Genomic DNA, 143568 nt, shown 5'->3' with positions numbered 1-143568 from the left:
TAAGGCTGCAGCTTGTGTGGAATGTGGTTGAGACCTGGTCTGTGTTTGTACAGGGTAGCATGCCTGGCTCAAACTGGCAAGGTTCTGGAGTCCAAGGCTGGCAGGAAAAATGGGTTAGGAGTCGTCTCAGCACATCAGTTGGCAGTTCCCAAGGGGTTTTCTGTGATCCAACCCATCACAGGGGGAGTTCCAGGGGAACCCTGAAATAGAGCGGATGGCAGAGGAGTCCCCAGGGAGCCTGGCAAGGGGTGGAGGGATGCAAGGTGCACCTGGTACAGGCAATGAGCTTGGCCGACAGATGCAATGAAGTTCATGACCCCCTACTTCAGTGTTTCTCAAGTGCAGGCAGGTGTTTCTTGCAGCCACAGCCTCCTGGGCAGTGATGGGCGGGGTGAGACAAAGCAGCAGCCCCTCCCCCAGGGCTGCTAGCAGGGATTGGACTCTGAGGCCACCAAAAAATTGTTGTGAGAACCCCTGCCCTAGTTTATCTCCACAATGCACAGAACCAGCCCTACCCCTTTTCCTGGGTAGTGCTGGCACTTCTGGCTCCTGCATCATTGCCCAGTGAGTTACCAGGGCCAGGCACTCGGCACTGCCAGAAACACAGCTCCCCCAGCACCATGTTGGCTCCTGGGTAAAGGTAACCCCTGTTGAGTCACCCCATAAAGAGAGAACCACCCCATCCCTGCGTAATGCTGAGACCTCCCTGGGCTCAGCCCCTGCACTGCAATCTGGTAACACCAGTGCTGCCTCCCATGCAGGAGGCCATTGGCCTCCAGCAGCCCCCACTTTCAGTGTGCATTCACCAGCTCCTCTGTGGAGTCCTGGGCTGGGGAAGTTCATCTCCAGGGCACAGTGCCCTCCGTGTTCTGGGCTGTGCTCTCTGTACGTGGAGACACTGTCGAGGGCAGCATGTGTGCCTAGGAATGTTCATGGCACATGATGCAGAATGAGGTGGGGCACACCCAGAATTTTCCTGGGGACAGGGCCCAGGTTACACGCACTATGTTCCCAATCTCCTCCTCAGCGGGCTCCTGCTTTACGCATGCGTTGTGTCATGAGGGGTCCCCCCCTTCCCATTGTCATCTGACACATGTATGTCCTCGCCAAGCCACCACCTCTCCTCCCAGAGTGGGCTGGAGGAGGCAGCGTGAGGAGATGGGGGCCCAGGGTACTGGGCAGTGAGGAGCCGGGTCTGGGGATTCCAAGGGGTCGAAGCCCCAGGAGGAGCTGCTGCTCCCATTTCTGCTGTGCTGGTCTCTGGCGGCTGCAACTGCTGCTTCTTCCTCATCTCCAAGGGCCAGCCCCAGGTGACAGAGACTGGCCAGGACCTCTCCCCCTCCCCTCTGTCACAGTGCACAGGCTCGGTGCTCCAGAACCACTCTGAATGTGGTTCAGACAGCGTGATACCCCTCGGGGCTCAGTCTGCCTAGGGCAGCCTCCTGTGTCTGACCTCAGAGCACTCAGTGCCCTGCTCCATGCCATGAGCTCCCCGCAGGGAGTACCCCTGGATGGGACACATGGGGAAGCTTTACCCCCCAAGGGGCCATGTACCCCACCCCCGGAGTCAGCAGTGACCCCAGCCAGCAGGTAACATAGACAGGTTATTAGTGGTCAGGAACATAGCGTAGAGCAGACTCATCAGCACAGAAAATTGGAACATTCAGCGAAGTCCATCCTGGAGGGAGAGTGGGGATTCCTGAACCCAGAGCTCTCCCCTCTCAAGTTCCCCAACCTCAGATGGACCAGCTTCCAGCAGCCGAGCCTCACTCACGCCCAGCTGCCCTCCTCTGTCTTTTTCCCAGGCAAGCAGGTCCTTTTGCCTCCACCTCTGGCTTTGTTCTCCAACACCTCCAGCTGGCTCTTGCAGTTGCCAGGATACAGAGTGTCAGCCATTGTCTGTGCCCAGGCAGCCAGCTGGCAGTCACATATGCCCGCCAGGGGTCTCTGCAACAATCACACACCCTTGTTCCACCCCCTAGATACTTGAGTAAAATACAGGGGAAACTGAGGGATGCACACTATTCAGACAAAACATTAAGAACTTTCCCACTTTGTCACACCCTCCCACCAGACAGACCAGGCCCAGCTGGGACATCTTGCCCCCTTCCCTCCCACCAGAGAGACAGAGACTGGCCAGGATCTCTCCCCCATCCCTTCTACCAGAGAGACTGGGACCCGCCGGGAAACGTCCCCTTCCCTCCCACCAGAGAGACCAGAAACGTCCAGGATGTCTCCTTCCTCCCCTCCCACCAGACAGGCTGGGCCGGGACATCTCCCCCTTCCCTTCCCTCCCACCAGAGAGACAGGCACTGTGAATGTGTAGTAGGGTCTAGGGCCAAAGATACGGGGGCTGCCCTGCCCCACTTTGTTGTGCCCCTGGCAGGAGCCCCTAACCCCAGGGAGGTGAGGGCCTGGGTGATGGGCTGGTGATGCATCACAGCCCAACACCCTTTTGAAGAAATGGCACCTGACTCCAGGCGCACACCTTTTCAATATAGCCTGAAGGGTGGGAAGTTTAATAGAGCCATGGATAAATGATACAGACATTGCTATGGACAGTACAGGTGAGCCAGTGTCTCCATGGGATTTCATCTCCCCCTGCAGAGCAAGGCTGAGGACACACAGGGCCTCCCTCATGCCCCTTGCTCTCCTAGACCCAGCACCCCCGGGAACAAACGATGCATTTGTAGGCAGCACTCTCTTGCCTTTAGCCTGCCCCAGGCACACTCCCCCACCATCCAGCAACTGCTCTGGGGGTGAGTGGCCTTCTGCTGCCAGGTGCTCTCTCATCAGGGTTCAGCTTCATTAGCCAGGGCAGGGGGTGGGCCTGGCCACCCACAGAATAGTGGGCACAGACACCCCACCGATAGCCATATCATGTGGTGGGGACTAAATCCCCTTCTTGTCCAAACAGGTAAATGCCAGATCTCTGGAATGCTCTGGCACCATGCACCTGGCCAGTGCATCCCATGCTGCGTCCATAAACCTCCCCGCCACGTGGTTGACTAAAGGCTACGTAACAAGGGAGCAGTATGCTTTCCAGCAGCCTTATTCCTGTGCCCCTTGTGCTAGGCAGATCACATGAACAGGAGTGCCAGCAAAGGCCCCTACACCGGGGTAGTCAATAGGCGGACTGCTGGCCAAATCCGGACCGCCAGATGCTTCTGAACGGAACTTGAAATCTTTCTACTTACTTACTTATCATTATTATTGTTATTATTTTTTAAAATTTTCCCTGGAGTGTGGACCTTGATCAAGAAATTTGGAAATATGGGGAATCTGCCACAACTGTTGGCTGTTAAAAATGTGTGCCTTATTTCCAGACTGAATTTGTCTGGCTCCAATTTCCAAAGATTGGATCTTGAAGAGCCCATTATAGAATTTCTGCTTCCAAGTAGGTACTTAGAAACTAGGACCAAGTAATTAAGCTTTACCTTAACCTAACCCTTAACCTTCTCTTTGCTAAGCTAAATAGATAGAGTTCCTTAAGTCTCACTGTAAGGCAGGTTTTCCAATCCTTTCATCATTCTGGCAGCTCTTCTCTGAATCTCTCCAATGTTTCTACATCCTCTTAAATTGTGGGCACCAGAACTGGACACAGGATTCCAGCAGCAATCACACCAGTGCCACACACAGAGGTGAAATAACCTCTTTGCTTCTACTAAAGGTTCCCCTGTTTATACATCCAAAGATCACATTAGCCCTTTTGGCACAGTGTCACATTGGCAGCTCACATTCAGCCGATTGTCCAAGATGATCTCCAAGTCTTTTTCAGAGTCGCTGCTTCCCAGGATAGATTCCCCCCATCCAGTAAGTGTGGCCTGGGTTCTTTGTTCCTCAATGTACATTTACATTTGGCCATATTGAACTGCACATTGTTTCCTTGAACCCTGTTTACCATTTGATCCAGACCGCTCTGTATCAGTGACCTGTCTTCTTCTTTATTTACCATTCCTCCAATGTTTGTATTGTCTGCAAACTTTATCAGTGATGATTTTTTGCCTTCTTCCAAGTCATTGATAAAAATATTAAACAGCGTAGTGCCAAGATCCAATCCCTGTGGGACCCCGCTGGAAACACCCATCAGTGAGGATTCCCTGTTTACAGTTACCTTTTGAGACCTGTCAGCCTGCCAGTTTTTAATCCATTTAACAGGTGTCACCATGTTAATTTCGTACTGTTCTAGTTTCTTCATCAAAATGCTGTATGTTAACAAGTCAAATGCCTCATAAAATTCTAAGTATACTACATCAACGGTATTACCTTTATCAACCAAACTTGTAATCACATCAAAAAAAGATATCAAATTAGTTTGAGCAGATCTATTTTCTATAAACCCTTGCTATTGGCATTAATTATATTGCCCTGCTTTATTTCTTTATTGATTGAGTTGGATGTCTACTATTCCATTATTTTGCCTGGGATCAATGCCAGTCTGACAGGCCTACAATTACCCAGGGTGTCCTATTTACCCTTTTATAATACTGGCATAACATGAGCTTTTTTCCAGTCCTCTGGAACTTCCCCAGTGTACTTATCGAAAATCAGCATTAATGGGTGAGCAAGCTCCTCAGCCAGCTCTTTTAAAACTCCTAGATGCAAGTTATCTGGAACTGCTGCTTTAAAAGTAGCTACTGTTAACATCCTACTTACTTTCTATTCCAACAGTGACTATTGCTCACCATCATATAACACGGATACATTATCTGGCATTTTCCCAAATGGAAAACAGAAATATTTATTGAACACTTTGGCCTCTTCTACACTGTTATTGTCAGCTCTACCATTTCCACCTAGTAATGGACAAATACCATTGTTAGGTTTCCTTTTGTTCTGAATATTCTTAAAATGTGTTTTTATTGTCCTTAACTCAGCTGGCCATAAATAACTCCTTGTGTCCTTTTGCTTCCCTTAGCAATTTTCTACAATTCCTAGCATCTAACTTATATTTCCTGCCCCCCCCCATGTTACAACTTGTATTTTTTTATAGTTGTGTGATAGACCCAGACCAGTTGGGTGCAGGAGTCTGGTAGAAGGTAAATATACTGGCCACTGGATGAATAGTTTTCAGTTCCCTGAGTGAACAGAGCAAGGGCTGTCCTAGAGCACTCAGGAACCTGCTAGAACCAATTAAGACAGGCAAGCTAATTAAGACACCTGGAGCCAATTAAGAACTTACTAGAATCAATTAAGGCAGGCAGGCTAATCAGGACACCTGGTTTAAAAAGGATCTCCCATCAGTTAGTGGGGGGCACGCAAGAAACAGGGAGTGAGAAGATGAGCTACTGAGGAGTACAAGTGTTTTCAGACTTCAGGAGGAAGGTCCTGTGGTGAGGATAAAGAAGGTGCTGGGGGGAGGCCATGGGGAAGTAGCCCAGGGAGTTGTAGCTGTCACACAGCTGATACAGGAGATGTTGTAGACAGCTGCTATCCACAGGGCCCTGGGCTGGAACCTGGTGTAGAGGGTGGGCCTGGTTTCCCCAATTTCCTATCTGACACAGGAGGAGTTGACCTGGTCTGTGAGACACACCAGAGGGGAAGATCTAATTTGGAAAGGGATCTGGCCTGTCCCCGACCCACTAGGTGAGACAACAGAGACTCCATTTTCCCCATGCTGGCCAGTGGTGAGGTTAGCAAGATTCACTGAGTGAACGGCAGGTTTGAGCCTCTAACAAAAGTGGCCAAACTGAGGGCTGCCGTGAACCTCTGAGGCAAGCAAATCCGCCAGAAAGTGCAGGACCCACCAAGGCAGAGGAGGAACTTTGTCACAAGCTGCTTTCACTTCTCCTCTAAGCTAGGTTGTTGGGGTTTTTTTTTCCACCTGTGTATCCTTCTTTCTTGATTGAGGAATTTTGGCTTTTTGGACATCTAATACAATGTTCTTATACAACTCCAAAATACCATTAACAATTTTCTGATTAAATCCTTTCTCCCAGCTCATTTGACTCATCTCTGTTTTCAGCTTTGTGAAACTGACCCTTTTAAGTGCTCCTTAATAACAAAATAGTAAGACCCAGCTCTTTTCTAGTGCTTTTCATCACTAGACCTCAAAGTGTTTTACAAAGGTCAGTAACATTATCCCCATTTTACCCATAGGGAAACTGAGGCAGAGAGCGGGGCAGTGACTTGCCTAAGGAGACTTGTCCAGCAGGCTAAGGTTGCAGCCAGGAATCCTTCTCCTCTGGTTTCCACCCCAATGCCACCCATTACATGATTCCCAAGCAATTAATCACCCCAGGAATGTGCTCCCTTTGCCCAAGCCCACAACTCACAGCTGACCCCACATGCCTTGAATGGCGTGTGATGTAGAAGGTGTCTGGTGGGATGGGGCCCTGTGGGACCAGAGGATGCAGCACTGCTGGTTTCTATTCAGCAGGGTGTCTGATGCAACACCAGCTGTGATGCCCCCCATAGTCAGTGCAAGGAGGGGGTGTTAGAGAGCTTATTCCTTCACTCTCCCACTTCCCTGGTCCTTCTCACATGAACAGAGAGCAACAATACCCGAAGTCCAAAGGTGCAAACAATTCGATGTTTATTGGGGTGAACTTCCAGCAAGCTTAAATACAAGTTCCTTTTCCTTATTTCCGAATCCCAACTTACTTCCTGTTTGCCCCTAATTTATATAGTAATATTCTTAGCTATACCTTAACCAATCATTCTACTAAAATTTAACTAACCAATCCCAACATATTGTAACATGATTATGTAACCAATTATATCCCACCACCTTAATTAGTTTACACCCAGCAAAATTAATTATACAGCAGACAGGAACAATCACAGAACCAGACAGAGATTATACAGACAAACAATAGCAAAGTGGGAACTATAATGGCAAGACAATACAGAAGTGAGGATTTCACATCCCAGTATTGATAAGTGAGTTCTTGCCAGACAGGATGCTATCAAACTAAGTTTTCTTTTACATTTTCTAGGCACTTCCCTTTCTCTGGAGCTGATAGGCACTATCAGGACAGGATTGTATTCCTAACAGCCCAATAGCACCTTCTTTCCATGTGACTAGTTTGGAATGTGAGGATGTGACCGGTCGCTTTCCAGCTTATGGCTGCCTCTGTTGCTTAGCCGAAGGCCTTAGCCTAAGAACAGGGCCCCAGACTGTTACAGTAAGAGAAGGACCTTACATTGGCAGACAGTGATTTTGATTCTTTCTTTTATACCCCTAACTAGCCAAGTGATAAGAATACACCTAAATTCTTAAAGTACAGGCCTTTACAGACAGGCCTGAATATCTATATCCTAACAGGGGGTTTCTCTCTGTGCAGCTCCACAGGGTGCCCACTGTTTCACTCACTCTCCAGCTGGGATTTCCAGGTGAGGACTCTCGAGTTGGAGACAAAATCCCATCATCATCTGGGATAAAGAGGCCGTCTGGGCACGAGCCGTCCCCGGTGGTGGGAGACAGGGAATCTCAGGAATAGGAACCGTACACAGGTGTGTCACCAATAACCACTGTTCCCAGGGCATGAACCCCAGAGCTGAATGCACAGTGTCCATCTGCTGAAGGGAGGAGATGGGAGAGGACAGCTAGGAAATGGAAGGGAAGGCGACAGACTGGAGGGACTGCAAAGGTCTCTCTCTCTCTTTGGATCCCTAAGATCCTTTCTGGCTCCGTCACTAGCCACTGGGCTAGATGCAGGATTCTCCAGAGGAGGTTCTCTGGCCTGGGTGATTGAGGAGGCCAGACTGGATGGGCATAATGGTCCCTTCTGGCCTCAGGACTGTACGTTTATGTTTTGTTTTATGGCTCTAGAACTCTATGGTACTCGGGGGCAAATCCCCCCAGGCAGAAAGGGGATGCTCAGAGCTATGGCAAACACCTCACATCTCCAGCTGACACCTGCCTCTGCAGAGCTCACAAGAGGAAGCAGAGCTGGGGGCGCTCATGCCACTTTCCCAGGGTCCCAGCATTTCATTTCACTCGATCGATGGGTTTGGAGGTGCTTTATCCCATCCCGCATCTGTGTAGATGCCTCTCAGGATCTCTGGTTCCTCAAGGCCCTGGGCAGCTGGGACAAAGGGCTCCTCTCTTTGCTCCAGGCAGGAGTTGATGTCAGGCTTGTGAATGCACATGGGAAAGTCAATAGTTAAGGTCCCAGCCTGCTAAATGTCTCAGTGTTCACTGTTCCATTATTTTAACTCCAGCCACCCTTCCCGTGCTCACAAGAATGTGGGATCTGCACAGCTGGGGAAATACCACAGAAGCCTTCTGTGGAGATGAAGTGTCTGTGAGGGGAGTTGATGTGCCCCTGTTAAGACACCAGCACCTCTGTTAAATGCCAATGGACCAACTCAGAGGTCTAAATCCAATCCCTACACTGTGACTACTGTCTCTCCCCCCCCCGCCCCCGGGGAGGGGGCAAGTTACGACTTGGGGGGGCACAAACTAAAGGGGAGGACATGTGACCACCCCATGTGTCTCCCCTGCTGAGTGACACTTCCCTGCCCAGCCCGGGGCCACCTCGTTGTCCCCGCCCCACATTACCTGCAGCCTCCCACCCAGGCTCTCTCAGGCAGATGAGGCTCTGAAAGGGGGAGACCTGGCAGGCCAGGCTAACGCTGTCTGAGTTGGCTGGACCCATCTGCCCAAGGTCACTGGTGCCATACCAACCTTCACCACGAGGTGTCACCTCCTGGCCAGAGATGCTGGCTGGACTGGGTGGTTTGGGCTGCAAGGGGCTGGGTTGGCCAAAGCTGAGAGTCTCCCACAGCCCTGTTTGGGGGGTGATGTTGTGAGGAGCCCTCGGCCCGGCATAGGGAGAATGAGGCTGCGCGGTTCCTGCAGGCAGATCCCTAAGCATTCAGCTGCTCCCCACCCTGGCTTTTGCAGGTCAGTCCTGGGTTCAGGTGCTGGCCCCGGCCTGGAACTGTGGCCAGGCCTGACTCCCCAGCCCTGGCCAGAGAGACTACCCCTGTCCAGCAGCCTGGGGACAGATGCATGGAGCCAGGGCACTGCACCTTTGAATCTCCTCTCTTCCACCTGCTCCTGCTAGGGGCTCTGTACACTTCTGAATTGTCCTTAGCGAGCAAGCTGCCCCAATGGGATGGCACAGCAGCCTGGGCAGAACCCGGATCCCCAGTACAGCAGCTCCAAGTCTCAGCCATGCTGCCTTCCAGAAAGGGTCTGTTACCTCCATGGGCTTAGCTGACCGGTCTCAAACCACTAGACACACTCCCAGAGCCAGGCAGCCAAGTGTCCTGGTCTCCTGCATTCTAGTTCTGCCTAGCAAGCAGTCATGTAACTCGCTGGCAATGTGCATGCCACATCTCTTGCTAGGGGCTGGGTCACTTGGAGGATAAAAAACGGTTACTCACCTTCTCATCACTGTTGTTCTTTGAGATGTGTTGCTCACATCCATTCCAATTAGGTGTGTGTATGCCCTTGGCAGGGCGTACCTTTGGGTCAGCTCTGGAGCCCCCTGGAGTGGTGCCTTCATAGCGCTCAATATTTGACCCTGCCGACCCAGTGCCTCCTCAGCGCCTTCTTGCCGGCTACTCTGAGAGAGGGGAAGGCGGGTGGATTTGGAATGGACATGAGCAACACGTCTCAGGGAACAACAGTTACGAGAAGGTGAGTAACCATTTTTCTTCTTCGAGCACTTGCACATATCAATTCCAATTAGGGGACTCCCAAGCCCTACCTAGACAGTGGGGTTGGCGTTATGTGGGGGAGAGATAGCTCAGGGGTTTGAGCACTGGCCTGCTAAACCCAGGGTTGTGAGTTGAATCCTTGAGGGGACTATTTAGGGATCTGGGGCAAAAATTGGGGATTGGTCCTGCTTTGAGCAGGGGGTTGGACTAGATGACCTCCTGTGGTCCCTTCCAACCCCGATATTCTATGAATCGCTGATTGGAACACCGCTCTGCTGAAAGCTGCATCATCTCTGGCATGCTGGGTGATGGCGTAATGAGAGGTGAAGGTATGAACCAAGGACCACGTTGCCACCCTGCAGATCTCTTGTATCAGGACCTAGGCCAGAAATGTCACCGATGAGGCCTGCGCCATTAGTGCAGGTGCTGGAACCTTGGCTAACTTGTAGCATGTCTGGATGCAGGACGTGATCCACGATGAGATTCTCTGTGATGAGACCGGGAGTCCTTTCATTTGGTCTGCCACAGCTGGTTCGACTTCCAGAATGGCTTCGTGCGCTCTATGTAAAAGGCCAGCGCTTGCCGAACATCCAGTGAATGGAGCCTCTACTCTCGGCTACTGTTGTGATGCTTAAGGTAGAACATGGGTAGAAAAATGTCCAGTGTGGTGTGGAATTGGGACACCACCTTTGGAAGAAAGACCAGGTGAGATGTGAGTTGCACCTTGTCCTTAAAGACGACCCTGTAGTGGGGGTTGGAGGTGGGGGCCTTTAGCTCTGACACCCTACTTGCTGAGGTAATGGTGACCAGAAAGGCAACTTTCTATGATAGGTAGAGGAGCGAACAAGTCACCAGCGGTTCAAATGGGGGCCCCATTAGTATGGAAAGGACCAGGTTAAGGTCCCACACCGGAACTGGTTGTCTGATCTGTGGGTGCAGACATTCCAGGCCCTTAAGGAAATGGGTGACCATGGGGTTGGCAAAGATGGAACAGCCGGCTAGTCCTGGGTAGAAGGCTGAAATGGCTGCCAGGTGCACCTTGATGGATGACCCTGCTGATGCAAGACCCTCCTGTTTCAGATGCAGTAGGTACTCCAGGATGAGTGGTATGGGCACCTGTAGTGGGGGTGTGCGGCCCTGAGAACACCAGATTGCAAACCTCTTCCACTTTGCCATGTACATAGCCTTAGTGGAGGGTTTTCTGCTACCAAGTAGGACCTTCCTCACTGGCTCTGAGCACATGAGCTCCATGAGGTTTAGCCATGAAGCTTCCAGGCTGTGAGATGGAGAGACTGGAGGTCGTGGTGGTGAAAGTGACCATGGTCTTGGGTGATCAGGTCTGGTAACAGTGGCAATGTAATTGGGGCACCCACCAACAGCTCCAGCAGAGTGGTGTACCAGTGTTGGTGAGGCCACGCTGGTGCCACCAGTATAACCACTACCCTGTCCCTGTGAATCTTGAGTAGAACCTTGTTTACGAATGGGAATGGTGGGAATGCGTAAAGCACGTCTCATCCAGGAGCAAGCAAGCAAGTGAGCCTGGACTGTGCTTCTGGAAGGAACAGAATTGCGGGTACTTTCTGTTGCTTCGTGTGGCAAACAGATTGACTTGGGCAGACCCCCCACCTCTGGAAGATGATGTGTATGACATCCGGGCAGATGGACCACTCGTGGTTGCGGAAGGATCTGCTGTGGTAGTCTGCTAGCTTGTTCTGGGCACTTCGGATGTAGGATGCTTCCAGATGAATGGCATGGGCTATGCAGAACTTCCACAATTGCTGGGCTTCCCGACGTAGGGGAGAGGAACGGGCTCCACCCTGCTTGTTAATGTAAACAATGGCAGTCATGTTGTCTGTCATAACCACCACACACTGCCCTTGCAGACGAACTTGGAAGGTTTGGCACGCTAGTGAGATGCCCTCAACTCCTTGATCTTGATATGAAACAAGAGCTTGTCCTGAGACCAGAAGCCCTGTGTCTGGATGTCTCCCAGGTGCATGCCCCATCCCAGCACTGACGCATCTGTTACCAGGGACAGAAAGGCCTGGGGGCTGTTGAAGAGGACTCCTTCTCACACCATTTGAGGGTTGAGCCACCATTGGAGGGACTCTAACACTTGGGCCAGAATAGTGATCACAGATTCCAGGCCATTGCGACCTGGACGGTAGACCAACGTTAGTCAAGCTTGGAGAGGTCTGAACCTCAGTCTGGCATGCCGTACCATGTACATGCATGCTGACGTGTCTAAGACGACTCAGGCACCCCCTTATTGTAGTAGTAGGATACCGTCTGAGGTCTTGTATGATGTCCGTCAATGCTTGTAAGTGGGCCTCCAGCAGAAATGCCCTCGCATGGACTGAGTCCAACACCTCCCCGATTAACTCTATTCTTTGGGTTGGTAATATGGTTGGTTTGCTCATAGTGAGGAGACCCAACATGTCAAAGATGGACCTGACAAAGTGAACTTGAGTCTCCATCTGTTCCCTGGAACACCCCCTGAGCAGCCAGTTGTCAAGGTACGGGTATACCTACACCCAGGGCCGTGTCTAGTGGGGTGCGGAGCCCGGGACAAATCAGTCCCTGCTGGCTTGGGGGCCTCACTCTGCATTGATGGCTGGGCTCTGGGTGTACGGGGTGGCAGCCGAGACCTCGGGCGTGAAGGGCAGCAGCCAAGACCCCAGTCGCGTGGGGACCTCCAAAGTGCAGGGCCCGGAGTGGTTGCCCCAATTTGCCCTACCCAAGGGACGGCTCTGCCTGCACCTGCTCCGATGGAGGAAGGCTGCTACGACCAACATGCATTTGGTGAACACTCGTGGGGTTGTTGACACGCCAAGGGGAGGACTGTGAACTGATAATGGTTGTGGCTGACCACGAACTGGAGGAATAATCTGTGAGCAGGCCATATGGATATGTGGAAGTACACATCCTTGAGGTCAAGGGCGGTGTACTAGTTTCCCAGATCCAGAGAGGGAATAATTAGGAGTAGAATCCCTTGCCTCTTAGCTCCTGAGGAACCTCCTCCACTGCCCCTGAAGCAAGGAGCATCTGCACCTCCTGTATGAGGAGCTACTTATGAGAAGGGTCCCTGAAGAGGGATGGGGAAGGAGGGTGGGAGGGAGAGAAGGAGCAGAATTGAAGAGAATTCTACCATGCAAAGAACCCAGCGATCCAATGTTATTTGGGACCAATGACAGTAGAAGTGGGACAGACAATTCAGGAAACATAGTTAAGGATGTGGAGTTATGGTTGGTGTGCCCTCCTCAGATGCATCTTCAAAAGGACTGCTTTCAGCCTGACAATGGCTTTCGGGCCCTGGCTTTGTCCAGGCGGAGGATAGTACGGCTTGTGCCTGCCATTCCTGCCCCTCTTTCTATAGAACTGCTGCCTTGGCCGAGGAGGATGGGGTGTTGTTGCGGCTGGGGCTTGAAGCGTTTGCGTTGGATTGCCGGTGCGTGCATGTCCAATAACTTTATAGTAGCCTGGGAGTCTTTAAGGTTATGCAGCCTGGAGTCTATTTGCTCCACAAAAAGGCCTGCACTGTCTAACAGCAGGTCCTGCAGTGTTTGTTTCACTTCCAGGGGAAGCCCAGATGCCTGAAGCCATGAGCTTCTCCTCATGGCAATGCCTGAGGACATGGTTCACGCAGCAGTGTCTGCATCATCCAGTGAGGCCTGTAAAGAGTTCTGTACCATTGCCTTGCCCTCCTCCACTATTGCCATGAACTCTGCTCTTGAGTCTGGCTGCACCAATTCCTTAAACTTGAACATGGAGGTCCATGAATTGAAGTTGTACCTACTGAGGATAGCTTGCTGGTTAGCTATCCTCAGCTGCAGCCTCCCAGTCGAATAGACCTTTCAGCCAAAAAGGTCCATCTTTTTTGACTTCTTGGATTTTGGAGTCGGTCAGTCCCTGCTGCCCCTGCCTGATGGGCCTTGCTATCAATAGGTGGTGGTCCCAAGGCGAAGGCCCCTGCCACTGCTTTGTCCGGCAATGAAGATGATGAAGCCAGAGGTGGTGCTGGGCCCTCCTGTCCTTCCAGCTCTCTGGCATCGTAATGTTTGGCACTGTGGCCCTCGGTGCTGACGCCCATCCCCATGTCGGGGGTGGGTTCAGGCAGTGGTTCAGGCCAGGTGCCATGGGCCGACGATGTCCCGGAACCCCAAGGCGTAGGATGATCCCTGGTCAGCGGGAGTGCATGTCCCTCGGAGACCACCAATTGTGAGCCCGTGGAAAAGGAGCTCTGTACCTGGTGGTAGGCCCAGGGGGTCCAAAAGAGCCATTGTGAGGGCAGTTGCCACTGTGGCTGCCAGGGCACCATGCCCACATCCTGCCTGCGCCGGCACCTGTCAGACTGGTACCGGCTGCTCTGTGAGTAACATGACTTGGTATCAGAGTCCGATCATCTGGACCGGGATCATGAGGACCATGGTGGTGCTGAGTGGTATTGCGCTGAGGAGCAGTGCCGAGTGGCCGGTGCCTTTCAACTGGCGCCAGGGATCAGTGCTGCTCAATCAGTGTTGGGTACCGGTGCCACTCAGCCAGAGACCAGTGCTGCGCCATCCGCACCAGAGATAGTCGTCTTGGTGCCAGAGATGGGGAGCATTGTCTAGATGGTACCGGGGAACCCCATCTGGAGGCCGTTGTTGGCGAATGGTGCCATGAAGGAGGAGTCGTGGAGCGGTGCTATGGGGGGTGGTGCCGTGTTGGCAATAGCTACCACCTAATCATGGCAGGTTTGCCTCTGGACGGTGCCGTGCGGCACTGGAGGTCTGTCTCTGCCAGCCAGGGACTGAGGTGCTGTCATGGCAATCAGATCCCTCGTAGCCTCGAAAGCCTCCAGGGTGGAGGGAAGCTCTCACTCCTCTGCCTAGCAATCTCAGTCAGGAGAGTCTGCAAGCACCAGACTCGACAGCCCCCTTTGAGGGACTGAAGTTGACAGTGCTGTCTCCTATGACTTCTGCACCGGGTATTCCCGCAACGAACACACCCCGGTCATGGCAGCCGACACGGCTGACTTCGGCCCAGGGGAGTAGCCCCTGTCCCATCTTCCTGTGCCGCTTGTGTGGCACTGGGGAATGGGAGCAGTGCTGGGTTGCCTCCACTGTCTGTGGTGCCGGGGAGCACCGGTGCTGAGGGTCTCTTTGGCCAGAGTCCTTCCTCGGCACCGTGTAACGTACAGAGGCTGGGGCACTTTGCACAGATGCACTTGGTGTCAGATCCTGCTGGTCCAGGGCCGGTTGAGGACAAAGAGCTGCCTCCATCAGGAGCTGCTTGAGCCTGAAGTCCCGCTCTTTCTTCGTCCTCGGGCAGAATGCCTTGCAAATCTTGCATCTCTCTGTGTGGTGTCTGGAAAAGACGCACTTAAGGCAAGAGTTGTGGGAGTAGCCCATTGGCATGGGCTAATGGCAGGTTTCGCAGGGTTTAAACCCATGGAACCGAGACATATCCGGCACCCAGGGGAAGGATATGGGGTGGGGGAAAGTATCCCACTCCAATTACTCTTGTCACTAACTAACTTAACTACTTAACACTATAAAACTAAGAACTATTAAACTATAACAGGTAACAAGCAGAATAAGCTAAGGCAAGCACTTGTGAAGCAAGTGACTGCAGTTCCAGTGACCATCACTGGCGGTAAGAAGGAACTGAGGAGGTGCTGGGTCAGCTGGGACCTATATTCACTACTGCAACAAGGGGACTGTGCTATGGGTCTGAAAGTGCTGGGCTCAAACCCTGATCATAACTACTGGGAGAAAAAATACTCTGCGACCCTGTTGTGAAAACCTGTCCCTAAGCACAGATGCCCCAGGGAAAGAGCTAAGGTCACACAGGCATGGCTAACTTTGGAGTGCTTGGCTCTGGGCCCTGCATGGGTGTGAGGTTTCTTTATATTTTGTAAATGTGCATATGTGGCACGACCCTGACCCACCCCGCCCCCGCTGCCTTTTCCCGGGAACTGGCTGCCACAGGAATCTCACAGCATTCACATCAGTCCAGTGGTGCAGTCCACCTACCCAACAGCAGTGCAGGTGTCTTGGGGTTCAGCTCCAGCTCTCCACTCTGCCTGCTTGCCACTAAGGGCAGACTCAGCAGAGAGGCCAAGAACTGTCTGGACTTGAGTTGCCCTGTGGCCCCTGGAGAAGCAGCCCCAAAGCAGGGCTGTGTGGTCCTGGGAGGCAGGGGCAGAGTAGGGAACGCTTCATGTGTTCCCCTACCCACCTCCCCCTGTGATAGACTAAGGGCTCCATTCCCTGGGGCACCTCCCCAGCACTGAGCAGGGTGCCTTTCAGAAACTGCCCTGTGAGATTAAAGGCAGATTCTTTAATTGTCAGTCGGTTCATTACCTGCAGGCCCCAGCCCTGGAAACCTTGACAAGAGTCCACAGGAGTCAGGGGCCAATGCAGGATGCCGGGAGCGGGGGCAGGGCTGGCCTGAGCTGGATGCTCATGATGAGCTCTTTGACCTTTCCATCTAGGGCTCCAGCATTCGCACATTTCACCCTGTCAGCCATGCCTTTTTGTCAGCTGGGCTGGGCTAGCCCTGCTGACTGGGGTATGAGTGTGCTGAGAGTGAGATGGGGGAGGGGGGATGGATGGGGTTAGATACAGAGAGAGCTATGGACTTAAGATAGCTGGTGCCTCTAGAGTGCGATGGATAGATGCTGTGCATGAGGACAGTTATGAAGAGTGCCCCCTCCTGGCAAATAGAACATGTAGCACTGGCCCAGGGCGCTGGCTCAGCCCAGTTGCTGTTCCAAACTGCCCAATAGGGCTGGATTAACCTTTTGTGGGCCCAGTATCATACATATTTGTGGGCCCCATGGAGGCAATGGAGCATGGAGTGAGGAGGTCAGTCCCCGGAGTGAGGGGCCAGCCAGAGGCAATGGGGCATGACAGGAAGGGGTGACCCTGCTCTTCCCAATGCAAGGGCACTATTTACAAATCAGCAGTTGCCAGATGCATAGTGGCCTCCCAGGCCCTGTGCTGCCAGCATGCCCCGTCCCCTCGGGGGTGGGCCTATGCCACATCACACAGCCCCCTTCCGCAAAAAACCCCCAACTCCCTGTGGCTAGAGCCCTCCTGGACCGACTATGCCCAGCGCCCCCCCCACCCCACCCCTGACCCACCCATAAATGCACAGCGCCCTGCACAACACCACCCCTGCCCACAGCCCCACCACAATTACCAAGCACCCCCCCACAGAACCCCCACTCCTTAATGCCCCAACACACACAGATCTTCCCTGCCCCTTCACAGCCCAGTACCTCCACAGACCCTCTTCCCCCAAGCCCTGCCTCCTGGCCGCACTCACCAGCCCTGCTGGGAATTGACTGTGTCTGCTGGGCTGAGCAGCAGTGCAGCCAGGGCTGATCCCAGGGCCAGGAATTGCTCTGGTCCTCCGGGAGTGGCACGATCAGCCAGGCCAGGGCCTGCCCCGGCCAGGCTCCCTCAAGATGCACTTGCCTGGAGGGGCCCAGCCAAGCCCTCTGCACTGTCTCCCCCCACACCTGGCTGATTTCTGCACCAGCCCCAGGCGGCTCAGCTCCGGGGAGACAGGTGGGGCCCCACAGGCGGTGGGAAGCAGAGACTGCCCAGAGCCGGAGGTGCACTGGGGTCCGACCAGGAGGCTGAGAAGAGCAAGGGGTGGAGTCAGGGGGCAGAGAGGAACCCTCAGCCAGCCAGCAAGCAGACCGAGAGGAGCAAGTGATGGGCAGGGGGAACCAGTGGGGTCTCAGGGTGCAGTGCAAGCGGAGCAGTCTGGGGCCCCTTCTGAGCATGCACCTGGCTCCATGGAGCCACTGGAGCCATTGTAAACCTGTCACTGCTAACCAGTGGTTTCTGATTCAGCAGCCCTGAACCCCCCACCACTCCCTCCCCCCCACGAATCCCCATTCTCTCCCTCAAGATCTGCCCTGAGCAATATGCTAACGCTTCTCCATGATCTGGGGAGGAGGCGGGATGGCATTGGACAGATGGCATTGGGGGACGAGGTGCCAGTGTCTGGGGTCTGCACCCTGGGAAGGACAGGCCCCCTGCAAGCTGCACTGGGTTTGAGGAGTGGGGGACTGTCTGGAGGGTGGATCTGGGGCCTCCTGTGGGAACTGATACCTTCATTGGCTGGGTGTTCAAGCTGTGACTCTGAGCCCTGTGGGTCTGTGGGGTGGGAGTGAGGGGCACTGGCAGAGCTAGGGGGAGCCCATGGCTGGGCCAGAAGGGGGCTGCAGGTCGGGCAGAGTCCCCCCTCCAGCGGGTCAGGAGTGAGGGGCACCGGCAGCGATGGGGGGTGCCCAGGGCTGGGCTAGCAGCGGGCTGCGGGTCGGGAATGAGGAACACTGGCAGAGCTGTTGGGTCTGGTCTGAACTGGTACAGCTGGCGTGTGCTCCCCACTGCCGAGTTCTTGCCAAACCCTCCCTGGGAATGCAGGCCACGCTGGTTAAGAAGCATTGGCCTGTTCCCTGGCCCAGAGTGGCTCCCTGCTTCGGCCTGTACAAGCCTCCACCAGCTGTGCTGTTCCCTGGAGCCATGTCAGCACCAGATCCTGGGCAGCTTCACACCTGTCAGGCCCTTGGTGCCAAACCCCACTCCTTTCCCAGGGCCAGGGCAGCTGCTGCCTGTGTCAGCCACTCCCTGCCGGCTGGAGCCTGAACACAGCCTCACTGTGCTGCCCCAGCTGCCCAGAGCGAAGCTGGGAGAATGCCATGGGCCCAGGGACCAAAGGGATGGGCCTGGAGCCCTGATTTCCCTGCAAAGCCCAGAGCCTGCACCTCTCCAGCCCCACCCTCTGCTGGCACCCTGAGCCCCCTCTACACAGCTGGCTGCCTCCCCAGCCCTGGTGGGCCACTCTCCTCCCCCCACACCAGTTTGCCCCACTCCGTGCTGGTGCATGCTGGGCCTCTATGGGAGGCAGAGGCTTGGTGTGTCCCCCAGGTTGTATTACAATCTGTGCAGTGTCTGCCCAGACTTGCCTGCCTAGCATGGCAGGGGTAGGGTCTTAACCCTGCTCCCATCTTTCCCCTTCCCTGTCTGTGTGCAGGCTCCTTAGCACAAGCGTCTCAGCTGCTCCCCTCCTCAGGGCTCCTTGCCAGTTGTGGGGTACAAAAGGCTCCGCCAGGCTGTGCTGGGGGAGGCCATGCCGGCTACTGAATATGCATTGGGGCGCATGTCTCTGTGCCCCCAGCTAGGACAGGCAGCTCCACAGCCCCCCAGGTAGAGGCAGGGAGCGGTGGAGAAGATGGGCAGAGCTGGGCATGCCCATGCTCACCCTTAGCTGGCAGCAGTGAGTAGGGAGTGCAGGGCATGGGCAGCTCTGGCATAATCACCCCTCCCCAGACAGCCCTGCCCCTGCGAGCACAAGGGTGAAATCCAAGAGCAATCCCACTGCCTCCCGGTTGGGAGCCATGGGGTGTCTCTGGTCCTGCTGTGGCGGGACAGGCACGACCTGGGACAGTGCCCAGCTATGCCCTCCAAGGGCCAGGGAGCAATGCTGGACATGCTGCCAGGAGCACAGCGAGGTTTATGGGTGACAGCACCTCCTGAGAGATGCCCAGAGGAAGCAGGTGTTGTGGCACCAGCCAGTCTGGCCAGAGCTCCCAGCATGTGCCCGAGCCCAGCCTGCCCAGCTCACAGCTGCAGTAAACCCCAGTAGGGCCAGGACTTCTGAGGTGTGGGTACACGGACCTGCATCACAGAGGAGCAGAAGGTAAAGTGGCTGGGGCTGGGAGTGTGTGGGGGCGAGGCTGCTCTCAGTACCTGCACCCTTGGCGGGGGCTGGCCCTGTGCCCTGCCAGTGGGACATAGCTGGTCAGGGAGAACTGTCTATGCCAGAGCTGCCGCACTGCCCGCCAACTCCCCTGAGCTTCAGGGGCCTGGGCAGGGCTGAACCGTGGGGCACATGCCATGCCAGCAGTGAAGGGCTCTTTGTGCTCCTTGCCCACGGAACAGAAGCATGCACATGGCCAAAACCAGAGGGCTCCCAGCTGAGAGCCGCCTTCCCCAGCACCTGCGGGCCTGATCCACAGGCCAGAACCGCCCTTAGCCCGGGCTCCACGGGGCCGGGGCCGGGCACAGACGTGATCCTCTGGGAAACAGGATTAAATCCCCCTCCCTGTACAGAGACACCCCCCCGTCCTCCTGCCCATAGACCCTAGGTAACCCGTGCTGTACAGAGACCCCCGATAATGTTCAATATCTTCATTAATTATCTGGAGGATGGCATGGACTGCACCCTCAGCAAGTTTGCAGATGACACTAAAGTGGGAGGAGAGGTAGATACGCTGGAGGGTAGGGATAGGATACAGAGGGACCTAGACAAATTAGAGGATTGGGCCAAAAGAAATCTGATGAGGTTCAACAAGGACAAGGGTAGAGTCTGTGGCCTGTGTTGTGTAGGAGGTCAGACTAGATGATCATAATGGTCCCTTCTGACCTTAATATCTATGAATCTATGACAGAAGAATCCCATGCACTGCTACAGACTAGGGACCGAGTGGCTAGGCAGCAGCTCTGCAGAAAAGGACTAAGGGGTTACAGTGGACAAGAAGCTGGATATGAGTCAACAGCGTGCCCTTGTTGCCAAGAAGGCCAATGGCATTTTGGGATGTACAAGTAGGGGCATTGCCAGCAGATCGAGGGATGTGAGCGTTCCCCTCTATTCGACATTGGTGAGGCCTCATCTGGAGTACTGGGTCCAGTTTTGGGCCCCACACTACAAGGAGGATGTGGAAAAATTGGAAAGAGTCCAGAGGAGGGCAACAAAAATGATTAGGGGACTGGAACCCAGGACTTATGAGGAGAGGCTGAGGGAACTGGGATTGTTTAGTCTGCAGAAGAGAAGAATGAGGGGGGATTTGATAGCTGCTTTCAACTACCTGAAAGGGGGTTCCAAAGAGGATGGATCTAGACTGTTCACAGTGGTACCAGATGACAGAACAAGGAGTAATGGTCTCAAGTTGAAGTGGGGGATGTGTAGGTTGGATATCAGGAAAAACTTTTTCACTTAAGTAGAAGCAGTGGAATGGGTTACCTAGGGAGGTAGTGGAATCTCCTTCCTTAGAGGTTTTTACGGTCAGGCTTGACAAAGTCCTGGCTGGGATGATTTAGTTGGGGATTGGCCCTGCTTTGAGCAGGGGGTTGGACTAAATGACTTCCTGAGGTCCCTTCCAACCCTGATATTTTATGAACCTCTAGACCTAAGGTACCCCCTGCTGTACAGAGACCCTTTGCCCACTTTCCATCTCTAGACCCCAAGTACCCCTGTGAGAAAGTGGGGATTTTCCCTTGTTATGTTGTATGTGAGTCTTAGGGCATGGCTACACTTGCAAATGTAGAGTGCTTTGAGTTAAACCAGCCTTCGTAGAGCGCAGTAGGGAAAGCGCTGCAGTCTGTCCACACTGACGGCTGCAAACGCACTGGCTTGTCCACAGTTGTGGCACTTGCAGCGGCATTGGGAGCAGTGCATTGTGGGCAGCTATCCCACAGAGCACCTCTTCCCATTCTGGCGCTCAGGCTTGTGGGAACAGTGCAGGGGGGTGCGGGACATTCTGGGTCCTGTCCCAACGCCCATGATGCATTGGTTCGCCTCCCAGCAATCCCTCTGCTTCCGTCCACAATTGGCGCCATCTTTCAACATTTTTTGTACTGCGTGCTCTGTCTTCCCTTTTGGTCTCTGGGAATGGAGCCTGAATTGCTGAGGAGTATGCTGATGAGTTTCGCCAGCACATCATGTTTGGCAGTCGAGTTACTCCTTATGATCCAAAGTGACAGTGAGGGCTCCGACAATGATATTGACTTGAGTAATGCATATGACACGAGTTTGTTTGTGGCATTCATTCACGGACATGCTCACCACCGTGGGCTTGGGAAACAAGCACTGAGTGGTGGGACCACATCGTCATGCAAATCTGGGATGACGAACAGTGGCTGCAGAATTTTCGGATGAGAAAAGCCAATTCATGGGACTGTGTGAGGAGCTGGCCCCACACCCTGAGGCGCAAGGACACAAGATTGAGAGCTGCCCTGACGGTGGAGAAGCGGGTGGCTATTGCAATCTGGAAGCTGGCAACTCCTGACAGCTATCGATAGGTCCCTAACCAGTTTGGACTGGGGAAGTCGACCGTTGGAATCATGTTGATGCAAGTTTGCAGGACCATTAATCACTGCTCAAAAGAACCGTGACTCTGGGTAACGTGCATGACATTGTTGCTGGCTTTGCAGAAATGGGTTTCCCTAACTGTGGAGGGATGATAGATGGTATGCATATTCCAAAATGCACCAGCCCACCTAGCCTCCAAGTACGTTAATCGGAAGGGCTATTTCTCTATGGTTCTCCAGGCGCTTCTGGATCACCGTGGGCGTTTCATTGACATTAACACAGACTGGCCCGGAAAGGTGCATAACGCACTCATAGAATCATAGAATATCAGGGTTGGAAGGGACCTCAGGAGGTCATCTAGTCCAACCCCCTGCTCAAAGCAGAACCAATCCCCAACTAAATCATCCTAGCCAGGGCTTTGTCAAGCCTGACCGTAAAAACCTCTAAGGAAGGAGATTCCACCACCTCCCTAGGTAACTCATTCCAGTGTTTCGCCAGCCTCCTAGTCAAAAAGTTTTTCCCAATATTCAACCTAAACCTACCCCACTGCAACTTGAGACCATTACTCCTTGTTCTGTCATCAGCTACCACTGAGAACAGTCTAGATCCATCCTCTTTGGAACCCCCTTTCAGGTAGTTGAAAGCAGCTATCAAATCCCCCCTCATTCTTCTCTTCCGCAGACTAAACACCCCCAGTTCCCTCAGCCTCTCCTCATAAGTCATGTGTTCCAGTCCCCTAATCATTTTTGTTGCCCTCCGCTAGACTCTTTCCAATTTTTCCACATCCTTCTTGTAGTGTGGGGCCCAAAACTGAACACAATACTCCAGATGAGGCCTCGCCAATGTCGAATAGAGGGGAACGCTCACGTCCCTTGATCTGCTGGCAATGCCCCTACTTATACATCCCAAAATGCCATTGGCCTTCTTGGCAACAAGGGCACACTGTTGATTCATATCCAGCTTCTCGTCCACTGTAACCCCTTGGTCCTCTTCTGCAGAACTGCTGCCGAACCATTCGGTCCCTAGTCTGTAGCAGTGCATGGGATTCTTCCGTCCTAAGTGCAGGACTCTGCACTTGTCCTTGTTGAACCTCATCAGATTTCTTTTGGAGCAACCTTCTAATTTGTCTTGGTCCCTCTGTATCCTATCCCTACCCTCCAAGTGTATCTACCTCTCCTCCCAGTTTAGTGTCATCTGCAAACTTGCTGAGGGTGCAATCCACGCCATCCTCCAGATCATTAATGAAGATATTGAACAAAACCAGCCTGAAGACCGACCCTTGGGGCACTCCACTTGGTACCGGCTGCCAACTAGACATGGAGCCATTGATCGCTACCCGTTGAGCCCGACAATCTAGCCAACTTTCTATCCACCTTATCGTCCATTCATCCAGCCCATACTACTTTAACTTGCTGGCAAGAATACTGTGGGAGACCGTGTCAAAAGCTTTGCTAACGTCAAGGAACAACATGTCCACTGCTTTCCCCTCATCCACAGAGCCAGTTATCTCCTCATAGAAGGCAATTAGATTAGTCAGGCATGATTTGCCCTTGGTGAATCCATGCCAACTGTTCCTGATCACTTTCCTCTCCTCTAAGTGCTTCAGAATTGATTCCTTGAGGACCTGCTCCATGATTTTTCCAGGGACTGAGGTGAGGCTGACTGGCCTGTAGTTCCCAGGATCCTCCTTCTTCCCTTTTTTAAAAGATGGGCACTACATTAGCCTTTTTCCAGTTGTCCGGGACTTTCCTCCGATCACCATGAGTTTTCAAAGATAATGGCCAATGGCTCTGCAGTCACATCTGCCAACTCCTTTAGCACTCTCGGATGCAGTGCATCCGGCCCCATGGACTTGTGCTCGTCCAGATTTTCTGAATAGTCCCGAACCACTTCTTTCTCCACAGAGGGCTGGTCACCTCCTCCCCATGCTGTGCTGCCCAGTGCAGTAGTCTGGGAGCTGACCTTGTTCATGAAGACAGAGGCAAAAAAAGCATTGAGTACATTAGCTTTTGCCACATCCTCTGTCACTAGGTTGCCTCCCTCATTCAGTAAGGGGCCCACACTTTCCTTGACTTTCTTCTTGTTGCTAACAAACCTGAAGAAACCCTTCTTGTTACTCTTAACATCTCTTGCTAGCTGCAACTCCAGGTGTGATTTGGCCTTCCTGATTTCACTCCTGCATGCCCGAGCAATATTTTTGTACTGGTCATTTGTCCAATCTTCCACTTCTTGTAAGCTTCTTTTTTGTGTTTAAGATCCGCAAGGATTTCACTGTTAAAGCCAAGCTGGTCGCCTGCCATATTTACTCTTCTTTCTACACATGGGGATGGTTTGTCCCTGTAACCTCAATAAGGATTCTTTAAAATACAGCCAGCTCTTCTGGACTCCTTTCCCCCTCATATTATTCTCCCAGGGGATCCTGCCCATCAGTTCCCTGAGGGAGTCAAAGTCTGCTTTTCTGAAGTCCAGGGTCCGTATTCTACTGCTCTCCTTTCTTCCCTGTGTCACGATCCTGAACTCGACCATCTCATGGTCCCTGTCTCCCAGGTTCCCATCCACTCTAGCTTCCCCTACTAATTCTTCCTGGTTTGTGAGTAGCAGGTCAAGAAGAGCTCTGCCCCTAGTTGGTTCCTCCAGCACTTGCACCAGTAAATTGTCCCCTACACTTTCCAAAATCTTCCTGGATTGTCTGTGCACCACTGTATTGCTCTCCCAGCAAGTATCAGGGTGATTGAAGTCTCCCTTGAGAACCAGGGCCTGCGATCTAGAAAATTCCGTGAGTTGCCAGAAGAAAGCCTCATCCACCTCATCCCCCTGGTCCGGTGGTCTATAGCAGACTCCCACCACGACAGCACCCTTGTTGCTCACGCTTCTAAACTTAATCCAGAGACTCTCAGGTTTTTCTGCAGTTTCATACTTGAGCTCTGAGCAGTCATACTGCTCTCTTACGTACAATGCAACTCCCCCCCATTTTCTGCCCTGCCTATCCTTCCTAAACAGTTTATATCCATCCATGACAGTACTCCAGTCATGTGAGTTATCCCACCAAGTCTCTGTTATTCCAATCACATCATAATTCCTTGACTGTGCCATTCATCTTTCGGAACACTGGCCTGTTCAGGAGGCTGCAAGCCGGGACTTTTTTCCCAGACCAGAAGATCACCCAAAATGCCCATTGTGATCCTTGGAGACCCTGCTTACCCTTTAATGCCGTGGCTCATGAAACCCTACACAGGGAGCCTTGACGGCAGCAAGGAGCAGTTCAACAAAAGGCTGAGCCGGTGCAGAATGACTGTGGAGTGAGCTTTTGGCTGTTTAAAGGGCTGCTGGCTCTCTCTGTATAGGAAGCTGGACCTGGCCGATAACAGCATCCCCGTGGTTATACCCTCATGCTTTACCCTCCATAACATTTCTGAAGGGAAGGATGAACGATTCACTTAGGCATGGAACTCGGAGGTTCAACATCTGGAGGCTGAATTTGAACAGCCAGAGAGCAGGGCTATTAGAAGGGCCCAGCGTGGGGCTGCAAGGATTAGGGATCGTTTGAGGGAGCAATTTGAGGCTGAAAGCCATCAGTAATGTCTGGTGCCCTGCATGGGAGTGAAGTGCAGTGGTTCCAATGTTCGTAGGAATCTGTGTTTGCTATGTATGATACACGGACTTGCAGTGCCTGTTGCTTTCCTGGGCTAAGGTAGCTTTTACATTATGCAATAATAAAGAATGTTTTCAAAGCAAAAAAATCCATTTAATGAAAAGAAAATTCATTCGTTGAAAAGAAACACAACTGCCTGGGAAACACAAAAGGAAGGGGTTGGGGTGGGGAATGGTACAATCACAGGTTTGCGTATGTCCTGTTATCATACTCAGCCTTCCTGTTTGGAGTGCCGTGTAATGAGTGCTCCACTTCAGGATGGCTATACTGCATGGTGATGGGGGTTGAGTGCAGTGGTGAAGGGTCATAGTTTTCCGCGCTGGGTGGGGAAGCTACAGGTGTTGGAGGCAGCTGGTGGCAATAAGAACCTGGAGGATGGGGAAAGTGGGTTGGAGGTGACATGGGGGACAAGGGGATGAGTTTTGGGACCAGGGCTGCAGGGGGGAGGCGGGCATAGTAGTGCTCCGCCTGCATGGCTACAAGCACCTGGATCGAGTCGGCTTGGCGCTCCATGATGCTTATCAGCCTCTCTGGGTTTTGGTGCCGGTGATCCACATTCTGCTGGCAGACCCTCCTTTCGCTCTCCTGCCACTCCTGCACTTTTTTATTTTCATTAAGGGAGTGCTGCATGACTTCATGCAGCATGTCCTCTTTGCTTCTACGTGGCCTCTTCCTGATTCTTTGCAGCCTCTCAGCCGGTGATGACATGGACAGCTGAGATCTCAAGGCTGTATCTATAAAGGCAAAATGCAACACTTAACAGAGGCAGCATTGTTCACACCAGACAGAGCAATGATTCCCCCGCACTTAAGGGCAAGCACAGTCTACACAATAGCATAATTTGCCCATCCCAAAGTGAGCACACATAACCCACGGGAGCCCCAAAATGGTGAGTAAGCACAGGGTCCAGGGGGACTGATTCTTTCATGGCTGTACTGTCCTCTGGGTTTCTGTGCCTTGGGGAGAGCCAACAGCGGCAGGGGGCTCCTATACTGAACACTGTCCCCACATTTTCCACAGGAATTAGTCCTGGAAGATATCTCACTGCTGAGGGTGACCTGGGAAGCAAGGAAGAGTCTTCTACTACAATGAGGCTTCTGCCCTGGCCCATATGCAGCTTGCCTGTGTGCAGCAATGGTTTACCCCGCCCCTCATGGCATAGTGGCGCGGACAAGTTACTCTTACTGGGACAAGGAGCACAGTGGCTCTCCTGATAAACCTGCGCAAGCGCATTGCCCAAGTTCTGGATGAGACCTTTGAAGAGATCACTGAGGCCGATTACTGTGATGTGAGAGAGCACATCAACGCCCTATTCCGCATCTAGGCACACATGCAGCCCTAACCCTCCTCGCCCCAAGAACCAACACCAAATAACTTCCTTCCCAAAATAAAGCCACTTACCGGGAACCTCCTCTGGTGTTTGTCCTTCCCCAAGCACCAGCTGCCGCAACTGGCTACCTTCCTCCTGGCTTGAGAACAGCTCCTGGCTGCATGCATCTAGGGATTCCGGGGTGTCTTCCTCTGCCTTAGCACCCTCAGTCCCGCTTTGCTCCTCCTCCTGCCTTGTTGCACTGAAGTGTCCATGGTGGTACTCAGCATGGAGGTGGGGTCACCCCCAAGTATCACGTCCAGTTCTTTGTAGAAACAACAGGTTGTGGGGGCAGCACTGGAGCGGTGGTTTGCCTTGCGGGCTTTGTGGTAGGCATTCTGCAGCTCCTTCACTTTAACCCTACACTGCAGAGCGTCCCAGTCATGACCCTTTCCATCATGTCCCCTGATATCTGCCCGAACGTCTCGTAATTCCTACGGCTGGAGCGCAGCTGGGACTGGACAGATTCCTGCCCCCAAACACTGATGAAGTCAGCACCTGGCCCTTGCTCCATACTCAGTGGGGATCGCCTGGCGTGTGGAGGCATGGTCACCTGGAAAGATTTGCTGAGAGCACTCCATGCCTGGCTGAGAAAACAGGAAGGGGATTTTCAAAATTTCCAGAGAATTTAAAGGGCGGGTCTGACGGTTGGTCACTTGAGGGCAGGGCAGTAGAGTTCAAAATGATGACCAGAGTGGCTAGAACAGGCATTGTGGGACACTTCTGGAGGCCGATCAGAGTGCACCAACAGACCAGGGCATCCACACTGGCACCATGGCGCTCCAGCGCGGGTGCAGCAAATGTTATTCCACTCGCCAAGATGGAGTACCAGGAGCACTCTCGCCGTGGAGTCAGAGCACTCTACATGCCTTGCCCGTATGGACGCATCGTGAGTTAGAGCACACTGGGCTGCTTTAATGAGCTCTAACTCACAAGTGTAGCCATGACCCTACTGTTGAGCCTATGTGAGTTTTATAGTTTTTCATGAATACTGTGTGTGCCTCAGTTTCCCTGTGTGCTGCACCAATACCGCATTGGTGGGAATAGGGGTGTGTGACTTTGGCTGAGACCTCTCGGGAAGGTGAGGCTACTCCAGCTGCCTGCATATATGCTATGACAGGTGCCCTTCATAACCTGAGACCCAGGGTGGGAATGCAACCAGGTGACTCTTTGCCCAGGAAGCGAGATAAAGACAAGGAGGAGGAGCAACAGGGGTGTCTGAGATCAGGTTGCTGGAAGCTGTCAATCTTCGGGGGGGTGGGGAGTGCGAATGACTGGAAGAGGGGGAATCCAGGGCTTCTGGCCCAAGACTCCCCAAGGTGGACTTGGCTGAAAGTCACTTATTTCTGTGCTAACAAATTCTGTCCTACGCTGTGTTCCTGTTGACTAAAAAAACTTCTGTTTTACTGGCTGGATGAGAGTCACATCTGACTGCAGAGTTGGGGTGCAGGGCCCTCTGGCTTCCCCAGGAGCTCCACCCTGGTGGACTCGTTGTGGGAAGTGCACAGTGTGGAAGGGGATGCTGAATGCTCCAAGGTCAGACTCAAGAAGGTCGAAGCTGTGTAAGCTTCTTGCCCTGGAGACAGTATGCTCAGAGAGATGAGGCATGCTCCCCCAGAGTCCTGGCTGGCTTCATATGGAGTAGTTCCAGAGCACTGTGACTCCATGACAACTGGTGGTAGCTGTGGGATAAACTGTACCCTGTGGACAGAGCATCCTGCAATAAGTGACTGGGGAACAGTAGAAAGAAGGGGGATGAGTGGGAGACAGGCGTGCTGAAGGCTCAGAGAGGTGCGGTTCCAGGAGGCAGAGGATCTTATGGCTTAATCCCGAGAGAGAGTGGACCCCCGAGAAGGGCTCTTGTACTGAAGGGGTTCCTCCCAGGGACCGTGGGAAGCTGAGAGAGCATAGGCCTGTGAGTCTGTGACAATTTGGGAACAGCGTGGAGATGGCCTATAACCACCTCCTTAAGAAGGAAATTGTAGAGCTGTGCAGAGAGAGAGAGAGCTGTGCATTGGAAAGCTCACTAAGGGCTTGTCTACATTACCCGCTGGATCAAGGGGCAGCGATCGATCCAGCAGAGGTCGATTTATCGCGTCTAGTCTAGACATGATAAATCGACTGCCGAGCACTCTCCCGCCAACTCCAGTACTCCACCAGGGCGAGAGGTGCAGGTGCAGGCAGAGTTGATGGGAGAGCGTCAGTAAAGACACTGCGGTAATTTAGATCTAAGTATGTTGACTTCAGCTACATCATTCACATAGCTGAAGTTGCGTAATTCAGATTGATCCCCCCCAGTGTAGACCAGGCACAGCTGTTTGCTGAGTTGAAAGAGGAGCATTGCTCTAAGGAGCCAGTTCCTGACCCAGCTGGGGCCGTGAGAGAGGCTGGGAGCAGGCAGGCTGAGACCTCTGCCACTGTCCCCAACAAGCAGGGGGTCTCCACCTCCCAGCTCCACCTCTCCAGCTCCCTGTCGGTGGATCTGAGACAGATGGAATTGGAGTTGAGATTGAAGGAGTCAGAGGACCATTAGAGACAGGGAAGGCATGAAGCAGAACAGCAGGAGAGACAAAGGCAGCACTAACTGGCAATGGCTGAGCTGAGAGGCAGAAGAACCAGTCCAGGGGTGAGTGGGGATGGACCCCGGGGTGCCAATTCCACAGGGAACCTTGACACTAAATTGCTTCCCCATGTTAAGGAGGGCAGAGATATAGATGCCTGTCTCGCGGCCTTTGGGAAGGCTGGCAATTGGAACCAGGCTGGCCCTGTGGAAAGGCTCCTCTGTCTAGCCCCATTCCCGGGTCCCAAGGCCATAGAGCTGTTTAGCCAGATGGGCAGGGTGGCAGACTGGCTCTCACTCCTGGCCCCAGCATATATGTCTGCATGGACTCTCTGGGCTCAGGGCCCTCAGACCCCCAGAGGGAGCGGAAGGTGATGGTCAATGGGGAGACATTCCTGGGGTGGTGAGATCCTGGGACAGAGAGAACTGTTGTCAGTCCCCAGGTGGTGCCGCCTCACCAGATGCTGAGGGGCTGTGTGACCTGGGTGAAGGTCCCAGAGACAAGCCACGTGACCTGCCTATGGGTCAGATCCCTGTGCAGACACAGGAGGGGTCGTGCCAGCTGGTAGTTGGGGTTCTCCAACATATCAGCTGTGACTTCCTCTTGGGGAATGACTGCGTCTATTTGGGACAGGATCCAGGCTCTGTTCTTGTAATGGCTGAGGATTTGAATTTGAATCCAGGGAACCAATCGACTGAGACTGAAGCAGTCAGTGAAAATGCAAATGACCTGGCTGGCAGTGGGGAGGAGCTGCTAAGCTCAAGATACTTGCCTGTCTGTAACCAGAGCTCTGGAGCTGAGTGGGACAGAGAGATACTCCCTGCACATAGGGGAGGTGGCTCACTGGCTCTGATGCTGTGAGCAAAGCAGGGGGGGTCGCTGCCTGCCCTCACTGGAACAGCAGGGGCAAAGCTGAGACCAGGGGAATCAGAGACCTCAGCTGAGTGTGGGGAACCACAGCCAGGGTGGGACAGCTGCCAACCAGGGCTGCCTTGTCCAGAGCTGCAACTGTTCTGGGACAAGGGTAAAGCAGCCTTGAGCCACCTGCCCATAGAGGAGCCTTTTCAGAAGGTGGCCATGGACAGTGTTTTCCCCAGGAATTGAAATTGGGGGGTTGCTGGAATATTCGGGGGCAGGGAGGGGATGAGGGCCAACGAGGGTTCAGACTGCTAGGGCAAAGGTGGGCTGTATGGCACCATAGTAAAAACTGAAAAATGCCAGGATGGGCAGGGATACAACACCATGCTCTGCGTGTTCCTAGCCTCTGTTCTCCAGCATCTGGGAGTGGATGACAGGAGATGGATCACTCCATGATTCCCTGTTCTGTTCATTCCCTCTGAAGCACCTGGAATAGTCACTATCGGAAGACAGGATACTGGGATAGATGGACCATTGGTCTGACTCAGTATGGCCATTCTTACATAAGAAAAATTATAATAAAGAAGTTTAGTACAGAAACTCCCCAAGATAATGGCCTCTTGAGATAGCAATGTTGTGAGATAACGACCTTGGCAAATAATGCATTTTAAAAATCTTGGCCTACTATGAAATAGCCAAGCCCCTCTTAGAGGGAGGGGAGCCCAGAGCCAGGACTCTGGCCCTCCCCCTGTACCCGAAAACACCTGAGACTGCCCTACCCATTGCTCCTCCTCCAGCCCTTGCCTTGCTTTGCAGGTCAAGAGTCACCTGGTCGCATCCCCCTCCTGAGTCTCAGGTTATGAAGGGGAAGCTATAGCAGTGGTTATTCCTACCACCAAGACATTGGTGCAACACACAGAGAAACTGACACACACACAGCATTCTTGCAAAACAGAAAGAATCACATAGAACAAAACAAGGGAAAATCCCCACTTTGTCACCTCTCTCTCTCCATCAAGACCAAACTGAGTGGGGTCACTTTAGCGAGTGACCTGGGGAAGTTCAGGTCTCCCTCTCCGGAACAAAACATCAGCTATAACATTTGAGCTCCCCTTAATGTGAACCACCTCCTTCTCATAATCCTGGGAGGACAGTCTCCACCTCAGCAGCTTGGTATTGGCCCCTCTCATCTGGTGCAGCCACAGCAGGGTAAATGGTCTGGGTACACAGTGAAGCACCACCCAAAAAGATCCGGCTGCAGTCTTTTAAGAGCCCACTCCATGGCCAGGCATTCCTTCTCTATGGCTGCAGAGCCCTGCTCCCGGGGCAGCACCTTCCTGCTCAGGTACATGATGTGGTGTTTCTCCCCCTTTGCATGGGCCTGCCTCGGCACCGTGCCCAGTCCTGTGTCTGGGGCAGCGGTGAACACCATAAAGGACTTGTCAAAGTCTGGGTTTCCCAGCACCGGGCCCTTGACCAGATCCTCCTTCAGTGTGCAGAGAGCCCTCTGGCACTGCCCGGTCCAGACCAGTTTGTCTGGCTTACCCTTCTTGCATAGCTCAGTGATGGGAGCTGACACAGAGCTAAAGTGGGGCACAAGCCTCTGGTAGTGCTCCGCCATCCCAGTAAAGGCCTGGGCCTGTTTCTTAGTCTGGGGAGCAGGCCAGTCTTTGATCGCCTCCACTTTGGGTGGCTCTGGCTTTAGGCAGCTGCTCCCCACCTTGTGGCCCAGGTACGACACCTCTGCCATCCCCACCTTGCACATCCCAGTTTTTACAGTCAGCCCTGCGTCCTGGAGGTGACTCAGCCCCCTCTTCACCTGGGACACCTGGTCCTCCCAGGTCTGGCTAATGGCACAAATATCATCAATGTATGCTAGGTTAAAAGTCTCCATCCCCCTCAGTAACTGATCCACCTGGTACTGGTAGATGACCGGTGCCTCCTTCAGGCCCAAAGGGAGGACCAGGGACTTGTACAGTCCCAAAGGGGTTACAAAAGCAGGTTTCAACCTGGCATCTGGATCCAAAGGCACCTGCCAGTAGCTTTTGGTGAAATCCCCGGTCATGGGGTATCGAGTCCCCTCTCAACTTGTCTAGGATCTCATCAGGCCTAGGTATGAGCAGGCACCAGCCATGGTGATGGCATTGAGCTTCTGGTAGGCCACACAGAATCGGATCGACACATTTTTCCTGGGGACCAGCACCACAAGAGGGGCCCCCAGGACTGGTGGATAGCTGGATCACCCCTAAAGCCAGCATGTCTCTGACCTCTCCCTCCAGGGCCTGCTCTGTGTTCCCCATTTCTCTGAATGGGGATCACCTGATGGGAGGGCTGGGTCCTGTCTCCACCCAGTGGACAACTCGGTTAGTGAGCCCCGGGCAGGTTAGAAAACAGCTGTTGGTTGGAATGCAGCATCTCTCTGATCTCTGCCTGCTGGGGGTTAGCTGGTTAGAGAGGGGAACTGAGTACAGCAAGGGGCCAGCTCTGGTCTCAGAGAAGAGACCCAACAGGGGATCTTCCCCTTTCTCCCACTGGCCACACACGGCCAGTATCAGCCTCTCCCTGTCACAGTACAGCTCCATCATGTTGACCTGATCTCCTCGGTGGCCGTGAGCCCAGCTGGGCAGTTCCACCACATCATTCTCTTCAGTCAGCTATTTGACCTTGAAGAGCCCATCCCAGGCACCTTGCAACTTATTCTCCCTCACCGGGATGAGAACCCTCACCTGGTCCCTGGTACCATAGACTAAGCGGTCATACGAGACCTTCTGCCTCCCTTGGGCCCTAGCCCGGTTCTCCTTGGCCAGACCCATGAGCTCAGCAATGTTTTCCAGGAAAGTCAGTACATACTCCACCACTGATTCTCCATCGTAGAATATCCACCAAAAACCAAAATAACGGTAATAACAAGACAAAGACACACACACACACATACAACACAATCTTCGTCGCGACAGTAGCCTCACAGTGCTCTGGGTTATTTGTCTGCTGGCAGCAGCTTGCTTGTAGAGTGTCTGAAAAACAAAAAACATTTCCCAGGCCCCTGGGTAGGGATAGATTAGTGCCTAAAAATACTCCTTCCTTTTACAAATCTTGCTAACTGCAAGAAAAACAGAAGAATTACTTCCACATTTTTCTTGTTTTGTTCTATAGGCGGGCTTGTGAATTATCCCACTGTTCATTCATGAAATTCATGAGGTAGTATACCTCTGTTTCCCCTCTTATTTTCAGGCTTGACTTGTTTTCCCACCTCCCTATCCTGGAGGGCCATAATCTAAGTCTTCAATCTTGTTTGCTGACCAGGTATATTTATTTTTTGCAGCTCCTTTGTGCTGCCATTTATGGACAGTTCTCTCCTTCCTCTACCTTACATTATATTAGCCACATCAACTTTCACAGAAGGTGTAACTGCCTCCCCTGTGCCCACAGCGTTCTCATGCACCCCCACCAAAGCAACAGTCCGATCCCCCAGAGCCACCCCAAGGGTCAGTGTTCCCATCATTGCTCCCCTTTTCCTTCTTTTTTTCCTGTGCACACGCAAAAAAAGATCCAGGCTGTCTCCTCCATCCCCTGGCCCTGGTCGCCTCCCACCACAGCCACAACTTTGGTCTTTATTTAAAAACATATTAAACTTTATAAAGCATTGAGGTTCCTTAAGGGTTAACTGCTAAATACCAAAGTCAAACAACACTAGTTACCTGTGTCTGGCAAAAAGTGTCTGTCAGTTTTGCAACTTTGAATGAAAGATTCAAATGGATTTAGTGCCATTGTTTAAAAACCAAACCAAAACTAGCAAAGCTTTTGACACGGTCTCCCATAGTATTCTTGTCAGCAAGTTAAGGAAGTATGGGCTGGATGAATGCACTATAAGGTGGGTAGAAAGCTGGCTAGATTGTCGGGCTCAACGGGTAGTGATCAATGGCTCCATGTCTAGTTGGCAGCCGGTATCAAGTGGAGTGCCCCAAGGGTCGGTTCTGGGGCCGGTTTTGTTCAATATCTTCATAAATGATCTGGAGGATGGTCTGGATTGCACTCTCAGCAAATTTGCGGATGATACTAAACTGGGAGGAGTAGTAGATACGCTGGAGGGGAGGGATAGGATACAGAAGGACCTAGACAAATTGGAGGATTGGGCCAAAAGAAATCTGATGAGGTTCAATAAGGATAAGTGCAGGGTCCTGCACTTAGGACGGAAGAATCCAATGCACCGCTACAGACTAGGGACCGAATGGCTAGGCAGCAGTTCTGTGGAAAAGGACCTAGGGATGACAGTGGATGAGAAGCTGGATAGGAGTCAGCAGTGTGCCCTTGTTGCCAAGAAGGCCAATGGCATTTTGGGATGTATAAGTAGGGGCATAGCGAGCAGATCGAGGGACGTGATCGTTCCCCTCTATTCGACATTGGTGAGGCCTCATCTGGAGTATTGTGTTCAGTTTTGGGCCCCACACTACAAGAAGGATGTGGATAAATTGGAGAGAGTCCAGCGAAGGGCAACAAAAATGATTAGGGGTCTAGAACACATGACTTATGAGGAGAGGCTGAGGGAGCTGGGATTGTTTAGCCTGCAGAAGAGAAGAATGAGGGGGGATTTGATAGCTGCTTTCAACTACCTGAAAGGGAGTTCCAAAGAGGATGGCTCTAGACTGTTCTCAATGGTAGCAGATGACAGAACGAGGAGTAATGGTCTCAAGTTGCAGTGGGGGAGGTTTAGATTGGATATTAGGAAAAACTTTTTCACTAAGAGGGTGGTGAAACACTGGAATGCGTTACCTAGGGAGGTGGTAGAATCTCCTTCCTTAGAGGTTTTTAAGGTCAGGCTTGACAAAGCCCTGGCTGGGATGATTTAACTGGGAATTGGTCCTGCTTTGAGCAGGGGGTTGGACTAGATGACCTTCTGGGGTCCCTTCCAACCCTGATATTCTATGATTCTATGATTCTAAAACAATTCATCTTAAATCTACAGACAGGATTTTACAAACCATGAGTGTTGGTTTTGGTCCTTAAAACCTCACATTACACAAAAAGATTCGCACACAAAAATTCTTTTGCCCAACACCCCACACACTGCTTTTATTATTTTTACACAACTGTACCCAGATTACATCTCCATCTTGTACAACTGGAGACAGTCAAGTTTTAATGGAAACCCCCTACATTCCTTTAGTGATTTTGATTAACTCGTCCAATAGTCAAATAATATAGATCAGAGTATCTGGCTGGCTTGGTGCCTGAAGCAGTCCTTTACAGACCATTTCTGTGGGAAAAGGGCCTATTTCCCCTCAGAATAGCTATAAAGGCTCCTGGGGACAAAAACATAGTGGTGGTAGTAGCCACCTGACCCCCTTGTGTAATTTGCTTCACAACCATTACCTTTTAACATTTTCACAACTTCCAACCAAATTAAGCAAACTGAGGAGAAGAAAAAGAAGAAAAGGATATAGTTAGCTCTGAGCAAAGGGTAGGGCTCCCTAAGTTTAAACAGTTGGGAACCCTTACCCCCAGGTTTTTATCCTGGCTCTTGGAGAAGAGTGGAGGTTGTTACCTGCTCCTGCAAACCCTGCCATTTTTCACTTTGAAACTTTTTTTCCCTCTCCACTCCCCTAGGAGCAAGTCCCAGCTCCTGTCTCTTAAGGTGGTCTGTTAACTCTGCTTTTAACTCCAAACCCTGTTTGCCAAATCATCTTTAACTGCTCCTAACTTTATTTCACAATCCTCCAGTAGCCTTTGCTGGAGTAGCACCAAACATGAAAGATTACTGGCAGCTTCCCATAATGCTGCCTTTACTTCAAACCTCTTACAAGTGGACTTAAGTGACTCCTTTCCCTGGAAGGCATCCTGCCCCATGGGTACGGACCTCCTTCCACTACCCATTTATCATGGAGGTGGGCTCCTCAGCCAGCCCCCATCCTTCTGGGTCTCCAACACTGCTCCCATTTCCTTCTTAATCTCATCCCAGGTTGACCCCCACACCTGGAATGGGCTCAGATTCTTTCGTAACCACTTATCCAAAAAGACCATTACCCCAGCTCGCAAGGACCTGCAACTACCATCATGAGAGCCTGCCATAACCCCCTCCAAGCAGCTGTGCGGACAGTTGGGGTGGGGGACTTACGTGGCTGCTACTTACCTGTCCAACGTGATGCATCCGAGTCATGGCATCAAGATGTTAGAGGGCCTTCCCTCAACCCTCCTGCTTCCCCGGTTCTTGTCATGCAGACAGCAAGCAGCAAAAGACCAGAAGTCCAAAGTGCAGACAATGCAATGTTTATTGGGATTAATTTCCAAGCAAACATATTCTGAAGCCCTTCACACCAGTCGGGCTTATCTCTATACGCCAATAGAGTCTGTTCCCCAGTGTCCCCCTTCCCAGCTCTGACATCGCAGAGCCTTGCCTGTGTCCCTGTTCCCTATTCCCATTACCTCCCTCCCCGCTTAGCAAGCATGATTCCAATTTCCCCTTCCACTCACTTCCTGTTTGACCCCAGTTTATATAATATTCTCAGCTATACCTTACCCAGTCATTTTACTGAAATCTATCTAACCAATCCTAACATACCGTAACATAATTCTCTAATTAATTATATCCCTCTACCCTAATTAACTTACACCTAGCAAAATTAGTAATACAGCAGATAGAAACAATTAGAGGACAGATTAACAATAGAAAAATCGGGGTCATAAAGATAAAACATACAGAAATTAGGGTTTCACAACCACAACTATTGAGAAGTGATTTCTTGCCAGATAGGATGCTATCAAACTAAGTTTTCTTTAACTATCTTTATCTGGTGGTGATAGAAATACAATCCTGTCCTGAGAATGCCTAACAGCCCAATAGCACCTTATTTCAATGGGACTCAAAGTTTGGAATGTGAGGATAGGACCATATGCTTCCCAGTTTACGGCTGCCTCTGCTGCTTAGCCAAAGGCCTCAGCCTAAGAACAGGGCCTCAGACTGTCACAGTGAGAAAATGACAGGTTTCAGAGTAACAGCAGTGTTAGTCTGTATTCGCAAAAAGAAAAGGAGTACTTGTGGCACCTTAGAGACTAACCAATTTATTTGAGCATAAGCTTTCGTGAGAACAGGATCCATACACCAAGGAGAAGAGCAGAAAGTTTCAAGCTTGCTTTGGCTCAATGCAGTAGGCAGCAGCTGTGCTGGGTTGTCAACTACCCACCTTTCCAGAGTCCATATTGTCCTGACATGGAATGAACACCACAGGCTAAAACACGTCCTTAGCCTGCTGCCCAGCAGCCAGAGAAACATCTGTGCAATGTCTTTGCAAGGCTGGGAAGTTAGGCCCTGCCGCAGTCTCTCCAGCTTTTTAGTTAACCTCAGCCTGGGAAACCGACAAGTTATCTAGTCAGAAGTCAGAGTAGCAGCCGTGTTAGTCTGTATCTGCAAAAAGAAAAGGAGTACTTGTGGCAACTAAGACTTAAGAGACTAACAAATTTATTTGAGCATAAGCTGGCATGCATCCGATGAAGTGAGCTGTAGCTCACGAAAGCTTACGCTCAAATAAATTTGTTGGTCTCTAAGGTGCCACAAGTACTCCTTTTCTTTTTTCTAGTAGGAAGTGATTCTCTCTGCCTGCTCTAATGGCAGCAGCTCTCCTTTCCTCACATCCGGCTTCTCCCTACCACTCAAACTTGCCTTTTACTAGTGCTCTGGTGCCAGTGAAGTTTTGGGTCTACGCTTCTCTGTAGTTCAGGAGAGCTGGTATCATGACACACACAGTGGATGGAAGCCATGTTCAGAGTACACAAGGTTGTGGAGAAAAGTAATGGGATGTATGGAGCCTTTTGCTTCACCTCACTTGTCTGAGTCTAGGGCAGGGGCAGAACTGATCCTGTGCTAGACCTTCACTGCCTTGCCAGGGCACAGCCCAGCTGCTCTGATTAGCTGGGGGTCGGGCATGGACCGGCAAGCACTGTGGGCCCGAGATGCCAGGTGCTCAGCAGCTTGAATTAGAGCCGAGTGGGTCCCTGCGAACAGGTGATTGATGCACAAACTCATCCCCATTTTCTCAAAATGTAACCAAGCATTTGAAATCTCAGCTACTTTAATGTGATTGGTCACAGTCTTGTTTTTGATAGGACGAGCAAGGTTTGTGCTGTGAGCACACAGAGAAAGCAAATGTACAATTCCCTGTGGAGAGCGAACCACCGACTTTCTGTGGACAGCTGAGTTAGTGACAACAGCCAAATAGCCGCTGCATGAACAGAGCCCCACTGGGCTGTGTTCAAATCAGTGCTTCACTGAACTGGTTAAAATCTCATTCAAACCCTGTCTGGGATTCCTGTCTCCATCTAGTGGGCCCCTCAGGCCAGGACTAAGGCCCAGCATGGCATGGGGGTGAATTGGCATCACTGCTGCCCATGCTCTGCTCTGGAGATAAAGGGTTAAGGGCTCAAGTCTCCATGGACTTGCACAGATGGATGAGTGGGAGTCACACCCGTGGCCCTAAGGGCAGTGGCGGGTCTGATGTGTACCCAGCACCTCTCGGTTGCATGCTGGTGGCAGACTGGGATTCCCTGCAGTAACTCAAGAGCTTGTATTCTCGGTCTGCTTCACTCTTTCCTAGAGAGCACACAAATGGGAGAGGCTCTCATCTAGACAGACAGACTTACACACCCCGCCTTGCAGCACCAGGCACAACTGAGGGCAAGCCAGCAGCTCTTAGTAAAAGCCCCCACGTCCCACAGCTAGCGGCAGAATACCCTCTGAGAGCTGCCCCCAAGCTCTGCTGGGCCTGGAATTACACCACAGCAGTTGCTCTACCCCAGGAGCCTGCTGGGTGGGTGACGCCTCACGATTGCGGCCAGCAGCAGAGGAAGAGTGCGTGAGCCCACTGCGGTGTAGTAAAGTACACGGGTTTATTTAGTTGATAGGATTCTTTACAGAATACAGAAAACATCTTTAAAATAATCATACAAGGAATAAAAACACAGCAGTAGTTGGTGAACACTTTTTTAATACAAGTCTCTCTCACCATTACAGTGTCTAGTGGCATAAACAAACAGCACTGGTGCTAGGGGGAAGGCGGCCGCTGAGAATGCCATTATTATTATTCTGTTCACTGCCCCTTCGCCTCCAGTTTCTATGGTGACAGGTAGGCCCAGGCCTGACATATGTGCGCCTGCGCATGGCCAGTATGGAAAGGCTGCGGTTGCTAGGGACAACGGCACTGTTTGGGAGTCTGTTCCAACTTGCGCATGTGGGGATAACTTCAGGACTGCTGAAGAGGCACCCAAAATGTACCGCTGCCAGCTCAGCCCTCCCAATCTACTCCCAGCTGCAAAGGGCTTCCAGACACAGCTCTAGGCGCAGCACAAAGCCAGCAGAGCATCTGGGTGACGACACTCCCACTCCCCCTACTGCCAGAGAGGAAAAGATGGGCCAGTGCTCTCTTAGGAAGCCTGCTCAGCTTCAGCACTCCTGCAAGGGGGGAGTGGGGGAGGAGTCACAGTTGGTGTGGGGTAAAGCCAGCACCACTAAAACCCTGCCTGAGGTGCACTTTGCAGCCACCCTGACCTCACTCCTCCCATGCCCCTGTAGGTGCAGAAGCAGAGAGTGCTGAGCTAAGGCCCTAACAAGATTAGACTAGTGTTTGCTTTTGACAGGCAAACTCCCTTGAAGTCGAGAAAAGGGATGATGGGAAATGCCAGCCTAGCAATTAAGAGGTGAAGGTCATTTTCTCCAGTCACCTACTGGTGTGTAACTTGGCCACGTCAGCACACAAACATACTTTGCAAAACAGTCAATATGGCTTAAAGTGTCTGTTTGGTGTGCAAAGTCAGCCAGAACCTGCCCAGCCAGCCCTGGCCAGGGCAGGGCCACATTATTGCAAAGGGTTTTTCCTCCCTCTAAATGTACCAAAAATAGTTCTCAAACGGTCAAGAAAAATCCATGCTTAAAATGATTTAGTTCAAAGGAAAAAAGCACAGGAGCAGCCTACAGGGCAACCCCAACCTTGCAGGAGAGATGATGGAAGTTCATTTTAAAAAGGCAAGAAACCTAGACATGGCTCTATTATTTAACAATGACTAAGAGACAGAACTCAAAGTGAGCAAAGCAGCCAGTCCCATGGAGTTGATACTATGAAGCTAAGCTCATACAAACTGCTGTCAGCGTTACCATTTTTAATTATTTTTTAATAAAACAATTTGAGGCTTTATCAAAAATTTAGTAAAAAATTAGATTTGAGAGTTTTACTCTGAGCCATTTCTGGCACTTCGGAGATCCCAACCGCCAGCGTAATGTGCGCGCGAGTGTGAGGGTGGTGCAGAACAAGTGGGTTGGGACAGCAAGAGGGGATGGATGAGAAGCTGTGCCAATACTATGCTCAAGGAGAAGTGAGGAGATAGCAACACATTACATAAAAATATTGCATCTTTGCCAAAACACCTCAAAGTGTGTCAAACCCCAGCACTTGCTACTTACATGGAGAAGTGGGGCAGTATAAAACCTTCCCCCATTCCTGGCAGAGCCCCCCACTGCTGGCCTGCTCACACCACAGCCATGCAGCCCACCGTGGAGATGCTGCCCCTTTGAACCTGACTGAGCCCCACTCTGTTACCCAATGGATGTTTTCCAGGCTGTTCTGAGGCACCAAGTTCTGTTCTCCAGCAGCATGGGGACGGGCAGGGTGATCTCGGCAGGCCAGCAACAGCCTATGTGGAGGCAGGGAGTTTCCTGGCCGCTTGGCAAAGGGTGCCCACACCCAGGCTAATGACAATTTTACAATATGTGAAAAAATAGGATTCCTCTGATAAAAACACTGGCTAGGTCCATCCTCTAACTGGGTTTGAAACACCTCTGGAGCTGATTTTTAGCAAAGTACTTCCCCTCCCCCGTCCCAAAAACTACACAGACAACTTTAGGTAAACAGCAGAATAAATGTAAAAACTCAGCCTTGACTTCAGAAAGTCCCTTAAATGTCATTATTTGTAGGCTATCTTTCATGTTATGTCCTGTTGCTAGACACACGTGAATAGAAAAAAAAACAGTACAGTTAGTGTTAAAGGCAAACAGCAGAGCCTCAGAGTGCCACCCCCTATGCTGCCTGCACATCCAGCCATCTCTCTCCCTTTTCACCAGTCCGCGGACGCGTCGAGAAGCCTGCCATCAGAAATACATTTGAGCCAAGAAGAAATTTCTATGAATAAAATAAAATAAAAGCTGTTAGGCAAAAATAAAATCAGTGTCCCAAAGTCTCCCCAGCACTCTGGTGAGCGAACATTTCCGGAGAGGGGCTGGCTGCGGTTTGGGATTCTGAGTGGTGTTTCTGGTTGGCAATGGATTTGCAGGCCATCAGTCCCTACAGACAACCCTGGCATGGGACTAGAGGCCCCTACTCCGCAAAGAATCTTTCATTCATTAAGGGGGGACGTATGGAGGTGGAGACCTGTAGGGGGTCATGTTCTTCGGGCGGGAGCCTTTACCCTCCATGGGTGCTGTGAAAGGTGGGGGAGGCTGGTATGGAGGTGCATTGGGGTCTTCATCCCGCAATGGAGTATATTCCCCGATGGTGTCCTGGTTCAAGGGGGTGGTCTCTGGCATGTTCTGGTTTGGGTACTCTGGAGGGGGGAGAGGGGCTTTCTCCTCCTGAAGGATCAGGGGCATGCTGGAGGAAGGGGGAGGTTTGGAGTCATCCAGCTCATCTGCGAATATGATTGGCACTCCCTTCTTGATGAAGGTGGCCTGATCTTCAATGGTGAGTTTGCCTTTTCTCTTCTTGCGATAACAGATCATGGCAATGATGCCAGCGATCAGCAGGATAGCAGCAACCACCACAGCAGGGATCACAGTGTGCAGGTACACGTCATCCTCACTGCTCTTCTCGGGGTCTTTACCTGCCAGCAACGTCGGGGTGGCTTCAGAGATAATCCTGCTATCTCTAGCCACTGGAATAAATTGAATGTGCCTGCAGCTGCCGGAGCCAACCACAGATATGTTTATGGGCCTGAACTCTGGCTCTAAGGCATTGGAAAAGGCTGGGCTAGGACCACCAGAGTCATCAGAGATTCTTTTGCTTAAGGCTCTGATCTGTTCTTTCGGGCACGGGTCCAGAGGCAGAGTGTTGTTTGTCCACTCCACTACAATGGAGCCCTTGGTGATGTTTTGTAAGGTAATGGTGCTGCTGTTCCGGTCACCAAATGCAAAAGCCAGCTTCTTTACCAACTGAATCTTTTTATTGATGTCAGTGGCCACTGCATTGTGGTCTCCATGGAATTTGGCTTTGAATTTAACTGGAGACTTGTCCCCATGTGGCCGTTTGTGAACATGTATTTCAAAAGCATCCACTGCAGAGAGGCCACCTTTGTCCGTGGCGTACATGAAATACTCATGCTTACCTATGTGGCTGTGATCAGGCATTCCATACATTAGTTGACTAGTGCTATTGAACTGGACCCAGGAGTTTTCTTCCACCATTTTCTGCTCTTTCAGCTTTAGAGTCAATTGTAGTTTATCTGTAGTGGTGTCTTCTTTATCATAGAATGTATCGGAAGGTATTTTAACTTCAAAGTAAGTGCCTTCCCATGCATCCACCCTGTCAATGTGGTTTGTCAGCCTTGGCGGCTCATTTGGCTCCCACACACGGGAAGGACCACTAATGGTAGTGCGTATGCGGGTTGGAGGAGAGGGGGTTTCCAACTTAGTGATTGGTGATCTGGTCGTGCCAGGGGGCTTGGTAGGTCGAGGAGTTTTGGGTCTTCTGGTAGGCCTTCGAGTTGTAGCTGTAGAGGAATCTGTTGTTGATGGTGTGCCTAGTTTCAGAGTGGTAACTCTTGGTTTCTTAGTAGTGGTTGTGGGTGGTGTAACCACAGCAGTAGGCTCTACATATCCAGTCATCGTTGGGCGAATCTGCCCAGGGATAGTACTGGTGGCTTCTATTACTCTGGTTGGCTGAACTGGTCCTAGAGTTGGTGTCTGAACAATGGCTCCTCTTGTTCTAATAGTAACTGTAGGTTTCCTAGGTAACGGTATAGGCTCTCTTACTGGAGGAGCCGTTGTTTCTGTGGGTGGAGCAATGGCTGGGGATGTGGGAGTGGGAACAATTCTGGTTGGTGGTTCTTGGATAGCAGTTGTAGGTGGCCCGATGGCAGTGACAGGTGTAGGGGTGGCATTGATCTGCCGCCTTATCCTCTTAGGAAGATGAGGTTTCTTGTTAGCAATGTGCCAGCCAACAACAGGGTAGCCAAGATGGGCAGACATGGCACCTTCTTTAGCAGGAGCTTCAACATTGCTGATGTTGGGAACACTATTTTGGCTCAAAGAACATCCCAATTTCCATGAGAGTAAGGCCCCATTTTCCACCACCTTCTTTGCATTTCCTGGCCCAGCCATGAAGGCTGACATGTCAAAGAGTCTATTATTTACAACAGGAACCAACTTCATGTTATGAAGTTCCACCTCTGAAAAACGTTTCATTCGGTTTAAAAGTTCAACTCTTTGCTTTGGTGTCATTTTTGTTAAGTCAGCATCCAAAATTACAGTTAGGATTGTGACTGGTTCCTCTGTGCCACACATGAATGGTGCTGCCTCATTCTGGTCTTGGGAAGTCACTCGTACTGACTGAGGTTCATTGTGGTCTTCAGGGTGAACCTCAATGGAAAAGACATTGATGGTTTGGGGCACATAACTTCCATTGGGCTCCAGCTGCCCTGCATTCACTGAGATGTAATGCACACCCTTGTCAGTATCCAGGGGCAGACCTTCCAAGGTGCTACTCTTCGGTTCCCAATGCAGCCAAGAAGGCAAGGAGTCTTTCCCCGCTTCAGATATCTATGGAAGAGAAGGAGAGGTATGGTAAGGTACTGTTGCCTTTTAGAAATTAGTAAAGAGACTAGTTTGATCACAATTAATGTTTACGTTACAGGCTATCAACAACTGATCTTGTAAGCACAACAGGTGTAAAAGGTAAATTTCTAGCCAGAATACCATGATTGATTTTTATTGCATGCATCTGCCCCCAAAACACTGAAGTGGCCTGAACAGAGGAGCAAACCCAGTAGGTATTTTAAAATACTTTGTCAAAGGGCTCGTCTCCATGATGTAAGCTCCCAAGCACCAGTAGGCACCACTATATGGGATAAGTATGTTATTTTCTGCTAAGGCACAAGTGCAATTCCAGGGTGTGGTTACACAGCAAGACACCCAGAGCTGGCCTCTGACAGTCAACTCGGGCTCGCAGGGCTTGGGCTGTTCCATTGCTGTGTAGACTTTTGGGCTCAGGCTGGAGTCTGATCTCTGGGACCCTTCCACCTTGCAGAGCCCCGGAGACTGGAAGTCTACACAGCAACGACACAGCCCTGCAGCCCAAGACCAACGAGCCTGAGTTGGCTGGCATGGGCCAGCCAAAAGTGTTTAGTTGATATGTAGAACTATGAAGCTGAAATGTTTTATTATTCCAGCACTATCTGAGCTATAAATACCTAGTAGAACCACAAATTCAGATGCCAGAGTCCAAGTGGCTCTGAATTAAGCCATTAAAGAAAGATCTTTCTCACAATAGTACTGATTAAGCTAGTAAGTTTTCTGACTTTGTCACAGTTCATCTTCTTTCTGAAGTCTTCTAAAACCTAAGATGTCCAGAAGGAAAATATTGCATATCCACTTAGCTCATGCCCTCATCTGAGGCTCACAAGGATCTCCTGTCACTGGGGCGACTAACATGCCAGTTGCCCTTTTCACGTTTAGCTCTTGATAACAGCAGAAATGAATCATTAACACCATGCTGCTATTTCCAATGAAAAGGTTCTGCCCTTGGCTTTCCATCCTCCTGAGAGGACCAGAGGCCTGACTCTCCACTGCCTCCCCATACTCCTTGTGTGGCCATTTACACTAGGACAAAATGAGGGCCACCAGATCAGCATGGCAGCACTTACCTCTGAAGTGCAGAGGCACACAGCAGTGGAGAATGAAACCGGGTGGCATGACTGATCGCTGTTAACCTGTACTTGACAATCATTTTTGTTTGTACAAAAGGTTCAAGCCATTTGATAGGAGTCAGTCCTCCTATTCAAAACGAGCCTACTATTCAGGAGTTTGACTTTCCTAGAACAGAAACAAAGGTGTGCTCCGGCCTGGCCCCCTGCACCCGAGAATTCAGAACATTTCATTTGCTGCTTTCCTGTAAGTTAATACTGGACGCTATTTTGTTATTTGTTGACTGACTTGGGGCCATGGTTAGTGGATCACTAACCTGAGTCTTTCCTTGAAATCCTGTTATGTAATTTAGGAGTGGAAAGTTAATGTAAGTGAAGATGGAACTGCTATGTGCTGAGAAGGAAGATCAAGTTAAAGTTAAGTGCACCTAATCACGCCAGCTCTTTCCAATGTATTTTTGATGTGATTCCTACTAGTCTTCCACCCCCATCTTCCCAGCACACACCTGCCCTGCACCTCTCCGATAACCCTGACCATACACGTCTTCATGTGGGGTACAGGAGGGGAGAGACATAAATAAAGCTATTTCCCCCAAGTTCTCCTAGCCATTTAGTTCATTTAGTGAGAAGTTCTGAGTTTGTTCTGAAATGTCAGCCAGCAGACAGCATGCCTTACTTTGCCAATCATTCTATGTTACAAGGACTTTGCTTTCACTGCAAGCTGTTTGTCATCAGCACAGCTGACAGACTGGAGAGATGCCAAAGTGCTTCCACCTCCCCCCACATATAAGGAAAAACCACATGTGCAAAGCCACAGTATCTACTTCTGTACCCATTCCTGCCTGCTCCGAAGCCCAGGTACTCGGCTCCCACTTACGGGACACCAACTGCACCTGCCAGGTGGCAGTTGTGTGCTTCCAGCACCCACTCAAGTTGTGGCAGCTCATGTTCTGTTTGTGTTATGGCCACTTCCCTCCATTCACAATGAAGAGCAGGCCTGACATACTGTGACGCGCTGTTTGCAAGGCTACTGCCACTCCCATTTCCCTCTGACTATGCAGCAAGCCCTGGGGTTCTGCAGTGAACTGGCAGTTTGCAGTGACTCAAACAAGGAAGTGGCTACTTTGGCGCCATTTCCCTCTCATTATTTATTTCGATATTAAGTGGATTAAATCCCATAGTTACACTGCAAGCTCTCTGTGTAGCTGAGCACACCATCCCTTCCTATACTGGTACAGGGCATCGCATGCATGCTGGCTTTACACTGGCTGTGTGGAGGAGTCTTTCACCTCTGGAAGGACAAGAATTGTAGCTTTGAAGACACCAATGCAGATGCTGAAACATGACTCTGCAGCAAGTGGTGGAGTCTGTTGTTGAAGAACTGAGAACCACATGGTGCCCCAGCTACAATTCACAGCAGATCCCCTCCCCAAGCAGCACTTTAACACCTAGTTTCAGAGTAGCAGCTGTGTTAGTCTGTATCTGCAAAAAGAACAGGAGTACTTGTGGCACTTTAGAGACTAACAAATGTATTAGAGCATAAGACCACGAAAGCTTATGCTCTAATAAATGTGTTAGTCTCTAAGGTGCCACAAGTACTCCTGTTCTTTTAACACCTAGGAAAGCCTACACAGAGCTCAATGAGAACTAGGAGGCAGCAGAGTGATGCAAGAATTAAGTTGCAGCTCCCACTACTCCAGCCTGCAGTTTCTAATGCTACAAGCAGCTTCCTTTCGCCACTGCGAGGTGTCCCCGTGCACAGGGAGATACTCAGGTTCCCTCGAGCCTGCTGGGTTTGCTGCAGCCTAATGCAGTGATGTGATTAAGCTCTCTCCAAGAAGGCCATTTTCATATCTCTGCAATTCTGTAAAGCTTACACATATTTCATAATCTGTCCGAACATATAGCCGGACAAGGTAGCCTTGCAGACTGTAGGAATGCACACGAGGTTTGAGAGCAGTTGAAGAAGAGAGGGTTGGAATGCTGGAGCTGGCTACCAAGCACGAGGTCTCTTGCTTTAGATAGCTGAATGAAAAAGCACCAAGATCAGTCATTATTCACTGACTATATTAGCAAAAAGAAAAGGAGTACTTGTGGCACCTTAGAGACTAACATGTATTTGAGCATAAGCTTTCGTGAGCTACAGGGTGACAATTCCCTTCATGTGTGACAAGAGCAGACATGACATGCAACACTGAAAAGCCCTAGAGACTGCAGCAAGCAGAGCAAAGAGTATCAATGATTAGCAGCTGGACTAACAGAAATCCTTTTCCATTTGCAATTCAAACCAATGGGTCTGACTCTTGCTACCTCTGAGTTTTCACAGCTCTTTACTCCGCTGCTCAACTAACAGTGAAATTATGCACATTGCTTTGTACCTATTGTAAGCAGAGAAAGTGCAGCAACCCAGTGGCAGTGATGGGCCTGTGCTAACAGGCCTCGTCTCCTGCTGACCTAAGCTTTCTACCTAGTTTTAGAATTTGGATACACGTTCTGGCAGCTAGCTGCAAAGTGCTGTCCCCTGAGAGCAGATCTGACACATGAAGTCAAGTCTTTAAATACAAAGCTGTCTCAACATAACATTTTATTTGTATGTATTATGTTTTCCATAGATTTTACCTAGCCCAAGATGGGCAGGGATATCCAAGAGAGTCCAGCGTAGGGCAACAAAAATTATTAGGGGACGGGGGCACATGACTTATGAGGAGAGGCTGAGGGAACTGGGCTTTTTTAGCCTGCAGCATGGAAGAGTGAGGGGGGATTTGATAGCACCCTTCAACTACCTGAAGGGGGGTTCCAAAGAGGATGGATCTAGACTGTTCTCAGTGGTACCATATGACAGAACAAGGAGCAATATTTTCAAATTGCAGTGGGGGAGGTCTAGGTTGGATATCAGAAAAAAAACTTTCACTAGGAGGTGGTGAAGCACTGGAATGGGTTACCCAGGGCGGTAGTGGAATTTACATCCTTAGAGGGTTTTAAGGCCCGGCTTGACAAAGCCCTGGCTGGGATGATTTAGTTGGGGTTGGTCCTGCTTTGAGCAGGGGGTTGGACTAGATGATGTCCTGAGGTCCCTTCCAACCCTCATCTTCTACGATGCGACACCATGCTCTGGGTGGTCCTAAGTCTCTCTTTGCCAGAAGCTAGGAATGGGCGTCAGGGCCTGGATCACTTGATGACTGCCTGTTCTGGTCACTCCCTCTGAAGAACCTGGCACCGGCCACTGTCGGAAGACAGGATACTGGGCTACATGGACCATTGGTTTGACCCAGTATGGCTGTGCTTATAACAATGTTAAAAATATTAGAGCTGAAAAGTCAAGTGCTCCAAAGTTAGGAAGTGCCAGAGTTAGGGATGCCTGTACAACCTTAATTCTGCCCTCGTGTTTATTCAATTTGGATACAGCCTTTACTTACACAATCACTTTTTTCCACAGGACCCATGCCTCAAGCAGTGCACAATATGGATGGTGTTCAGAGAATGAGGCAACTGCTTAATATTTCATTTTATCCTCATTGTGTGCTCCAATATCTTATACACTGCACACCACCCGAAACCTGCACTGAATGTAGAACTGATTTCTCTGTGGCACTCATCACTGTGGTACAAATATCTCACAAACAATAAATCTCTTGTCACAATTCTGTTATTTCCATTTTACAGCAAGATTAAGGTCAAAATTTGCAAAAGTATTCACTGATTTTGGGAGTGTAACTTGAGACCCCCAGGGCCTGATTCTTCCGATGGGCTGAGCACCTACACCTTATATTGGCTTCTGGAATCACTACCCAGCTCTGCCTCGTTCACCATCAATGCTGTGCACTGAATGTATAAAAAACAGGATGCAATCCTATAATTAAAGACTGGAGCATAGGGGGCCATTTCAGGTTGCAAGAGCAACCCAAATACTGGCATTTCCTAACTTTTAAGAGCTCGACTGTGCAGCCTTAATGTTCTTTTAATACCATTTCTTTTTGGATGCAGATCTTAATTTTACCCACATTTTGAGTGGATTTCCGCTCCAAGAAAATAGCAGCTGCTACTATGGGGTTTGAGTTTTCATGAAGGCCTCCCACAATACACAACCCAACTCTTCACCCAATGGCAGCAGTGAGCAGCATCAGAGATCCAAGTCGTATGGATGTTCACCTCCTTCCCAGTGACCTACTGTCTCAGAGTCTGCAGAGAGGTGCTGCTCACCTTAGTTGTCTTTCCCCTGATCAGTTCTCTCTCCTTCCCTCACAGGTATTTGAGACATTCCCCTTTTTTCTCAAGGGGCTGCTGCTCCTGCCGCACCCCTTACATGCAGCTATGTGGCTCCCTTTGGTTTGTCACAGCCTGATTCTGTCCTGCGATGTCACCATAGTAGCTACTGGGGGCAACACAGGCTTACATGGCTGAGTCTACTGGAGTAAAATTAGGATCTGCAATTTCCCCCGGGAATAGCAATGATGGAAACTGTAGTGTAGATGAGCACAGGATTTAAACCACAGCCACTGAGCCTGTTCCCTCTCCACTCCACAGCTTGCACCACTGCTACCACTTGTGGGGAACAGTGGGCCTCCATTTTTGTGAGAGCAGACATGGCAGGAAAGAACAGCATGAGACATTTGCTCACGAAGGCAGCAGCTGCACTGGGCAGATATTAAAATCGTTAGAATGCTGTGTGGCACATAACTCAGGTGTCAATGAATTGGAGCAGGAAATCCAAAGTCCTGCAGATACAGATTCTGAGACAAGGAACCAAGCCAAAGCAGTGGCCTGCACCAGGCTGCTGGTGGATCCTCCCAAGTCACTTAGAGGAGAGGAAAGTGATCAGGAACAGTCAGCATGGATTCACCAAGGGCAAGTCATGCCTGACTAATCTAATTGCCTTCTATGATGAGATAACTGGCTCTGTGGATGAGGGGAAAGCAGTGGACGTGTTGTTCCTTGACTTTGGCAAAGCTTTTGACACGGTCTCCCACAGTATTCTTGTCAGCAAGTTAAAGAAGTATGGGCTGGATGAATGGACGATAAGGTGGATAGAAAGTTGGCTAGATTGTCGGGCTCAACGGGTAGCAATCAATGGCTCCATGTCTAGTTGGCAGCCGGTACCAAGTGGAGTGCCCCCAGGGTCGGTCCTCAGGCCGGTATTGTTCAATATCTTCATTAATGATCTGGAAGATGGCATGGATTGCACCCTCAGCAAGTTTGCAGATGACACTAAACTGGGAGGAGAGGTAGATACGCTGGAGGGTAGGGATAGGATACAGAGGGACCTAGACAAATTAGAGGATTGGGCCAAAAGAAATCTGATGAGCTTCAACAAGGATAAGTGCAGAGTCTTGCACTTAGGACGGAAGAATCCCATGCACCGCTACAGACTAGGGACTGAATGGCTAGGCAGCAGTTCTGCAGAAAAGGACCTAGGGATGACAGTGGACGAGAAGCTGGATAGGAGTCAACAGTGTGCCCTTGTTGCCAAGAAGGCCAATGGCATTTTGGGATGTATAAGTAGGGGCACTGCCAGCAGATCGAGGAACGTGATCGTTCCCCTCTATTCGACATTGGTGAGGCCTCATCTGGAGTGTCCAGTTTTGGGCCCCACACTACAAAAAGGATGTGGAAAAATTGGAAAACATCCAGCGGAGGGCAACAAAAATGATTAGGGGACTGGAACACATGACTTATGAGGGGAGGCTGAGGGAACTGGGATTGTTTAGTGTGCGGAAGAGAAGAATGAGGGGGGATTTGATAGCTGCTTTCAACTACCTAAAGGGGGTTCCAAAGAAGATGGATCTAGACTGTTCACAGTGGTAGCAGATGACAGAACAAGGAGTAATGGTCTCAAGTTGCAGTGGGGGAGGTTTAGGTTGGATATTAGGAAAAACTTTTTCACTAGGAGGGTGGTGAAGCACTGGAATGCGTTACCTAGGGAGGTGGTGGAATCTTCTTCTTTAGAGGTTTTTAAGGTCAGGCTTGACAAAGCCCTGGCTGGGATGATTTAGTTGGGGGTTCGTCCTGCTTTGAGCAGGCAGTTGGACTAGATGACCTCCTGATGTCCCTTCCAACCCTGATATTCTACGATATTCAATGATTCTAAGTCATGGTGGGGAGTGAGCAGTCTGTGCTAGCTGCCTGGAATTCAGCTCTGAGATGTGTAGACATAGGAGATCATGCCCTAATCCAGCCTCTGTATAGCTGCCCATCTGCCTTGGGGAAAGAGGCATTTTTATGGCAATTTTCCCACCGTTCATGTGCATTGCAGCAAGGCAGAGAAACACCCAGCCTGAAGGGGAGCGCTGCTCTTTACCTGAGCTCAGCATGGCAACTGCAGCCTGCAAAAGCACAGGCCCAAGATATTGCTCTAGTCCCCAGGTAAAGCATCTGTGCAGCACATTGCCAGGTTACCATAAGATACCAGGTACAGGCAGCATGGTCCATGAAGCTAGTGATGGGTCAGCTGTAGCGGAATGTCTCCTGTCCCCCACCCTAAGCCACGTTATCAGCCTGCCAGAAAGCAGAGTCACGAAAAGGGAGTGAGGCCACAGGTTAAGGGGGGAGGAGTGGCTGAGGTTACTGTCCCCTACCTCACATCTAGGATGTGAGGGAAGCCACCTTACCCATGTGTGCCTTTCACAAAAGTAAGGGGAATTTTGCATCGTCTCCACAAGGTTCAGAAGCCAGGAAGAGAAAATATAATGAGATTTAGTTTACACTGAATGCAAAAGCCTGAGTCAGACTGTACCACCCTTATTCATGACAAAATTCACCACTGACTTCCAAGGGGCTACATATGGAGTGGGGGAGGGCAGAAACTCTGATTAAGTTAGGGCAAAGTTGTTAGTAAATTTAAGCATGTAAATGGCAGCCTAAAGAATCTGGTTCTTCTGGCAGCATTGCTTCAAACTATTTAAATTCCAATATACAAACTTGAGGATAAGAGATTTTACAGTTCATGGTTAACACATGTTGGGAAATATAAATTAAGGCTGCACATGCAACTTTAACTACGGCCCTTGTGTGCACAGGACAATACATTCTAATTACATGATCACATGCTATTACTCCAACATACAATCTTTCCCGTAACCCTACTTTTTTTGTGACTGTGGACCACTCTGGCCATGCCAGAATGTCTAGGAAAGTTATTTCTATACAAGCTGCAAAGCAAATGTTGCCTCTTGCACTGCACAGTTCACGAGATGAACCTTACATGGCTGGATGTTGTACTGTGTTTGATAAATGGTCAGTACTCAGGTGTACCAGTAATGCATACATGTCTGGGGCAGAGTTTAAATGTGGGAGTTACCAGAGTTCTAGCCTTAGAATCATAGACTATCAGGGTTGGAAGGGACCTCAGGAGGTCATCTAGTTCAATCGCCTGCTCAAAGCAGGACCAACTCCAAATAAATCATCCCAGCCAGGGCTTTGTCAAGTTGGGCCTTAAAAACCTCTCAGGATGGAGATTCCACCAGCTCCCTAGGTAACCCATTCCAGTGCTTCACCACCCTCCTAGTGAAATAGTGTTTCCTAATATCCAACCTAGACCTCCCCCACCGCAACTTGAGATCATTTCTTGTTCAACCTTCCTGAGCTGAACATTAACACTGTTTTTCAAATGTAATGTCCTGGGGTGGAGGGGGGGGGGGAATTGATTTGAAAAAAGCATTTCCACACTCTGGAATAATTTCATCTCAAAAGATCCATTCTGCCCAGAGGCACTGTGAGGGACGTAGTGGAACCCTACATGTCGCAGTGACAGAGCTGGCATTAGGGGGCATGCTATCCTAGGGCCTGGGGTTGTGAGCTTCATGGTTTCCTACTTCAGGAAGTGGTGACTAGGAGGACAGGAGGAGACAGCAGAAATGGTGGCCAGAGCATTAACTCGATGAGAGACAGAGCCTGAAAGCTCTCACTGTTCTTGAAGGACATTTCTTCACGAAAGGGTGCTGTAGACAACTGCCATTTAAGGATCTGGAGACCTACCCGTGGAGTCTGAGTCAGTAAAACTGTACTGCAAGGTATTTGGGCCATAAGAAGTCAGAGGCCTGTGGTAATTCCTGTTCTGTTAAAGAAGAGGTCCCCAAAGTGGAACTGAGGAACTCAAAGCAAAGTTCCCTGGATTCACAGAAGCCTCTGCTGGTGGCCCAGAACCTGATGGACTGGCAAGACCCCGGCACACCCAGTTCCAGGCATCTTTCTTTTCAGACTTTGCACATGCCTAAACTTTGTGTGCTTTTGGACCTCAGTGTTAGCACACTTTGGATTCTCCCCATCCTCCTTTCTCTATGAAAGGTTAGACGTGGAGAATTACTGGAACACAGAGCTAAATCTTAGATGAGAAGTCACTGAGCCTGGACTTCAGAACAGACTCCGGTCGCTAAACTAAAGGAAGGAATATATGTAAATATAAACTTTGATACTAATTTATAAAATGGTAACACTCAACTGGGAGTCCTTAACTTAGCCACCTTGGTCCAGTTCAGAGTTCTGTTCTCCTCGAGGCACTCTGATAGCATGCCCCCAGTGCACAGAGCACAGTGTTTTCTGCACTCCCTTGTCATGTTTGTGACAGTATGAACACTGGCAGAGTAAAGAGAACCCTGGACTCTGCTCTAGGAATGGGTTTTAAATACCATTTAAATGTATTTGTTAAGGCTACACACTGTTAATGATTTGAGATCACTTCATCAAGAGAAGCTTTCCAGTTTGCTCTGTACACAATCTTAGTGCCAAGTATTCAAACTCTACCATTTCCTTTAAGAGTTCTAGTTTTGAAATACCTCCTCTGTTACTTGAGAGAAAAAAGGCTGCCTTCATTTTCCAGTTATTTTGGAGACACTTATAAATGAGCCTTTAGTAGCTAAAGATCACACAAGCCTGGGGGTGTACCAAAGACCCATCTAACACAGAAAAAGACAGTTACAGACCTTTGGTAACGGTTGTTCGAAATGTGTTGCTCATGTCCATTCCACATTAGGTATATGCGTGCTGTGTGCACCATTGCTGGAGATTTTTCCCTCAGTGGTATCCGTCGGGCTGGCTCTAGCGACCTCTGGAGCTGCGCACATATGTGCCGGTATAAGGGGTTCCACCGGCCCCGCACCCTCTCAGTTCCTTCTTGCCATCAACTCCAGTAGCAGGGATGGAGCATTGGTCATGGAATGGACATGAGCCACACATCTCAAAGAACAACAGTTATGTAATATCAGTAACTGTTTTTTGGTTGAGTGCTTGCTCATATCTATTCCATACTATGTGACTCCTACGTAGTACCTAAGGCGGTGGGGTTGGAGTTCATGGACATGTGTACTCCAACACTGCTCTCGCGAACCCAGCGTTATCTCGAGCCTGTTGGTGATGGCATAGTACAGGGGTGGGCAAACTAAGGCCCAGGGGCTGCATCCGGCACTTCAGATACTTTAATCCAACACTTGAGCTCCCCCAAGGAGCAGGGTCTGGGGTTGCCCTGCTCCGACACTCCAGCTGGGGAGCGGGGTCGGGGCTTGCTCTGCTCCTTGCATACCGTGGCTCCGTGCAGCTCCTGGAAGCAGTGGCACAACCCCCCTCCAGCTCCTACAGGTAGGGGCTTGGCACACTGCCCCCACTCCAAGTGCTGCCCCTGCAGCTCCCATTGGTTGGGAACCACGGCCAACGGGGAAGTGTGCAGAGCTGCCTAACTGCACCTCCATGCAGGAGCCAGAGGGCAGTCGTGCCACTGCTTCTGGGAGCTGCTTGAGATAAGCGCCGCCCAGAGCCTGCACCTCTGCCCCCCTCGCACTCCAATCCCCTGCCCCAGCCCATATCCCACTCCTGTCCTCCAAACCCCTTGATCCCAGCCCGGAGCACCCTCCTACACCCCAAACCCTCATCCCCAGCCCCACCTCAGAGCCTGCAACCTGAGCCAGAGCCCTCACACCCCCCCGCCCAACCGCCTGCCCCAGCCCGGAGCCCCCTCCCGCACACTGAACTCCTCATTTCTGGACCGACCACAGAACCCACACCCCCCAGCCGAAGCCCTTCCCCCTCCTACACCCAACCCCCAATTTTGTGAGCATTCATGGCCCGCCCTGCAATTTCCATACCCAGATGTGGCCCTTGGGTCAAAAAGTTTGCCGCCCTGGCATAGCTGGATGAGAAGGTTTGCACTAATGACCAGGTTGCGGCCCTACAGATGTGTTGAATCAGAACCTGGGCCAGAAACACTGCTGAAGAGGCCTCAGCTCTCATGGAATGAGTGGTCAGGATGGCAGGTAGTAGAACATTTACCTGCCCATAACATGCCCAAATGCAGGAGGTTACTCAGAATGAGATGCTCTGGGTTGAAACAGGTAGGCCTCTCATCTTCTCTGCTATTGCCAGAAAAACTTGTGTGGATCTGTAAAAGGGTTTAGTCCTCTTAATGCAGAAGGTGAGGACATGCCTAACATCCAATGGGTGAAGCCATCGCTCTTCTGAATTCTTGTGTGGCTCCAGGAAGAAAACTGCCAGGAAAATGGCTTGGTTGCTATGGAACTGTGAGACTACCTTTGGTAGGAAGGCCGGATGGGGGTGCAGTTGAATCTTGTCCTTCAAGAACACCATGTATGGTGCTTCTGACAAAAGGGCCCTGATTTCAGAGACCCTTCTGGCTGAGGTAATATCTATCAGGAAGGCAACCTTCCAGGAGAGAAAGAGCAGAGGGCACAATGCTAGCAGCAAAAAGGGAGGGCCCGTGAGTTTCAACAGAACCAAGTTCAAACCCACAGAGGAATCAGTTAGCAAACGTGACAGTAAAGTCGGTAACTCCTCAAGAAATCAGACTGTCATTTTGTGAGATAAAACTGACCTACTGCCCACTGGCGGGAGGAAGGCTGAAACTGCTTCTGGGTGCACCTTGATTCATTCGGGGGCCAGACCTTGTTGTTTTAGGTGGAGCAAGTATTCCAAAATAAACTGAAGACAGTCTGAGAAATGGCCATCCCCTCGAGGCCTATTGAAAAATGCTTCCACTTGGCAAAGTAGATAGCCCTACTGGACAGCTTCCTATTACCCAGGAAGACCTGCTGAACTTGTTCTGAACAAGCTTGGTCCTCCAGGTTCAGCCATGAAGCTTCCCTGCGGTCATGCGAGGGACCAGACATTCGGGTGGAATATACGGCCAATGCCTTGTGAGATCAGGTCCGGATGGAGTGGGAGCAGTAGTGGGGGTGCTACTGATTAGTCTAGCAACCCCAAAAAGCGGGCCAACTGTTGAGGCCTGAAGTGCTTCCTCAAAGGGGCCGGAGCATAGAGGCCCAGGGACCTGAGGGTAGTCCTTGAGTCCTTCCGGACGTGGAAATTGTATTTGTTTGCTCCGAAAATGAGGAGCCTTTGAAAGGGAGTTCCTGAATTGACTGCTGGACCTCCTGAGGTAGCCCCAAGGACTGCAGCCCAGAGCACTGCCTTATGGCCACTGCAGAAGCCATTGGCCTGGCTGCCACATTGGCTGCATCCAGGGCTGCTGGGAAAGAGGCTCTGGCAATGGTCTTTCCCTCCTCTAAGAGGGCAAAGAATGCCTGTCTTGAGTCCTGAGGCACGGAGTCTTTACATTTGGACGAGGAGTCTCATAAGTTGTAATTTTGCATCTCCCCAGCAGGGCTTACTGGTTTGAGATACGTAGCTGTAGCCCACCTGTCAAATAAATGTTTCTCCCAAATAGATCAAGTTTCTTTGTGTCCTTCTGCTTAGCGGTAGCAACTTGCTTGGCCCTGTCTATTCCTCTTATTGGCTGCCGATACAACTAGGGACCTAGAAGGGGGGTGAGAGTATAGGTACTCGTACCTTTTGGCTGGCATGTAGTATTTCTTCTCTTCCCTCTTTGAAGTGGGAGGGAGAGAAGACAGGGTCTGCCACAGGTCTCTGACCTCACCCATTACCACCTTATTAATGGGCAGGGCCCCCATAGATAGTGCAGCTGCAGCCATAATGTCAATGAAGCTGTGGGATGATTCCTTGAGCTCCTCAACCTCTAGCCCCAGGGCAGCCGCTATCCTTTTTAGAAGCTCCTGATGGGCTTGAAAGTCATCTTGAGACAGCCTTGCCTGGGGAGGGGGAGGGGGAGGAGGAGGAGGAATGTCCAGGGGGGACACTGCATTTCTACCACCTCAGTCTCAGTGCCAGGGTTGCATAGGTACTCCGGTGGGCCCAAGCAGGCCTTTTGAAGGTGCGGCCGAGGGTGCTTTTGAAGGTGCGACTGAGGGTCCCACTTCGGATCCTGCTTCCTTTGTTTTCGGCCCAACTTCTTCAGCCTCAATTACCTCCATGTGGCCCATGTCTTGTGTATCAGTACTGGATTCGGTACCTGAGTCAGGGTCCGGTGCTGAGTGAAACGGTGCAGGGGCCTTTCTCTCGGAAACAACTGAGTATGACCGGTGAGAAGATGGACTTGGTACCAGAGGAAACCCTCATGGGTTCCAGAATGGCCATTGTATAGGGCCTAGACCACTGTCCACCTGGCCAGTTACCGGTGGGGGGGAACCCGCACCGGGATTCAGTGGGATGTAGGACAGGTACTAGTGGCAGCTCTTGGGATGGGTGTAAGGCTCCACCTTGGACTCAGACGAGGAGTCCTCCCGAGGTGACTATGGGGGAGTGGTACCCCTCATTTCTGCAGATCAGAACTGGGGGGCTGGGGCAGGCAGCTAGAACCCCAGACCGGCAGTGGGCTGAGCGCTGCCAGTCTGGAGTCCTGGCCCTGTCCACACAGAGTAAGTACCTACCTAGTTCCCTGGTTCTAGCCATTTTCTTCCTCTCTCTGCACTGAGATGAGGGTGGTAGTGTGCTGAGAACAGGGCTGGGGGTGAAGAAGCAGGCTGGAGGTTGGGGTGCAGGGTCTGGCCAGGAGCTAGAATGAGGGAGGGGGCTCAGGAGGTTTGGGTTTGGAACGCTTACCTGGGCAGCTCCCATTTGGTGCGAGGCGTACAGGTGGGAATGTGTGTGTGTGTGTGTGTGTGCAGGAGCTCCTGTTTGGTGCTAAGGGTGGGAGTGGGGATGTGGGGGGTGCAAGAGTCACGGCATGGGGTGTGGTGGGGCTGGGTATGTGTGAGGAGGGTGCAGGAGTCAGGGCAGGGCGCTGGGTATGTGGGGGGGGCGCCGGAGTCAGGGCTGGGGTGTGGGGGGGGGTGCAGGAGTCAGGGCAGAGGGCTGGGGGTGTGGGCTGGGGTCGTGGAGGTGCTCCCAGCCCCCTGCGGCTCACGGCAGGGGGCTGGAGGGGATATGCCCTGATTCCACCCCCGACCCCAAGGTCCCCGGAGCAGAGAGCGTGCTGCGGCTCCACTTTTCCTTCTCCCCCTCCATGGCAAGGGCCATCAGCTGATCAGCCGCAAGGAGGGAGAGAAGGAGGGGCAGGAACCCTGCATACTGGGGGAAGAGGTGGGAGGAGGGGGAAGCTTGCCTGCCCTGCAAGGAGAGAGTGGTGGGTGGAAAAGAGTGAGTTGGGCAGGATTTTTAGTGGCACGCTGCTGTCAGCCGAGGTCCAGCAGACAGCAGCGTGCCATTACAAATTGGCACACGTGCCATAGGTTGCCAACCCCTGCCCTAGTCCTAGGTGTGTGTTCCCAGGGTGGGACTGGAGGGGACTCTCACCTTGCGTTCCAAGAGCGCTAGAGTGCTCCACCAGCAGCAGGCAGCTTTCATCTGTTCCTGTCGAGGGAATTTACCAACCCTTAGTGCCACTAGTTTGATCCTTTTTTGAATACAGGTAGAAAATTTCTTGTAGTCTACCCTGTGTCGTACTGCTTCAATTCTGGAAGATTTTGTTGGAGAAAGAGGTAAAACTAAGTATTTGGGACTGAACTTCAAGATACTGCCGCCAGTTATTTTCACTTGTTCTCTACTGAGCACCTAAGGGTAAAGTTTGTTCTGTATTCTTGACCAATACTGAACTTTGTATTATGTCTCTTATACAAAGAACACCTGCTGCAAGCCACCTTCTTTGCCCAGTAAAATCCTTCCAAAACTTCTGATTAAGATTTTTTTTTTTGAAGTGGCAGATCATCAAGACGTGAGCATGTCCACTGAGTAACTCTATGATGTGGTCCCCTTGTCCATGGGTGGCTGTGATAGATGGAATAAGTCTGACAACTCTTATTGATGTAGAGTAGAATTAACATCAAGTATAAAAATACTGGAGCCTTCTCTTTAAACTTGGATGCATGGCAGACAGTGAACTGTGTTTAAGACCCTGGCTGAAGGTGTTCAACATTTGCTATGAGGTTACTTAGCACCCCAAATAGGCTTCTACAAACAATTACTTGTAGAATTGTGGGGGGGAGGAAGAGGGGGAGAGAAAACGGAGGCTGAAAGTCCACCTGAGTGCAAACATAGCTTCAAAGGGATATTCAGCTGACCCGATATAAGGAAGTGCACCCCCACAGTCCCCTCTGGGCCGTCTCCCTAACCACAGTTGTTCTGAGGCAGATGGAAAGAAGGGTGAAGAGTTGGAGTGCAGACAGGAACTTTACAAGAATAATTTGTAGAGTCACAGAGTTGAAGACCAGAAGGGATCACTGGCTCATCGAGTGACTTCCTGTGGCATGTCACCAGCTACCTCTGCATTGAGCCAGTAACTGTGGGCTAGAGCGTCTCTGCCAGACAGGCATACAGTCTGGATCTGAAGTAATCAAGAGAGATTCAGAATCCACCACTTCCCTTGGTAGTTTGTTCCAATGGTCAATCGCTCTCCCAATTAAAGTGTCACCAGTGCTGCCTGAGAGCCTTTGTAGATCAGAAGGGACATGGTGATCATCTAGTGTGATGTCTAGTATAACAGGCCAAAGAACTGCCCTGAATTGAACTAGAGCTGATCTTTCAGAAAAACATCCACTCTTGATGTAACAACGGCCAGTGATAGAGAATCCACCCCACCCGTTGGTAAATTGTTCCAGTGCTTAATTATCCTCACCGTAAAAAAAGTGCTCCTTTTGCAGTTTAAGTTTGTCCAGCTTCAACCTCCAGCCACTGAATTTTGTTATACATTTGTCTGCTAGATTGAAGAACCCTCTCCAATGTATCAACGTCCTTCCTGAATTGTAGACACCAGAACTGGACCCAGGATTCCAGCAACAGTGCCAAATACAAATATAATATAACCTCCCTACTCTTACTTGATATTTTCCTGTTTATGGATCTAATGACCGCATTAGCCTTTTTGGCCACAGCATTGTACTGGGAGCTCCTGTTCAGCTGATTATCCACCATGACTCCATGTCTTTTTCAGAGGACTATCTTCCCAGGATAGACTCCTCCATCCTGTAAGTGTCTTACATTTTTTGTTCCTAGATATATACATTTACATTTAACCATATTAAACTGCATACTAATTGCTTGTGCCCAGTTTACCAAGTGATCCAGATTGCTCTATTATTTACCTCTCCCCAAATCCATGTTATTTGCAAATTTAATCAGTGATGATTTTATGTTTTCTTCCAGGTCACTGACAAAACTATTAATTAGCGTAAAGCTAAGAACAGATTCCGATCTCTTCAAAACCTTCCCAGTTCAGAGAGTATGAAAGGGGGTGGAGAGGTTTTCTTAACTTTTCTTCTGTTAATGCCCTTCTTGTGGGGATACGTACTTCCTCCTTCTACCCAGACAGACCTCTATGTGGGTTTGCAGTGACAAGACAAACCTGGCATCACTGAACAGGTTTGAAGTCTGTGTGAAGGACGATGGTGCCAGCTGAGGGAAGAGGTGCTAAGGTGGGTGCTTCCTGGATCACCACCAAGGTTACTGAAAACTCAGTAGTCAGTGCTGGGTGAAGAATTCACTCCCAGTACAGGGCAGAGGAGAGTCTGGTCTCCAGGCTGTGATAGAAGATGGCACTAAAGCCAGAGTGGCATAGTGCATCTTGGTCCTCTGACGCAGGACTTATGACATGGAGGCTGGTCTTGGTACCATTGACAGACTCAGTATCAGACTGATGATCCTGGCGTCTTAAGGCTCTCTGCTCTACACTGAGTTACCAAGTGGGTCTGGCCCAGGCACAGAAGGCACTGAATGTAAGCATGTCTTTATGACTGATGAGCAGGAAGTGCAGCTCCTGAAACCTTACAGGCTCCCGGCCAGCTATGGTCTCACTAAGTGGCCCAAGAGAAGGGCTATCTACACTAAGCTATCCTGTAGGAAAGGTCTAGTCTGAGGACATGATGGTGAGTTCTGTTCACAATCTATGAGGGCGGAGAAAGAAGTGTGGATGCCCTTCCTAAAAAAGAAGCTTACAAGAAGTGGAAGATTGGACAAATGACCAGGGAAGAGTATAAAAATATTGCTCGGGCATGTAGGAATGAAATCAGGAGGGCCAAATCGCACCTGGAGCTGCAGCTAGCAAGAGATGTTAAGAGTAACAAGAAGGGTTTCTTCAGGTATGTTGGCAACAAGAAGAAAGCCAAGGAAAGTGTGGGCCCCTTACTGAATGAGGGAGGCAACCTAGTGACAGAGGATGTGGAAAAAGCTAATGTACTCAATGCTTTTTTTGCCTCTGTCTTCACGAACAAGGTCAGCTCCCAGACTGCTGCGCTGGGCATCACAGCATAGGGAGTAGGTGGCCAGCCCTCTGTGGAGAAAGAGGTGGTTAGGGACTATTTAGAAAAGCTGGACGTGCACAAGTCCATGGGGCCGGACGCGTTGCATCCGAGAGTGCTAAAGGAATTGGCGGCTGTGATTGCAGAGCCATTGGCCATTATCTTTGAAAACTCGTGGCGAACGGGGGAAGTCCCGGATGACTAGAAAAAGGCTAATGTAGTGCCAATCTTTAAAAAAGAGAAGAAGGAGGATCCTGGGAACTACAGGCCAGTCAGCCTCACCTCAGTCCCTGGAAAAATCATGGGGCAGGTCCTCAAGGAATCAATCCTGAAGCACTTACACGAGAGAAAAGTGATCAGGAACAGTCAGCATGGATTCACCAAGGGAAGGTCATGCCTGACTAATCTAATTGCCTTCTATGATGAGATTACTGGTTCTGTGGATGAAGGGAAAGCAGTGGATGTATTGTTTCTTGACTTTAGCAAAGCTTTTGACACGGTCTCCCACAGTATTCTTGTCAGCAAGTTAAAGAAGTATGGGCTGGATGAATGCACTATAAGGTGGGTAGAAAGCTGGCTAGATTGTCGGGCTCAACAGGTAGTGATCAATGGCTCCATGTCTAGTTGACAGCCGGTATCAAGTGGAGTGCCCCAAGGGTCGGTCCTGGGGCCGGTTTTGTTCAATATCTTCATAATGATCTGGAGGATAGTGTGGATTGCATTCTCAGAAAATTTGCGGATGATACTAAACTAGGAGGAGTGGTAGATACTCTGGAGGGCAGGGATAGGATACAGAGGGACCTAGACAAATTGGAGGATTGGGCCAAAAGAAATCTGATGAGGTTCAACAAGGATAAGTGCAGCGTCCTGCACTTAGGATGGAAGAACCCAATGCACCGCTACAGACTAGGGACCAAGTGGCTAGGCAGCAGTTCTGCGGAAAAGGACCTGGGGTGACAGTGGACGAGAAGCTGGATATGAGTCAACAGTGTGCTGTTGTTGCCAAGAAGGCCAATGGCATTTTGGGATGTATAAGTAAGGGCATAGCCAGCAGATCGAGGGACGTGATCGTTCCCCTCTATTCGACACTGGTGAGGCCTCATCTGGAGTACTGTGTCCAGTTTTGGGCTCCGCACTACAAGAAGGATGTGGATAAATTGGAGAGAGTCCAGCGAAGGGCAACAAAAATGATTAGGGGTCTGGAACACATGACTTATGAGGAGAGGCTGAGGGAAGTGGGATTGTTTAGTCTGCAGAAGAGAAGAATGAGGGGGGATTTGATAGCTGCTTTCAACTACCTGAGGGGTGGTTCCAAAGAGGATGGTTCTAGACTATTCTCAGTGGTAGAAGAGGACAGGACAAGGAGTAATGGTCTCAAGTTGCAGTGGGGGAGGTTTAAGTTGAATATTAGGAAAAACTTTTTCACTAGGAGGGTGGTGAAACACTGGAATGCGTTACCTAGGGAGGTGGTAGAATCTCTTTCCTTAGAAGTTTTTAAGGTCAGGCTTGACAAAGCCCTGGCTGGGATGATTTAATTGGGGATTGGTCCTGCTTTGAGCAGGGGGTTGGACTAGATGACCTCCTGAGGTCCCTTCCAACCCTGATATTCTATGATTCTATGATACAGAATAGGGCGATGTTACTCACATCATAAGAAATCTTATGCACTCTGCCCCAAAAGGACATGGCTCTTCTTGGCAGTTCTACAGCTCCAGGCTGGGGCACCATATCCCACAAATGGAACATGCCCAGAGACCCCCTGGAAAATGAACAAGCTTTCATATAGAAATTCATCCTCTCCCCTCATATCTACAGATGGCCAAGAGATTTCACCAGTTTTCAGAAGTACACCTCACCTCAGTCATACAGGCTTTCGTCAATCTTTAGGGCTTGACTATCTCTACCCAAGGCTTTGTAGAAGCTCCAGCTAGTTCAGAAGAGTCACTTCTCTTGTGAGTAGGAAGGGCTGGGAGCATCTTCACATCTGTGCTAGCCATGACAACCCTGAAAAGGCCTCCTTGCTCACTCCACAAACTGAAGTCACGGCACCATGAAGAAAACCTGCTGGTAAGAAAGCTGAGCTCTCAGGAGCCGAAGGGCTCAGAGAGGATCGTCCATCAGTTCTAAGGACTACATTACTAACCCTGGAGCTGGAGGCTTTTTAACTGAGGGAAGGGACTTGAAATGCAGCAAGTCCCTCATGAACCAAACGATTACGGCAGCCTAAAGAAACTGCCTTACCTTCACACGTTCATGGCAAAATGAAATAGCAGCCACATGCCTGCTATTCGACACCGCACCTCCCATGGAAGGCACCCTTTTACAGATGTCAGTGAGAGACTTCATTGTGTCCACACACTTCTTTGGTATGCAAGGAGCATTGGGTTTTGTTTTTTTTCTTTTCTTTTTTTTGGAACACCAACTTCCTGCCAGACTGTTCTGCTTCACAACTGAACAGGCAAAGTTCTGGAATAGATGTGCCCCAGCGAATGCCTTTCTCACCCACTCCCACTAGGACGCCTTCATTTCCAGATGTGTTCGTGTTTCCTGTAAGGGAACTATTCAGGGTACAAAGATTCCCTCTGCCAGGGCGGGAGGACAGGGCAGCTATTTCACAGGGAGCTTGCTACAAAACATTGAGTGTCCCCAGAAAAACTCCCTTCAGCAGCTCACACTGCCAACTTGAAAAGGGTTTGTTCAGTTGCATTGTTCTGACTGGAACAAGCTGCATGCCTGCATGGAGTTCAAATCCCTGCCCACACCCTGATTCTTCTCACTCACAGAACAACAGCACAGGAAAAGCCCTGAACAGCTTTCAGAAAGGGAAATTTGTCTCTTTTCTAGTCACGGCCTTTTAATAAGCCAAAGGCCAAAGGAGAGCAGAACTACCCCACAATGCCTGTGCCAAGTACTGTGATCTCACAGCTAACCCGCACTCACTACAAGCTCAGCAGATATGCAGCAGGCTGATGTGTGAGCTGGCAGTAGGGTTAGCTAAGCCTAAACCAGTGACCTTCAGCCAGCCTGTGTACTAGGACGTTCTACTCCCCACTGGCCGCCCTCTCATCCTCCCAAATACTGGAGGAAGCAATCCGTAACAGCAGTGCTGAGACAAAACAAGGAACTTCCAGGCCTGCACGAGAAGCTGGTTATAATTAGACTGAGTCATACTTTCCAGCCCTCCAAATCCAGAGCTCGTTACTGAGAGTTCACTGAAAATGCTCAATTCCCTCACCCTGGCTCACTACAGAAAAGCAGACAATGAACCACTATCAACAAATCTTATCTCATGGATCGCAGGATTAGAGTTAGGCAGATCCCTTCCCAAGAGCTCCTGTGACCAGATCCAACCAGAGACCACTGTTGAGCCCAAAATATACGTGAGTAAACAGCCACAGATGCTCTTGAAGCTACTGCAGCACTGCTCTTTACATCTGAATCAGGGAGAATTATTCTCCTGGTCCCAGGTGTCCCTAACTCTAAAGCCACCATTACTTAGCACAACACCTGCCCACTGCTCCAACTGGTAATCCTTTTTGTCCTGTAGCAAACCTCCTCCAAGAAATGCTGGCTAATGGGTCACATTCAATTAGCAATCCCTGCACGAAGCTCCTTAGAGGGAGAATAGAATGATTTCAGACCTTACTTTCAAGGAATTCAGCAGAACTCGCACCCACCAACAAGTCTAAATGCTTCAGAAGTCTGCCTCTTTCAGTGAGACTGTTATATTACCAGGGACAGGCAGGGGACCGGTGCACACACCACACTTACAGCAGATAATAAATCTAGTATGGTTTCTGCAAATCAGTCCCTACAGATCCTACTAAGAGAATGAACTCTAATATCTGATAATAAACCTGTTAAACAAAAGTCCTTTCACCAGATGGCAAACAGAGTATTCACTGGGCTTGTCAAAAGCAGCCTCCTCTTTAAGGAGCAAAGCTGCTTTGCACAGATTTATATCCAAATGCTCCAACAGCCACAGAAACGCCATTTAACAGAATCAGGTAAATTAATCCACAAAATTAAAGGAGTCAATGTCATCCAGAGTGACTCACTGGCACAGAGCTGTGAGTGGCTGTCTCACCGTGCACCAACAACACCCTTCTCAGAGTGCTGCTGACCTTATGCACTTTGGAAAGGACCCTTTACCGGGAGCTACAGACTGGGCAATGGAAGATAGAAAAAGGGATCTGTACTAGTGGTCATTTCCTTTCTACTGGTAGGACAGTCCATAGAACCAGAATCTTATGCTAGGTCTGCAGTCTCACTGCCATGCCAGAGACAGTCCCACACTTGGCACACCCCCTTCCCAGAGCCTGCCAGCAAAGACTATCTTGATCAATATTCAGATTATAGTACTAAAGAGATGCAACATTTCTGTTGATAGCAACAAACTATAGTACACAAACTTGTCTGCTGCAGGTCTACAAATTATTTCACCACCACACTCGCTATTGATTCTATTTCACCCAGCCTGTGCTAGGCTGGATCTGTGCAACTTCCTACCAGAAGAACATTTTGGTTAAGCACAGAAATTCTCCTCTTCTGCTGAGGACAAAGGGCCACCAATCTCTTCAGTGGGACTGCGAATCAGCAGCAAGTATGATGCCACGGAGATAAATAAATATTTAAGAGTTTAGTCTCATTGCATACAACAGCCTTTTTTCTGATGCTCACATGCCTAGCTTGTAGACCTTCATGCTGGTACAGAAAGAAAGCCAGGAAGCTGCCTCGCATCTCGTTGTACAAAACATACATGTTTTCACCCCACATTGTGGACACTGCTCCCAGCAAATGCGTGGTGGCATTGGTAGGTTGAGTTAAAACTTGGACTATCCATCCAGCGTGCTCTTCCCGTTCCATCTTGAATGAGGCCTTTGAAACTGTCATGTATTTCCCCATGGGGAGAGTGCAGTTAGGGTATTGCATTGTCAGAGACAGGTGATCAGGATACCTCTTGGAGATCCTGTGGCATCAGCATCTTTCCAGTAGGTGTAAAGGTTTAGGACAGAATGGGGAAACATGATCTTCCTGCAGTCTGAGGAAGAACGTGTACCTGGAGAACAATACCAGGTTTACTAGAAGATCCAGCCTTTTCTGTGAAGAACATACAACGATGGGGTTCAATGCATAGAGCTCCTACCTACAGGCTCTTCTGAGGTGGCCGCTCATTAAGAATGCCAGAGATTGAAAGAAGAGAATTTCCTCCTTCAGTGACTCAGATGCATGTTTGTGAGAACATTTAACATTCGGCCGTGATCCCAGGGCTCTGCTCCACATACTGCAGGGTAAACTGATGTGTGAGGCTGACCTAAAGAGCCATCTGTTGTCCAGCTCTCTCCTACTTACTTCTACCTCAATGTTAATGAGAATGATCTTTTAGAGCCATGGATAACCCTCCCTATAGGAGCTCAAGAGGTGTCCCATTCTGGCTGAAGACAGCATTTGAGGGTGGTCTCTACACGAATGCAAAAATCCCAACCAAGTCAGATGAAGCATTGGGACATCTTGAAGCCAGACTGGGAGTAAGGACCTTGAGTGAATACCCTGTCTTTTTGCAGCTAGGATCAGCTTTCCTGGTTTTTGATGGAATACCAGTCCCTGAGAGAGGGAGAGTGTCATGCTGACTAGGTTTGAAAGTCATAGCCCCAAACATTGCCAGAGAAGGCCATCCATATGACTGCTGTCTTCTCCTTGATCTTCTGGACAGAAACGGGACAAGAGGAAAGGTATGCAGAAGGCACTCTGGTACATTTTCAGGAAGGATCCTTTGGCACTTTTTTGGTCCCTCTCAGGAGAAAGGGAGAGTGTGGGGTCTTACTGTTAAATCTGGGAGTAAAAGTCCATTGGCAGTTTGCCGAGGTGCACAGTTAGGTGGGGGAACTCTCAAAATAGACACACTCCCGCTCAGCCAGCTCTATTAGTGTCCTGTTAGTCTGCTCTAGTGCTTAGCTCTCCTTTAGTATGAAGTGCACACAGGCATGAGACACTCTCCTGCCTAGGAAAGTAAGAGACTTGTAAGGAAGGGGATCAGGTCCTCTCATTTAATAGTCATCATGGTGGATGTGATGCTCATCATTACTAGGACACTCTTGGTGCATTCAGGGGAGGCTGTGCTTTGAGACCACGTCACATGTCATTCTGCTCCAGCCAGCTGATGCTGTGCTCTCCTCTGCATGACAATGTTTCCTTGATCACCCTTCTGCTGGTAATGTGCTCCCAGCCCTCTAGACCCATGCCTGGAAGTCACAGATTCTTTCCAGTTCAGAAATTCTGCAGCCTGCAGTTCTATTGACCTTCACCCATCAGCAGAGAGTGACCTCAACAACAGACAGCACATGAGAGCAGCTTGGTGTGATGACAGGAGGAAGAGGTTAATGTGAACTTCTTCCTGTGAGTGCTGCTGGAACAGTGGAAGTGTAGGAATAGTGGAAGTACTGACCACAACAAACACAGCTATGGACTATTCAAAGAACCATTACATAGGGATGTGGCAACATGCCTCATTTTGATCTATAAGATAGAAAACCCCTTGGGAGTTAGCTACTAGGGTAGGCTTTAAATGTCTCCATCTTGAACTGTGGCTTTGACAGGTTTCAGAGTAGCAGCCGTGTTAGTTTGTATCTGCAAAAAGAAAAGGAGTACTTGTGGCACCTTAGAGGCTAACAAATTTATTTGAGCATAAGCTTCCGTGAGCTACAGCTCACTTCATTGGATGCATACTGTGTTTTCCACTGTATGCATCTGATGAAGTGAGCTGTAGCTCACGAAAGCTTATGCTCAAATAAATTTGTTAGCCTCTAAGATGCCACAAGTACTCCTTTTCTTTTTGTGGCTTTGAGGAGCTTGTTCGGTCCAGCATATCATTCCTGACCTCCTGGAGACCAGGAAGAACAGGAGTATAGGTCATTGTCTTTCTGATCTGCTTTACTGCCACAACTGGGAGACGTTTAATGGCTATTTTTGCCTGATTTTAATTAGGGCTTGAGCTCCCTATGTACTGGCTACGAAGGGCTTGGCTCGTCTGAGTCCATAAGTGCGACAAACATTGGTTTGCTGAAAGCTCCAGCTGAGCAGCACAAATTGTCTAGGGTTGCATGAGATGCAACAGCAAATAAATGCCAGAGTTCTTTCAGGTGCACCTAGCCCACAGGATTTCCTAACTTCTACGAGAGATGGATTCAGATAGGGAATCTGTACAGGCCAAAAGTGCCCCGGCAAAACAAGTGGAAACTGCTGATGCCCTCTCACACCTAAAGTTGCCTACCTATGTCTTCCATAAGGAATCCCCTCTCCTATGTGGAGTCCTTTGGAAGGAAGCCCTCCACACTCAGTAAGTATGGATGCATCCTTACCAACGCAGAGATCTGTATTAAACCAATGTAGGGTAAAAACCCATGAAAGTCTCACAGAGACAAGGCCTAAGTCCGATTTTAAAATCAATTTAAGTTGAAGTGCATCTTCTGTGTTTAGACTAGTCCTCTGACACCTGAAAACCACTCAGGCTTCACTGCACCACAGCATAGTAACCCTCCTCCAGCACTTTCCAGCTGAGGAGCTGGAAGCACTTTCCCTGGGAGGCAGGGACGCATTACAACGTCCAGCTACGGAACCCCTTAGTGCTTCCGTGCATATTCAGTCACCCCTGCATGCTCTACGTACCCCTCAATCCCAAGCACGTGTGCCCAGTGCTCTCCCAAACCTGCCACACCCCCACCCTCACATGGTCAGTGTTACCCCCAATCCTACACGTGTTCCTCCGAGAACACTGGGTCAGAGCCCCGCTGTGCAGTCCTAGCTAAAGAGGTGTACACTTCGGTAAAGCAGCCAGTATGAGACACTGGTCAGGAAGCGGTTTCTCAGACAGATAGGGGTTCCTAGAGCACAGCTCACACCTTGGGCTGCACTGGGAAGCCTGGGAATTTGATCAGCAGGAGTCTGTGCATTTAGAGACAAAAATCCAAAGTTGACAGTTGGCCTGCACTTGTATTTTTGTTGATAAAACAGATGATGCTAGTTGTCAATTTGCCGAGCACCCGCAGCTCCCCAGACTCCCTGGAGTTTGGGTACTAAGCAGCCAAGAACCAGGCTTTCACATGGCAGTGGTCATATGAAGAAAGCAGGCAGCATGACTAAGGCCACCATGGCATGTCCTAGCTTCCACCTGGGCAAGTTTCATCAGCCCCACAGTGCTGCAGCCTTCAGTTCAAAGCAGATGACAGTCCTCTAGCTCTTCGAAACATGGAACTCATCCAGCACCGTTCTCCTCCCCACCCGACTCAGAATGCAGGTGTTCCAGATGTGCCAGATGCACCTTTTAGATCCCCAGATTATCACTGCCACTCATCAGGGCCAGGACTCTTAGTAGTGCAAATGGGACCCACTCACACTTCACTTTCTTGATCTAGATTCTTTAGCGCTGTGATCTGTGTCCTCTGGCTCTACAGCAAACCCGCCTATAAGGAGAAGTTGGCAAGTCCAAGATTTTCCTCCTCCCTCACCTCCAGATCCCTTCTGACCACTTGAAAAAGAGCAAACACGTAATTCTCTCAGGTTTAGACTGGGAAATGGTCCAGCCCCATCTGTCAATGAATCTAGAAAAGCCTGGGAAGCAGAAGCAGTCTTCCCTGCACCCAGCCTGGAGAGGACTCCTCACCAGTAGTGAATAGTGACACCTTGACAGTCTCTCTCACTTTTCTTTCCTTGCCTAGCTGGTGTCACTTTCACACTTCCATATCTTGCAGCTACAGCACCTAGAAGTCCTGAAGGCAATAGACACAAAGCTTGAGGACAGGCAGATGTGGCTCTCTTGGGAGCCACAGGATTGATCATAGCTCCTCTCAGACAAGGAGAAGTGTCCCCACGGGTCACAGGGCTCTCCCCACGGGTCACAGGGCGAGGGGAGGAGACACGGTGTCAAATGGAGTCAAGAGCCAGAGCCATACAACAGGATCTGTGCTATGGCATCACATCAGTGGCCCAATATTTTGTCCCCATGGTAAAACAAGTCACCCCATGGTGTCAAAGGATCATTCCAGGACTTGGGCTATGGGAGGCTGAGGGTCACTGTCCTTCAGTGATTCATGTGCCCCTTGCTTGGGCATCTGGGTGCACGCAGGTTAAATGTAACCAGACATTGAACCAAACCAGCTCCTACAGAGGGGACCAGACCGCCTCTATTCTTCACTCTAGGATGAAGGCGTTCAATCCAGTAAGAAATAAACAGTGATATTCCGGAAGAGGGAAATGGAAGTTTCTTCCACTCATCTATCACCAAATCCAACAGCCTCCCCCGAGTCTGAATCATAGCACCATCTATGACCCATCCGTTCAAACCCATTTGTCACACTGGCACAGAGACAGACCCAGTCCCTCCCACAGGCATGACTGCAAGGAAGGGGATTGTGAGGTATGAGGCAGGCGGATGCATTTCTCACCTGCACCATTTCTCCATTAGAAGCAATTAAATCTGTGGGGATGGTGACTCTGAAGTAGCGTCCCACCACAGCAGAGCTGTCTGGAATCCCCACCACTGCTGGGACCGTCTCACGGAGATTTGACAGCACAGAATGCATGGAGGCCTCTAACTGGTTTTCCCAGTCCTGTGCAAGTTCAGAGCGTTCACTGGGCCAATGGCATTGAACAGAGGCAGCCACCAGCAGCAGCATAAGCAAAGTCCTCCCCAGCAGAGCGGGAAGCAGTACAAATCCCACAGTCATTTTTCTTGCAGACTCCAATACTGTATTCCACTCAGAAAGGGAGCCCTGAAAGCCTGTGTGCTGGCTCCTCAAGCTCCTCACAGCAGCTTCATCCTGGGAGTCTCCCGAACCTGAGAGAGAAAGAAGAGGCCAGGTCAGCACATGAAAGATGCCCGTTTAAGAGCACTGAAGAATAGCCAAGAAGCCCACTTGCCTAATGCCTCTGCCCTCCCACCCTTTTAGCTCTGCTGTGCAAATGCAAGAGGCCTATTCCCAGCGGAGAGCAAGCCTTTAGCAGCCCATGCTCACACTGGAGTACAGCCACTCAATGGAAACAAGGATCCTTCCTCCTCTCCACTCTCAGCCACCAACTGCTGGTGCCTGAGCGCTCAGTGATTCAAAGAGGAACACCCTGGAGTGTGAGCAGGAGGAACCGATGCAGTCTCAGAACTTTGAAACTAGGTGACCTTTCCAAGAGAGCTGCAGTTAAGCTAGGATATCAATGAATTTAAATGCTAATTACACAGAACAAGCCCCTGAAGAGATGTACACTAGTGTGAGCAGGAAGCTGCCACCTTGACAGCCTGGGGCAGAACAGATGATTCTGCTTCAAAGGCCCATGAGCCCCCACAACCAGACCCGCCCCCAACTCTAGCTTTCAGAGTTGGGCATGTGTGCAGAATGGACCCTCTTGGCTAGCAATGCACTGCCAAACCTGGTGTGGGGCAATAAGCATGCACTGGGCCCCTCAACACCCTCCCTACACATGCAGGATGCTCCCCTCCCTATCGTACCCCCCAGTCCCCACTCCACTCCTCCCTGTATGCTGTCCTGCGCCCCCCTTCAACATAGGGTGGGCAGCACTGCTCCTTTCCAGCGCTGTGCAAGGATCAGGTTCTATCCATTCCTTGTTCACACAGACTTGCCTTCAATGTCTCTTATTTAGCAGCTTGTTCTTTCTCCCTCCACCTTTGTGTTCCCTTCTCTCCTCTTTGGTGCCCTAACTCCCATCTTTTGCTCCCCTCTTCCTTCTATTCCCTCCCCCCTTCCCCTTAGTGCTCAGAGCTTGTGTAGGTCCAAAGTTATAGTCAGAGATCTCCAATGCAGCTCCCCATGCCATGGCTGTTCCTGCCATAAATTGTGTCTATCCAATAAGTTTCTCCACTGCACTCGTGTTGTGCTACAGCTTCTTCCCTCGGGAAGCCCTTGGGAGTCTTTACTGCAAGGTGTCACAAGAAGAAGCAGCCCCCCCCCCATCCCCTGATGCCAGATTGGGCAGTGCTCTATGCTAGGCTGGGAGGCCAAGGGTCAGGATACAATGGCTCAAGGGGAAGCTGCTTAGCCCTGTGAGACACTGCTAAGGGATGAGGCTTTCTTCAGGGCTAAGCAGCTGACAGGGGCTCCAGCACCCCTTTCTCGATCCAGGGAGGAGCACCTCACAGCCATTCCGAGACAAGCTGCAAGTGTTTGTGACTGCCAGATCTGAGCACAGCCTGTAAGTTATCAGTGAATCTACTCCAGCTGTGCCATTTGACGTCAGCCCTCCTGACAGACCCGAGAAGAAGTTACTTACTGTAACTGGAGGTTCTTTGAGACGTATAGTTCCTATTTGGATTCCAGACATGTGTGTGCATGCGTGCCATGTGACAGTGATTTTCTAGTAGTGTTCTTGATCTCTATGTGAGCCACCTGCATGCTTGTGTCTGAGGCTATAAGAGGCCATGCGGTTAACGATGCTCCAGTTCTCTCTTACTCGCAAGCAATGGAATCCACAGCAGAGAAGATGGAGGGCAGGTATTGGAACCAAATAGGGACCACACATCTCAGAGAACTTCTTTGAGTGATGGTCCCTACATGGAGGCCAGATGTGGGTGAGTAGGGAGCAGCGCTCAGCGTGGAGGTGGGTGCGTGGACTCGCGTGAAGTCAGTCGGCAGGACAGCTCGGCCGACAGACGCATCCCCAGCAATGGCGCAGCGAGCGGTAAAGGTGTGGACCCAGGTCCATGTCGCTGCCTTGCAAACATTCTGCTAAGGCACGTCCACAAAGTAGGCCAACAAGATGGCCTGTGCCTGCGTGGAGTGAGCCAGGACTCCAGGAGGCGGAGGAGAGAGCATAGCAGTCTGCAATGAAATGGGAGATCCATTTAGAGATGTGTTGAGAAGAGAGGCCCTGGCAATCGTGACGAAGAGCCTGGGCGAAGCCTGAAAGGCATGGTTGCATTGGAGATTGAGAGAATGCAGTGTTTTTGTTCTGGAGGTGGTGTGTGGTTTGGGTAGAAGATTGGAAGGTGGATGCTTTGGTTGAGGTGGAACGGGGAGAAACTTGTGGTGCAGGTGCAGGGAAACTTTATGGAAGATGCATATTGTGGGGAGGGGTGGGTCAGCTATCAGAGCCACCAGGTCGCTAATGGGCTGCACTGAAGCGATGGCCATCAAGATGATCTTCAAAGGGCAGTTTAGTGAGGGCAGAGAGGATTATATTTAGGTCCCAAGATGGGGTAGGGTTTCCATACTGGTGGAAAGGCAATGAGCAAGCCTTGAAGGAAGCGAATGGTGGTCGGGTGAGTGAAGGTGGAGGAACCATCCATGGCGGGGAGGAAGGCACTGAGCACCGCCAGGTGGACACATATGGATGAGTGAATGAGGTCCGACACTTAAGATGGAGAGTGTAGTCCAGGAGGATGGGAGCAGAGAGAGTCTCCAGTGGATAATGGTGGTGGTGTGCCTGGATGGTGAAATGCGCCCGCTTCACTTGGCCTGCTGTGCATGAGGACGTCATGCACCAGGGTGGAGCACGTTCTGTCTATATATGAGCCCTATCCAAACACCAAGCTGTAAGGCGGAGCAGGCCCAGGTTGGGGTGCTGCAAGCGTTGCTGCACCTAGGTGAAGAGATCCAGGTGGGTGGGAAGGCAGATCAGAGGGAGAGTGGCGAGGTGAAGGAGGTCAGTGAACCAACACTGGTGAGGCCAAAAGGGGGTTATTGTGATGAATGTTGCTTGATCCTGTTGCACCTTGTGGAGGATTTGTGGGAGCAGAGGAATGGGTGGGAAGGCATAGCAGACTTCAACAGTCTGTGGCAGGAGAAGAGCGTCGCTTTGTGAGCTAGTCCAGAGGACCCGTCTGGAGCAGAAGAGGAGGAGTTTTTGGTTCTTGTTGGTTGTGAAGAGGTTCCAGCGCGGGGTCCCCCACCGGTGGAAGACGGAGTAAAGTGTGGGATCATGGAGCTCCCACTCGTGATTTGCATAGAACAGGGGTGGCTCCTTGTATAGGCACCGACTCCGGGGCTGGAGCTACAGGTGTCAACTTTCCAATGTGCCAGGGGGTACTCACTGCTCAGCCCCTGGCTCTGCCACAGGCTCTGCCCCCACTCCATCCCTTCCCGCCCCCTCCTCAGAGCCTGCCATGCCCTCGCTCCTCCCCCTCCCCTCCTGCAAGCCACGAAACCGCTGATTGGATGGTGAGGGGAGGGAGAGGGAGGTGCTGATTGGCAGGGCTACCAGTGGGCAGGAAGCACTGGAAGTGGTGGTGGGGGGGAGCTGATATGGGGCTGCTGACATATTACTGTGGCTCTTTGGCAATGTACATTAGTAAATTTTGGCTCCTTCTCAGGCTCAGGTTGGCCACCCCTGGCATACAAGAGTGTGTCTGCCAAGGAGTTGCTGGTGCCTGGAAGGTGCATGGTGTGCCACGGGACCCCATTCTTGATGAAGCGGTTCCAGAGCTGGACAGCCTCTGCACAGAGAGGGTAACCTGGTGCCACCTTGCTTGTTGATATACACAACTGCTGACATGTCTGACAGCAAATGAAAGTGCAGTGATCTTATGAGGGGGAGACAAAGCAGACAGCTTGGAGTTCCAGGAAGATGATGTGCATCCTCACCTCTTGTGGTGTGCAGAGGCCCTCAGTCGTGTGACCATCCAGATGGAAATCTCACCCTGTGAGGGAGGTGTCTGTGGTGAGAGTGGAGCAGGAAGGGTGAATGGATGCCGACCAAGATGTTGGATGGCTCAGACCACCACTTGAAGGAAGCCAGGACAAATCGGGGAAGCGGGACTGGTTTGTCCAAGCAATCTGTCTGAGGTCTGTAGATTGACTGGAGCAAAAGTTGAGGGCACTGCATACAGAGGTGTGCCTGGGGCGTTACAGAGGTGCAGGCCACAATGTGGCCATGGAGGGAAAGGCACTGGTGGATAGGTGTGTGCGGATTGTGGTGTAGTGGCGTCATGAGAGGTGAGGGTGGCAAAGAGGTCCATCAGGAGGAAAGTGAGGCCTACGATAGAGACCAGGCACACCCAAATAAAGGTGATCTCTTGGACAGGGATGAGGACTGACTTTTCCTTGTTGATATAGACACCCAGGCTGGTGAGGAGATCGCGAAGGGTCTAGATAGTGGAAAGGAGGCAGGTGCATGGATGTCGCAATGAGGAGCCAATCATCCAGGTAGGGAAACACTGAGTGGCTGAAGTGTTGTATGTGGGCTGCAACAACGGTGAAAACTTTTGTGAACACGCAGGGAGGGGTGGTGATACCAAAGGGGAGGACCCAGAACTAATAATGGGAGTGTCCCACTGTAAAATGGAGAAATTTCCAGTCGCAATGAGAGGGATCTCCACGTCACCATGGGGTGGGTGATGAGGGGGGAATGAGAGGAACTCTACTGAGTACTCCATGACGTCCAGTGCCCAGCAATCGGTGGTGATCTTGCCCCAAGTGTGGGCGAACAGGGTGAGATGCCCCCAAGGATGACCAGGGTAGGCATGGGAGGACGTTGGTGGGTCTCAATGGAAGAGTCAAATGGCCATTTGGAGTGACGCTGTGGAAGAGTTGAGGGAGCAGAAGTAGTAGTGGTGGGGTAATGGGGTCGTTGAGTGCATGGACACTGGCAAGACTGCTCCTGCTGTCATTGAAAATAGGGCTGATAGGGCACAGTGACCAAGGATGACTGTTGCTGCCTGCAGATCAGGGCAGAGATACCAAGCGACCATAGTATGACGTGGAAATCCTCGAGGGAGCGGGGGGATCCGTGCATCTTGTCACTGAAGTGTTTCTGATTGTCAAAGGGAAGGTCCTTGAGAGTGATCTGGACCTCCTTAGGAAATCTGGAGGATTGAAGTCAGGAGTCTTGGCAGAGTAGGACACTGTTTGCTAGGTAGCGGGACACAGCGTCAGTAGCACCAACCGCTATCTGGAGGGTCATCTTGGTGACCAGTTTGCCCTCATCCAGGATCGCCTGGAGATCCTGTTTGTCTGCCCAGAGAAAGGTCTGAGAGTCAATAAGCTTCAGGTATATGAACAAACTGTACTCTGTCAAGAGGGCCTCGTAACTGGCAATACGGAACTGAAGTCCCACAGAAATAAACTTTTTGCCCTAAACGGTCCAGTTTCTTTGCCACCCTATGCAGGGGTGTGGTGTGGCGTTAAGGTGTTGCTGTTGAGCCCGTTCAGTCGCTGCGTGCACCACAAAGGAGTTATGGGGCAGGTGTGAGAGAGCAGGAAGTCCATACCCTAGAATGGGACAAAATACTGCTACTCAAGGTGCTTCAGAGTAGGGGAACAGGAGGCCAGAGTGTGTCAGACCAACTCTGCCAGTTGTAGGATGGCCGTGTGGATAGGAAGGGCAGTATGGGAGGGCCCCAGTGGTTGGAAAATATCCAGGACTGGTTTTGTGGGTCCTGGACTTCTTCTACCATGAGCTCGAGAGCCTTTGCTACATGCCAAAGTAGGTTGTGGTACTGGTTATGGTTGTCCAAAGGGGAGAGGGAAGGTGGAATTAATGCCTCATCTGAGATGATGAGGCTCTGGTGAGGACTGGTGTTTCTGGCAGTGCTAGCTGCATGATGACCATAGAATCATAGACGATTAGGGTTGGAAGAGACCTCAGGAGGTCATCTAGTCCAACCCCCTGCTCAAAGCAGGACCAACACCAACTAAGTCATCCCAGCCTGGGCTTTGACAAGCCAGGCCATAAAAACCTCTAAGGATGGAGATTCCACCACCTCCCTGGGTAACCCATTCCAGTGCTTCACCACCCTCCTAGTGAAATAGTGTTTCCTAATATCCAACCTAAACCTCTCCTACTGCAACTTGAGACCATTGCTTCTTCTTCAGTCATCTGCCACCACTGAGAACAGCCTAGCTCCATTCTCTTTGGAACCCCTCTTTAGGTAGTTTAAGGCTGCTGTCAAATCCCCCCTCACTCTTCTCTTCCTCAGACTAAATAACCGCAGTTCCCTCAGCCTCTCCTCAAACCATGTGCCCCACCCCCCCAATCATTTTCGTTGCCCTCTGCTGGACTCTCTCCAATTTGTCCACATTTCTTCTGTAGTGGGGGGACCAAATCTGGACACAGTACTCCAGGTGTGGCCTCACCAGTGCCGAATAGAGGGGAATAATCACTTCCCTCGGTATGCTGATAATGCTCCTACTAATGCAGTCCAATATGCCATTAGCCTTCTTGGCAAAACGGGCACACAGTTGACTCATATCCAGTTTCTCATCCACTGTAATCTCCAGGTCCTTTTCTGCAGAACTGCTGCTTAGCCAGTCAGTCCCCAGCCTGTAACGGTGCATGGGATTCTTCCGTCCTAAATGCAGGACTCTGCACTTGTCCTTGTTGGACCACACTGGACTTCTTTTGGCCCAATCCGGACCCTATCCCTACTCTCCAGCATATCTACCTCTCCCCCAAGCTTTGTGTCATCCACAAACTTGCTGAGGGTGCAATCCATCCCATCATCTAGATCATTAATGAAGATGTTGAACAAAGCCAGCCCCAGGACAGACACCTGGGGCATTCTGCTTGATACCGGCTGACAACTAGACATCGAGCCATTGATCACTACCCACTGAGCCTGACAATCTGTCCACCTTATAGTCCATCCAATCCATACTTTAACTTGCTGGCAAGAATACTGTGGGACACCGTATCAAAAGCTTTGCTAAAGTCAAGATATATCACGTCCACTGCTTTCCCCATATTCACAGAGCCAGTTATTTCATCATAGAAGGCAATCAGGTTGGTCAGGCATGACTTGCCCTTGGTGAATCCATGCTGACTGTTTCTGACCACCTTCCTCTAAGTGCTTCAAAATAGTTTCCTTGAAGACCTGCTCCATGATTTTTCCAGGGACTGAGGTGCGGCTGACCCGTCTGTAGTTCCCCGGGTTCTCCTTTTTTAAAGATGGACACTATATTTGCCTTTTTCCAATCGTGCAGGACCTCCCCCGATCGCCACGAGTTTTCAAAGATAATGGCCAATGGCTCTGCAATAACATCAGCCAACTCCCTCAGTACCCTCAGGTGCATTAGATTTGGCTCCATGGACTTGTGCATGTCCAGCTTTTCTAAATAGTCCTTAACCTGTTCTTTCACCACTGAGGGCTGCTCACCTCCTCCCCATACTGCGTTGCCCAGGACAGATGTCTTCTTCTGGCTCCTCATATCTGCAGGGGGCACGGTGCAGGCAGGGGACAGCTGGTAAGATAGCAGCAGCAGCACCCCATGGTCCTGGCAGAGTCATAGGGAGACCAGTAGGGCCAAGCATAGGGGTCACTGGGCATCAACGGGCCCCAGGGGGAATGAACTACGGCTCTGGTTCATATGCAGGTGGATAGGTTGAGTTTTGCCAGGGAAACGAACTGCGAGAGAGCGCAGATGTCAAGGAGGGGTGTGGCTTGGAAAACCACTCAGACTCAGAGGATAGGTCTGGCAGAGGCAGAACCGTCATCAACGGCAGTGCCTGGGGGGAAGAAGTGCGCCACTCTGGGAGGAGTAGGAGAGGTTCATCTGCCATAGTGGAAAGCAGCGAGGTGTCCAGAGGGCTGGAGTGAGGCGGTGAACTGGCGTATGGGAGCATCAGCTTTGCCATGGGCATCAGCTGTATCAGGTGAGCTGGCATGCAGGGAACCGGGCATGACAGTCTGGAAGGGCCGAGCGGCGTTGACTGTTTTGGACCGACAACCATAGCGGTAGGAGGTACCTGCAGCTCAAAGCAGTCTTTAGCCTTATGCTCCTTCCGGGAGTTAGCGGAGCTAAGAGCACCAAGGAACAGGTGTTCCGACTCTGGCCATGCGACGATAAGAGGAACTAGAGTGGTGTTGAACTGCATGGCCTCCTATAGCCTCGGACACAGACATGCAGATGACGCATAAGCGGGTCAACAGACACTACTGCAAAACCATTACAGCTCATGTGCACGCGAGCCCGCTGCCTCAACCCACATCTCATTTGACACAGATACAAAGAGCCCTGTGCTCTGCAGCAGTATGACAAGCTGGAGAGCAGAACTGCTGTCAGGCTACCACGTAAATGCACGCTCACAGCTGTAGTAGAATGGCTTGAGTCAGCCCGAGGCCCTGTCCACACAGGGTCTGAACCAGACTAGTTCCCACTAATTTGCCTTGTTGCAGTACTCAGTACAATCAATACATTGCATTGGGAGTGGTTCCCACAGCCCTAGCAATAAGCTAGTGTGGTAGCTTTAAGTTTGTCACAGCCTTGAGCTCCGTAAGCTAGATCGACCTACCCACCCGGGTGCAGAGCAGGGCTAAGGCCAGAGGTGCCCCAAGAGCCCCTTCCCTTGCTACTCACTACATGGCTGTTCCTGCAAGACCCAGAGGGTGATAGGCCAGCTCCAGCACTGCACTCAAGCCATTTGCCCAGGTGCAGAATTCACATAAGTGGGTCACAATAACTGATAGCTGTCAGCAGATTCACGTCACTGAGCTCGAGAAGCAGCACCCCCCAGGAGATTGGATCTGAATTCTCCGCTCTGAGTAACAGTGACTGCAGTTGGGATCAGTTCTATACTGAAGCCTGGAGGTGCCAGAATTCCTAGTTACCCCACACATGCTGGCTAAAAAGCATTACATGTAGCCTACTACCAGAACTCCTGTGAAATGGCCTGAGCAGTGGCTCAAGGGAGAAGCTCTTGTGTCTGTGAAGAGCAGACCTCCGGGGCTCCTCTAGAGGACCCTGGCAGACATCCCTTTCCTAGAATAGTCAGAACAGCTTAGCTTGACAATCTTGGTCTTATCCCACACACAGACTACCAGGAATCCATGTGGATGGCAGCTCCCCCAGGGTCAGGTGCACTAATACCCACTGGCCTATGCTCTGCATTCTTCTGGGTTGTTTCATTCCTCTGGCTTCAAAGATCATCAGAGTGGAATCATAGTGGAGTCCAGTACCACAAGAATTAGGATACTCACTCTTGAAGCACAGCGGCAGCTGGGAGCTCAAGAATTCTGCCACCCCAAACTGACCACAGTGAACTGGCTGAGTTTACAAGTTAAACCATAATTTGTTGTCTCCAATCATTGCAAGCTCAGCCTGGATCCTGCCAGCCAAGCTGTGCTCTGCCTGCTTCATTTGCCTCCCATACTGGATTTCAATGTACTCTTCCACAGCTGTGTTGGCTCTGCAGTGCTGATGAGTACACACCTAGCATCAAGCTCAGCAGATATATGCAGTAATAAAGTGCCATTTTCACAATCTCTTCCCTGGTCAAACCATACTTTACTCATTTCACACTGCTCGATTCTAGCATATCCATTGCCAGCAACAGGAAAATCTGACTGTGGGAACAATCTAGAAAGAGAAATTACTATCCCTGCTTAAATGACATGTCCCAGACAGGGAAACAGGCAGTTACTGGAACCCCTTGCTGCTTACGTGAAACCCAGTCGCAAACTCTAAATCACTACCTTCTATGTCTAACATTCTGCACACGGCATGCCAGCAGCATCAGCTTCACGCGAATATGTGACTGACAGCGGAAGTGGTCACATATAAAAGGCATCAGCAGCTCAACACTGGTGTTTTACTCTGCAAGGGCTGAGCTGACTTACAGGTTGGCCCTGAAACCGTCCCTAACAAACTGTCTGGGTTCTACATCCCTGTGAAGGACAGCAGCAGCCTGGCTGAACAAGCTCTGCTCAGGTTTAACCAAGCAGCAGCGAGGATGTAAATCACCACAACCAGGGATTGAGAAGTCCATTTGCCCAGGGGACGAAGGAAACTTCCCCCTGCACTGCCATCAATTTCTACAGAACCTCACCTTTCCACTGAGAACGGTTGCATGTCTAGCCATAGGCACTGACTCCGTGGGTGTTCCAGAGCTGGAACACCCACGGGGAAAAATTAGTGGGTGCTCTGCACCCACTGGCAGCCAAGCTCCCATCTCCTCACCTCCTTCTCCAACCTCCTCTGAGCGCGCTGCAGCCCCGCTCCTCCCCGTCCCTCCCAGCGCTTCCCATCCCCCAACCTTCCCTCGGCTGCCTGACAGCTGTTTGGCAGCGCTTAGGACTTTCCAGGAGGAAGCAAGAGGAGCAGGGACACAGTGTGCTCAGGGAAGGAGGCGGAGAAAAGCAGGGCAGGGGCGGGGACATGGGGGAAGAGGGTGGAAGGGGGCAGGAAGGGGGTGGGAAAAGGCAGGGTGGGGACTTCGGGGAAGGGGTGGAATGCAGGTGGGGCAAGGGCGGGGCAGGAAGAGGTGAGCATCCCATCGGGCAGAGGGGAAGTCGGCACCTACGTGTCTAGCTCTGAAAGCTGAAGAAACCTTCCCAACGGGACCAAGTGTGTACTGAAGCCAAGTCTTCCTGAGTCTGCAGAGAGACAGCGTCGTTCATCTCGGCTCTTTGCTGGTGGGATGGGAGCATAAATGTCAGCCAAGAGAAGGCTGGGGTCTTTGGGCTAAAGCAGCAGGAAATTTCTTGCCCAACACAGACCAAGGAAAAGGGGTATTGGTTGGAACACTGCTGTATTTTGGCTTGGTGAAACATTTTGGGTACATGTGAGGCTTTGGGTACATTTTCCAAATCCTGATCACAATAGTCTATCAGCTTTCACTGCTATTCCCACACCGCAACTGTGTAATATCTTTCACAGCGACTGTATCCTCAAATGCTGTGAGTTAATGAGAAAACACTGCTATTCTCCTCCCAGACTTAGTCTAGGTAGATAAATAAGCCAAGCAGTACACACAAATATTTAGATACCTCTCAACTGTGGGCACTAAGCTTATTCCATGGAGGCCATCATTTTCCTGCCAACTTGCAGGAAGTAGAGAAATGACAGAGAAAAACTCATTCTGCACAGAACTCAACAGGAATAGCACTGGGCTCAGAATACTGTGTGAGGCCATTTTTGGCACATATTTCTTTAAATGTGCTCAGTTAAATCTAGTTTTGAGTTAATGTGAATGTCTATTCTATTGCCAGACAGTGCACAAGAACTTCTATTTCTCACGCCTGGGTTCTGTCTGGTAACAAAACGGAAAAGTTAAACTGAAATATTATATTTAACTTGACTTTAAAAATAATTTTTTAAAGGATGGCAAGCAGAGGCAAGTATTAAAGTACACAGAATCATAGAATATCAGGGTTGGAAGGGACCTCAGGAGGTCATCTAGTCCAACCCCCTGCTCAAAGCAGGACCAATCCCCAATTTTTGCCCCAGATCCCTAAATGGCCCCCTCAAGGATTAGAACTCACAACCCTGGGATTAGCAGGCCAATGCTCAAACCACTGAGCTATCCCTCCCCCCATCAGTGACAGTAACAACTATGAGATTCAAATATGAAAACACAACGTAATTTGGGTATGAGAAGTATTCATACAACAGCTCTAAAAACACCCACAAATTCTAAGTTAGGACTGAAGGATACAGACTTTCTGGCTTGGAGGCACATGCAAGCCTTGGTGAAAATAATCAACAGTGCCCACATAGCAAGAAATATACTTCTGGCCAGTAAATTTCTCGGTTGTAAGGATGCCTCATACGTCACTGATCCTGCTTGATACAAGTTAATTCTGAAATAGAAACACTGGAGCTTTCCTTCTAATAAAGAGAATCAAAAGGCAAAGGCAAGGAAGGGAAGATGTTTTCAGGTGATGTTTAGAAGAAGGTAGAGAGCCAATAAACTAGACAGAAGGGAAGGCTATACTAGATGCAGCATGCGGCACAGGAGAAGGCTTTTGCACCCACAGTGGTAAAACTATGAGTGGGCAGAGTGGAGGCCAGGAGGAGAGGAAGGCCTGGTCTAGACCTCAGTTTTACCAGCATGGCTATGTCAGTTAGGTGTATGAAAAAAACAAATCACACCCCCAACTTCTATAGCTGTGCTGGCAAAAGCCTAGTGTAGATGTAGCTGATACTGGCAAAAGACTATAACTGCATCTCCACTAGGTATGCATATCCCAGCAAATCCTTTCTAATGTAGACAAGTGCAAGTCTGCTGTGTTTTTTTTTTTTTTTTAAAAAGAGGAGGAGGGGGAGGGCAATTTCAAATTAGGTCATGAAGTAATTGGGGAGCCAGCAGTGTTATGGTCTCATTTCCTAGTGCCCAGGGGAAGGCAGGCATGCAGAATACTGCACATACGCTGTGAGCTACAGGAAGTATTTCTAGCATCTAGCGCAAGGGACTGGAGACAGGACTCCTGAGTTGTATTCTCAACTCCTCAATAGGCTTGCCACATAGGCAACAGTGGCCAAGTCATTTAGGGTGGGTCTACACTGTTGCACCTGTTTAACTAAAGATATTATTTTAAACTGATGTTGTTAAATCGGTGTGGCTGTGTGTGTGTGAACATTCTTAAATCAATTTAAGTGTGACTTGTATCCATTTCCTTTGACCCTATCAATTTACAGGTGGTAAACAAGTTCTAAATCAGTATGAATGTCCACACAGGAGTTTGCACTGGTTTAACTAAACTAGAGCATGTTTGTATATAGACAGACCCAGCGGTGATGGGTCTCGCTCACTTTATCCATCTGGGTAAAGATTAATAGGTCCCTACTGAGCATGGCTGCAAAGGTTAACGTTTAAGTGATTTGAAATCTTCAGATGTCATTGTGGTGGTGTAGCAGTGTCAGCTCCAGGATATTAGAGACACAGGGTGGGTGGGGGAATAACTTGTATTGGACTAACTCACCAACAGATGTTAAAGATATTGAGTGTCTCAAATCTGTTTGACAAGCATTACAATCAGGAGAGCTAGAGCTTGAGGATGCTGCAGAGAAGGGATCTGCAACCAGGCAAAGCAAAAGGAGATGAAGACCTGGAGGAGAAGAAACACAAGTACAATAATAGCAAGTCACTTATAATTGCTCCTTGAAGGGGACTGACTGGGGATTACACAACATCAGGGCATGGCTCTTCTAGTACTCTGGTGTGTCTCACCAGGCAAGTATTTTCCTAAAGCACCTGGACAGAACCACAAGATCAGAAGGCATGGAAATCATTACACCTGCAGCTCCTTTCGCCACTACTCCGTAGCCTGAATCCTACCCTTCAGGTGTCTGGGACATCAAGACATGCATTCATGCATGCTGCTCAGGCTGTGTCTGTGTTATGGTCAAAGCCAGGTGGTTTCTGAGCCAGGTTACTTGGCCAGCAGAGCCAGGGACTGCCTTTACTGTAGTATTACAGAACCACAGCAAAGACAATGAAAAGTTCCTGAAAGGAGCACTCTTCCAAGCATCCCCAGAATATTGGGGAGTGTGGGAGAAGAGGCTGCCAGTAGCAATGACTAGCCATTGCTAGGTGCCTGAAGCTGCTATTTGCACTGGCAGCAAGGGCTTGCAGGTGTCAGAAGCAGATAGACTATCTGAAAGCACTATCTGTGTTTAGGACAGTTCACCTAGTGAATGGAGTAGTTTTAGCTCTCAGCAAAGCTGAAGGAAGACACTCCTCTGAGAGTGAAAGAGGTTTAGGCTCTCTATATAGTCTCCAGAAGGTGCCTGATGCAGATACTATAAGGAATGACAGATCAGTAAGGCGGCTTGGGAAGAAGGTTTGTCCCATGCTTTGTCCCAGGGGATCAAACTGCACTCTGCAGAGCTGTCATAGGTAGAGCCCAGAACAGCGCTCTAAAGCCACTACTGCTAGTGACATCAACACACTCCTTCCAAAACAGCTGGGGACTCTCCTTCCCCTGAAGGGAATATTTGCTGCTCAAAGCAAACTTCTACTTTTGTCCTAAAGAGAACTCAATCCTTTAGAAAAGGAGTACTTGTGGCACCTTAGAGACTAACCAATTTATTTGAGCATAAGACTAACACGGCTGTTACTCTGAAATCAATCCTTTAGATGTCAGCTCCAGTGCTGCCTCCAAGACAACCAAGATGGCTCAAAACAAAGATCTTTACCCCCTCCTCTGAGTTCAGCCCTCGAGGAACAGAGGAAGGCAAAGTACTTAAGATTCTCAGACTAGAGCTACGCATCCTGGGAACTGTATACAGTTTCAGAGCTGGGGTCACTGTGCAAACATAAGCCTTGCTAATCTTAGTTCTAAGTAAAGCGTAAACCAGACCAAAGGAAACAAGAGAACTTGAGGGGGTGAAAGATTGTACTTGCACATTCAAGGTGAGAAATATGCAATACAGGTCTGGCAGGCACCTCACATCTATGGTAAGAGTAACAGTGTGAGCAACAAAAGGAAGCCGTGATGTTGTTTAAGGTTTTGCTGGCAAGACAGCCTGTTTACTGAGACAAATCTACAAGCGTTAAAGATGGTCCTGGAAGAGTTCTGAGCACCATCCCATGGGCATTCATTCCTGCATGGACATACCTTAAGTGACTACACGAAGCCTAATACAACTTGAGGCAGGAAGATCAAATGAAACACTGAAAACTGGCAAGTACAGACGTGGTATCATTTATACACTTTTTGCCAGAAAAATTAGGTGAGCTGTTAGCAGGCACATTGCTAAAGGAGTTGGCGGATGTGATTGCGGAGCCATTGTCCATTATCTTCGAAAACTCATGGCGATCTGGGGAAGTCCCGGACGACTGGAAAAAGGCTAATGTAGTGCCCATCTTTAAAAAAGGGAAGGAGGAGGATCTGGGGAACTACGGGCCAGTCAGCCTCACCTCAGTCCCCGGAAAAATCATGGAGTCCTCAAGGAATCAATTCTGAAGCACTTCGATGAGAGGAAAGTGATCAGGAACAGTCAGCACGGATTCACCAAGGGCAAGTCATGCCTGACTAATCTAATTGCCTTCTATGACGAGATAACTGGTTCTGTGGATGAAGGGAAAGTAGTGGATGTGTTGTTTCTTGACTTTAGCAAAGCTTTTGACACAGTCTCCCACAGTACTCCAGATGAGGCCTCACCAATGTCGAATAGAGGGGAACGATCACGTCCCTCGATCTGCTCGCTATGCCCCTACTTATACATCCCAAAATGCCATTGGCCTTCTTGGCAACAACAGCACACTGTTGACTCATATCCAGCTTCTCGTCCACTGTCACCCCTAGGTTCTTTTCCGCAGAACTGCTGCCTAGCCATTCGGTCCCTAGTCTGTAGCTGTGCATTGGGTTCTTCCGTCCTAAGTGCAGGACCCTGCACTTATCCTTATTGAACCTCATCAGATTTCTTTTGGCCCAATCCTCCAATTTGTCTAGGTCCTTCTGTATCCTATCCCTCCCCTCCAGCGTATCTACCACTCCTCCCAGTTTAGTATCATCCGCAAATTTGCTGAGAGTGCAATCCACACCATCCTCCAGATCATTTATGAAGATATTGAACAAAACCGGCCCCAGGACCGACCCTTGGGGTACTCCACTTGATACCGGCTGCCAACTAGATATGGAGCCATTGATCACTACCCGTTGAGCCCGACAATCTAGCCAGCTTTCTACCCACCTTATAGTGCATTCATCCAGCCCATACTTCCTTAACTTGCTGACAAGAATACTGTGGGAGACTGTGTCAAAAGCTTTGCTAAAGTCAAGAAACAATACATCACTGCTTTCCCTGAGCTAAGGTACTGGAGTAAAGCAGAGTAACAGAGAGACCTAGATTCAGTCTCCTACCACAGACATGCACCTTCTAAGTTTAAGAGGCTAATGGAACTGGTTGGGCTTCAGATTGCTCTGAGGAAGGCAACTTAGTGTCTGAGCATCTTCTTTGATCAGTCATCTATGTAGTCTTCCTGCTACACGAGGAGCCTGTAGTCTCTGAACAGGTAGAGGCGAGAGTGCCAGTGCACACGCCAGTCAGCCCAGCCCATCAATTACTGAAACCTCTTGCTGTGGCTGTGTGTGAGGAGGCTTTTTACCCCCACCAGCATCCACATGAATCCTCTCCATGGAACTGTTCTTGGTGGTGAACAACCTGTTTAATTCAAGCTGTCTCCTCTCAGCCAAGTATTGAATCTCTCAGCTCCACAGCTACCAGGTAATATTCATGTGGACAGGCTTTATGCTTGAGTGGCTCTGTTCTTGGAAAAGAATCAAAGGGAAGTGCTGTGTCCTGAGGGAGGTTCACTCTGTGTGTTTGAGGCTGTGGTGATGTCCATGAATAGCTCTACAGTGATATTTTATTGTATCCTGAGGTTGCAGTTTGTTAGCTTCCCCATTGTCTATCAGAGAACAGGGTTTGGAGTCCTAGATCATTTGAAGTCCAAGGACCATTGTGATCATTTAGTCTGACTGTATAACCCAGGCCAGAGAACGTCCCCAGCCCATTTCCTGGGGCAAATCTTTTAGAAAAACATCCAATCTTGAGTTAAAAATTGTCCGTGGTGGAGAACCCACAACAGCCTGTGGTAATTTTTTCCAGTGGTTAATTACTCAAGTTTTTGCAAGTTTGCAGATGACGCTAAACTGGGAGGAGTGGTAGATATGCTGGAGGGTAGGGATACGATACAGAGGAACCTAAACAAATTAGAGGATTGGGCCAAAAGAAATCTGATGAGGTTCAATAAGGATAAGTGCAGGGTCCTGCACTTAGGACGGAAGAACCCAATGCACAGCTACAGACTAGGGACCGAATGGCTAGGCAGCAGTTCTGCGGAAAAGAACCTAGGGGTGACAGTGGACGAGAAGCTGGATATGAGTCAACAGTGTGCTGTTGTTGCCAAGAAGGCCAATGGCATTTTGGGATGTATAAGTAGGGGCATAGCGAGCAGATCGAGGGACGTGATCGTTCCCCTCTATTCGACATTGGTGAGGCCTCATCTGGAGTACTGTGTCCAGTTTTGGGCCCCACACTTCAAGAAGGATGTGGATAAATTGGAGAGAGTCCAGCGAAGGGCAACAAAAATGATTAGGGGACTGGAACACACGAGTTATGAGGAAAGGCTGAGGGAGCTGGGATTGTTTAGCCTGCAGAAGAGAAGAATGAGGGGGGATTTGATAGCTGCTTTCAACTACCTGAAAGGGGGTTCCAAAGAGGATGGCTCTAGACTGTTCTCAATGGTAGCAGATGACAGAACGAGGAGTAATGGTCTCAAGTTGCAGTGGGGGAGGTTTAGATTGGATATTAGGAAAAACTTTTTCACTAAGAGGGTGGTGAAACACTGGAATGCGTTACCTAGGGAGGTGGTAGAATCTCCTTCCTTAGAGGTTTTTAAGGTCAGGCTTGACAAAGCCCTGGCTGGGATGATTTAACTGGGAATTGGTCCTGCTTCGAGCAGGGGGTTGGACTAGATGACCTTCTGGGGTCCCTTCCAACCCTGATATTCTATGATTCTGTGATTCTCAGTGGTACAACACCTAAGAGACTATGAAGATGGAAGGCGAGGTCCACCTGCAGGGCCAGAGACAACTGTAAAACTCCTTCAGGATATTAGCTCCCAGTCTCACCCAATCTCTGCTGGAGGGGCAAGAAGGGGTTAGTAACATCTCCATGGAGAGGAGCTCTGGCCAGAAAGATTTCCAGCAGCAGACAATGAGGCTGACGAGTCAGAAGACTAAGTGTTTCAACAGTTCCATTGCAAGCCAGTAAAGACTGGTGCTGGAGGTTTTAATCTATGCTGAGGGCACAACACGGTGCCTCTGCACCTTGATATCAAACTGTGATCTTCCTAGAGAACCCTGGGAGGAGAGTCAGGGTTTCATGAAAGAGCAGATCATTTACTCCCCTCCATCCACATATGAACTACTATCCTCTTAGTTCCTCCTCCATGTTGGTTCCAAAGCAGAAAGCTGTGACAAGACAGAAGGCAGGAAACAGGACTCAGCTCTTCTGTAGCTGTGTCTTCTCCCTGGTCAGAGAGGTGCTCCAACTCAAGCTGGCTCTACCTAATTAAAGCACGGACTTCTTTTAAAGGTGGGAAGGAAGGTAATGGGCAGAGAGGCAACGGATGCATTGAGTGTACACCAGGGGTATGCAACCTATGGCATGCATACCAAAGGCAGCACTTGAGCTGATTTTCAGTGGAACTCACTCTGCCTGGGTCCTGGCCACCGATCTGGGGGCTCTGCATTTTAATTTAATTTTAAATGAAGCTTCTTAAACATTTTAAAAACCTTATTTACTTTACATACAAACAATAGTTTAGTTATATAATATAGACTTATAGAGAGAGACCTTCTAAAAGCATTAAAATGTATTACTAACACACGAAACCTTAAATTAGAGTGAATAAATGAAGACTCGGCACACCATTTCTGAAAAGTTGTCAACCCCAGTCCTGGTGTACATGCTAACTTCTCCCCCAACACTGTGATAGAATGAAATTAAGCATCTGGTAACTCTCCTTGTGTCTAATTAAACTGATGTGCCATCGCGAGGACTGTAAGAGAAGTCACAAGACTCCCCACTATTCAACATCAAGGGGGAGGGCACAATTTCCAAGCTACACTGTAAGGAAGTTTCTACTGCCAGCCAGCCTAGATTTTTCTTTATGCAATTTCATCCTGTCACTCCCAGTCAGACCATTCCCTAGCCTTTTCCAAGCTCACTGTTTACATACTTCAAATACTTACAGGCTCTTGTGGCCATCCATCCCCCTCCTCCACTCCCCACCCAGTGTCTTAGCAAAGTTCTACATTTAGGTCTTTAAATCTCTCCTCGTAAGCCACCCCTCCCCCCATAGCCCCTTATTACTGTCGCTCTTTTGAATTCTTTTCATTTAGCTGCCATCTTTCTGGTACTGAGGCAGCCAAAACAAAAAAACACAGCAATCCTAATTATTATCCTTGGGTGCATATACTCCAAGCACAATGCGGAGCGGTGTCCACAAGCACTACAAGTTTCTCTTAGCACTGCTACCCTCCAGGTTTCTTCCTTTTACTCACTGTTTATTGCCCTCACAGATTTGTTAGTTCATCTCTCCCCCCCCCCATCCCACCATCCCACATTTAATCTTGCTTTGCTTCCTATCTGTATTTCTAAACTCCCCGGTATAGTGTTCTGTCCTTGTTGGTCGCAACATTACAGATCTACGGTGTTGCTTCTCTCCCTCTCCTCAACCATTAACTTAGAGGAAACCTATTTTACCAGCACCCTCCCCACTGCTCTTTGCCTTGTGTTTATATTCCTACCACAAGTTTTTGGCCCATGTGACAGAGCTCACAGGTAAGTCAATTTGAATGAGTCTGAAGCACTTCTACCACCACATTGCACCATTGAAAATAATATTAGAAGCAAACTAGACATTCAAAGAGTATGCAGACCTGGCTATACAGGCAGTGACCCTCCAGGTGCTCAGGAAAACTCACAGGAAGAATACAGCTACAGATGGAAAAGGACAAACATTAGAGAAGAAACCAACAACCACTGAAGGTCTATTTAGCTTCCTTTCTTTTTACAACTCCCTTCTGCATATGCTTCAAACCAAAGGAACCTACTTACTGCACGCTGGCCCATTCTGGTTTTGCAGTGCTGGAGTGGGATTCCAATCCCCTGGGGGGCAGCAGCAGGAATTAGGTACTCATTAAGAGCACAGATTCGCTGATTACCTTGCTTTCCCCCAATGGTTGTGCAATGTTTCCCCAGCTTGCTGGCTTTACAAGATTTGCAGGTACTGGCAAGAGCTACAGGTACTGGCAAGAGCTAAAGAATTTCCAGCTAGATCGCTCCTGTCCTGCAGGGCCAGGGTGATCAGATGTCCCAATTTTATAGGGACAGTCCTGATATTTTGGGCTTTTTTTTTTTTTTTTTTAAATATAAGCTCCTATTACCCCCCATCCATCTCGATTTTTCACACTTGCTATCTGGTCACCGTATGCAGGGCAGGGTTGACGTCTGCACTGCTAAGCATGGTAGATCCAGCCATGAACACAGACTTGCATGATGGAGAACTATGCAGTATAACTAGTTCAGCAGACTACAAAACCGGGTCTCACCTAAGAACCTATTTCCCATCAAAACTCTGGGATGCTGCTTTACCCCTTTCCAGTTTTGGTTCCAAACTGGTTCCATAAAGGAAGAGTCTGAGTTGTGCGCAATCAGGAAATCTCCCTCCCACCCCCACTCCCAATCCCCGAATGTGCCAGATTACACCAAAAATAATTTCAGCTTCACAGGTTACTGAGACTCACTGAACATTCAATACCTGCCCCCTTGCTGGTCAGAAAAAGGTGGTTAATGTTCCTGGCCCTGTCTATGCTAGTGCTTCGCCATTGCTACCTGCTGCATTGATGGCTATGACCACATGCAGCTAACATTTTTAACAGGCTCCTACACAGGGTGGGAATATTTTTGAACAGCACTTAGTTGTGTTTGGCAACCTGTTTAAAAATCCACTTCTCCCTTATCTAACCAAGGTCACTGTGCAAGCGCACCCTTGCCTTCCCCCTTTTGTTATGTCTGATTTGGACTGTGAATTCCTCAGACAAGATCCTGTCTCTGATGTCTGGAAAGTGCCTTGGCTAACTATGGCACTGCAACAAGCAATAAATAAAAATGGCTACAACAGCAATACTGAGTATAAGGAGAAAGAAGCAAATAAAGGCAGAGGATGTTGCACTATTGGGACTTCTCATATCTAATCACAGGTTAGAGTGAAGCCTGGTCCTCAAAGGAATGGAAATTGAGTAGCAGAGTCAAGTCTACAGCAACTTCAGCCAGGACATATCCATGGACCTTCCCCAAAGAGAGCGCAGAAAACACATCCAAAAGCAACCACAGTGCTTCTCCCAGCAAGAACACCCAGGGATGAGGGAATGGAACTCATTTCCTCAGAGCCTTTATTGAAGGTCTCAAACATCTAATTCCTCCTTCCCATTCACTCCTAAACCCACAAGAGCCTCTAAAACAGAGGTGGGCAAACTACGGCCCACGTACCACATCCAACCTGCAAGACTGTCCTGCATGGCCCTTGAGCTCCCGGCCAGGGATGCTAGCCCCTTGCCCCTCCCCTGCTATTCCCCCTCCCCTGCAGCCTCAGCTCACCATGCCACCAGTGCTCTGAGTGGTGGGGCAGCGAGCTCCTGCCGGGCAGTGTGGTGACGCGGCTGGCTCCAAACGGGCTGCGTGGCTGCCAGACATGCTGCTCTGAGCAGCATGGTAAGGGGACAGCGAACGAGGGGGTTAGATAAGGGGCAGAGGGTTCAGGAGGCAGCAGGGGACAGGGAGCAGTTGGATAGGTGTGGGAGTCCCGGGGGACCTGTCAGGGGTATGGATAGGGGTCGGGGCAGTCAGGGAAAGGAAGCAGGGGGGGTTGGATAGGGGATGGTGTCCCCGGAAGGGGCGGTCAGGGGACAAGGAGCAGGGTGGCTTGGATGGGTCAGGGGCTCTGAGGGGGGCAGTCAGGGGGCAAGAAGTGGGAGGGGGCGGATAAGGGGTGGGGGCCAGGCTGTTTGGGGAGGCACAGCCTTCCCTACCCAGCCCTCCATACAATTTCAGAACCTCGATGTGGCCCTCAGGCCAAAAAGTTTGCCCACCCCTGTTCTAAAGCATTCTCACAAGGACATACTCAGATCTAATACAACAACCACTGAAAGCAGACCTTAAGATTGCAAAGTCAAGCACTCAAAAGTTCAGAAATGCCAGAATTAAGGTTGCCCGTGCAACTTGCTGCAGTAGCCACCTGCTGCCTGCTTTTAACAACCTGCACCCCTTTGTCACAATTCATTCCCCTTCACTGCTGTCAATCTTGCTCCTGCCCTCTCTACATTCAGATGAGGCTGTTTCCTCCTCCATGCTACCTGGGCACCAGCTCTACGAGCACTGAGAGCACATGAGAGAAGCTCCCTGCTCTCAGTTCAGTGCATGGTGCCAGAACAGCCCCCAGCTGCCATGAGTAGCAACTGAGGGAAAGTCCTGCTTAGCCTCTGCACCCACAGCCTGGAGAATTTCCAGTGCAGATGGAATTGCTGGAGAATTTAGCTGCCTTACTAACCAAGTCTATGACGAGCATGTACAAACTCAAATTTTTCAGATGCTTATAACTTGGCCAAATTTGGGTGAGTTTTTGTGAGGCTGGCAAAAGACGGATCCCTGATACCAGGGCAATCCAACTGCCAAATTTCAAACATGGAGGTGCTACAGCTTCTCCACAAAACTGTTGTAAGACTTTATTTTTTTAAAGCATGGGCAAAATAATGTATTTTTTCCTAATTCTTGGAAATGGCTGAACAGTATTTGCTGAAACAAACTAAGCAAGAGGCAGACACCCAGCAGAGGAAATTCCAGCCCTAACAGTTACAGTTTGCAAAGTTAGAAGCAACAGAAAGCAAGGTCTTAAATGAGAAGTGCTGGACAAACTTAATTACAAGTGGTGCTACCAGCTTCCCCTCTAATACAAATTGCAATCAGAAGATAAAACTTCTGTATCTATTTCAATAACTGAGCCACGACACCGTAGTGTAGCCAAGGTCAAACTTTGGACTGTTCAGAGTTTAACCCATTAGAGCAACAGGATTAGGTTCTGTCTACATTAACTTAACTAGGCCCCCTGACCTCAGCGTTATATACAGGAGGCCTTCGAGGGAGCTTTGTGACAGAGTAGGGCATAGTCACCTGGTAATGTTCATGAGAGTTTTACTAGTTTACGGTTTTCTGCTAACACACAGAGTGCCTCTGTTTCCTTGGGGTACTGCACCAGTACTAGATGGTGATGGGAAATAAGGGTGTGACTTCACTGAGGGATGATACTTGACTGCCAGCACGTAAATGATGGCAGCTGTCCTTTGTAACCTGAGCCAGAGGTTGGGGCCAGGTGACATCTTCTGCCTGGGAAACTGGACAAAGGCTGGAGGAGGGGTCAGGCATGTGGCTGGGTGAGGCAGTCGGAAAGGGTTTCAGTTTGGAGCTGGCTGGGGAGATGGGGGGAGGCCCAGAACCTGGGTCTGGGCTTCCCACCTCCCAAGAGGGATCTGACTGAGGGGTCCTGTTTTCTGTACCCACAAGCTCTGTTTTAGACTGTGTTCCTGTCGCCTAATAAACTCTCTGTTTTACTGGCTGTCTGAGAGTCACAGTGAATTGCAGGAAGTGGGAAGTGCAGGGCCCTGACTCCCCCACACTCCGTGATAAGCTCTAACACTGATCATTTGCAAAGTAGTTTAAGAACAGGATTGAAAAGTTTACCAGACAATTCAATTATTTCCCAGCCACTGCAGTGGCCTTTGACACTGGTGTACTTCAGTCCTTCCTATTCCCTGCCTCTGGCACAATCTCCTGTGGTCTGTTATACCATGGTCTCGTTTCAGTTATTGAGTGTAGCATGTGAGGGCTAGTGTTGGTGGTCTGTGATATACAGGAGGTCAGACTAGATGATCTGGTGGTCCCTTCTGGCCTTACACTCTATGACGATGACTTATTAATCAGAAGCCAATGGAACAGCTCCCACTAGGGAGCAATCAACACCCTGGTGAGAGGCCTAGATTCCAATCTGATGCCAAGTATAATCTCTGGGCCCTGCCTGGCAGCTATAGCTAAACCTCTGAACAGGTGGCCCTTTCTGGCTGCTGGAACAGCAACCGCTACTCCACTTCCCAACTTCCATTTGATGGATCTTGTCTTGAAAATAGCTCTGTGTGGGTGCCTCTGCTCATCTTCAGCACTTTCCCTAGCAGCAGTACAGTGAAACTGATGATTCTGCAGTGTTGCTACTGGCCACAGCAGTTGTGAAACTGAGCAGTTTTGTTCATTTCCTTCTGCTGCTGATTGACAACTTTGAGCAGGGCATGGAATATAATGGGTAACGTGGGTATCAGGGCAAATGGCAGTATGATTATCCTTACTTTTTAAATTGCTGCCCAACTGTGCTCCATAAGACACTGGGCAGCGGCTCTGAACAGAAACCCTAGAGCAGCCAGCCTGCAGACTCAAGGGTAGAGCTGCACAAGGGCACTTTTGAAAAGCTCTTGGCAATCTTAAGGGATAGAAACTTTTTCAAATGAAAGTTTGCAGGGTCACCATCTCAAACAAATCAGAGCCCTGAAAATGCTTTTGATCTGCTGCTACACTTGCTATCTTTTGTCCTTGTCTTAATATGCTGCATTTGACAGTACTTTGTTTACTCATGTTCATTGCTTCCCCTGCTGCATGGGAAAATTAGTCTCCTCTGTTTTACAGGTCTTCCACACAGCCGCAAATGAGATGTTTTTACAAAAAAAAAAAAAAAATGCAATTGCAAAGCCACAAAAATTGGTAGAGGGACTCTGAACAGGTGTGGTGAAAAACTACCTTGAACAGTTTTTAAATAACAAAGACTAGATTTCAAGTTATCAGTGCCCCTTTCAGTTCTACAGACATTGATGGCTTTCAAAAGATAGTCAAGTTTCCTTCCAAGACTGCAGGAAGTACTCAGGAGGGACTTCTGTCTGGACAGGCTGAAGTGGCCTACATGTAGAAAATCATCTAAAAGGGAGAATTCTTCTAGTCACTTCATCTGCAAGTCTGTGGGGCACTCTGGCTTGTCTAGAAGTTTAGTTTTACAGGGCTTCACTTTGATCAGAGACTCATTCAGGGTCTAGTACCAGCAAGTAAGTCAGAGTGGACGTTGAGTGGAAACAAAGTTTCCTGATTTCAGAGTAGCAACGGTGTTAGTCTGTATTCACAAAAAGAAAAGGAGTATTTGCGGCACCTTAGAAATTAAAATTTATTTGAGCATAAGCTTTTGTGAGCTACAGCTCACTTCATCAGATGCATTCAGTGGAAAATACAGTGGGGAGATTTATACACATAGAGAACATGAAACAATGGGTGTTACCATACACACTGTAACGGGAGCGATCAGGTAAGGTGAGCTATTACCAGCAGGAAAGCGGGGGGGAACCTTTTGTAGTGATAATCAAGGTGGGCCATTTCCAGCAGTTGACAAGAACATCTGAGGAACAGTCGGACATATGCAGCTTCTCATCAGCTTCCAGGATATGCTACCACCCTCCATCCTACTGGTCTTTCTGGAATATTTGATAGGCAGAATTCATACAGGCCCATGGGAGAGATGAACGGCCAGTTCTAGTATCCACTGAGTGGAGAGTTCCAGATGCACGCACCGGCTGAGTGGGAGAACTCGGTACCAAGGGAGAGGCCATGGCACAGTAACGAATTACAGGTTTCTGATCCCAGGCTCCAGCGGACACAAGAGGGCAGAAGGAATGAATCTTTGGGGACATGGGAGAGACACTCACGCACTCTCCCTGGACCTGATCCTCCGCAGCCTTGCGCCCTGCCTTGCTCGGATCCTGACACTTGTGCATGTGAGCAGTCCCCTTGTGCCCACTTCTCCGTCACCCTGTGCCTGGTGCATTCAGGGCCTGCTTCTGCTCCACTGAAGTCATTGGGAGCATGACCATGGATGCCGACAGGCACAGGGTCAGACCCCCACTGCACTGGTTTGCACTCGCTTTGCACTAGTGACCCGCGTTCAAGAATTCCTGCTGAATTGGAATTAATTTGCAAACTGGGTACAATTAACTTAGGCTTGAATAAAAACTGGGAGTGGATGGATCATCACACAAAGTAAAACTATTTCCCCATGTTTACAGGTTTCCCCTCCCCCCCACTGCTCCTCAGATGTTCTTGTCAACTGCTGGAAATGGCCCACCTTGATTATCCCTACAAAAGGTGTCCCCCCCCGCCCCGCTCTCCTGCCTGTAATAGCTCACCTTACCTGATCACTCTCCTTACAGTGTGTATGGTAACACCCATTGTTTCACGTTCTCTATGTATATAAATCTCCCCACTGTATTTTCCACTGAATGCATCCGATGAAGTGAGCTTTAGCTCGCAAAAGCTTATGCTCAAATAAAGTTTCTAGAGTCACTTGTCCTTTATCATAGAATCTCAGGGTTGGAAGGGACCTCAGGAGGTCATCTAGTCCAACCCCCTGCTCAAAGCAGGACCAATCCCCAACTTTTGCCCCAGATCCCTAAATGGCCCCCTCAAGGATTGAACTCACAACCCTGGGTTTAGCAGGCCAATGCTCAAACCACTGAGCTATCCCTCCCCCTTTAGCTTTGTTCCACTTGTAAGAGGGCCCCCGAACCTAGAAAAGGGTGTGTTTTGGTGGTTTCCACGATGGGAGAAGACAAAAAGGACAGGACAGGACAGTCCCACAAAGTTTCCAGCCCCCACTAGACTTCCAGGGTAGGCACAAGATATTGAGCCATCTGCTCAGGGCCACTTCCTGTTTGCTGGTTTCCAGCAGTAAACCCATCCTCCCTCCCTCCCTCATCTAGGTTGTTGTTGGCTATGCTAGTCACTGTGTTGAGGCTGGGAAGAATTTTTCCTCATACCACCAGACTGGCTACAGCTAGCTGGGTTTTTTCGCCTTCCTTACAGTGAAACCTAGGGATTGGGCAACTGGATAGCTGGAATTCTCCCCCTCCCAGAGATCACAATTTGGACCCGAGTTATTTAGTTGTCGCACCTTTGGCAGCGCCCAGTGCAGAAGCTTGCTGATTTAGGCTCCAGATCCTAAAAGGTAGCATAGTGGGCATCTCCTTACAAGACAGAGCTGTCGGAGTGGGGGAGGAGATCATAGAATCATAGAATATCAGGGTTGGAAGGGACCCCAGAAGGTCATCTAGTCCAACCCCCTGCTCGAAGCAGGACCAATTCCCAGTTAAATCATCCCAGCCAGGGCTTTGTCAAGCCTGACCTTAAAAACCTCGAAGGAAGGAGATTCTACCACCTCCCTAGGTAACGCATTCCAGTGTTTCACCACCCTCATAGTGAAAAAGTTTTTCCTAATATCCAATCTAAACCTCCCCCACTGCAACTTGAGACCATTACTCCTCGTTCTGTCATCTGCTGCCATTGAGAACAGTCTAGAGCCATCCTCTTTGGAACCCCCTTTCAGGTAGTTGAAAGCAGCTATCAAATCCCCCCTCATTCTTCTCTTCTGCAGACTAAACAATCCCAGCTCCCTCAGCCTCTCCTCATAAGTCATGTGTTCTAGACCCCTAATCATTTTTGTTGCCCTTCGCTGGACTCTCTCCAATTTATCCACATCCTTCTTGAAGTGTGGGGCCCAAAACTGGACACAGTACTCCAGATGAGGCCTCACCAATGTCGAATAGAGGGGAACGATCACGTCCCTCGATCTGCTCGCTATGCCCCTACTTATACATCCCAAAATGCCATTGGCCTTCTTGGCAACAAGGGCACACTGCTGACTCCTATCCAGCTTCTCATCCACTGTCACCCCTAGGTCCTTTTCCGCAGAACTGCTGCCTAGCCATTCGGTCCCTAGTCTGTAGCAGTGCATTGGGTTCTTCCGTCCTAAGTGCAGGACCCTGCACTTATCCTTATTGAACCTCATCAGATTTCTTTTGGCCCAATCCTCCAATTTGTCTAGGTCCTTCTGTATCCTATCCCTCCCCTCCAGCGTATCTACCACTCCTCCCAGTTTAGTATCATCCGCAAATTTGCTGAGAGTGCAATCCACACCATCCTCCAGATCATTTATGAAGATATTGAACAAAACCGGCCCCAGGACCGACCCCTGGGGCACTCCACTTGACACCGGCTGCCAACTAGACATGGAGCCATTGATCACTACCCGTTGAGTCCAACAATCTAGCCAGCTTTCTACCCACCTTATAGTGCATTCATCCAGCCCATACTTCCTTAACTTGCTGACAAGAATACTGTGGGAGACCGTGTCAAAAGCTTTGCTAAAGTCAAGAAACAATACATCCACTGCTTTCCCTTCATCCACAGAACCAGTAATCTCATCATAAAAGGCGATTAGATTAGTCAGGCATGACCTTCCCTTGGTGAATCCATGCTGACTGTTCCTGATCACTTTCCTCTCATGCAAGTGCTTCAGGATTGATTCTTTGAGGACCTGCTCCATGATTTTTCCAGGGACTGAGGTGAGGCTGACTGGCCTGTAGTTCCCAGTATCCTCCTCCTTCCCTTTTTTAAAGATTGGCACTACATTAGCCTTTTTCCAGTCATCCGGGACTTCCCCCGTTCGCCACGAGTTTTCAAAGATAATGGCCAATGGCTCTGCAATCACAGCCGCCAATTCCTTTAGCACTCTCAGATGCAACGCGTCCGGCCCCATGGACTTGTGCACGTCCAGCTTTTCTAAATAGTCCCTAACCACCTCTATCTCCACAGAGGGCTGGCCATCTCTTCCCCATTTTGTGATGCCCAGCGCAGCAGTCTGGGAGCTGACCTTGTTAGTGAAGACAGAGGCAAAAAAAGCATTGAGTACATTAGCTTTTTCCACATCGTCTGGAAATCCCCCCCTCTCACCTCCTCCCCCTGAAAAGGCAAGTGGAAGCACCTAGAGACTCTCCTAGTGTAATGATTGACTCCTCCTGTGGTGGAAGCCCCAAGAATTGGCAAATAATCACTGGGGTGCAAGCGACTGTGCTGGGCTGCCCCCGGATGGGAACTTTGGATGTAATTTAATTACCTGATATTCTATGATTCTATCACTGAAAAACAGGGCACCTTGTAGAAAAAATGTACTTGGGATTGCTAACCACTGTGAAAGTGTTTTAACTGACAAAGATAGTCCAGTGAGCTTAGTTCACTGAACTGTAATTTGCTTCACAACAAAATTTTTCTTTCCTCCTACACTGCTGCTCTGGAAGGCAAATCTTTCCCATAACCTGCTTCCAACATCTACCGCGTTATTTGCTTTCAAATAAACATGCTATTAAGATGTGACAGGTATGGTGTGAGAGGTTTGCTGGACACAGGCTGAGCCAAGGCAGAAGTACACTCACCAAATCCTCCATTTCACTTAGTCTCCTTTAGTAGGTGAAGCCTGGAAGCTCACCCTCAGATGGGAGGCACAGCAATACAGGGCCTTTCATTCTTGAACCCCAGTATATGCTAAAAAAGGACTGAGAGGCCCCGTATAGACTGTGCCAGAGGCAAACAGTAGCTGTTTAAATAAATAAACCACTCTGTGACCAAGTCTGTCATGATTGATAAGCACATCTGTCAGTCCCCACCTGCTGTCTGCATTCCTGGCATTTCTTTCTGCAGCATTTTCCCTGACAGAAAAGAGAAACTGCTTATCAACTGATGCAGAAGAGATTTAAGGGGAAGGAGCAGGCCCAGCTTACAAAAAATTAAGCAATTCCAGGTCACAAGTGTGCCAAACAAACTTCCTTTCCATCAGGCTGGAAGAGCTGCTGAAGTGGATTTATTCCAGGGGGCCTGGTAGGCTCTTGAACAGCTGCCTTTTGTGTGGCTCTCATGTCCCTGCCAAGAAGTTACAATGAGAGTTTAAATATCATTCCCCCCCTTTTGATCATTCTTTTCCCTACATACCTATTTAAAAATCCCTGCAGACAGTCTCTCCACTCTCCAGCTGCTAGTCTGAAGTTAATTTCTGCACTGTTCAACCACACCCTTGAACAAAAGGAGATAAGCGTGAAAAATCACGCCCCTCCCAAGGAGGGTGCGAAGGCATCTCAGCATGAAGGGGCCAATTTGCCCAACAGCTGGGAAAGCAAGAAGGCCAGCTGCAGAGCAGCCCACTCCAGCAGGCCAGCTTACAAGTTCTCTCCCCATCCCACCTTCCAGAGGCACCCTAGCAGCTAGATGAACCTGAGTCTGTAGCAGCTTTGGAGCTGCAGTTTAGATTCTTGACAAGAAAAGTCAGAAATTCACAGCATCTCAACATTGGTATCTGCTTTGTTATTCTCCATCCAGCTCTGAAGGGTGGAGACCTTAAACAGCACACTCCTGCCTAAAACATTTTGACAAATAGCACCCAAGTTTCCTGTGACTAAAAGAGAGCAGAGAAACAGCTCTCTTTTTTCAGTTTGTTAACTCTGGAGATAGTCTGCAGTCTTTTCCCCTTTGTGTAGGTCTTTCACACAGCAGCCAGGGCAAGGAAAACTATAAAACCTCAAACTGGTATTGAGTGTTCAGAAACACGGGGAGAACATTTAACTATTTTTGACCATTAAAAAAGATTAACTAGATTTCAAGTTGGTGCCCTTTAAAGACAATTGCTCCCTTACACCCAGATACTTTTGATACTTGCTTTCTTGTAAAGTGACATTAAGGCCTTGTCAATAGTACCAGGGTAAATTGACCTAAGTTGTACTACTCGAACTATGTGCGTAATGTAGCTGGAGTCGACATCATTTAGGTCAACTTGCTGCAGAGTACACTACGCTGAGTCAACGAGAGACATGCTCCCATTGACTTACCTTATGCCTCTCATTCTGGTGGAGTACTGGAGAACGCTCTGTGGTTGATTTAGCGGGTCTAGTGAAGACCCGCTAAATCGACCCCCAGCTGCATCGACTGCAGCAACGTAGACGTGACCTAACAAAGGCATTACCTGAAGTGGGCTAGCTGTTGTGTTTCGGCCATGCAGATACATGTTTCTCCCTACCTGGAATATGAGCAAGCAGAAGATCCTAGAGGAAGATGATGCCAGTGAATGGGTCTACGTGCAACCTTGTACACCCAGTTGTACAAGCTGCAGAAGTCAGGCACAAAGGGTGCATAGCCCATCTTACTAATTCCCAGCCTTGGATTCATTTTCAAGTCTGGAAGAAGCAGTCCAATCACAGCAGCAGGCTTAACAAGCAGGCTCCCAGTTCATTCACACAAAACCCTAGAATCAGATATTAATCTCAATACTAGAGATACAACTTGTTCACAGGACAGCTTTCCCAGTCAGCCCTCGACTACACTTCTCTTGCATAATCGATAAGTTCATTAGGGAGATGACTTTACTGGGGGGGTGGGGGGTGAGGAGGAGACAGACTCATTAGTCAGTTAGCAGAATTTGATTAGCTGGCTGATGTGAGACTGTGGTTTTGGGGCTACTGGAGGAAATTTAATCAGGAACTTTCTATAAATTAACTATGCATAAAATGGAGTGTTGTCTCAGTGCTCCTGAAGGTCAGGAAAGGTCTCCCTGTGCCCTGGGACCATTGGACTAGGAACTGCCTCAAGAGCTCTCAGCACTTGCATTTAGGGAACTATGCTGCTGAAAGAAAAGGTGAGGCCCTTTAGGATTAAACACTTCAGTGCTACCAGCCTCACCAGGCAACCCAAGTCATTCTCAGTCCATAGCAAGCTAGTTGACATTTTGCCTCTCAACAGCCCCAATATAATCCAAATGTCTGAACAGTCACTCTTCACAAAGCAGAGCATCCAATGGCTTCAGGAGAGCCACAGACCTACTCACTGAGGCCCCCTGGAAGCCTGTTTATTCTGCCATGACTGCACAGGCATCAATTCCAGCTGCTTCCAGACCACCATAAACTGGGTTTCTGCCCCAGTTTCTGGAGTCCCTAAAGCAGGACGTGCTGTCTCTAAGGGCAGGCCCAGGCCCAGGCCCACCACTTGTTACTGGGTCTTGGCTCTTGCAGGACAGGCATTTGGGGGACTGCTGTTATGCAGGGACTGGCAGCTGTGGGCTGCAAACAATCCTTGGTGGGGAAGCAAGTAGTGCTTCCTTTTGCTGCGCAGGATGAGACACTGGGAGGGAGCAACAGCCTGCTGGCCAGAATCTCCAGGGATTGGAATGAGCCAGGGAAGGAACCTGGGAGGGTCCGGGGTTTAGCCACCACTGGCAGACCTCCTGTGCCCAAGAGACAAGCACAAGAAGTAGGTCTGAGGGAAGAGCAGGCAAACATCTGAGGCTGAAGTGGCTGCCCACTTCCCTGTTCGGGCCTTCGGGCTGGAGGCTGTGGTAGAGGGAGGGCATGGGCTCTCCCACAGGAACTATGCTTACCACCCTACACCACAGGAGGTGAACTCCTGAAGGCTGCAGCCCAGAGAGTGAGGAGCTGGGGGAAGGACCGTTTTACTGGAGCAGTTTGCTTTTGAGACTTGTTTTACCCAGAAAGGGAGGACTTTGGACAGAGGCTTACATTACTCTACAGCAGGGGGAGACCGAGAGCAGCAGCTGCACCTGACGCTGGAGGGGTAAATCAAGTGCCTCACATCACATACGGCCTAGAGCCCATAGGGAGATGTATTAGTCTGTTCCAGAGCCAAGCAACAGGACATCCTTCCCCTACCTCCTGGAGATCTGCCACTCCACATCTGCAATTGGGTGCTGGCCTGGAAGAGGGTGTTGCCCTGCTGCAGCTCTTTGGGTGGACAAGAATAAAATATGAAGCCTCAGTTTGTCTCCATTCAGGCCAGTTTGTCCTGTCCCCAACTCACCACTGCTGCAGCCATGAGGGGCTAACCACCATCCACCCCAGCAGAGAGCACCCCTCTATTTGGGGCAGTGAAGGTTGTCTGCTGGGATGTGTGGGGGGAAAGTTGAAGCTTTCCAAATCCTGGCCTGGACCCCCATCTGCCTGAAGACAGGGAGCTATGAGGGCGGGGGGGGGGGGGAGAGGAGGAGGAGGAGGAGGAGGAAGAGGGAGCAGAAGTTTGTGCTGGTGACCCTTGCTACCACCACCCTAAAGAGAGGGTGTGGCAGGGGTCAAAGCTACAGCACCACTATATGGGAGCATGTCTAGCATCGCAGATTATCTTAATCCAGCCCTGCTTCAATTCATGCTGACACCAAACTTCCACTGTTCCATGACAACTGTCACCTGCCCCCAAGAAATGACACTTGCCTAGTAGGCTGAATAAGGACAGGCTTCAAAGAATCCCTGAAAGCAGTGGACAGGCTTAAACGCTCAGTGCAATGCAAGGTTACGAGAACGGGTAAACTTGCGAGCAGACAACATATCCAAACTGGTGGTCAGTTTCCCATCCCATTCCCATCACATTGGGAATACAGTGCTCGGAACAAGTTCTGCTCTTCACTACATGCATGCTGCTATGTTATTGCAAAGTAGACATACAGCTGAATGCAGTTTAACTTTAGGAATGTGTGCTCCTATAGGCACTTCACACTACATAAGCAATAATATTTACAATTAAGACCAGACCTTCTTAATCCAAAACACACAGCAGATTAATTTGGAGCCAACCATAAATATTAATCTAATCTGTTAAGGAACAAACACTTGGATCCTGGTAGCCTTACACATTTCTGGAGGCCAGACTTCTGCATACAGATTAACCAAGCTGAAAGACTTCCAGTCCTGCAATCGTTACCACAAAGTCTCTACTCTTCAAGCTCTAGGCTAGTATTAAAGGCACAAGAATAAAAATCTAGGTGCACACTATGTCTATACATACAGCGCTGGAGCAGTGCAACTGTACCAACACAGCAGTGCTGCTGCAGCACATCTGGTGAAGATGCTCTATGCTGACAGGTGAGAGCTCTCCTGTGAGGTTCTGAGTGTAATATAATCTCATTAAAAGGTGACACAGAGCCAGAAGGAGTTAAGTTTCAGAGTAGCAGCTGCGTTAGTCTGTATCCGCAAAAAAACCCAAGAGTACTTGTGGCACCTTAGAGGCTAACAAATTTATTAGAGCATAAACTTTCGTGGGCTACAACCCACTTCATCGGATGCACTGAATGGAACATATAGTAAGAAGATATAGATATATACACACACACACAGAGAAGGTGGAAGTTGCCATACAAACTGTAAGATGCTAATTAATTAAGATGAGCTATTATCAGCAGGAGAAAAAAAAAACTTTTGTAGTGATAATCAAGATGGCCCATTTAGACAGTTGACAAGAAGGTGTGAGGATACTTAACATGGGGAAATAGATTCAATATGTGTAATGACCCATCTCTATTCATCCCCAAGTTAAAGGTATCTAGTTTGCATATTAATTCAACCTCAGCAGTTTCTCCTTGGAGTCTGTTTTTGAAGGTTTTCTGTTGCAGAATTGCCACCCTTAAGTCTTTTACTGAGTGGCCAGAGAGGCTGAAGTCTTCTCCTACCGGCTTTTGAATGTTATGATTCCTGATGTCAGATTTGTGTCCATTTATTCTTTTGTGTAGAGACTGTCTGGTTTGGCCAATGTACATGGCAGAGGGGCATTGCTGGCACATGAAGGCATATATCACATTGGCAGATGTGCAGGTGAATGAGCCCCCGACGGCGTGGCTAATGTGATTAGGTCCTATGATGGTGTCACTTGAATAAATATGTGGACAGAGGGCTTTACTGCAAGGATAGGTTCCTGGGTTACTGTTTTTGTGGTGTGTGGTTGCTGGAGAGTATTTGCTTCAGGTTGGGGGGCTGTCTGTAAGCGAGGACTGGTCTGTCTCCCAAGATCTGTGAGAGTGAGGGATCATTTTTCAGGATAGGTTGTAGATCTTTGATGATGCGCTGGAGAGGTTTTAGTTGGGGGCTGAAGGTGACAGCTAGTGGCGTTCTATTATTTTCTTTGTTGGGCCTGTCCTGTAATAAGTGAATTCTGGATACTCTTCTGGCTCTGTCAATCTGTTTTTTCACTTCAGCAGGTGGGTATTGTAGTTTTAAGAATGCTGGATAGAGATCTTGTAGGTGTTTGTCTCTCTCTGAAGGGTTGGAGCAAATGCAGTTGTATCTTAGAGCTTGGCTGTAGACAATGGATCGTGTGGCATGTCCTGGATGGAAGCTGGAGGCATGTAGGTAAGTATAGTGGTCAGTAGGTTTCCAGTATAGGGTGGTGTTTATGTGACCATCGCTTATTAGCACAGTAGTGTCCAGGAAATGGACCGCTTGTGTGGATTGGTCTAGGCTGAGGTTGATGGTGGGCTGGAAATTGTTGAAATCATGGTGGAATTCCTCAAGGGCTTCTTTTCTATGGGTCCAGATGATGAAAGAGTTAATTAACTCACAGTCTGACATGACCCATGGCCGAACTTTAAATACCTTTTAAGAAGCTATGTGAATGAATAGAGCTTTGAAATGCAAGCCTGCATTGTTAGAGATAGAAGGGTAGCTGTTTGTTCAGGTCTTGTGATGTAAGTAAACAAGTCTCGTCTATTACTATGACTTTGATTCAAAGATCAAAAATGAGTACTAACATTTAGGAAGACACTTGAGTGAAATAGTATTATTGTCTATGTTTCTCTTTGAAGGTTGCGGTAACCTGTATCTGACCTGTTTAATGGATAAATTACCCTGTGCTAATTGCCATGATGTTTGGGAGATGGAAAGTTATACCTATTGCTTTCTCAGGCCAAGAGGCTGCTGGAAATGTATAAAGATCCTGGGACACCATCCTTCTTCATCTCAGATCTGCTTTGGGTTTCAAGAAGGGGAAACCCTAAGCCATAAGAATTGAGATCCCCAGTCACTGACTGGAGTCACCCTGAATATGAACATTGGACTATAACCTATGGACTATTTCTAAAAACTTTTGGCAACTACAAACTCACCATCTCTACTATGTAACTGGACCTCAAGAAATTGAACTCAAATCTGTATGTATATTGATCTTTCAACCAACTCTCTCTCTCTTTACTTTAATAAATTTTAGTTTAGTTAATAAGAATGGTCTATAAGCGTGTATTTTGGGTAAGATCTAAGTTATCATTTGAGCTGGGTCTGGGGCTCAGACCTTTGGGATCAGGAGAACTTTTTTTTCTTTTACTGGGGTATCCGTTTTCATAAACGATCATCCCCATAATGAGTGGCACTGGTGATGATACTGGGAAACTGGACTATCTAAGGGAATTGCTTGTGTGACTTGTGGTTAGCCAGTGGGGTAAAACCAAAGTCCTCTGTTTGGCTGGTTTGGCATGCCTTAATAATAATGGACACCCAGCCTTGGGCCGTGACTGCCCTGAGCAATTTGTCCTGAATTGATACTCTCAGTTGTGTCCCACCAACGGCAGCATCATTACAGTTCCCCCATAAGCATAAACAACCCACCTCCACAAGTGGCAGAAGCTGTCGGCAGGAGACTATTCACACCCCTAAAGTTTGCCAACATAGGCTGTAGTGTAGACATAGCCTCAGTCTGCTCACATCTCGGTTCTTTCATGAAGAAGTGTTCTGCACATGTGTGTTCTGCACAAGTGTTCTGCATGTTAGTTGGGTTGATGGTTCATCTTGCAACAATGCAGTTTCGATTGTAAGCTCCATGGGGCAGGGACCATCTTTGTTCCATATCTGCACAGTGAAGTCCTGATCTTATGGATCCCTTGGCACTACTGCAATACTAAGAGCAGACCTGTAGTTGCCAGGATCCAAGTGTTAAAAGGAAATTTGGAGAGCATTTGAGAGAGGCAGTATAATCCTTAAATTTACAAGATACCACTTGCCAGGCCAAAACACATGAAGGAAAATCCCTAACCAGTGATGTCCAAAGGCAATACCTAGGAGATCTGTTTCTGAGTCCTCCCAACTTAGCCAAGCAGCAGGGTAAAATTGACCTGATAGTCAGTTTCACGTTGCCTGCAGGGTTCTCAATAGCAGCAATTAAATAGATTAACTCTCCTGCTGTCTGGCAAAGCTCTGAGCTGCAGCAGAGACACTGAAATGTGTGGAGACTCAGGGAGACAGCACTACATCAGATCACATTTGGACACTTTTCTTTGCAATCAGAACTAGGAACTTTAAAAGTGAAAGTTTAAATTCTGCAGAAGTGATAGCCAAGCTCCACCCTTTCTCTGTGCACTAGGGAAAGTTTACTTACTTGTCACTAGCAAATGGATTTTTAAGTCCTACTGCAGTGTCTATCACTGCAGTCCCTTCTCTGCAGGGAGGAGTGCGCCATGGAAATGCACATATACAGAGCATAACTGACATCAAGGCCAGCTGCCTAGCAGAGGGGCCCTTAATGAGCCAGGGACATGAGAGTGCTACACACAACACAGAAGAATGCAAAAGTATCATTTAATTACTGAACCCTCCTGCAGTCTCCTTCCCGGGCTCTTCGCTACAACAGGACACAGTTCCTCAGCTTCCATAAGTGGCAAATATTTTCTTCTGATTCCCAGTGTTTTTATAATATATATTTAGCATATTGTTGTAACAGTAGGAGAATATAAAAACCTCACATTGGCCTGAGTGACTCCAGAGACTAAAATAAACATGGCAGGCCATATTTGTGACAGTAAAAATAGTTTGGTTTTCCTCCCTTCCCAGGACCTCCACTTTGCAGACAAAATCTTCATAGGTTAGCTATAAAAATACCTAAACCTTAAACCACAGCAGAAACAGATGGTGCGTTTTGGCTGGAGAATTTCTAGGAACTCCCAAGCCTGCCTCAAGGGTATGTCTACGCAGCCTACACAGAAGCGAGCCTCCCAGCCTGAGCTGGCACACCTGAGCTAGCAGGGCTCATGCTAGTGCTTTAAAATTAGTTGTGTAGACATCACTTTGAAGTTGCATTTGGGGCTGGAGCTTGGGATCTGAAGTCTACCCCACGCCCAGGCTTTAGAGCCAGTCTGTTGACCCAGGCTGGGAAGCTTGCTTCTGTGAGCTATATAGACATAAACAAAGTCAGAATGCTGGGCTTTTAGGCTCAGTTTTCCCCCTCTGGGCAAATGGACAGGCACTGTACTGCCCCATTAAACCAGGGCGCTTTGATTTACATCAAAGCAATTCAGATCAATTTTAATCATGACTTAAATAAGCAAGCAGGAAACTCTGATTTAAATCACTAATTTTAATCATGTTTTGCATTTGTACTTTAGTTCTTTTCCTAAATAAAGGGTGGTTCTCCTTGGTTGATAATCATTAAAACATATTGATTTGCAACTAAATATAGCATTTTACACTAAATTTGATGCTTCTTTTTGCTAACCAGGAGAGTACACTACATCTATGCACATTTATATAGCTTAACTTACATCTATGCAGATTCTTATTTTTTACATTTTGTATTGTTAGAAAATGGTGAATGATGCATTTCTTATTTACTGAGATTAATTTTTTACTTGATTTGTGTCAAACTATTTGGATGGAAATTCAAATTCAATTGTAAGTGCACAAATCAGCTTTTTTTTTTTTTTTAAAGTAAATAAAACTACCTTAAGTGTGTTGGATACATTTAAAAAACTATCAAAATATGTTTTGCATTCAAAACTACCTGATTTATTAAACAGAGGAAGTATTATTGTAGTTAGTGAACTGATTCTTTCTGGTTTCAGAGTAGCAGCCGTGTTAGTCTGTATTCGCAAAAAGAAACGGAGTACTTGTGGCACCTTATAGACTAACAAGCTCAAACAAATTTGTTAGTCTCTAAGGTGCCACAAGTACTCCTTTTTCTTTTTTTGATTCTTTCTGGTCACCATGTGCATCCTTCAAGATTTTAGATGAGATCTCATCCTCTCACATGAAGGATTTTATTCATGGATTGAAAGAGGAAAAACAAGCACTCCTCCTTTTTCAACTCCAAATTGCTTTTTCTTGACTGTGAACAAGCTAGTCACTGAACTAAACTAGTTGAATGAACTGAAATGAAGAAAATTGTGTCTTTGCACCTGCAGGAGCACAGTTAAAAATTGGTTTAGCACTTAAAACTCAGATTCCAGGATTAGCTAGTGACTTCCACCAGTTAAGTGGCTTGACTCTTTTAAACTTGGAAGCATGTTATTTTTTAATTTAATTTAAATGTTTGCAATAGATTATAGTAAGTTGAGGCCTTAACATAGGTTGCTTAATTTCAAATTTAATTTTAAGCAAGTTTATTTTAAAAACACCCTGTATTTAATTTAAATAAAAAATCTAATTTAAATGAGAGGTCAGATTTTATTGATTTTATCCACCCTACCTTATATTAGAAGCAAGGCAGTTTCTGTTTAAGTAAAGTTAGAAATAAGTCTGAAGTTCTTGCTTGGCTGGATAGTTTTCAGAAGTAAAACACTCATCTCAAAGGGTGTTTACTGATAAAACTAGTGCTAAATAATGTTGCAGTCACAACAAACTCATGGGAAAACAAAGCAAACTTGGCAGTTTTCTTCCTACACAGATGGCAATTAGTTTTGAAATAAGTTTTTTGACTGAGAGAGTCACACCAAACAAGAATCCCTTCTTCTGAAGTCCCATCTAATTAAATCTTTTGGGGTCCAAAGGTAGCATCTGCCGCCTCTGGATTCTGAATTAGTCAAAACAGGCTTCTGGAGTAAAAAAAGCAAGACACCACTACACAAGAATCTTGCCATAAATTTAATCACAACATAGCTTTCAAACATAGATCAGCCTGACCCTAAGCAAATGCTAACCTATTTATGTACACACTCTGCAAAAGGACAAGAGAAGAGTCTCCAATAAGCCTGAAAACTGCCGGCATTTACTTAGGGTGCATTAAAAACATCCCTTGGCTAAAATGCCAACGAACAGCCACCCCAGCACAGCCCAGCATACAATATGGACCTTTCAGAGTAACAGCCGTGTTAGTCTGTATTCGCAAAAAGAAAAGGAGTACTTGTGGCACCTTAGAGACTAACCAATTTATTTGAGCATGAGCTTTCGTGAGCTACAGCTCACTTCATCAGATGCATGCCATGGAAACTGCAGCAGACTTTATATATACACAGAGAATATGAAAAAATACCTCCTCCCACCCCATTGTCCAGCTGGTAATAGCTTATCTAAAGTGATCATCAGGTGGGCAATTTCCAGCACAAATCCAGGTTTTCTCACCCTCCACCCCCCCACACAAATTCACTCTCCTGCTGGTGATAGCCCATCCAAAGTGACAACCCTTTACACAATGTGCATGATAATAAAGTTGGACCATTTCCTGCACAAATCCAGGTTCTCTCACCCCCTCACCCCCCTCCCAAAAACCACACACACAAACTCACTCTCCTGCTGGTAATAGCTCATCCAAACTGACCACTCTCCAAGTTTAAATCCCAAGTTAAACCAGAACATCTGGGGGGTAGGAAAAAACAAGAGGAAATAGGCTACCTTGCATAATGACTTAGCCACTCCCAGTCTCTATTTAAGCCTAAATTAATAGTATCCAATTTGCAAATGAATTCCAATTCAGCAGTTTCTCGCTGGAGTCTGGATTTGAAGTTTTTTTGTTTTAAGATAGCGACCTTCATATCTGTGATTGCGTGACCAGAGAGATTGAAGTGTTCTCCGACTGGTTTTCGACGTCTCCGACTCAAGGAATATTTCCAAAATACCTCTGAACAACATACTAATCCACAGAGACCTCCCTACCAACACTACAGAAAGAGGGATTCTAGGTGGACTCCTCCTGAAGGTCGGAACAGCAGACTGGACTTCTACATAGAGTGCTTCCGCCGACGTGCACGGGCTGAAATTGTGGAAAAGCAGCATCACTTGCCCCATAACCTCAGCCGTGCAGAACACAATGCCATCCACAGCCTCAGAAACAACTCTGACATCATAATCAAAAAGGCTGACAACGGAGGTGCTGTTGTCATCATGAATAGGTCGGAATATGAACAAGAGGCTGCTCGGCAGCTCTCCAACACAAGTTTCTACAAGCCATTACCCTATGATCCCACTGAGAGTTACCAAAAGCAACTACAGCATTTGCTCAAGAAACTTCCTGAAAAAGCACAAGATCAAATCCGCACAGACACACCCCTGGAACCCTGACCTGGGATATTCTATCTACTACCCAAGATCCATAAACCTGGAAATCCTGAACGTCCCATCATCTCAGGCATTGGCACCCTGACAGCAGGATTGTCTGGCTATGTAGACTCCCTCCTCAGGCTCTACGCTACCAGCACTCCCAGCTACCTTCGAGACACCACTGACTTCCTAAGGAAACTTCAATCCATCGGTGATCTTCCTGATAACACCATCCTGGCCACTATGGATGTAGAAGCCCTCTACACCAACATTCCACACAAAGATGGACTACAAGCCGTCAGGAACACTATCGCCGATAATGTCACGGCTAACCTGGTGGCTGAACTTTGTGACTTTGTCCTTACCCATAACTACTTCACATTTGGGGACAATGTATACCTTCAGACCAGCGGCACTGCTATGGGTACCCGCATGGCCCCACAGTATGCCAACATTTTTATGGCTGATTTAGAACAACGCTTCCTCAGCTCTCGTCCCCTAAAGCCGCTACTCTACTTGCGCTATATTGATGACATCTTCATCATCTGGACCCATGGAAAAGAAGCCCTTGAGGAATTCCACCATGATTTCAACAATTTCCATCCCACCACCAACCTCAGCCTGGTCCAGTCCACACAAGAGATCCACTTCCTGGACACTACAGTGCTAATAAACGATGGTCACATAAACACCACCCTATACTGGAAACCTACTGACCGCTATTCCTACCTGCATGCCTCCAGCTTTCACCCTGACCACACCACACGATCCATCGTCTACAGCCAAGCTCTGCAATACAACCGCATTTGCTCCAACCCCTCAGACAGAGACAAACACCTACAAGATCTCTGTCAAGCTTTCTTACAACTACAATACTCACCTGCAGAAGTAAAGAAACAGATTGATAGAGCCAGAAGAGTTCCCAGAAGTTACCTACTCCAGGACAGGCCTAACAAAGAAAATAACAGAACGCCACTAGCCGTCACCTTCAGCCCCCAACTAAAACCCCTCCAACGCATTATTAAGGATCTACAACCTATCCTAAAGGATGACCCAACACTCTCACAAATCTTGTGAGACAGGCCAGTCCTTGCCTACAGACAGCCCCGCAACCTGAAGCAAATACTCACCAACAACCACATACCACACAACAGAACCACTAACCCAGGAACTTATCCTTGCAACAAAGCCCGTTGCCAATTGTGCCCACATATCTATTCAGGGGACACCATCACAGGGCCTAATAACATCAGCCACACTATCAGAGGCTCGTATACCTGCACATCCACCAATGTGATATATGCCATCATGTGCCAGCAATGCCCCTCTGCCATGTACATTAGTCAAACTGGTCAGTCTCTACGTAAAAGAATAAATGGACACAAATCAGATGTCAAGAATTATAACATTCATAAACCAGTCGGAGAACACTTCAATCTCTCTGGTCACGCAATCACAGACATGAAGGTCGCTATCTTAAAACAAAAAAACTTCAAATCCAGACTCCAGCGAGAAACTGCTGAATTGGAATTCATTTGCAAATTGGATACTATTAATTTAGGCTTAAATAGAGACTGGGAGTGGCTAAGTCATTATGCAAGGTAGCCTATTTCCTCTTGTTTTTTCCTACCCCCCCCCCCCCCCAGATGTTCTGGTTTAACTTGGGATTTAAACTTGGAGAGTGGTCAGTTTGGATGAGCTATTACCAGCAGGAGAGTGAGTTTGTGTGTGTATGGGGGTGGGGGGATGTGAGAAAACCTGGATTTGTGCTGGAAATGGCCCACCTTAATTATGCACATTGTAGGGAGAATGGTCACTTTGGATGAGCTATTACCAGCAGGATAGTGAGTTTGTGTGTGTGGTTTTTGGGAGGGGGGTGAGAGAACCTGGATTTGTGCAGGAAATGGTCCAACTTTATTATCATGCACATTGTGTAAAGAGTTGTCACTTTGGATGGGCTATCACCAGCAGGAGAGTGAATTTGTGTGTGGGGGGGTGGAGGGTGAGAAAACCTGGATTTGTGCTGGAAATTGCCCACCTGATGATCACTTTAGATAAGCTATTACCAGCTGGACAATGGGGTGGGAGGAGGTATTTTTTCATATTCTCTGTGTATATATAAAGCCTGCTGCAGTTTCCACGGCATGCATCTGATGAAGTGAGCTGTAGCTCACGAAAGCTCATGCTCAAATAAATTGGTTAGTCTCTAAGGTGCCACAAGTACTCCTTTTCAATATGGACCTTGCCACTCAGAACCACAAACGAAAACCCGCAGGTCAAAGTTATCCCTCCCATTAGAGATTCCTAGCCCATTTGTTACGTGCCGAGAAGGAACTCCTGACAGTGACAAGAAACACTCTCTTCAATCTGACATTCTCCTAAACACTTATAGTATCAGAGTTGAGGGACCAAACGATGCTTTAACAAGATTTTAACGTACCCATGCAGAGGCATGTTTCTCATGGAGTACACTGACTCCATGGTAGTCTCCGCAGTGCATCTGTCCAGCTACAAAGGTGGCTTTCCTCTAACTCCCACATTCCAGCTCTAAAGTTCAGCTTCAGAAATCTAGGCTAAAATTAAAGCAAGAAGAGTAACTTTGGGGGATTCTGATTTAGGTGAGAAATGCAGCAGCATATCAGGAAAGCCGTTAACTTCCCAAGCCCAAGCTAGATCCCAGCTTATAGCCCAGACATATCAGGCTTACTCACTACCTTTATAGTTTTCAACATCCTTTGTGAACACCAGAACAGTACACAGAATTCCAGCATTGGTTGCACACAATGCCATATGCAGAGTAAAATCACCTCTCCTTGCTCCTACTACCTTCTCCTGTTTATACATCCTACAATTTCATTAGTCCTTTTTGCCACAGCATTGTAGTGGGACCGCATAGAATCATAGAAGATTAGGGTTGGGGATCATCGAGTGATCCAATCCCTGTCGCCCATTCCCAGCTTCTGGCAAACAGACTTAGGGCCACCTAGAGCATGGGGCTGCATCATAGAAGATTAGGGCTGGAAGATACCTCAGGAGATCATCTAGTCCAACCCCCTGCTCAAACCAGGACCAACCTCAACTAAATCATCCCAGCCAGGGCTTTGTCAAGCTGGGCCTTAAAAACCTCTAAGTATGGAGAATCCACTACTGTGACGGGTTCGGTCACAGAGACCCCCCCTTGGGACTGTCACCCGATGTGCTGAAACTACCTCTGAGCCCATTTTCTTTGCCAGCTTGGGACTCCAGAGCCCTGTCTTGTTGAGCCAGATATGCTAGCCTGCTGCAACATAGACCCAGGATCTGAACCGTGCCTCCAAGTTGCAGCCTTAACTGAAAACAGCTCAGCAAGTACTCCTTTCTCCAGCACCCAGACACCCCGCTCCCAGTGGGATCCAAACCCCAAATAAATCTGTTTTACTCTGTATAAAGCTTATACAGGGTAAACTCATACATTGTCCGCCCTCTATAACACTGATAGAGAGATATGCACAGCTTTCTGCTTCCCCAGGTATTAATCACTTACTCTGGGTTTGTTAATAAACAAAAGTGATTCTATTAAGTATAAAAAGTCCGATTTAAGTGGTTTCAAGTGACAGAGAGAACAAAGTAAGTCACCAAGCATAAATAAAGCAAAAACATGCAAGTCTAAGCCTAATACATTAAGAGACTGAATACAGGTAAATCTCACCCTCAGAGATGTTCCAATAAGCTTCTTTCACAGACCAGACTCCTTTTCTAGTCTGGGTCCAATCCTTTCCCCATACAGTCCTTGTTAGTTCTAGCTCAGGTGGTAACTAGGGGATTTCTCATGACTGGCAGCCCCATTTTTTCTGTCCCACCCCCTTTTATAGCTTTGGCTCAAACCAGGACCAACACCAACTAAATCATCCAAGCCAGGGCTTTGTCGAGCTGGGCCTTAAAAACCTAAGCATGGAGATTCCTCCACATCCCTAGGTAACCCATTCCAGTACTTCACCACCCTCCTAGTGGAATAGTGTTTCCTAATATCCAACCGAGACCTCCCGCTCTGCAACTTGAGACCATTGCTTCTTGCTCTGTCATCTGCCACCACTGAGAACAGCCTAGCTCCATCCTCTTTGGAAACCCCCTTCAGGTAGTTGAACGGTGCTATCAAATCCCCCCTCACTCTTCTCTTCTACAGACTAAATAAGCCCAGTTCCCTCAGCCTCTCCTCATAAATCATGTGTACCACCCCCCTAATCCTTTTCGTTGCCCTCCGCTGAACTCTCTCCAATTTGTCGACATCCCTTCTGTAGTGGGGCCCCCAAAACTGGATGCAATACTCCAGATGTGGCCTCACCAGTGCTGAATAGAGGGGAATAATCACTTCCCTCGATCTTCTGGCAATGCTTCCACTAATGCAGCCCAATATGCCCTTAGCCTTCTTGACAAGGGCACACTGTTGACCTCATATTCAGTCCACTGAATATGAGTCAACATTCTCATCCACTGTAATCCCCAGGTCCTTTTCTGAAGAACTGCCGCTTAGCCAGTCAGTCCCAAACAAAACTTCACTTGATACCGGCTGCCAACTAGACATCAAGCCGTTGATCACTACCCATTGAGCCCGATGATCTAGCCAGCTTTCCATCCACCTTACAGTCCATTAATCCAATCCATACTTCTTTAACTTGCTGGCAAGAATACTGTGGAAGACCATATCAAAAGCTTTGCTAAAGTCAAGGTATGTCACGTCCACCACTTTCTCCATAGCCACAAAACCAGTTATCTCCTCATAAAAGGCAATCAGGCTGGTCAGGCATGACTTGCCCTTGGTGAATCCATGTTGACTGTTCCTGATCACCTTCATCTCCTCCAAGTGCTTCAAAATGGATTCCTTGAGGACCTGCTTCACGATACAACCGCATTTGCTCTAACCCCTGAGACAGAGACAAACACCTACAAGATCTCTATCAAGCATTCTTACAACTACAATACCCACCTGCTGAAGTGAAGAAACAGACTGACAGAGCCAGAAGAATACCCAGAAGTCGCCTACTCCAGGACAGGCCCAACAAAGAAAACAACAGAACGCCACTAGCTGTCACCTTCAGCCCCCAACTAAAACCTCTCCAACGCATCATCAAGGATCTACAACCTATCCTGAAGGACGACCCATCGCTCTCACAAACCTTGGGAGACAGGCCAGTCCTTGCCTACAGACAGCCCCCCAACCTGAAGCAAATACTCTCCAGCAACCACACAACAGAACCACTAACCCAGGAACCTATCCTTGCAACGAAGCCCGTTGACAACTGTGTCCACATATCTATTCAGGAGACACCATCATAGGGCCTAATCACATCAGCCACACTATCAGAGGCTCATTCACCTGCACATCTACCAATGTGATATATGCCATCATGTGCCAGCAATGCCCCTCTGCCATGTACATTGGTCAAACTGGACAGTCTCTACGTAAAAGAATAAATGGACACAAATCAGATGTCAAGAATTATAACATTCATAAACCAGTCGGAGAACACTTCAATCTCTCTTGTCACTCGATTTCTGACCTAAAAGTGGCAATTCTTCAACAAAAAGACTTCAAAAACAGACTCCAACGAGAGACTGCTGAATTGGAATTAATTTGCAAACTGGATACAATTAACTTAGGCTTGAATAGAGACTGGGAGTGGTTGAGTCATTACACAAAGTAAAACTATTTCCCCTTGTTTATTCCTTCCCTCCCTCCCCGTTCCTCAGATGTTCTTGTTAACTGCTGGAAATGGCCCACCTTGATTATCACTACAAAAGGTTTTCTTCCCCCCCCCCACTCTCCTACTGGCAATAGCTCATCTTAAGTGATCACTCTCCTTACAGTGTGCATGATAAACACCCATTTTTTCATGTTCTGTGTGTATATAAATCTCCTCACTGTATTTTCCACTGAATGCATCCGATGAAGTGAGCTGTAGCTCTCGAAAGCTTATGGTCAAATAAATTAGTTAGTCTCTAAGGTGCCACAGATACTCCTTTTCTTTATATGTCAAAAAGAAGCTCACATCAGTATAAAAGCAAGCAACTGTAGCACCTCAGGGGCAGTGATCTTGTTACATCTCAAGCTAAGCAGGATCAGGACTACACAATAGTTGGATGGGAGTCTGTCCAAGAAAACTAAGGCATTCCAAACAAGCAATAATAGTAACAAGATGCCTTTGATCCAACCGACCCCTGCAGGGGTCGCTAACGAAACACTGCTACTACAGACTTCTGGCGGGGCTGTCATCTTTCCCACAAAACAGCAAGCCAAGTCTCTGAATACTTGACCAAAACCCCATGACATTCCACGAACATGAGGAGTAACAGTCCCAGTGACCCAGCTAAATTCTGCCTTGAGTAATGATGGTACATGTTGCATATATAAGGAGCACTTGCAGTTTCAGTGGGGTGTAATTCCCATCTTCCATTCCTACCCTAAGCCAGCATCTAAGTGGCATGCACTGGTAATGCACTTGCCTCACAGAAATGGCTGCATGCTGGCAGCGTATAAAGTGATTCCTTTACAGCAGAAGTTCCCAGATCTGGTGACCACAAGCAGTCCACTCAATCACCTGCGAGCAGACTGTGTAGAAGCGGCTAGTCAATTGGCATTGGCTTCTCTTTATTTCTAGATGCTAAACAGCTTTAAGGACAGCTAAATATATTAAATACTTTGTTGCTTTTCCATGTAAGCATATAGTTGCCACAATGATGTGTGAATGTGAATAGAGGGTAGGAAGCAGCTTTTAAGACCCTTTTTCTACAAAGATGTGGGCCACATTATGGAATTGTTTCAGAATCCCTGCTGTATAGTACAGCCACATGGAATGAGTGAACAGAGGACAGCGTGCTAAACACTAATTGCTCAGGAAACACCACACTGTCCAAAGACCACTACATAGCAAGACTCAAATTTCCTTTCAGAATATAGGTGGCAGATAGCACCAACAAGCTGACCTGGAAATATGTTTTGCTCCAGTTATGTTTCTGCTCTAAAACAGCAGCAATCACAGGAACTTCAGCTAGCCACTCCCAAAGAATTCAAGTGTGTGAGCTCACTGCAGGTCCTCCAGAAAGTTCCAGTCTACCAAAGAGAACAACATTCCTATCCACGGGAACAAGCTAATTCCTTTCCAGTAAGGGGGTGGGGGAGGGGAGTACTGTAAATGGGACAATTGTTCGCCTTTGAAAGTTTTTGCAAACCAGCTCCATTTGCATATTGCTTCAAAGCCAAACCAGATAGACATTAGCCTGGGTGTAAATACTTTGATCTGACCCTGACCCTCACCCCCATCTCTTTAGAAAGCAAATTCTCTTCACCTCCATTTAGTCATGGCTCCTCAGAGCAATGCCTTTGTCGTGGGACCCTGGGACCCCTCCTCCCACTCCCCAAGTTGGGATTCAGCCATCTTTTGTGCCTGTTTCATTAATTTAAAAGTTGCTAATGATATGCTCATAAGCCTCTCAGTGTGTTTGGGGTCAGCTCAAAAGGCAGAAATGAAGTGCCTACTGAGGGCCAAACAAGCTTGTTAGCATCAAGTTCAAGCCTTCAAGCTACACTGTGGATGGAACCTTTGCAGCCACTTTCTCAACCTGGGAATGACTTGCCTGTAGACAGAGAAGATAACACATCTCCCCTTTCCTCCGATATCGCATCAGTTAGGATTGCAGAGCAGAACCATCTTTTCAGCACCAAAAAGAAGACTCTGCTTTTCTTCAGCATGAACCCAGCTGCCCTGTCCACGAGTTTAGTTCTTGAAGCCATTCCAATTGGCAACCGCCTTGAAGATGTTGGGTGTATGTGGAAATGGCTTAAGTGATTTAGTAGCACAAATCCCATTGACCTGAATGAGAATTGTGCTCCTAACTTAAGCACTGTTTAAAATACCGTGGTTATACACCTAAATCTGGTCTTACGAGCCCTCCTTTCCATGGTTTTTGAATATTTTGGCCAATGCAACTGCAAACTGAGAAGTCAGTTTAGGTACCAATGCAATCTTCCTTTGAAGTTCTACTTTTGGATCACATTCAATATGGAGGAGCTCCTTCCCATCTAGGACCTAGGTTATTCTTTATCAAACCCTCCCAAATGCTAAATTAACCAACAAAACCACAAGGAGCTCATTTCTATATACCAAAGTAAAGAGTCGTACCAACCCCATCTACTACCACAATAGACAGCTTGGACCCACAGCTAAACATGGGTAAAGTTACATTATACTGGAGTGATGGATTCCTTCCCACATCCAATGGGTGTAAGGGGTATTTTCCATGAAAGAAAGCACAGCTTCAAGAGAGTGCTGTATAAGGTTTTTAAGAACATAAGAATGATCATAATGGATCAGACCAATGCTCCATCTAGCCCAGTATTGTGTGTTCTGACAGAGGCCAGTGCCAGATGCTTAAGAGGGAATGAACAGAACAGGACAATTATTAAGTGATCCATCTCCTGTTGTACAGATCCAGCTTCTGGCAGTCAGATATTTAAGAATACCCAGAGGATGGGGTTGCATCCCCTCGCAGCATGCACTTCTGGAAAGGATTCATATTTATTTCTAGTTGCAATTATTTCTTTGGAAAGATTAGATTTGATCTCTAAAGTCAAGAGCAGAAGTAGTCAATAGGTGGACCATGGCCAAATCCGGACCACCACACACTTTTGAATGGACCACAAAAAATGACAGTTACCTGTTCCATAACTGGCGTTCTTCAAGATGCTTTGCTCAGGTGCATTCCACAGTAGGTGTATGTGCTTGCCACTTGTACCAGTGCCGGAAGTTTTTCCCTTAGCAGTACCCGTACAGGGGAGCACCGCTGCGACCCTTGGAGTGGCACCTCTATATCAAACTATAAGGGTAGCTGCGCACTCCCCCCCACCCTCGGTTCTTTCTTGCCGGACAACTCCAACAGAGGGGAAGGAGCAGGGAATGTGGATTACACCTGAGCAACACATCTCAAAGAACTCCAGTTACGGAACAGGTAACTGTTGGAGGTGGGTAGGAGTTTATGAGTTCCCAGGACGCAGTACCTGGCCGACCCGGCATCATCTCTAGTTTGGGTGACGATCGCATAATGCGACATAAATGTGTGGACTGAGGACCAAGTGGCAGCCCTACATATGTCTTGGATAGGGACATGGGCTACATAAGCTGCTGACAAGGCCCGAGCCCTCGGAGAGTGCGCCCGGACAATTGGTGGCGGGGGAACCCCTGCCAGATCGTAGCATGTGCGTATGCATGAGGTGATCCAGCAAGAAAGGCGCTGGGTGGAAATGGGTTACCCCTTCATACGCTCGGCCGAGGCAACGAACAGTTGCAAGGATTTCCGGAAGGGCTTGGTCCAATCTAGATAAAAAGCCAGCGCCCAAGCACGTCGAGCACATGAAGGCGGCGTTCCTCGTTGGAGGAATGGGGCTTAGGACAGCACTGGAAGAAAAACGTCCTGCTCCATATCGAAGGTGGAGACCACCTTCGGGAGGAATGCAGAATGTGAGCAAAGCTGGACTTTATCCCTGTGGAAGACTGTATATGGGGGTTCCAAGGTCAAGGCCCTGAGCTCTGAAACACGTCGGGCCGACGTGATTGCTACAAGGAATGCTACTTTCCATGAGAGGTAAGACCAGGAACACGTGGCCAGGGGTTCAAAGGGGGACCCTGTGAGACGGGACACCACCAGGTTTAGGTCCCATTGCGGTATGGGGAAACTAGCATACAGGAATGAACGGTCTAGGCCTCTCAGAAAATGAGAAAAGAGTGGGAAAAGAGAGAGTGGCCTTGCACAGACAGGTGGAAAGCCGATATGGCCGCCAAGTGTACCCTGACAGAGGTGGGTGCCAGCCCTTGGGTCCTAAGGGACAGGAGGTACTCAAGGATAAGCTGGAGCGATGCGGACAATGTGGAGGCTCCCCGCTCTCCTGCCCATGTGGAAAATCTGGACCACTTCGCCAGGTATGCCTGGCATGTGGACAGCTTCCTGCTTTCTATGAGGACCCGCCTGACTTCCTCCGAGCACCTTCTCTCCTCTTCGCCTAGCCACTGAGCAGCCATGCTGTCAGGTGGAGCACGGATAGATTGGGATGGAGGAGACGGCCTCAGTCTTATGAGAGGAGGTCCGGGCGAAACAGCAACTTCCTCGGAGTGGGGCTGCTAGGAGGTGTAGGAGGGTCCCGTACCAGTGCTGGCAGGCCCACGCTGGGGCTATGAGGATGACACACGTCCTGTCCTTTTTTACCTTTTGCAGGACTTTGCCAATGAGAAGAAATGGTGGGAAGGCGTAGAACAGCTGGCCTGACCACTGTAGGAGGAAGGCGTCCGAGATCGCCCCACTCCCCACTCCTCCTCTGGAGCAGAACTTGGGGCAACACCGGTTCTGGCAGGTTGCAAAGAAGTAGACCTGGGGAACTCCCCACTCTCAGAAGAGCAGGTGAGTGACCTCCGAGTGGAGCGACCACTCGTATTGGGGGGAGAAAATCCTGCTGAGGTGATTGGCTCGCGAATTGCGGATGCCAGGCAGGTGAAAAGCTCGCAGGGAGATATCGTGGGCTATACAGAACTCCCATAAGCTCACGTCTTCCAGACGGAGGGCTGAGGAACGAGTCCCGCCTTGTCTGTTGATGTAGTACATCGCTGCGGTGCTGTCCGTAAGGACCCTGACCACCTTGCCGCAAAGGTGCATGCTGAAAGCTATGCACGCCAAACAAATCGCCTTGAGTTCCTTCACATTTATGTTGAGGGACAATTCCAAGGCCAACCAACTCCTTTGGGTTTGCATGCTCCCTGTGTGAGCTCCCCAGCCCAAGTCCAACGCATCGGACACCAGGTCTAATGACGGGGTCACCTCCCGAAAGGAAACCCTTGCAGCATATTGTTCGAGTAAAACCACGAGTGCAGGGACGTAAGTATTGGGGACCGGATTGTCAGAACCTTGTCTAGCCCGTCCCAAGCCTGGCAGAACTGGGAGGCTAGCCAGAGCTGGAGGGGCCTCATACGTAGCCTGCATGGTGGACCACATACGTGCATGCCGCCATATGTCCCAGGATCCGAAGGCACACTCTCGCCATTGTCACCGGGAACCACGTGACCGAGGCGATGAGGTCTCGTAGGGCCTCGAACCTGCCCAGCAAGAGAGATGCTGCAGCCCTGGAGGAGTCCAGCGGCGCTCCGATGAACTCTATGTGCTGTACCAGAACTAATGTTGATTTGGTCTCGTTCACCACTAGGCCGAGATCCGCGCATGTGGACCTGAGCAGCTCCACACGGTCCCTTACCTGGGCCCGAGAGTTGCCCTTGAGAAGCCAATTGTCCAGGTATGGGAAGATTTGTACCCCTTGCCATCTGAGGTAGGCTGCCACCACGGACATGCACTTTGTGAAAACCCTGGGAGCTGTGGATAGGCCAAACGGAAGGACCGTAAACTGGTAGTGATCTAACCCCACTAGGAAGCGGAGGAAGCACCTGTGCCCCTTGAAAATGTAAATGTGAAAATATGCATCCTGAAGGTCCAGGGAGGGGATAATAGAGGCCCGGGACACTATGCAGAACTTGGAACGGACCAGGAAGCGGTTGAGATCCCGCAAATCCAGGATGGGCCTGAGACCCCCTTTTGCCTTGGGGATCAGGAAATACCGGGAGTAAAACCCCTTTCCCTGGAATTCTACCGTTACTCTTTCCACCGTCCCGAGGTGCATTAGTTGTTCCACCTCCTGCCCTAGGAGCTGGGCATGTTCCGGGTCCCCCGAGCCCATTGGCGGGGGACGGGGGTCAGACAAACTGCAACGTGTAGCCCCTGGAGATGGTGTTGAGGACCCATTGGTCCAATGTTATATGGGACCACGCTATGTGGAAAGCGGACAAGGAGTTGCAGAACACCAACTTTATTAATAGGGGGATCTCCCCGGCAACTGCCCTGGTACCCCCCCTGCAGATAGTCAAAACTGCCTCTTTCCCTGCTTCTTGCCCTTGAAGGGCCCGGGCTGTGGGGCAGAGCGGGACTGACACTGAGACAGACGCTTCTGGTCTCTCAGCCTCTTATACGGCAGCTGATATCTGCTCCGCGCAGGTTGAGCCAATGTTTGCGTCTTGACCTCGTCCTTAGCCGAAGGCACACAGAGTCCCAAGGTTTGCAGAGTGGAACAGGAATCCTTCATTCCCTGCAGGCGGACATCCGTCTGATCTGCAGACAATGCTTTTCCGTCAAACGGCAGGTCCTGCATGACGGACTGGGCCTCTGCCGACAGCCCGGACAGGAGGAGCCACAATGCTCTGCGCATGGATACGGCAGAAGCCATCAAACGAGCTGCCGTACCGGCTGTATTGGATGCTGCTTGGAGGGTTGCTTTGGCCGCCGCTACCCCTTCTTCCACCAGAGCCTTGAAGTCCTTCCTTTCCTGCTCCGGGGGGAGTGGTTCAAACTTTGGAAGAGACCCCCATAAGTTACAGTTATATTGGCTCAGTAGGGCCTGGTGATTGGCCAGCCTGAGCTGGAAACTTGCCGAGGAATAAACCTTTCTACCAAAGGAGTCCAGTCTCCTGGAGTCTTTGTTTTTGGGGGTGGGCGTGGGCTGGCCCTGTCGTTCCCCGTGGTTTACCGATTCCACCACAAGAGAGTTAGGTGTCGGATGAGAATAGAGGTACTTGTGGTCCTTAGCCGGCACAAAGTACTTCCTCTCAGCCTTCTTGGAAATAGGGGCTAAGGAAGAGGGAGTTTGCCACAAGGTGCTGGAAGTGTTGGCTACTCCCTGGTGGACAGGTAGGGCCAGACGGCCCGGTGCCGAGGACGACAGCACATTAAAGAGTGTGTCAGACGGGCCCTCCAGCTCCTCGGCTTGCAGCTGGAGGTTGGACACCACCCGCTTTAAAAGGTCTTGATGTGCCATGAAATCCTCCTGTGGGATAACGGGCGGCAGTGCCGCTATGGCATCATCTGGTGCCAGACAGAGGGCCGGCCCGGAGCCGTGGGCCTCTGGTGGTACCGAGGAATCGACCCCCCAGGTCGGAGTCCGGGCGAGGGGCTGCTGACTCATGACTTGTAGACTTGTCCCTCGGCCAAGATGGAGAGGCCAATGGGGCCTGGGACGCCTCGGCTACTGAAGGGGTTCCCGTCTGGGCGGGCATCTGTGGCCACGGTGCCCATTGGCACCACTGCCCCGACCAAGTTGGGGCCCTGGCGGTGCCGGCTGGTCCGGCTGAGCCCCGCGACCCAGTGATGGGCAGCTGGGTGCCGAGACTGAGGTCACCGTCGAACGCACGGCCTCATAGGAGCGGCAGGAGCGATGGTGCCTGCGGTGCCATCTTCCACGGGACCGGGACCTTGATGTCGAGGAATGGTACCCATCGGAAGTGCTGCTCCAGTACTCACTCCAGTTCCTCGTAATTCACTGGCGAGTCCCGTGTGCGACGTCTGGCAGAGTGGGAACTGGAACGGGAGCATCTACGTCGATGCTGTCGGGACCAGCTGCAGTATCTGTGCCTCGAGGAGGAGCGTCTACGGCACCTGTCACAGTGACTGCGTCCGCTACTGCGTGGCACGGAGGGACCTCGAGACTCCTGCCCGGGTGGTGAACCTGTTAGCCTGACTGGCATGGAGGGTGGGTGAGGGCTGTGAGATGACCAGCCACTGCGCGTCGAATGAGGCAAGGAGCGGTCCTCGGAGTGGGAGCTGCGCCGCACCGGGGAGGTCTGGTGAGCACCCAGAGGCGGCTTGCCGTGGGACCGAGGGCCTGTCATCGGTGGCGCCCCGGGTACCAGCAAACTCAAAATGTCTCGCGCGGCCTGGAGAGCCTCTGGCGTTGATGGCATCCTGACTGCCAGAGACGCACGCACGGACAGTGCCAGACTGCTCCGCTCATCACGAGTCAGAGGCTTCGGGCCCGGAGGATGGGGGGGGGGGGTGGGAGCAGGAGGGATCGAGGGCTGCCCGACGCAGGACCAGCCTCTCCGCCTCACAGAGGCACCAAGAGAAGGACAGGGGAGCTCTTCCCCTGCTTCTTGGAGAGGGAGCAGTGCCAGCTGGAGGAGGGGACTTCACTGCGCACAGAAGACGCGGTGCTGGGTGTTGAATCTGCTCAGTGTGCCAGAATTGGGGCCAGCGCCGATTCCATAAGGAGAGTGCAAAGCCTGATGTCCCTCTCCTTCTTAGTCTGCAGCTTGAATGACCTGCAGATCTTGCAGCGTTCACTCCCGTGAGTTTCGCCCACGCAGCGGAGACACTCAGCATGCGGATCACTCCTTGGCATGGAAGAGTGACAGGAGTCACACAACTTGAAGCTAGGGGCATACCCTGAGCCCACTAACAACTAAAAACTACTAACTGCTAACACTAACTAGAGGTACTACTAAGAACACTGGAAAAAGCTGCAGCAGAGTTGGAGCAAAAGTTCCGACTACCTTCACTGGCAGCAAGAAGGAACTGAGGGTGGGGGGAGTGTGCAGCTCCCCTTATAGCGCGATATAGAGGCGTCACTCCAGGGGTTGCAGCGGTGCTCCCCTGTACGGATACTGCTAAGGGAAAAACTTCTGGCACCGGTGCACATGGCGAGCACGCACACGTTCTGTGGAATATACATGAGCAATCACTCAAAGAAGAACTGTATTTAATTATCACAATCATTATTGTTATTGATGTTGCAGCATGGAAAATGTTTCTTTGGAGTCTGGACCTTAACTATACCTTGACCAAGAAATTTGGAACCTGATAAAAAATAATTGACTACCTCTAGTCTAGACCCTGCTATTCAAGACAACTTTTACCCAATGATACACTATCAAAGCACGAACCTTCTGAAAGAAGTCGTTGACAATAGCAGGGTCTATACACCTGGAGCCCTCCCACAAAACACAAGAGACTGCATAAAAACTACATTAAGATAATGCTAAAGTTACATATTCAGCACCTGAGAACTAGGAATTACCAGTTAGTGTCACCTGTGCAACCTTAATTCTGCCCCCATATGTTATGCAGCACAATGCTACAGTCTATATTAACCACAGCATATACTACTTATCACAATACATATTTTCCTGGAACCTTCAGCAGATGTGTAACCTTGTGTACTGCTCTGTTTGCCAGACAAATGTCTTTTACACCAGAGGTTCTCAACCTTTTTCTTTCTGAGCCCCCAAACTCTCCCCCCTCTAGCCCCCCAACATGCTATAAAAACTCCACAGTCCACCTAAGCCACAATAACTGGTTTTCTGCATATAAAAGCCAGGACCAGCGGTAGGAGGTAGCAAGCAGGGCAACTGCCTGAGGCCCCATGCCACTGGGGACCCCAAGAAGCTACATTGCTCAGGCTTCGCCTCAGCCCTGGGTGGCAGGGCTTAGGGACCTGGGCTTCAGCCCTGACAGGTGGGGCTTCGGCTTTCTGCCCTGGGCCCCAGGGAGTCTAATGCTGGCCCTGCTTGGAGGCCCCCTAGACTGCTGGTTAAGAACCACTGTTTTAGACAGTAAGAGAAAAGTCTTTCCACCCTCTCTTCATCCAAATCACTTTTAAAATTTAACTCCTACAGCCCCACCTACAAGAAATTAGTGTGCACACAGACAAAACCCTGCACCAACCTAGAAGTACACTTCCCTAAAAGAAATAACCCCTCATATTACTACAGCCTGGGTCCTTTCCCCCACCCCCATTCCTAATGTTATTCCTCAGCTATCTGTCAAATCCATCCTTTGTGTGAGAGCTCTCCAGGGCAGGCAGGGGCATGCATGTATCGTGCGCAGTATTTAGTACTCATCCGAGCATTACAAAATAATCCACTAAGCATCACACTACAGATTAAGTTAAACAAACAATAGTGCAAGTTTGCTGGCATATAAAGCAGCAGATTTAGGTAGCCTAGATTAGCTTTGAAGTGCACCTAACTGCAGCAGTGGTACTGGCTGTAAAGAAATTGTACCATGAAGCATATATTGCGGCAAGGTATTCTGCAAAACTGGTGGGGCAGACTGGAAATTCTGATTCTCTCATGCACAAAGTTCATATGTCCACTCACAATGGGATTTTCAGAGCAGTGTGTTTTCAGCCAGTTCTTCATAGATTCCAAGGCCTTGTGATCATCTAGTCCAGTGTTTCTCAAATGCGGCCATCAGCGGGTTTCCCTGCAGCCACGACAGCCTTCTAGGCAGAGATGGGGAGGGGGCAAAGCACTAGCAGCTTCCTGCGGCACCCAGGTTCTCCAAGGGAGGGCTTTAGCCTTCGCCCCAGCTTCAGGGCTCCAGGCTTCAGCTCCCCCTGCCCACACATCCCCTGGCTTCAGCAGGGCTGGCCTTATCGGGCGCCATGGTCAAGAAGCAAGGAGTGAGGTGCGTGGCCATGGAAGGGACCTCAGGGCAATGAGGAGAAGCAGCAGGGCCGAGAGGCAACGGGTACGGGGCCAGGGGAGGTGGCGGGGGCCAGGATACCAAAATACAACAGTACATTATTTTTATTATTGAGCCTGCAAAAAACCCAACCTGTGTAAATAAATAAATGATTTGCACATGTGCATATTTATTTGTTTTTCCCTAAAGTTAATTATTTTAGCAAAATGTGTCAGAGCAGGCACCAGCAAGAGTTGGTGGCTGCAATCTGAGGCCACCAAAAGTTTTGTTCCAAAAGTTAATTACTCTCAAAGTTAAAAATTTACACCTTATTGTCCTGTCCCCTGATGTAGTCGGACCTCCTGTATAGCCAAAAAACTTCCTGTGACAAAGTGGAAATTTTCTGTAATATTTGTACAAATTCTAGGCATACCTGAAGTTTCCTCCTGTACACTGCTTTGTTATCCAGTGGGTGCAAAAGTGGGCACACTGCCCCTGAATCATAGAATCATAGAATATCAGGGTTGGAAGGGACCTCAGGAGCTCATCTAGTCCAACCCCCTGCTCAAAGCAGGACCGATCCCCAATTAAATCATCCCAGCCAGGGCTTTGTCAAGCCTGAATGGACACCCATTTGTCACCCCTGGACAGGGGTGTGTGTCATCTGGGTGGAATGAATAGAATAATTAAAGAACTGGTTCAAATCAACAGAGGGTCCCGCAAGACAAAGTCACCTCACCAACTAAACAATCGACATCTGGCAGCAGGAAACGCTCAGGCTGGCCTTGTGAAGCAGGCTTGGGAACAAGTTGTCAGGTGACTGGAGGGGAGGGACTCAGGAGCCCACAACTGAAAGACAAAGGGGAACTGAGGAGAGAGCAAGAGATGGAGTCCATTACAGCTTGGCTGGATCACCATGGCACTGGCATGGCCAACATGGACTATGGCTTAACTTCTGCCTCACTTTGCTAAGCTAGGGACTATAAGCAAAAAGAAAAGGAGTACTAGTGGCACCTTAGAGACTAACCAATTTATTTGAGTATAAGCTTTCGTGAGCTACAGCTCACTTCATCAGATACATTCAGGGACTATAAGATTCTTTAGCAAGGTGACTAATAAATGGTTCACTTTTTCTCAAAAGGCTGCCTGTGTCATTGCAAATACTGAGAGCATTGTGCCTTGAAGGGCTACAGTAAAAGCATCCTTCAGGACTATGGCCTGGCTGGATTCGCAGCAGGGAACCATGGAGTGAGACAGCATTCGCTGGTGCCAAAGGCCCAATCTTGAAGGCCATGGGCCTGCCCCTTCAGAACTGTGTGGGTTTTGAGGGCCTCGCACATTAAGCGGTCACTCCCAAGAGACGGGTTACGGGTTACAGGCTGAAGCTTAGACCGGACCCTATGACTCCGAGACACTTCCCCAAAATAATTCCACGAGCAGATCTTTTAGAAAAAACATCCAATCTTGATTTAAAAGTTATCTCTGATGGCGAATCCACCATGACTCTAGGCAAATTGTTCCAATAGTTAATTACTCTCTCAAAAATTTACACCTTATTGTCCTGTCTGAATTTGTCTGGTTTCAACTTCCATGTATACCTTTCTCTGCTAGACTGAAGAGCCCATTATTAAATATTTGTTCACCACATTTATACTTCTGGACTGTAACCAAATCCCCCCTTAACCTTCTCTTTGTTAAAATATATAGATTGAGCTCCTTGAGTCTATCATTATAAAGCATGTTTTCTAATCCTTTAATCATACTCATGACTCTTTTCTGAACCCTCTTCAATTTATCAACATCTTTCTTGAATTCTGGACACACTATTCCAGCAGTGGTCACATCAGAGGTAAAATAGAGAGGTAAAATAACCTCTCTACTCCTACTGTTTTTATGCATCTCAGGATCGCATTAGCTCTTTTTTGGCTGTTTGCTGACTCCTGTGGATAGCACTGTATCAGTCACACTCAGTTTGTATTGAAGGCTTTATTCATAACCACAGGAGCTATATAAAATTATTTGTTTTCAAGACAGAAAGCTTAGATTCTGGAGCACAATCCTGTAGCAAGGGGTTGATTACATGGCCACTGAATACACAAGACCTTAGTATAATACAGTACATGGCTACTGACTAACTTTGAATGCCTCAGAGGAAAGTGAACTCTTCTTAAGACCCACTTGTGTGATGATACCTACAAAGTTGGCCGGGACTTCTTCCCAGACTACCAGGTCTAGCGTAGAGAATTTTAGAAAAGTTTCCACCAGCACTACCAGCAGATCAGCTGCACTTGTGTTACCTAACGTAGCGAAGTGTCTAGCATCTTCTAGTGTTTTTAACACATGATGTGTTAATTAAACCTGCTCCTCACCAGGTTTAACTGATATGATGGTAAAAACATCTCCAGCTGTAGGAAGCTTGTCTACACTGCAACTCCTAGTGCAGCAGTTGAACTGGTGTAGCATCATTTGAAATTTCTCTAAAATTTCCTACTGTGCACAAGGTATTAGGTTTGGACTCTTGACTGTGCCTCCGATTGACTGAAGCGACCATGAGTAAGACACACAGAGGAAACAGAGACTGAGTCTTCAAATTCCTTGAGAAAGGAAGAGTATTGAAACTGTTTGTGTGCTAGCAAATCAGGAGTCAGTTATAATTATGCAAGAAACTCACAGGTTTAACTACAGCGAAAAACAACATTAGCTACATGAGAGAGACAGCAACACATTCCCACAAAAAAAGCTTTTCTTCCATCACTAATTTGAAGGCTTAGAGGTCAAACATTCAGGGTTTATTCTGGGATTCTTTATACTTTAAATCAATATTACTGAATTTTCTATCAGCAGTTTAGAATTATGTCCCAGAAAAGCATAACTCGAGTTCATCTGAGCCAAAGCACAAACCCACAAGGAAAAGATTGAGAGCTACAGAATAGCATTAGGATAGAGTTACTGTCATAAGACTAGCCTAGGCAGAGGAGCAGTTGTATGTTAATGCTCCTAACACTCTAGTAGCCTGCTGGAAACGTATCCTTTTCCACAGAAACAAAACATCCTAGAATCCAAGCTTTTAGGAATCATTGTCATTTTCCCCAGTCTAAGGGATGATTATCAAATTTATGAATCATGTGTAATACACAAAGCTCTCCACACTGAGCAAATAGCATAAGCAGAACTTACCTTCTCAGCATCCCACATATTTGTGTTCTTCCACACTGTCATTCAGAGTTTCAAGAACTCAACAAGGGACTACTATTTGGCATCAAAGTATAAGACCAAAGCAGCCTGTATAGTACAAATCAGATAGTGTGGAAAGCTTTAGGAATTAGACAAAGTTTAAAGCTCTGACATCTGAACAGATTCCACAACATATACCTCTACCTCGATATAACGCGGTCCTCGGGAGCCAAAAAAAAATCTTACCGCGTTATAGGTGAAACCGCGTTATATCGAACTTGCTTTGGCCTCAAGCATTTCCGTTATTAATATGGTATTTGACATAAGAAGTTTTATACTTGGTGTTGTTTTAGAAAGGGTGCATCTGATGTTGTCATTCACATCAAGCCTGGGGCCGGGGCTTGCAGCCACACGTCCCTGCCAGGGCCGGGGCTCGCAGCCCGGCGCAGGAGGTCAGGGTTGGAACTCACAGCCGGGCGCCTGGGTCAGGGCTCGTAGCCCCGCAGCTCCACACAGGGGTCGGGGCTCGCAGCCACGCGTCACGATCGGGGCTCACATCTGGTGCAGGGGTGGGGACTCGCAACTTGCAGACATGTGCTGGGGTCAGGGCTCACAACCCCCAGTTTGAGAACCAATGTTGTAGACGAGACAGAAAACCATTTTTGCTTTACCGCATTATATCTGAATTCGTGTTATATGCGATAGCATTATATTGGGGTAAAGGTGTACTCTGAAATGTCAGATTCACCACTTGTCTAAAATGAAGCACAGTTTAGTAACAGAATACAAGTTGTAGTGTAGACCAGGGTGCAAGTATTTTTACCATCCTGCTGCCTAACACTGCTTCATGCTAGCTTTTGTTAGCGTCAAAAATGCCTGAGCCCTGTTTATACCAGCATCCCCACCATTAATACACAGATGAAACACCACTGCAGGAGAATGACAGGCCTGCATTTTCCTGTGTAGACTCACCCTTACAGGAGTTCATTCTGTTAATCTAGGAATTCCTCATAAGACTATTGCTCCTGTGGCCAAAGGGAGAGCAGGAAAGTCTACCCCATGCTGCTTATCCCCAGGGCACTAATGATACTGCCAGGTACGACCCTGAGCAGATCAGCAGTGACCACAGGGCTCTGGAAGCCAGGGTGAAGGGGGGCACAGGTTGTGTTTTTGTCCATCTTTCTGGCTGAGAGTAAGGGCCCAGGCAGAGACACCTGCATTCTGGAGACAAATACATGGCTGAGCAGATAGTGGCACAATGGGAGGGTTTCGGCTTTCTCAACCATGGGATGCTGTTCTGGGAAGGACAACTGCTAGGATGAGATCGGGTCTGTGACGGGTTTGGTCAGAGACCCCCTTGGGACTGCCACCTGACATGCTGGAATTACCTCTGAGCCCATTTTTCACTGCCAGCTTGGGACTCCAGAACCCTGCCTGGTTGAGCCAGACATGCTAGTCTGCTTCAACACAGACCTAAGTCTGGTCAATGCCCCCAGAGCCGCAGACTTTAACCAAAAACTGCTCAGCAAGTCACCTATTTCCAGCACCCAGACACCCAGTTCCCAATGGGATACGAACCCCAAATAAATCCGTTTTACTCAGTATAAGACTTATGCAGAATAAACTCATAAATTGACCACCCTCTATAACGCAGAGATATGCACAGCTGTTTGCTCCCCCAGGTATTTATCACTTACTCTGGGTTTAATAAAATCACTTTTGTTTATTAGTAAGTATAAAAGGTAGGATTTAAGTGGTTTCAAGTAACAACAGACAGAACAAAGTAAGTTACCAAGCAAAATAAAACAAAACACACAAGTCTAAGCCTAATACATGAAGAAACTGAATATAGGTAAATCTCACCCGCAGATGTTCCAATAAGCTTCTTTCACAGACTAGACTCCTTCTTAGTCTGGGCCCAATCCTTTCCCCTGGTACAGTTCTTGTTCATTCCAGCAAACATCTTAGGTGAAAAGCAGGGGATTTCATATGACTGGGACCCCCTTTGTTCTGTTCCACCCCCTTTTATATCTTTGGTATAAGGCAGGAATCTTGTGTCTCTCTGGGTCCCCGCCCTTTCTTCTAACTGGAAAAGCACCAGGTTTAAGATGGATTCCAGGTTTAAGATGGACATGATCACATGTCACTGTAAGACCTCATTCTCCATTCTTTCAGGGTTGGCCTGCACATACCCAGGAAGGTTTGCGAGTAAACAGCCATTCACAACCAATTGTCCTAGTTAATGGGAGCCATCAAGATTCCAAGCCACCATTAATGGCTAGGGTGACCAGATCTCCCATTATCATCAGGACAGTCCCAATTTTAACCCATTTGTCCTGTGTCCTGACCGCACATTGGTCGGGACACCCTTTGTCCCAATATGGAGGATGGACTGCTCACCATCACCGCCGAAGTCCTGGGGCTGGCATGGCGGCGCACACGCGCCCGCCCACCGGCAGGAGCCAGTAGTGTGGGCAGCCCCTAGACACAGGGGCAGAGGGGGGTCTCCGCATGCTGCACCGGCTCCCTCCTGCCCAATCAGAGCTGTGGGGGCGGGGCTTGCAGGCACTGGCAGTGGTCAGAGAGCCCTCCGCCCCCCCATGCCCCACCTGACCCTTACAAGAGACCTTTTGCATAAATCGTATCCCAGTTACATTATATTCACATTCCAAGCATATTTTTATAAAGCATGTAGAGTGCAACATCACAGGGTCCACCTGACTAAGAAAGAAAAGAGCATCTTTGCACACCAACTCACCAACCTAGTTAGGAGGGCTTTAAACTAGGTTCAAAGGGGGCATGTGACAGAAGCCCACAGGTAAGCACAAAAACACAACTTTAACAGGGGGCTTACATGTTGGGAAGAGGGGGAGACACATGGAATATTACAATCAGGTCATGGTAGCAACAAGAAGGAAATCAGTGGGGCTGTCTGCTCAGAATATTAGCTGTCTGTACATAAAAACAGGAAATATAAGTACATAAGCTAAATTACAACTCAACTGGCAACACAGACTTGGTGGGATAAATCTCATCACTGGAATATTGGTATAGAGAAGCGTAACTTGCTCATTAAGGACAAGCAGGGTAAAAAGGGAGGGGGTATTACACTATATCTCAAGTATATATACACACTTGTTCTGAGGTCCAGAAGGAGATGAGAGGCAGAGAGTTGACAGTCCCTGGGTAAAGATATATTGGGGGGGGAGGGTGGGAGGAGAGAGAACAGAGATGATGTCATGATAGGTCTACTATAAACAACCAAATCAGGAAGGGGAGGTGGATGAGGCATTTCCAGAACAACACAAATAACCAAAACACAAGACCTGGTAGTATATGGAGGCTCACTAGCCAGACATCTGTTGAAAAAGTAATATGGCAAAACACAAAGCTTCCAATAAGTTCTTAATGTACGGGGAACAACTTTTTGTATCAGAAAATGGGGGAAATAACCAGGGGTACAGCCATTTTAGATGTGATTCCGGAGGAATGGGTTGTGACTCTGAAGGTGTAAGATAATTTGGACGAAGTAATCATGAATGATAGATCTTTCATGATTCTAAAGAAGTGAAAGTTGTAGAATAAGGAAAATGTACTTCAAAAAAAGCAGATTTACAAACCCAGAGAACTGGTAAGTAAAGTCCCATTGGAAGAAAATCTAAGGGATAAAGTTGTTCAGGGGAGCTGGCAGTTTCTCAAAGAGACATTGTTAAAGGCAGAACATCAAACTATCCTAATGCAAAGGAAGGATAGAGGGCAATAGGGCTCCATCAGGAACTCTTTAATGACCTGAAAATGAAAAAGGAATCCTAGAAAAAGTGAAAACATGGATAAAATCTACGGATGAGTACAAAAGAATAGTACTAGCATGTAGGGACAAAATCAGAAAAGCTAAGGCACAAAATAAGTTTCAGAGTAGCAACCGTGTTAGTCTGTATTCGCAAAAAGAAAAGGAGTACTTGTGGCACCTTAGAGACTAACAAATTTATTTGAGCATAAGCTTTCGTGGGCTACAGCTCACTTCAACGGATGCACCTAGAAAGGAACATAAAGGGCAATAAGAGGTTCTTTAAACACATCAGGAGCAAGAGAAAGATGAAGGAAAGTGTAGGTCCTCTGCTTAGCAGGGAAGGAGAGCGAATAACTGAGGACATCAAGAAGGCTGAGGTGTTCAATGCTTATCTTGCTTCAGTCTTCAATAAAAAGGTTAATGGTGACCTGATACTTAACACAACTAATAGCAACAAGAGGGAATGAAGCCAACCCGAAACAACAGGTTAAAGAACATTTAGATAAGTTAACTGTATTCAAGTCAACAGGGCCTAATTGAATTCATTCTAGGGTGCTTAAGGAACTAGCTGAAGCAATATTGGAATTGTTACAAATTATCTTCAAGAACTCATGGACGACAGGTGATGTCTCAGAGTACTGAAAAAGGGAAAACATAGTGCCTGTCATTAAAAAGGGGAACTATAAACCAGTCAGCCTAACTTCGGTATTTGGAAAGATACTAGAACAAATTATTTACAGCGTTATAGCTGAATTTGTGTTATATCGGACCGCATTATATTGGGGTAGAGGTGTATGTTAAGGCTGTTATAAAGAGGACAGGGATCATTTGTTCTCCACGGTAGGACAACTAGTAATGGGTTTTATCTGCAATGAAAACAGGCCATTTCTTGCGCCAAATAAGTGCTAACATTTAAAAAATTCCATACAAAATCTATACCACAAAATGTAGAGCAGAAATGCTGATGTATCAGCCCACTGGCACATGTTTTTCCAGCTCAAGAGTGAGTCCAGTGCTGTTACCAAGAATTTATTACATTTATATACTGATTATTGGAGAGATGTGCATTTTTCAAACTGACATGCTCCCGCTAAAAATTTTTCCTCTAATGCAAGAGTAGTTCAGACACTCACAGGAATCTAAGGGCAAATTCCTGCACCAAGGAGAAAGTAAGATTCAAAACCCAGTAAGTCAGGATTTGCTGATTATCTCTCTAAGTAGTGGAGTTCCAAACACTTCATCTTTCTATCATTCTTTTTTTTCTTTTTTGGACTGGCACACTACCCTATATTTAGGATAGGAGAGTGCAATGACAAGTATCAGAAAGAATGAATAAGTGGTTTAGGATGCTTGGAGTAGAAGCAGCAGAAGACACTTTGCAAAGAAACCAACAGTCAATTATAATGACAGGTTTCAGAGTAGCAGCCGTGTTAGTCTGTATTCGCAAAAAGAAAAGGAGTACTTGTGGCACCTTAGAGACTAACAAATTTATTTGAGCATAAGCTTTCGTGAGCTACAGCTCGCTTCATCAGATGCATCCGATGAAGCGAGCTATAGCTCACGAAAGCTTATGCTCAAATAAATTTGTTAGTTTCTAAGGTGCCACAAGTACTCCTTTTCTTTTCACAGTCAATTAGAGACTATTAAACTGAGGACCCTGGAGGTGGGATGGAATTCATCAAACTAAAGCTTTTTAAAAACAGCACAACTAAAAATATAAACAAGAGCAGCAGCAGCATGCCTGAGGCAAAAGGCACTGGAGGCCATATTACACAGGGGGCACCTGAGAAGCAGGACCTCCTGCCAGGAAGGGTTGAGGTGAACTAGGTAAGTGCTTGGTATTTAGAAAAGGGGGTTTTGTCATGCTTTAAGGAGAGGAAATGTCTGTGAACACCAGTTCTCAGGGCTACAAGCCAAGGACGCTGTTCAGCCAGCATCTAGGGAGCACACTACTGTCCAGACGACACACCTCTTCCCAGTAGCAACACAGGCTTCCTCTACATTCTTCCTCCCTGGACCACCAGCAAGAGGCCATTGGCAGCAAAGCTCAGGGTAATCCTAACCATTTGCAAAGAATTCTGCTATCTGCCTTCAGCCAATTCCTAAAGAGCAATGCTATTCTGAAAAGCAACTACAAAGAATGGTTTTTGGGAGGGGGGTGAGAGAACCTGGATTTGAGCAGGAAATGGCCCAACTTTATTATCATGCACATTATGTAAAGAGTTGTCACTTTGGATGGGCTATCACCAGCAGGAGAGTGAATCTGTGTGTGGGGGGGTGGAGGGTGAGAAAACCTGGATTTGTGCTGGAAATGACCCACCTGGTGATCACTTTAGATAAGCTATTACCAGCTGGACAGTGGGGTGGGAGGAGGTATTTTTTCATATTCTCTGTGTATATATAAAGTCTGCTACAGTTTCCACGGCATGCATCCGATTAAGTGAGCTGTAGCTCACGAAAGCTCATGCTCAAATAAATTGGTTAGTCTCTAAGGTGCCACAAGTACTCCTTTTCTTTTTGCGAATACAGACTAACACGGCTGTTACTCTGAAACCTACAAAGAAATAGCACCTCCCTACTCTACAACTGCCCCATGCACGTACACCACCAGAGTCAGGTCTGCTGATTTGAAGGGACTAGAGCTTAGCTTTAGGGGCTACAGATTTAGACTTTGCTGACTAGGGATTAGCTTTATTGCCCTTTACTCCTGATTAGCCAGCACACCTAAGGAGAGCACTGGAATCTACTCCTTCTTGTGCAACAGAATTGTTTACTACGGGTACGTCTTCACTACCCACTGGATCGGCAGGTAGTGATTGATCTATTGGGGATTGATTTATCATGTCTCGTCTAGATACCTCAGCAGGAGGAGTAAGCAGAGTCGACGGGGGAGCAGCCACGGTCGACTCGCCGCCGTTGAGGATGGCCAGGTAAGTCGAACGAAGATACTTTGACTTCAGCTACGTGAACAGCGTAGCTGAAGTCAAAGTATCTTAGTTCGAACCCCCGCACAGGCCAGGCCTAAGATCCAATCAGTTACATCTGTGCCAACCCAATGAAGACAAAGTGTCTAATACAGCCTGCAGAGCCTTGACTACTGGCCATGCACAACATGGAAAGAACCTGGCTTAATTCTCAGAGCCTTGGGATGAGGGGGGCAGGAAAGAGTTTGCAGGGTTGGCACTTGGCACGGTTGGGGAAAAAAAACAAAAACCTTTTCTTGTTCAGTGAATCCTTTTTACCTCAAACACAGAACAATAACTTCTGTTGAGTCATTTTCAGAATGGAAGTGTATTTTAAAGTTTGAGGCAAAGAATCCAGAAGCACATACAGTCTGCAAGTAGTACTAGGATGTCTGGACCTGGCAAAAGTAGTAAGTGACTCAGGAAGGGTGGCACTAAGCACCATCAGAAGGTGCTAGGCTAACAAAGCTAGCTATTCAGCTCGCTGCAAAGCCATAAACATATCTCTGGACTGATCTACGAGGAGACCCCTGTGGAGTGCTGAAGGTTTTCTTGGCGAACATGATCTGTGATGCCATCACCTGCAATGAACATGCAAACTGGAATACTCTATAGATTCAGTGACTAAATCCCCACCTCATGGTCCACTTAAGAACAAAACATCATGAAACTTGCACTTTATTTACTTTCTAGAAATCACTAGTATTAGGATTCACCCCAAAACGATCCAGATCAGATTCTTTCTTGGAGTAGCTGATCAGTGGCTCGGGGAGGGGTTTGGGGAAGGGTGGAAAGCAGTAGGCAGGCTGGGGCCTCAAGGAGGGGGTGGAGCAGGGATGGGAGAGACGGAGTGAGCGTGGGACTTTTGTGGAAGGGGCAGAGCAGGGATGGAGCACCCCCAGGGATAACCAAAAGTCGGTGCCTATCACTCCAAGAATCTAAACAGGAAATATCTTCAGAATTCAGATACATAGATACACATTGCCACCACATATCTTGGAAAATCTGCCCGTGTTATAAGGGAACAGAGACACTCCCAATTACCTTCCATATTAAGGGCCGGATCAAGGCTTGAGATCAATATGCTTGTCAAAGTAGCTAGGAGTAAGAAACCACACACTGAAAAATATACTGGATATGTGCTCAACATGCTCAGTAGTTATAATGGGAAGTTTGTATAAGGCCAGCAAGTATTTTGGAACTGGGACTCCACTAGAGCAGCATGGGCAGTGCAAGTTGATCAAAGGAGCTTGAGGAAACCAAGAAGGCAGAAGTTCACCTCCAGTGATATTTTCAAGTCAATGAACCCTAGAAGTTTGACAGAAGGGGAGACTCATACATGCCATAGCACCATTCAGTGCAACAACTCCACTCCCACACCAAGTCCCTACAGTACTGCACCAAACTCAGAAGACGAGAGTCAAGAACGCAGACTCAGTTCTCCCAACTGATCCCCAGGGGTACTGCCACTATGCAGAAGTCCAAGAAAAGACTAGGCACAAGAGGTAAAAGATGCAATGGAAGGCACAGGTATGTGTGTAAGTTAGGTCTTTAATAAAATTAAAGAAGCTGTATCCAATTATATCAAAAGGAAGAAACTCTCTGCCACTACCAAACCCTGCATTCAAAAGGAACACACACTTTAGCACCTTCATCTGTACATCTCCACAGCGAAAGCCAGGTCATCCATTAGAATGGCTAGAAGAGCAATAAGCCATGAAAGGATGTCTATTGGTGCTGGCCTCAGTTGTACTGTAAGACATAGGTCTGAAAGACAAATGCTTTCAAGTCCCCAAGAACATCTCTTGCTGCCACCGCACACCCTACAGCAGGGGTCTCAAACTCAGTTTACACTAGGGGCCAGGGCCAGTCCTCAAATCCTCCCAGTGGGCCAATAATGTCACTCATGCCGCCCAGAACCCAAACCCTCCAACTCTGCCCCCCATCTGCCTAAGGCTCTGAGAGGGAGTTTGGGTGGAGGAGGGGGTCTGGGGTGCAGGCTCTGGGATGGAGTTTGGGTGCTACCTCTGGGCTGGGGGACGGGGTGTGGGTGCAGGAGAAGGGGGTGGGGTTGCAGGCTCTGGGAGGGAGTTTGGGGGGTGGGGAGGGGATGCAGGCTCTGGGAGGGAGTTTGGGGGGTGGGGAGGGGGTATGTGAGGAAGGGGTGGGGGTGCAGTGCTTACCTGGGGCTCCAAGGCAGGGCAGGCCGGGGGGTCTCCACACACTGCTGCCCCCAGGCACCGCCTGCACAGCTTCCCATTGGCCGCAGGGGTGCTTGGGGTGGGGGCAGCGCATGGAGGCACAGCCCCGCATGGAGGCACAGCCCCAGGGCCACAGGGAGGGACTGGCAGCCCCGTGGAGCAAGCGCACAGAAAGCTGCTCAGCTCCACTGCACTGCTGGTGGTGAGCAGGGCCCCGAGCCGTTTTAAATTGCCTAGGGGACGCTGGGGGGCCCTCGGGCAGCAGGTGGGGCCAAGAGAGAGACCTAGCCCCAAAATTGCTGGAGCCTGGCCGGTCACATTGGGGAGGTTCTTGGGCTGCAGATGGCCTGCTGGCCAGGACTTTGAGACCCCTGCCCTACACTGACTTATTATTAATACAATCTGTGGCTCAGCAACTGACAAGTAAAAAACTTCTTACAAACCAATTTTGGACAGGTTCATGCAACAAAATCTTCCATGAAGAATAACCAGGAAGAGGACAAGAGCTACTTTGGGACTGGAGGGGCCAGGACTTCCTCCCTCCCTCCCTCAGTTTATAAACATCAAGAGAAGCCTTGTAACAAGGGACAGAGTAGGGGTGGGAAGATTCTCCTCTCAGTAGCTCTCAGCTAGGCACCAGTGGGCACTGGTGCACAAGTGTAACACCACTAACCAGAACATGGCATTGGACAAGGTGTCCCCAGACAGAAATGAAGATGTCAACCCTTGAGAAAACTGTTAGGTTAGGAGCCAACCACCCCTACTCGCGTCGTTGCACTAGCACAGCTCTACCATAATCAGGAGCAGACAGATTCTAACAGCATTTGTTAGTGTGAACAGGACAATATGATTCTACAAACATGATGGGAAGAGTTATAGCTATTGTCCTTATAGAGAAACCTTGCCACATTCACAACCGAACCAGAGAACAGCAAGCATGACGGATTGTGCACAGACTGTAGGGCCCTGCCACGCTACAATCAGCCTTGGCAAAATTCAATTCTTATTTTTTATAATTTTGATAATTAATAGGTTTATTTTTAAGATTTTCTTCAATTTTTATTCATTTAAATTTTAACAGTTTCAGGAAATTATGGCAGGATAGACAATAATTGTTTAATGACAGGAGATGCTGAGATTCAAAAAGTTAAAAGTTTTATAACAGTTAAAACACAAATTGTCAACATCACATGTCAAAACACAAAGCAAATATCCATAAATCAAACTCTAATAAGTTCTCAGGCAGCATTTTTCTTGTTTTGCCGATAGGCAAATTTCACCTATTATTGAGGAAAATATTTTGGCATGCATGGTGAAATTGATGTTTGCGGACATATACCAATAAAAAACGAATCCTTCCAATCCTAACTATAACACACAACTAGAAGGACAAGGGGGTAACCACTGCACACAAGAGCATGATAACTTTTGTCACAAGAGCTGGAAGATGGGATTTCCAGCTCAATACCAAATAAGACCACCAAGTATGTCTACCACGCCCATCGCCAGGGTATCCAAATACAGAGGTGACCTCAGAGCCCAGTCCCTCAAGCCAAATGCAGCCCGAGGCACTTCAAGCTAAGTAGAAAGGGGTGAGTTTTATGCCTGGACTCTAAAAGAGGGCATGTGCAGGGTAACTCAAGGTGGGCTGCACCCTAAGACACAAGGGCATAAAATGGGAGGGGATGGGAATGTAGGAAACACTTAAGACCCTAATCCTGCCTTAGGCTAGACAGGATGTGCAGGAATATCTGCTAGTGGCCAGGGAAGAGGGATAGAACCCCCCCTCCCCAATCCTGAGCCCTCCCGTTCAGGTGACTGCCCTCGCAGCATTGCTAATCCCCCCGCTACAAGGCACAGCACTAACGACAACACGCCACTGCCGAAGGAGGCAGAGAGCACTATCCCCTAGGCGCGCACAGGGCCCAACTCCAGCCCAGAGCCGAAATGGGGAAGAGCAACCCCCACCCCCGGGACGAGCACAGCCCCAGCCAGCTCCCCACGGACCCCGGCCACACCCCACGGGACAGGGCGAGCACAGCCCCAGCCGCCCCCTGAACCCATCGGGCCCGGCCCCGCACAGCAGCTGCGGGCCCCGCCACAAATTCCGGAGCTACCTCCTCTCCCCAGGCCCGGCCCGCGCAGAGCCCTCACCAGAGCGGCAGCCGCTGAGACAGCCCCGGCCGGACCCGGAAAAGGCCGCTCCCTACCGGGGACCGGCCACCACCGGCACCAACCGAGCGCTGAGCACCGAGCGAGCGCGACCCCGCGCGGGCACGTACCTAGGGGAGGGGCGGCGCACGGAACCTAGCAACCGGCGACACGAGCACGCCACATCCAATCACAGCGCGGCGCAACTCAGTCGCGTCTGCCAACCCGGCGCCCAACCGCCCAGCCCCACAGACGAGGGTACGCCCGCGGCCCCGCCCAACGCGCGGGAACCCGCCCCCGGCCCCACCCATCGCTCTACCCGAGCGGGGGGAGACGCCCACCAGCGCCTCCCTAACTCCGCCGTTCCGAGGTCCGCCAGTCCCTCGGAACATACCAAACCCGTCCACCCGCACTACCCCCAGACGGAAAAGCCACTGAGCACGCTAACCCCTTCGTCTGCGATATGTGGGGTGATCGGGTCAGTTCAGTGGATAGGCGAGACCCCCCTATGATGTGTGGCGTGAAAGGGTCATTATGGGGGCAGGGCCAGATCCCCCCGCAAAGTGTTGGGTGATGAGGTCAGTGTGGGGAAGGGACAAGACCCCACTATGATGTGTGGGGAGATGAGAACGCCAGGGAGGGGCCAGACCCCCCTGCGCTTTGTGGGGAGATAGGTTCAGTGCGGGGGGAGGGGCCAGACCCCCCTGCCATGTGCGGGGTGATGGGGTCAGTGTAGGGGAGGGGCCAGATGTCCCCAAGAGTTATAGGGTGAGGGAGTCAGTTTGGGGGAGTGCCCAGACTCCCCCACGATGCGTGGGGTGATGGGGTCATTGAGGGGGAGAGCTAGACCCCCCTGGGATGTTTGCAGTAATGGGGGCAGTTTGGGGGAGTGGCCAGACCCCCTTGCAATGTGTGGGGTGAAGGGGTCATTGTTGGGGAAGGGCCAGAACCCCCACAATGTGTAGGGTGACAGGATCATTATGGGGGAGGGTTAGACTCCCCTGCAATGTGTGGGGTGATTGGGTCATTGCGGGGGAGGGGCAAGACCCAGCTGTGATGTCTGGGGAGATGGGGACCATACACAGGAGGGGCCAGATACCCATGCGATGTGTGAGGACAGTGTGGTAGAGGGGTCAGACTACCTTTTGATGTGTGGGGTGATGAGGTCAGTGCGGTGGAGGCCAGACCCCCTACACTGTGTGGGGTGATAGGGTCAGTTTGGGGAAAGGGCTAGAC

General features: G+C 49.2%; 1 protein-coding gene across 3 annotated transcripts; it reads right to left on the bottom strand.

The window, feature by feature from the left end:
- Positions 1-39000: 39000 nt before the first annotated feature.
- DAG1 (dystroglycan 1) lies at positions 39001-142544 on the bottom strand. Of its 3 annotated transcripts, none has more exons than XM_073352644.1 (3): positions 142464-142544; positions 71001-71392; positions 39001-43931 (listed from the first exon to the last, which is right to left on the bottom strand). In XM_073352644.1, exons 2-3 carry the CDS (start codon positions 71280-71282, stop codon positions 41523-41525), a joined length of 2691 nt encoding a protein of 896 aa, XP_073208745.1. In that variant the 5' UTR covers positions 71283-71392; positions 142464-142544; the 3' UTR covers positions 39001-41522. The 3 variants fall into 3 exon arrangements, with proteins under 3 accessions (XP_073208745.1, XP_073208744.1, XP_073208746.1); XM_073352643.1 differs by lacking the exon at positions 142464-142544 and adding an exon at positions 142336-142454; XM_073352645.1 differs by lacking the exon at positions 142464-142544 and adding an exon at positions 142299-142318.
- Between the last annotated feature and the right edge of the window lie 1024 nt (positions 142545-143568).

Source organism: Lepidochelys kempii, chromosome 7, assembly GCF_965140265.1.
Source record: "Lepidochelys kempii isolate rLepKem1 chromosome 7, rLepKem1.hap2, whole genome shotgun sequence".
Lineage (NCBI taxonomy): Eukaryota > Metazoa > Chordata > Testudines > Cheloniidae > Lepidochelys > Lepidochelys kempii.
This window is presented reverse-complemented; position numbering and strand designations above follow the sequence as displayed.

Coding starts and splice junctions, on each gene's coding strand:
- DAG1 (XM_073352644.1), bottom strand. CDS start 71,282: ATGACTGTGGGATTTGTACTGCTTCCCGCTCTGCTGGGGAGGACTTTG. Junction 43,932..71,000: donor CTAATGGAGAAATGGTGCAG/GTGAGAAATGCA, acceptor TCTCTTCCATAG/ATATCTGAAGCGGGGAAAGA.